The sequence below is a fragment of the Tetrao urogallus genome, assembly GCF_951394365.1.
Source record: "Tetrao urogallus genome assembly, chromosome: 15".
NCBI classification, from domain to species: Eukaryota; Metazoa; Chordata; class Aves; order Galliformes; family Phasianidae; genus Tetrao; species Tetrao urogallus.
Genome location: NC_136828.1, coordinates 10,389,509 through 10,495,494, shown reverse-complemented (window position 1 = coordinate 10,495,494; position 105,986 = coordinate 10,389,509). Strand labels below are relative to the sequence as shown.

General features: G+C 43.0%; 1 protein-coding gene across 2 annotated transcripts; it reads left to right on the top strand.

Annotated features, from left to right (window-relative positions):
* Nucleotides 1–18,290: 18,290 nt before the first annotated feature.
* USP22 (ubiquitin specific peptidase 22) lies at nucleotides 18,291–105,119 on the top strand (the record flags this gene model as incomplete). 2 transcript variants are annotated; one of them, XM_079542857.1, is made up of 14 exons in its annotated part: nucleotides 18,291–18,416; nucleotides 51,926–52,058; nucleotides 58,599–58,712; nucleotides 59,251–59,295; nucleotides 63,820–63,921; nucleotides 81,380–81,549; nucleotides 87,486–87,633; nucleotides 94,769–94,874; nucleotides 96,444–96,602; nucleotides 97,393–97,519; nucleotides 100,223–100,314; nucleotides 101,760–101,822; nucleotides 103,592–103,741; nucleotides 105,077–105,119. In XM_079542857.1, 14 exons carry the CDS (start codon nucleotides 18,291–18,293, stop codon nucleotides 105,117–105,119), a joined length of 1,578 nt encoding a protein of 525 aa, XP_079398983.1. The 2 variants fall into 2 exon arrangements, with proteins under 2 accessions (XP_079398983.1, XP_079398984.1); XM_079542858.1 differs by lacking the exon at nucleotides 59,251–59,295 and having other exon boundaries at nucleotides 18,336–18,416.
* Nucleotides 105,120–105,986: the final 867 nt, after the last annotated feature.

Sequence of the window (105,986 nt, the reverse complement as noted above, 5' to 3'; positions counted from 1 at the left end):
GCCCTTCTTTAGGCTGGATAAGCAGGAGGTGCTGCTTAAAGCATTTAAAGCAGCTGCCTCTTCAAATTGTCCTTTTTTGTTCTGAAGGGTCTCTTGAGATTCAGAAGACAAGAGGTGGGCAGGGACAGCAGGTGCTGACATTGAGCAGTGTGCCCTACAGGGCCATCCTGGAGTCAAAAATATTCAGCTCCCTTTTAAGACCTTTAATTATTTCCAAAGCAGGAGCTGACAGGAAGGGTGGCAGTTCCTTTATGAAGCCCAACTGAAACTGGCACATTTAGAAACCTGGCCCTGACCAACACTGCTTCAGATTTTGGCAAAATGCAGACAGCAGCACAGAGCAGACGAGAAGCTGACCAGGAGCTTTTCTGACTCTTGTCCTCACTGAACCACAGCAGGAGGTGAGAGAGGCTCCCGTGTTTGATTTCAGCGTGGTTCCTTCCTGTTCTTTGGCAAAGTGCAGACTGAATTCACACCAACTCTGTCACAGGGGCTGGTGGAAAAGGACCCCCGTGCCCACCAGCTAAAAGCCAACTGCATTTTGGTGATGTGGCATCTATCACTCATCAGTGTGAATCAGTTCTGCCTGCCTTATTCCTTACTCATATTGCTCATTGTTCATCTCCTTTCTGAACAGAAAAGGTCTGCATTTAATCTTCTCTGTCTGAAAATCTTTGTAAGTCTTTTACTGCTTTTCTTCCTCTTCTTTTTGTTCATATCACACACAGGAATGGGGCAGATTTGCCAATCTCTGCCTGAAGGTTGCAGCAAATCAGCAGCTACAACCCAGCTCTGTGGTTTGAAACAACAGATCACTCCCTGTATGTAAAGGGAGGGGAAGCAGAGGATGAGGAAGACTGGATGAAGAGCAGGAGTGAGAGGGAACAGCTAATCAAAGGTAGATCTTAATTAGGTCATACAGCTGTAGGTATCTGTCACGGAAGGTGCTCAAACAGCTCCATAAAAGAGCCCCAGAACAAATAAAGCTCAGTCAAGCTAAAAGGAGAAAAGAAAGAGGAGAACCTACAGCTGAACTACTTGGTAAGGAATAAAGAATTCCTTCAACACTTCAAACCAAAAGCAACAGGTTTTCCTTTGCTCTCAGGTAATAGTTCAAAAGTTTGGCTATTTGCATTGAAAAAAAGCAAGGATCTGTTATTTATAAACACTGCCATTAAGAATGATATCAAGTTATCTGCAGGAGAGAAGCTGCTACTCATTGTTGGTTCAAATGAACTCCTGAAATTCTCAGTTCTTCATCCCAAGACACAGGATTGGAACTTACAGATTGTTAGAGAGCAGAAAAAATATCACTGATAATAGAAAACCAAATACAGATGACTGGAAAATTTTGGAAAGGCTTCATGTAAAATAAGTCACATACATCTGTTAAGAAAAACATTCCCCTTAAAACAAAAGCTGAGTGTTATCCTGTAAAAGCTAGGAGGATTTCAGAGGAAAAAAGGTCAGTAATGTCAGAAGTGCACTAAAGGCAGCAAAGGTGAAAACAAGTGCTAATAAAAATATATATATATATATCAAAACCCTGATAGTTTCCTTAAACAAGATCTATTCTCCTTCAGTTTTGGCCACCTAGAATCACATTGTGACAAATGGCAGCAACTGGGAGGCTATTTTCAGAAATCAAAAGGTGTCATTTAAAGGGAGCTCAGGAAAGGAAGGGAAAAAAAGAAATCATTTTTCCTAAGAACTCATCCAGAATCACAGCAGCTTTAAGCCACGGCTGACCCACTTTAGTCTGAAGAAAGCACAATATCGTACCTTTGAAGGGGCCTCACTTGCCAGAGCCTCTATGAGGTGGTGTCTCCTTCTGGTCTTTTCACAGGACAGATCTGACTTCAATTACAAAATGGCAGCAGTCCAAGCAAGCGTGCTCTGCCCAATGCAGGCACAGCCTCTAAAAACAAGCCTCAGGAGTATGCTCTGTGACCTTTGAAACCTGGGGGTAACTTAACCCATACGTGAAAGAAACAGAGCTGTGTTGAAAAGGTAAAACTTTTGATGATCATCTGATTATTCCTAGTATTAAATAATCTCCAGTGCTGACTTCAGAGCCTCCACTAAATATCCTTCATGCACCCCCCCCCCCCCAAAAAAAAAAAAAAAGAAAAAAAAAAAGTAACTCTTACTTGAATCAGTTTGAAGGCACTCTGATTTTATAGCTGTGGCAATGCTGAGGCAGGGCCTGAAGCAGTGACTGAGCACCTGGTGGGAAGGCAGGGCCAACCCAGGGGAGCTCAGGTGTGTGCAATGCATCTGAGTGACTGGAAGGGTAGAGCCAGGATCCACCCCTTCCCAGACCTCATTTAAGGGCTGGCAGTGAAGGTGAGAGCTTCTCTTGCTGGAGATTCCTGCTATGTGAGATTTTCTAAAGGTAAGCAGCTCTTTTTCTTTGTTTCTGTATCTGTGGTTGTTGTATTTAGGCCTGCTCTTGTTTGCTGTAGGTGAAGGCTTTGCCGCCTTGTTATTATCATCCCATTATGGCACTGCAATAGTGTATGCTCTAAAATGGCTGCTATGCTAGTTAAAGGAAAAAGGTTTTTGTTTTTTTTTTTCTTTCCTGAGAATTCTTGAGAACTTTGAGCTGAAGTGAACATACAGAGGAGTTTTGTACCACACAGTGCAGTGCATCAGAACCTGGTATTTATGAGAGAAATGGGTGTTTTGTCCCACTGACCAAACTTGCTAAATCTTTTTAAAGCCAAGAGAACTGAGAATTACTTGCGTTGCTCAAACATCGTCAGTGACCTGACTACTTCAGAAAGAAACTAAAATCAAACTTAGATGTTTAGAATAGGGGGGGAAAAAGAAAATCAGTGATTAAACGTAAACAAACAGTGCTGACAATTTTTCTGATGCAAAAGATCCCCATAAATGGTAGAACAAGTTTCAGAAACCTCAGCTCAAGTCTAAAGAGGAAAAAAACAATGACTCCAAATGGTTGAATTAATGGAATGCCAGTCTATGCTTGCAGTACTCACTTCTACTCTCATGAACAGAAAATCATATCAAAAATACACAAATATTAAGAAGGAATCCAAATACTGGGTAGAACTGCTCTGCCTGAACTCCTTCAAGTGGGGGGCAGAAGAGGTTTAGGAGGAAGAAGAATGCTTGAACCCAGCTGGAGTTATCAGAAGCAGCAATGGTAGCTGTAGAAGTGCCACAGAGCAGGCAGGGCTCTGCAGCTGTGAGCTCTGCTCTGAGCTGATGGCACCAAGGGGCAAACAATGGCCTGAGGTGTGCCCAGGTGGGTGAACTCATGTTCCAGTAGTCGGGGTTAACTTCTAACAGCACAGCCTCGATGTGCTGAGGGCTGTTACATGAAACAATGTAGAAGATCTGCTGTGTTTCAATGATAACTGAACATGGTCATGAATACGATGATGTAAAATTGTTATCTATAGAGCATCCCTGCTCAGTGTTACAGAAAGAGAGGTAAAACACGCTTCTAGGAGCCGCGCTGTGTATTTGACGAATCGTTCTGGCACAAATCTTGCCGCCTCTTTGATTCGGTTCGAGGCTTCTTTCCCACTCCCAAATCCCGGCACACACACTGCTCACGCAGCCCCCCGCTTCCACGCAGCCCCCCGCTTCCACGCAGCCCCCCGCTTCCACGCAGCCCCCCGCTTCCACGCAGCCCCCCGCTTCCACGCAGCCCCCCGCTTCCACGCAGCCCCCCGCTTCCACGCAGCCCCCCGCTTCCACGCAGCCCCCCGCTTCCACGCAGCCCCCCGCTTCCACGCAGCCCCCCGCTTCCACGCAGCCCCCCGCTTCCACGCAGCCCCCCGCTTCCACCTCTCCGAGTCGCCCCGCGGCTCGCCCTGTGGAGCTGAGTTGACCGGCCGCTGGAGAGACAGGAGGAGCCCCGGGGAAAGAGTGAGGGCACGGCGCGTACCTGGCAGCCCCCGTCACCATGGCCACAGCCGGAAGTGCCGCGGTACTGCGCGCATGGTACGGCCCTCAGGAGGGGCGGGATTTCTGGTAGGCTGCCCAATGGCCGATCGCTCCTCTGAGAGGCGACCCGGAAGTGGTAACGCGGGAGGGGCGGTGCTCGCCCAATGGGTCCCCCCCTGTGTGCGGTCCGGTCGAGCAGCGCCGCTCCCAGCGCAGCGTTCCGCCTCCGGCCCCGCTGGGCTGCTCGCGGGGCTCCGTCCGTTCCGTCCTTGTCCCCGTCACTGGGATGTGCCGAAACTGCTCGCACGTGGGCCAGGGAAGGCCAGAGATGGGGAAACGGGTGAAAATGGGAAGGTGAGCGCCACCTGGCTCCACGGACGGCTCCATTGAGCCTGTTTGCTCCTGGGTTCAAGGCAGAGAGATGGGGCTGTTCTGAACGCTGAGCTGGGCGTCAGGGGAATGTCCTGAACGGGGCAGGTGGTCCCTCGTGAGCTCACACTGCTGCTACGTGCTTGGCTGATAACACGGATCTAAATTCTGTTCTTTAACCCCTCTGTGTGAAGACTGAAAATGGAGAAATGGTGCAGTGTGTGAGCGAGGAACGGTGGGTGCTGAATTCCTGCAGCATCCCATGACAGCAGAGAGAACTGCAGCTCCTGCACGGGCTCTTTGGAGGGATGCTCACAGGCAGTTTTGGTGACAAAGTGGGACCTGAATGACAGCTTTACGTGTCCTCGTTCAGTGATGGCACTGTCAGCAGACCATGGAGTGCTGCCAGGGGACCGCACAACTCTGCTCGTGCCTTTGGGAACCAAAGGCGTGAGGGACCGAGCCCTGTGAGGACCTCCTGCAGCACGGGAAGGGTGCCTGCCTTCAAACCGGTGCTTCTTTCCGTTCCTTGTGGTGATGCAAATTGACAGAGGCAATCCAGAGACAAAGGCAGGTAATCCTGGGCGTCTTTCCCTGAGATAAACAGTAGGGTTTCACGACAGCAATGTGAAGGATGGTTTACATCGGATAACAGTGTTTTGTTCCTCTGCATTAAGGGAAATACGCTGGAGCCTGAGTTCACATCAGTGTGTTTGCCGTTAATAATGGATCAATAGTAGTGGAAAAAGAAGAATTTGGGATCTTCCTAAAAAGTCACGTTTCAAGGGGTCTGATGGTGGTAACAGTTTTCTATCTCTAGGGCCGCTGTGGAATGAAAGGAAGGAGTCAATAATGTTATTTATACAAATTAAACTGAAAAACAAAGCCAAGAAGCAGTTGCTTTGTGTCACGGCAGCCTGACTGGAAGCTGTGGTCTGTTCAGTCTCCTGAAAATCAGAGCTAGAGGAAAAAAAACAAACCAAAACAAAAAAAAATTTCAAACCATCCTTCTCCCCAAAGTGGATGAACTGTAGAGTGATGCACTGTCTTTCTTACAGGACAGCAATTGCCTGACGTCCAGGCTCCTGTGCTAACTTACCCGGTATCTGCCAGCTCATTTCTTTTAGCAGGTAATAGTCAGTGTCACCAGACTGGCAGGTGCTAGGGAAGTTGATTGAAACCAACTGCCCTGCAGTGGTTGCGTGGAGAGTCATGTAGCAAGGGGTTAGTCAGACTAGATTTGCAATCAGAGAAGAAAATTCATTAGAATAAGTCTTGATTTTGTTGCTTTGATTGGGATCTGTTTTAGTAGATGTACCTGATCTATGTAATTAGCAACGAGCTCACCTTTGATTGAAACCTGCTGATTCACAAATTGCATATTGGTGAGATGAGTAACTCGTGTCAACGTGCCTTTGTTCTCAGGAACATTAGAGAGGAGTCTGTCCTGAACCTGGGGCTTTTGTTCCGGAGACCGTGCCGCCTGAATGCTAAATGTTGGTGTAGTCTTTTAAAACGACGCCTGTTGTTTTTATTAGCACTCATTGTCTCCTCTTTTCTTCTCTTTCTCGCTGTGTCAGCCTAGAACTGCAGAGGGCTGGAATCCTTTTAGCATTTTAACGCTTCCTTAGCAAACATCCTGCTGTTCTATTGTTGCCCTCCTGAAGTGTGGGAGCTCTTTTTTTTGAGGGAAAATATCTCCAAACTCTAGGTGCTGTTTGCACTTGTTCGGTCACATCTGCTTTGCTGCAGGCATCGCTGAGTGCAAATCTTCAGCCTTTTAACCCCATTCTCTAGGGCAACAATTTTGTGCTCTAGTTCTTCCAGGCTCTTATTTGTCACCTATTTTTCAAGGGGCACGGGGTGTAGCTTCTCTTTTGAGAAGAGCTCTGGATGCAGCAAAGAGCCGTGCAGAAGTCCCCACAGGGGAACAAAACCTCCAGGGGAAAACATCCATGAACTAGTTTGAACTGAGAGCTCCCGATTTCACAGTGCCTTTGGTTGGAAAATGTAAATATTCAAAGAGCTGTGGCATAATGAAAGATTTTCTTGTCACAGCCTCTGCAGTAAGGGAGCAGTCTCCTCTTTCCCTCCCTGTTCGCATAGATTGAGTTTTGGTCGCGCCTAAAAACCAGCCTAGGATGTCTGTGTCCCTTCTGGGCAGTGGACCCAAGAAGGTGGTTGTGTTTTTTGCCCCTTTGCTTTTTGTTCAGGTTACAGTTCTGATTTGGAACCTTTGGGACCTGGGCTCCTTTCAGAGAGCTCTTGGGGAGGCTTTGGGCTGTAGCCCCTCACTCCTCTCTGGCGGAATTCTGCTCCAGTTCGGCTCACTGCCCTACAGGTTTTTGCACCACCTGAATCTTTTTTTTTGAAGTTCATTTCTGTGTGATTTGGTTCCAGTTATTCACAATTATTGCCTTTTCCAGGCACTGCACTGCAGCATTTCCAAGCTTGCTATGAAAAAAGTGTATTTACTGAGCCTACAGATACATCATGTGGTTGTGCTGCAAACTCCTGACTTCTGCGGCCAACCCAAACGTTGGGGAAGAGGGAGCACTGAGGTCTGCCCCTCCTGCACTGAGAATCATAAAACGTAGCACAGCCGTTTGAACTGAACTGAATGCCTCTGAGGGAGACCGTGCTGTTTTGTCACACGCAGAAGTGGAGACATGGCGATGCTGAGGTACCGTTCCTGTGAAGAGGTCCTAATTGTGGTTGCTGTATAGAAGTATCAGCCTTGCTGACCTCAGGATGCCCAACCCTGCCAATCCCTGCCACCTTCCCTCTTTGTCTTGTTGTGGTGCAAGCAGTGAGGTCTGAGGGCTGGTCCTACAAGGCAGCAAACACACATGCAGAGGAGTGCCTGCTCAGCCCTTGCTGTGCTTTTTGGTGAGGTAGGAAAGAGTTAAAGACAGCAGAGGGCGAGTGCTGTGCTATTGTTCAGGCATTGCTCTGCATCCAGGGCTGCTGCTCTCTATTCCCGGATCTGCCTCTGGCTTCCTGCACGACCTTGGGCTGCTCACCCACCTTCACTTTGCTTTAGTTCTCGAATTGCAACATGGAAATCTTTTTCTTCCTGTAGTGCCACATGCCTTGCTGGCTTTAGGGAGGCTGAGTTCTCAGGTGGGAGGAGAGGGGAAGAAGAGGACGCATTTCCACTGGAGAAATAATTACGCAGAGCACAGTAATTTCTGAACGCTCTCTTGTTCACTCGGGCACAGCAGAGTGCATGGTACTACTTGTTTTCAAGCAGGCCAAAGTCACATTCCATTTGTCGTTGAGCAGAGCAGTGTCAGTTGCAGTGTTCCCTTTTCTCACTAGATGGTGCTTTTGATCAAAGGTACGAATAACTGCGGCGCTCCGCACAGAATTGCTCTCTTTCTGTTCCCTGTCTCCATTCCTCCCTCTGCTCTTTCTGTGCGGTAACACTACGGGGGGACACTTAACGATGCTGGATGTTGGGTGAGGCTCATCAGGCAGTGCTGCTCCCAGCTCCCACCAGCCAGCTGTGGCTGGGCTTGGGCTCTTGACGCACGGATCGGTGCTGCCGGGCTGTGGCAGAGAATTGAATTCTTTCCGTGTTTTCTATTCCCATAAGGAAAAGGCTTCAAAGAGCAGGTCCCCTCCCCCTCTCTGCTGGTGAAGGGCATTTAGGGAAGCTGGGGAGAAAAAAAAAAATCCAGCTCTGACAGATGCATTTATTTAACAAACCACAGCCTTTCCTTACCTTAGCAGCACACTGGTTGGTCTTGGTTTTTTTGTTTGTTTGGGTTTTTTTAAAGAAGGAATTGCTGTTTTTATATCTATTTTGTATTCAGTAGATAGTTACCTAGCCAAGGTCATTGCTGCTGCATGCAGCCAGCCAGCTCCTCTTCCCTGAATGAGCACCGCGAGGCTTCCGCAGGTAAAGAATGGGAGTGAATCTGCCCACGCCAGGTCCCACGCTGCTGCAGGGAGCCACGCGCACAGCCCTCCATGGTCTAAAAGGCAGCAGAGGAGGTGAATGGAATTGTAATCAAACCCTTCCTGCGCAGACATGCACAGGGCTCTGTTAGGAGCAGTGAGAGGCACAGCGGGGCGCGCGGTGCTGCGTGTCATCACGCTGTGCTGCTGGAGCTCCCCCCGGCCCCCCCCCCTCCTGCAGCTGCCTTGGGTCGCTGCGCTCAGTGCTCCCTGCAGTGCCGGTGCCCGGCTGAGCCGCACGCTGCAGACCTGCGCCCCGCTCCCATCGGGTTGCATCACGCCCAGCTCCCTCCCCGTGGAATTTTACAACTGTTAATGAATGGGGTTGGAGCACCGCTGTGCCGCCGGGCGGCCGTTTGTGGATTTATGGTCGGAGATTGCGCTTCTGCCTCTGGCACTGCACCGGTGACAGCAATGCTGTGTGTGTGCCAGCAAGCCTGCAAGGCCAGAGCCTGCAGCAGCCCTGTGCTCACGTGCTGCGTGTTGTTCTTACGGTGGTGACGTCCGTGCAGCAGGGACACAAGCTATGCGTGAGAGGAGCGTGACACAAAACCGCTCTCGGGACCAGGAGCTGACAGTGATTTCTCTGTCGTTCCCCTGTTGTCATCTTCCCCACTACACGTACATTTGTTCATCGTTAGTAAGGTACTGTTGATGACTAAAGCCTGGGTCTATATCGCAGTCTGCTTGAAGGAGCAATCGAGGACTGCAGGGCTCAGCTCATGAGGAGTGGGGCAGTGCATTTCCTCACGTCTATGGGATGTGAAGAGTCCCTCCTGACTGACAGCGAATTGCATCACTGCTTGTACAGATATTTTTCTCTGCAATGTGCTTGTTGTGTTGTTTTCCAAATTTGAAATGAAATTTGCCAGCACGTCCCAAATTGTGTGGTTCTGAAACGGAGAAGCAACATACCTGTGCGGGGGAGAGAATGAGTGCTTTTTGCTTCTTTCAATCTGGCTCTTCCCTCCCTTCTCCCCACATCCCCATGTGTTACAAAGCCAGCTGCTCCCAGAATAGGTTGGGAATGAAATGTCACCGTTTGAAACTGATGAGTCACACTTTTTGAAGCTTGGGGGGGGGAGGGAATCTGAAATCCTGCGGTGTGGCAGAGCGTCTCCTGGTGAGCACAGAGGGATTTTGAAAACCACGGGCTCCCTGATGGTGGAGTCGAGGGGTTTTGCATGCAGGCTGCTGGGTGTGTCTGGGCTGCTTTCTGCAGGAGGATGGCAAAACCCGCTGCAAACTTCAGCTGTCTGCTGGAACATACCTGCTGCAGCCACATCCCAGCGCCTTCCCGACAGGACTGGGTCGTATCTGACAGCGAACCTACAGTGACTCTCTTAATTAAGTCTCCCTGCACTGCTGTGAGGTATGTAATTACAGTGAGACCTGACTTAAGCAACCACACGAGGGACTAACAACAGGAAAAAAAAAAAACTCTTTACCAGAGCAAGGAGGAGCAGAATTATACTGTTGCTTTTTTTATAAATATATATATATATATTTCAGGGGAAGTTTATGAAACAAAGTCAGTCAGTTAGTCTGGTTTCTTCTCAGTGTATCCCAGTAGGGATGATACCTAGGATGATACCTTTAATGTACTGTATGTTAATATAAGCAGGCTATTTCCTTCCAAAAAGATCCTTGAGATTGTTTATTTTTTTTAATAGAGATTTCTGTGAAAAGCATCAATTAATACAAATGGTAACAGTGGTCTTGTGAGATGAACTGTTGTTACCAGAAGCTGAGCAGTGGTTCTCACTTCCCAACCCTGTCCAGGGGTAGGAATGTTTATTCAAAGGGTGACATGTGGGATTCCTGCTGCAGCCCTTGGCAGCCGTGCATTTCCACACTGTGCATGGCAGCCCTGCCTTGTAGGTGCTGAGTTGTGAACCTTGAGCTGAGCGCCACTGATCTGTGCCCAGTGCTGGCAGTGGCAGGCTGGGCTTTGTGCTGCCATTCCCATCTTGCCTGCCAGCTAGCTGGGCTGTGTTAATATCCTGAGCAGCCGACTGCGGTGGCCACAGAGAAGTCGTGCAACTCATCTTACAGCCTCTGCTTCGGCCTTACTGACCTCCAGCCGAAGGGCAGGTGGAAGCTGGAGACAGCAATACCACGAATGGTCGCGTGGTGAGCCAGCTGCAGTCCTCTTGAGTCCCCATTCAGTGGGGTGCTGAATACATGCAGTGAGTAAAGCTCCCCACTTACAGGCTGAGCGACGCAGGCAGCGTGCTGGGGATTTTGCAGGAGTAAGCCTTAGGGAATTTGGTGCCATCTCTGTCTGTTTCACTTTAGAAAACTGAGCTAGTAACAGGAATTTATGAAGTGTGCATTTATATCTCAAATTTTAGGTAGTGTTAACTAGAAGCCCACATACTGTCGTCACCGGATTTGGCAAAAAAAACCCCAACAAACCAACACAACGCTGGCTGCAGAAGATTTGCTGCAGAGCTTAAGATTTCATTTAAGACAAAATAAAGCAAACCCTGTGCATCATGGCCTCAGAGACCTTGGGGAACCTTGGGAAGTCAGATCTGGGTGCCATTCCACGTGCATTTCTCAGCAGCATAGCCTGCTTATCTGCCCCACTCTTTATCTTTGTTGCCCTTTTTTTCTCATCTCGGAGAACTTCAGTGAGTTTCCTTCTGCTGTGGTGGTGAGTTGAACCAGCAGTGCTGCAGAGTACTTTGCCTCTCCAGATGCTGAATGAGGATTCCTGTTAGCTTACAGGCTCTAGCAGATAAATAGCCCAAGATAATGTTGGGTGCAATTGGTTCAAGTACGCCCTATTGAAAAGCAGCTTATTTCCTAGAATGAAGTTAGTGTAATTTCAAACCGAGCAACGAAAGATGAATTGAGCACACAGCTCCAATGCTGAATTCAGTAAGCATTTGAAATGTCAAAGGTACGTGATTTTTCCTTTAAAACCTCACGGTTTTTTGCCCAAATCAAAGGATTTTGGTGGACTGCTTACTGTGGGATTTTCCAGGCTGCCTGAGGCCACGCATTCTCAGCTCCTCAGCCTTGGCACAGCTCACACCTAACGATGGAACTCTCCCTAACGTGAACAAGCATTTCAGCTCATTGGGACAAGCCAGTATTACTACTGAGTTGGTTTGGGCAAAATAAATAAATAAGGAGGGGAGGTGGTGACCAAAATGACGTGGTTGGACACTCATTAGCAAAGCATTGTCAGGGAACAATAGAAGAACAGACAAAAGTCAGCCCAGATTCTGTGGTATTTCCTCAAGGGCTCCCTCTGGCACACGGCTGCTCCCTGCCAATCCTTCCGTATTGTTTTTGATAATGAATAGAAGCTGAACAGATGATTGTTGTATTGTCCACTAAGTGATTCATTTACATTAAATACTGCTCAAAAGGAGGCTTTGGGTAGACTTTTTTTAGTCACTCCAGTTATTTATTTGTACAATTTAATTACTGTCTTTTAATTCTCCACTGTACATAATTATTTCCTGATTGCTTTGGCTAAATTACAGGGGTTGTAACTCCTCAGAAGTCAGTGGTCCAACAAGCCCTGACATCAGCAGCAGCATCTCTGCATTTTCAGAGATGTTTAAGTTCAAACAGTCACCTGTAGAGAGCCACTCTTTCTTGGGGAAGGTGCTGAGGTTCTGCAGCATCTGTCTGCAGGTGCCTTATGCCCCTGCTGCCTGGCTGTGAACAGCAGTTTGGCACAAACTTTGCTGCATAAACCATCATGGTTTCGTTGATTTCCTCACCAATCTCCCATCTGTGTGTCTTCACCAGATTTTCTTCTTTAACCCAGGCTTTCCATTGCAATTTCAGGCTTTTCTTATGGATGGTCAAAAGCGTTGGGTAGTTTCATTTTGTTTGGAAAGGTGTGACAGATGTGAGAAGTTTAAGGCTTATTGACGCTACAGTTGGAAGAACTTCACTGTCAGAAGGTGTTTAGTCCCAAATCCACATCCAGAACTACAGGTACTTTGATCCACTGATTTGTGTGTACTGATGAGTAGGGGAGAATGACTGACACGTCCTGAAGGGATTTTTGATGCTGAAGAACGTAAAGAAATCAACGAAATCAACAGTTTCAAGCTTTTCCAGCTCCTGGTGTGTGAGAAGTTGCATGACTTTGCATTTGTTGAATAGCTGTATTAAAGCTCAAAAGCCCTGATTTCCTATGCAATCTCTGTTCTGTTCCCCCTTCCCTGTACCACACCAGAGATTCAGTGTAGGCTTTTGGTTATGCCTGAGTGAAACAGATCTTAAAGTCTGGAGCGGGGCAGCAAAAGAGTTAAGCAGAAGGGAGAAGGAACAGCCCTAATGGCGTTGAATTGTTCATCTAATAGGGCCTACGTTTAAGTCTCCCAGAACAAAGCAAAGCAGCTCTTTCTGATGGTTTTTTTTTTTTTTCAGCCCCTTTTCCATCCGGTTATGAAAAAGGAAATCACCACTCCTGTGCCGAGGTATAAAGTAAGATTTTGTTCTGAAGAGTTTATATGTCTATACCTGCCGGGTGAGACGTGGAAAAAGACTGACTCTTTGCAGTCAGTTTCCCATGAACTCCTAAGTCAAAAGAGCATGGAGGGCAAGAGTGTGCCAGTATCCCTGTAGCCTTACAGCTGTGAAAAGCTGCACTGAAGCTCTGCCATTCTCTGCTGCTGGAGTTGCTGAACCTGAGCAGAAGTTCCAGATGGCTTCCAAAGGATTCAGCTTCCGAGCAGGTTCCATCTCTGTTACCCTGCTTTGGGAAACTGCCTTTCATGGGTCTGCATTTAAAGCAAACATCATCTCCTTGTGCTTGGTCTTCTTTTGGGCTCTATGTAATCGTTTGAAACCCAGATAAAACTCGGCAGGCACACAAGCGAAGCCAGCCCTCCTCCTGCCATAAAACCACAACTGCCTCTATTGCCAGTGCTTCCCCTGCTGCCTTCCACTTTAACCCTGCAGCACTGCTCTCCTTGTGTTCTTGCTCTCCCCAGAGCCACGCTGCTCTGTGTTTAGTGGCAGGCGATGAAACCATGCATTAGCAGCTCCATAATAGCTTTGCTCAGTGGAACCCAGCTTCCTTCACTAATCCAGAAAATGAGAGTTGTTTTTGTACATCTGAGAAGCTAATTATTTAAGTGCTGAGAATTAAGGCTCATCAGATAGTGGAGACTGATTTTGGTTTTGTTTCCCAGGGGAAGAAGAAGATGGAAGGAAGCTGCTCTCACACAGGTGTGCAGCATGGTAGCTCCCCAGTACTTGGGGTGGGGAGCAGCAGTGTGCAGGTCCCTTTCTAGAGCCTCTCTTTGTAAGTTTCCTCTCTCTCAGACATCATCTGATGGTTTTCCCCATTTGAATAGACTTTGAAAGTATCTTCTGGTCACATAACATGATAGCTTTATTTTTATGGCCATAACAAAGATGGACCCTGTTTGTGGCTGACCCGGCCTGGATATTTTGCAATAAAACCCTCGTCTCAGGGTTTTTAGAGAGGGAAAGTAGCTCACATCAGTTGTCCTCCTGTGATCAGTTATCTTTCAGCCTTACCTTTGATCACAAAAGCTGAGTGGGATTTAGATGGAATGGCTGCTATCTAACCTAGGAATGGACCTTGCAGTGGCTTGGAAAACAGGAGATGAATGGGGTGAAAACCCCCCTGTGTCTGTGGGAAAACTGCAGATGAGGGCTGATATGATGAACAAAGGTTTTACAGCACAGTGACTTTTACAAGTGAATGGGTGCTTGGGGCATTCTTCCTGGAAGGTGAGAGCAACTGCCAATAGCTGTATGGTACAGAACGGAGACGTGGTTCTGGTGGTTGCACTGGATGGACCCCTCCTTGTTAAAAGCAGCTTGCCAGGAATAAATGTCTTGGTTTTTAATGAGATCGCCAATGCTGTGTTGTCTTCAGAGACTGAGGAAGTGAACTTTTCTGTGTGTTTGGTTGAAGTCAGATGTTACAGGATTGTCTGGACGTAGCTGACTTGACAAATAGCAGGGGTGACATTTTAGCTCCATGTAAGTCAGTGGCAAAATTCCTGTTGAGCTCAACTGGGGCCAAGATTTCATCCCATGATGGTGCCAAAGGGAAATCTAAGAAATGATCCTCAGAAAAATAAGTGCAGGCATTCTGTTTTTCTAGGACTGTTTTTTTTACCTAAGGGGCACGAATCCTTGGAATTCCATGCACTGCTTTGGAGAGATCTGCAAAAGATCACGAAGACAAGCAAGTGTATTGTCAATAGGTTTAAATTGGAAATACAGGGGCCTGTGATTCCAAGGGAAAACTTTCAGGAGTCGATTATGAAATGTTAAGTCAGCTCAGCCCACTGAAATCCACCTTTCTTTGTGCTCCGTGGACTGACAAGCATCCTCCTGGCCAGACCTGTGCAGCTGGACTGGCTGCCACTGAGCGTTGTGGATTGAAGCAGCTGCTCCACCCCCTCTGCTCAGATGTAGGCAGGGGGAAGCCTCTAATCTGGCAGATGCTTTTACCAATGGACCGGACCGAAAACAAAATCTTTGTTTTAGAGAGGGTGGTGGAGCTGGGACCGTATAAATCTGTTTTGCTGCGAGGTCAGTGATTGATTAAAGCTGGAAGTGCCACCTTGGGATGGCAAGGATTGAGGATACAGCCGCTTTTCTTCCCCATGTGGAGGCACACTGCATCTTCCCAGCTGAGCTATCATGTAACACAGATGACTCTCTGGAGGAAGACTTAGCTGCACGTTTGCAGTATGTTTTAGCTACTATCAACATTTATATTCCATTGTCATTTGGGGGTAAGCACTAGTTAGCATAATCATCAGTGCTTTAAAATTAAAAATTCCTCCAAGAGATGCAGGAGGGATTGAAATGGTTTTCTGCCCCCAGAGGCAAATCCTTTCCCAAGCTATCTGCTGCACCAAAAGGTTTTATTCTAGAAACATTCCCAAGCCGTGCCCAAGAGTAAATTAAACTACAGCAAACTTATAAACTCTCGTGTGTGTATGTAGCAAGCAGGCCCTGATTTAGCAAATTACTACATGACTAAATGTAACTATTTTCTGTTCCTATTTTGGAACTGATGTGCTTTGTTGCCGTGCCACCTTCGCTGTATGGGCTGCCACAATCAGGAGGTATTTGTAGAGTATGAAATTTTAATTCTTCACAGGAAAGATTCTGGTGTCTTCACCAGATGGAAAGCAAAGGGCTTGATGACACTGATACCTTCTGGAGCTTGGTTCAGGCTCCCCAGGTAAGGAATTGGCTTCAGAAAATATTAAGAGCCATTCTTTTTCTGTGTAATTTTAGAATGGATTTCTGCTTTGGTACCAAAGCGATTCACTGTCAGAGTGAACCTGAAATCAGATTTCTGGCTCAAAAAACTCCCTCCCTTTCTGGAGAACAAGATGCCAGAAAAACTATGGGGGGACCTTTAAGTTTGAAAGGCATCATCTGTTATCCGTGGAAATGTGCCTAGGAATCAATCTTAAAATTTCAACATTCATCCTTTGGGAGGTGATGGAGAACCTCAGATGACAGTAGTTGTGGTTAAGGATGGATTTTGTGCTTGTGGGTTATCTTTGAGAATGCTTCACCAATCCCAGCAGCTCCTCGGGGTGGGCCATGGAACTTCAGGAAGCAGGAATGGTTGACTGTTGTAATTGTTTCTGATCTGTCCAGAGAGAAAAAATAGTATGTTCCAAAGGAAGTATTTATTTGGGAGTAGAACAAACTGCAGGTGTTCTCCCTTCTTAAAATGAAAGAATTATGCTTTATCAAGACGTGATTATTTTTATTTCTGAATAACACAAACGCTGCTGCACCTTACATAGAGTAAACATGATGACTTTGCAAGAAAGAGCTGCAAAGAAATCTCAGTGAAAACTTCAGTATCTGCAAAGCTTTGAACACATCCATTATCTTTTTGATATCCTGTTTCTTCGGAGAGATGGACTTAAATTTCACAGACAGAATTTCTCTCTTTTATCTTTATCTCCTGTTTTGATATAGCCATGGAGAAAAGCCCAAGATCAGTAATAGCAAGATCTTGCAGAATAAGAATAACCCTCTACTTGGGTTTAGACTGTAGTAATATTGGGGGTTTTGTTTAATTGGAAGATATTCATTAGAATAAATACTGTGTGCTGTTAAGATGTTAATTACCCATCCCATTCATTTAGATACAGCTTGCTGTAAGATTATCTTCCCTCTGCGCTGAGGGATGTTTGGGTGGCTCTCACAAGGTAGGGGGTGGGTTTCTGTGCCTATTTCTTTTGACACAATGGCTTCTTCTCCTCACGAGTTCTGCACATTGAAGCAATAGAGCAGGATAGCGAGGAGGACCCGATACAAATCTGCCTGGCACACCTCGAGGTTACAGCTCCTGAAAGAGGGTGTCGATAGGAGCACACAAAAAAGCGCTGCCTTCCCCACAGCACTGCCTCGCAGGGTTGTGTAACAGCCCGGTGTGACAGAGCTGCTCTCCTCACAGTGCTCCATTCCCATCTCCTCCTCTTGCCTCACTCCGCTCTTACACAACTCCACAGCGTGCGTATCACACGAGGGCAGTGTAAGGATCCCAGTGTTTTTCATGGTTTTCTCATTTCCTCCTAGGGCTTTTTAATAGGAAACGTTGCACCAACACCGGTTCTAGTGACCGGGTGCTTTGTGGAGCGCTTTCGTTGCTTCTCGGTGGACGCATCAGGAGAGAGCGGCAGCTCCCGATAGGAGCGCAGCGCGGCGCGGCCTGCTGCACCCAGCGCTGCCCCCCGAACCGCCTCAGCTGAGCGCAGGCCGCTGCGGCCGGACAACCCTCAGCTGGTGCCGAGGCTCCCGGGCGCAGGGCTTCTATCAGGCGGGGAGGCGGCTCTGCCCCGGCAGCGACCCGGCTGCCGCCGCCCCTCAGGAAATCACTGAGGTAAAAGATCGAAGCGGCCGGGATCAGCGGATGTGACAGCACCGCTGCACCCAGAGCCCAGGCTGTCGCTGGGTGGGACCGCCCCACAGCCCGCCGCCGCCAATCCGCTCGCATCTTGGAGCGAGAGTGACGGCGGAGACGGCCAGTCACTGCGAGGCACTCTTCGCAAACGTGCCGCCCTTTCTTCCCGTTGGTCAGATGACCTGTCAATTTACAGAGCCGTTCCCGCCCCTTTCCGGTAGGGGGAAATGCTAGGGAGGAAGGGTGGAGGGAGAAGGGGGGGAGGGGAAGAAAAGAAAATAAACCAATGAGACACCAAAGACGGGCACTTCAGCGGCGGAGCGACAGGCGAGCGAGCCAATCGCAGCGCTCCTTCCCTCCCTCTCCGGCTCCCTCCTCGCGGGCGGCGGGGCAGAGCGGGGGTGCGCCTACCGCCCCTTCACCGTTGGTCTGTCCCACTCCGGGCCCGGCGGGCTGGGTTGAGTTAGCGGCTCGGACCATCGCACACGGCGGGCGGAGGGGGGGAGTGCGGGAAGAGAAGAGGAGGAGGAAGGAGACGGCGAAGGAGGCGGGGGGGAGAGGTTTAAAGAGACAGGAGCCGAGCGGGCGGCCGGCTGGGGAGAGGGAGCGGCGGCGGGCGGAGACTCGCCCCTTCCCCACACACGCGCTCCGTTCGCACCGGGGCCGCCGCCGCCGCTTCCAGGCCCACCCCCCTTCCTTCCCTTCCGCTTCTATGAGGTAGAAGGGAGCGGCGGCCACTCCGGGGGCGGCAGCGGCCGCTCTCAGCCGCCGCCTCCTCCTCCTCCTCCGCCTCAGAGAGAGCCCCATCTTTGTGTGCGAGGCAGGGAGAGAGGGAGGGGAGCGCTGCCCGCCCGCCGCCTCCACCGCCGCGCTTTGTTCGGAGCCGGGGGCTCTATGTGCCTGCCGCCCGCCCGGCAGCCCGCGGGAACGGAGGCGGCGGCGGGAGGCGGCGTGAGGAGGGGCCGCAGCCCCTGAGGGCGGTGGCGGCGGCAGGGAGGGAGGGTGGGGTGCCTGGGGGGGGCGCGCGGCCGCCCCGTGCCGTGCCCGCGCCCGCGCGGCCGCCGCCGCCGAGGGGGGGAAGGGGCCGGCAAGCTGCCCGCCGGCCCGGCCCGTCGGCGAGAGGATTGATGTGGGGGGGTCTGACATGAGTCCGCCGGCGGCCGGGTGCTGCCATGTGACCGGCTTCAAGGTGGAGAACTGGAAGCAGAACCTGAGGGCCATTTACCAGTGCTTCGTGTGGAGCGGTTCGGCCGAGACCAGGAAGCGCAAGGTACCGGGGGCGGCCCCATCCAACCCCCCTGCACTCCCTTCCTCTCCTCTCTTTTCCTCTCCTCGGGCCCGCGGTTCCCGGCACGCGGTCGCGGGGGTGGGAGGAGGAGGCGGCCGTGGGTGCCCCGCGGTGCGGGCACGGCGCGGTGCGGGCACGGCTCGGTGCGGGCACGGCGCTGGGGCCGCGCGTCGCCACCTGCCCTGCGCCGCCTTCCCCCTCCCGGGGCCGTTCCGCAGCGCCGCCGCCCCCCGGAGGTGCGGAGCCCTTTTCCCGGAACACGGCGGAGGCAGCGGGGAGGGGAGGGGAAAGAGAGGGGGGGGGGGAGGGGAGAGCCCCGGGGCGATGGGCACGGCCCGGCCCGCGGCGGGGCTTTGTGCCGCAGGGAGGAGTGGGGGAAGGAGGCACAATGGCTGAGAGAGGCGGGGGGGGGAGTTGAGGGAGGCATTTCTGGTGTTTATTTACATGCATCTATATAATATAGGTTGCTTTTTCTTTTTCTTTGAAGATCGGTGGTCATCCGGTTGCAAAATGGGATTCTTGGAGGGGTGGGGGGGGGAGGGGGGGAGAGGAGGAACTGAGAGGGCGTAGGGCGCGGAGGGGGGATAAGGAGCGAGCCGGGGGTGCGAGCGCTCGGGGCACGCGCTGCGCAGCGCCGCAATCCGCCGCGATGAGGGCAGACGTGCCCGTCCCACCTGTGTGCGGCAAACCCGGCCCGGCCGTGTGAACGCACTGCCGAGGAGCCCAACCGAAGCCTCCCGCTGCCCTCCGTTGCCGTCCAACTAGTTCGTACTAACAAGTGACTTTGCAGATTTCTGTGGCTGGTGATGTTAATGGCCGAGGAGGGGACTGCAAGAGACGGCGCGGCTGAACTGCGGTCTGGGACGGCCTGCCGGGCTGTGGGCAGCTCTCAAAGAGCTGGAGGTGTGCGTTGGGCTGCGGGGCTGAGCCGCCCGCTGTGTGTGCCCGGGGAATTCCATCTTGCGGTGTTTTACTTAAAGGGGGGTGGGAAATGGAATCGCTGAAGAGAAGTTTCAAAGTTAGTCCCTTGTTTGAGAGCCTTGCAACGTACAGCCGAAGTTGTGTTCTGCAGAGCTAACCGGCTGCAAGCCAGTGTCGTGAGGTATGTTAGTCAGAATTTGGTTTTATTTAACCTTTGGTGTGTCAGCATACAGATGGCTTTGTGGGACAGGATACTTAGGGCTTAAATAGGGGGGAATGCGTACAAGTGCTGCGGAAGAAAAGAAAGAGCGAGGTAAAAAAAGTGTCACAGAGAAATAGGGTTGTGTTATATGGGAGCAGGAAACCCAAAATTCATCAGCAAGGTGAACACTTTAGCTTTCATTATTTTGAATGAGGAGCATCCTTTACAGCCCTGCTCTGCTGTTTGTTTGGTTTCTGCTGAAATCTGTCACTAGTGATGCGCTTCTTATTGCTCAAAAAACAGCTGGCAATAAATGCTCATTGTAAGCAATCTGTGCTCCCAGCTTCACCCCTTTGGACAGGCAGGCTCATAAGGCAGAACAGGATGGTTGCAAAATCATCTCATCAAAAGCATCCCTTTCCCAGATACATGCTAAAAATGCCTTTTGTTTTTAAGCAGATTTTCCAGTCTGAAAGTAGTTGGATTCTGAGTTCGGCCAACCTGAGATGTATGGGAGTAATCATCACATACAGGGAAGTGTTTTGTGTGCTTGGATTTGGGATAAGTTCCTATGTTCATAAAGGTAGAAGGAAGTGTATGAGCAACAACGGTGCTTATCTCCTATACACGGATGTGAAACCCTCCCCTGTGGAATTTTTCTTTGCTCTCCATGTTTATCCCATACATATTTTATGCATCAAACTTCATAGCAGCATTTTCTGGTTTTGGGCACGTAATGTGATAACTAGAAAATAACCCACTGTCCTTTACATAAGATCATATTTGTCTCTCTATATACATTCACACAGTGTGCGTATATTAGGAGCACAGCCCTGACGTGGCGAGGATACCAAATATTTCTTGGTGAGAATTCCCATTCTTAGCTCTAATCAAAGCAATGAGGTCAAATAAAGGTTTGGTAGAAGGTAATTCTCATTTTCTGTTGCAAAACCCAGGGACAGTTGCATCCTTCATTTGGCACAGCAAACGTTCACAAAATGCAGTTGATCATTAATGGAAGCATTGATTAATTTCACTGTTATTCAGACGAACTTAGCTGTAAAACAACAAGCAAACCCAGCCGTTTTGGCTGTTGGTGCTTGGGAGCCAGATGTTAAATTGTTGGGTCTCTGGGCTGCTAATGTTCCATCCCTCCTAGGGCTGTCTTAAAAATCCAGATAGCAGTAGGAACTGCAGGGGGCAGAAAGTGTCCGCTGCTCCTGTTTCGCTTACACCACTTACTGCATTATGCTTTGGAAGACCATTTTGACACTTCTTGCTGCTTGCTATTTGTTTTTAATACGTACCTTTCCTGAGAATAACCTTTTAGGAGCTGCAGCCCTCAGTTCAGCGTTCTTCACATCCGGAGTTTTTAATAAAATAGCTGCAAAGCGCTGTTTGTAGTTGGAAAGCCATTTCCTGTACCTATATCTGAATTCCCAATCAGAAGGAAGAGGTAATTATGAGAATACCTTTGTTAATGCTGGAATTCTGGTGAAGGATTTGGGGGTATGTTTGCTTCCAAAGCGTTGTCAGCAGTGGGATTTCAGCTTCCAAAGTGTTGTTCTGCCTCCTTCCAGGGGCTGAGCTGTAGCTTTCTGTGCTGTGGCCGAGGCGAATGAGCGCAGCAGTTGTGCTGCTGTAGGCAGAGCTTTGCTGTAGTGCAAACGTGCTGCTGCTGGTAAAGCCTGAGGGAAGCATTGTGTTGTTTGAGGCGTGGAATAGGAGAAGGGCTAGAGGAAGAAGTCTGAAGAACAGGTGTTGAAATTGTGGTAATGGTGATTAGGAGCTGGAGCCAGCTCTCGGCACTCATGTAAAGTGGCAGAAAATTGAGGTTGGTCATCTTGGCTTTGGGGCTTTGACCAGTGACTTGTTTTATTTGTGAGATAATGCACTGAATGGATACATGAATACAAGCTTTGCCATCACCTTCTGGAGGTCACGAGCTTTACCTTGAGTATTTTGGTGCAGAAAATATCTCGTGCTTAAGGACCTCTCATAGCGTTTCTTAGGTAAATGCGACACCACTACTTCCCATGCAGGAGTTATGGACCAGACAGAAGACGCTAAGAAGACTTACTGCCAGCCCTTTTGGATCAGCATTTCCCTTTTTGTCTGTAGCATCACACTTCAAAAGCTTTGCTTATTCCTTCACAATTGCAGATGAGAAAAATCGGTTTTGCAGTGCTGAACAGTTTCAGCTCTCCATCAGAGCACGTTTGGATGTGTAGATGCATCTTGTCTTGGAGTTAGTAAGTAATGGCTTCAGCACTTGAAGGGCTGCTGCATTTACAGTTCAGTTCTGTCCTGCTGGACCACATACCTCGGAGGAAAGCTCTCTGCCTGGTTCTGAATGGTTCTTGCTGTCACTGCTCTGAGAAGGTGCTCGATGACGTGAGAGGTCTGGTGGTCATGGGCGCAGCTGTGATAGGCACAGGGTCCTGTCTGAAGTGTCAGAATGTTTGTTCTGTTCTGACAGCAGATCCAAGAATAATGGGCTGTTGGGGTTGTCTGCTCTACTCTCCTTGATGGTGGGTGTGTTCTAGGTTCTTTCCTTACATTTTGGAGCTTCTCTTGTTCTTCCATTATTCTCTGTTTGCATGGGCTCTCCAGGCTATTGATGCTGCCAGATTTGAAGAAACATTTTTGAATGTAGGTGATGAACTGTCTATAGATCTCTTCCTCGTTCATATGTGTGCACTTCTGACTTCGTGTGCGTCCTTCTAATAATTCATTGAGAGTTAATTCATAGATGCTGGAATCTGAAATTTGGTTCATTTTTTTTTTTTTAAATGTTCGAGGGGAAAAAAAAATCTCTCCTATCAAATAAATGCTGTGTCATATTTTCAATAGCAAGTATTGTGGTTCAGTCTACGGTGCTGCATTACGTTCTTGCTGAGATGACCTCATGTTCAGAGGGTGAGCTGGTGCTGGGACTTCCCGCTGAGTGCCAGGTGAGGTGTGCTTGCTTTCCCCTTGCAGCCTTGCCCCACGTACCTGTCCAGGAACAGGGAAGTGTTGTTTAAGCAAATGCTGAGAGATGGGTAAGAAACCTTACTAAGCTGTGCAGCCTTCTCAAACTCAGTATTTTGATTTCTTAAGCTGAAATGTCCTTATTAATTTTTCTTTAATACTTCTAGCATGCGCACTAAACTTCTGGATCACAAATCCTATGGAGAATTTAACAGAGGAATCCAGGATTCAAGAAACTCTTTTTCAGCTGCCTACTCACTTTGGCTGCCCATGTGACCTATGGTTCACTCAGGAAGGATGTTCTTGCCGTGTGTTGCTGGGACTGCCTTCTCCCTGGGGGCCCATAAGCAGTGTCAGAATCAACTGCAGTCTTCATCGTTCAGCAGGTCTCATAACTGTACAATCTTCTGTAGTTCTTAACTGTCTGAGGAGTGAAAAGGTCCTTAAACCTGCTGAAGGTAATGCTCTCTTTCCTCTTGCTGTGAAGATGCAGTCTGTGGTGTGGGAGATACCCAGGCATTAGGTTTGCACACGTGGATTCTGTCAGCAAAGCCAGACTGGCAGTGTTGTGCTGCATTTATGTTTCTGGCCTTGGAGAAGACTGTAACACAGGTCCTTGCTCTTACTGGTGCTCATGCCTGTTGTGTGCCCTGCACCATGTTTGTGTAAAGCAATAGTTGATTTCTTGGCCAAAGGTCTTGTGCCATGAACTCTGAGGTCATGAATAATATTTTTGGGCTGTGGTTTCAGAACCATCAGGACTTACAGAATCCTTACTTGTCTCTCTTGCTCTCGGATCAACACATGCAGTCTGGTACAAAGGTTATGGAGATCCCTATCATTGAGGCTGACTAATGAACAGTAGTTCTCTATTTCTTTTTAATACGGATGGAGAGACAAAAGAGCAAAGAAAATGAAGGCTACTTCCTCGTGGAGAAACTTGTATTTCCTTCTGCAGCCATATTAGGAGTAAAAGTTTGCTGATAGCCAGGTTGCTTTTCTGGGAGTAATTGTGGCACCTCTTTAAATTTGTCTAAAGTCAGTGATCTTATTTGCTACAAGCCTCCTGAAATCTTCAGAGCTCTAAAACCAGAATGACTGCTAATTGTGTGAAGGCAGGCAGAGCAGAATTGGTTTGCTTGAGTTGCTGGACAATCTGTTGAGCTTTATTTTAAGCCGTCAAAGCTTTAAACTCCAAACAAAGGCTAGCTGATATCCTCATTTTTGTTTCGGGCTTTAATCTGTAGCACTGACGTGAAACCGGAACTGCAAATCATTTCTGAACCTTCTACCCTCTTTCTTTCTTCTGAGGATTTTCTGTCTTGGTGAGCAGAGGAACAAGGCAGTGGCTGAATGCTGCAGGTGGACAGTGCAAGTTGCTGCTGGTGGCTTCTTCTGACTTACTGCTCCTTGAATCTTTAAGCAAACAAAGTTTCCTTTGGGATGTGCTCTGGGGATCCTGAACCAAAAACAATGCTGTGATAAATATTAGTGTAAACTTTGTGATGGCTCATCTGTTTTAAACCAGAGAAAGGTGAACTCAGTTGCAATGCTTGTGTTTCTCGTATTAAACCTAGCACCCATAGGTTTTTCTTGGTTTTTGCATGATTGACTTGGGGCTGAGATTTCTTGCTCCTGTTTCCTGGTAGGTGGGTAGGTGTAGAGCTCTTGCCAGCTATTCATTACATTTCTTGTGATTGATGGCTGCTTGATTTTTTTTTTCTTGTGTGTTCATGGTTCACTCTTAGTTCTCCAGGTATTTCTGATGCATGACAGCATTGAAAGTGTGACAGCATTGAAAATATAGATTTTGCTTATTTATCAGTTGTAGCAACACAGTAGGAAAGGCACTCTGAAGGTGACCCATATGTGTCTTGCTGGACTTGCTAGAAATATATTGTTACAGGAGTCATCTTTGTTAGAGCCTCTCTGGATGTGGAGACAGCAAGAAGTGCTTTGAGCAGCCATCTCCAGTCTCTTGTTAACTGATGGACAGTGGAGCTGAGCGAGGGAAAGGCTGTGATGACATGAGGGTTTGCTGTGTGAGCCCGGCCTGTGTTGTCAGCAAGCAGCCCTGGAGTGTAGGGAGAGCCATATGTTACCCAAGAGGGCTGAGTTGGGAACCTTCCTGTAGCAGAAGCAGTTCTAGGAGCTGATAGATGTGTTCTGACTGGTTGAAAGCTGCATCTTGGTAGTTGTATTCTTTTGCATATTGATTTGGCAGTCCTTTATGTACAGCCTGCTTAATTTCAGAGAACTTTGCTGCATTTGCTGCTAGTGCAATCAATGCTGTAGGAGTGAGTCACTGCAAAGTTAACCTCTGTTCTGTCTGGTTCAGAACACATTTCCAAGCGGTACCACATTAGTGCAGCGTGTATAGCAGCTTCAGAGGGGTGCCTGGTTTGCCTCAGTGCTAAGGCATCCTGGTGCTGTGATGGTATCTCCTGTTTTAGAAAAATACTCACTTTTATCTATTTCAAGACCTATTTGATAATCTGCAAAGTGAGCTGTTAGCAGACACCAGTTGACTCAAAGTAACCTGAGATTCACTTTATCAGTAGGTAACAGATTAGCAAACAGTCTGTCTCCTCACAATCTTTTGTGTCTGAAAGAAAGCAAATACTCAGTCTTTTTGCAGCCGTGTAGTTGTGCAGAGCATTAGTTGAGGTTTTCTCAAAGCTCATCAGTTATTTGTAACACTGCTTGAAAATTCCCTTTTTTGTGTGCGGCTGCTGCTTTTCCAAGTTGGTAAAGTTTGGGGGTTTTTTTTGCCTTCTTCCTTTCCTGTGCTTAATGGAGCTTGAAATTAATGTGACTCTGCTTGTCTGTCTTGTGCACAGTTGGTGATGCCAGCCCATCCCTGGGAAGCACTCCTGTGAAGGTCCACAGTGTGCTAAATCTGTCATCAAATGAAAAAATTGGGTCCTGGGCAAGGTGACACAGCAGGAAGGGTGACATGGTACCAAAAGTTGTTTGCAACGTGTTTAGCAGATGCAGTATCTTTTTTAGCTTAAATATTGGGGCCAGGGCAAATTGTGATGTCCTGTAACAAACGCTGACAGCAATGAACATGTCAAACCTATTAAACATCCTCATAGTATCAGCAGTGGTGAGGAGCAGCTGGTTCAGCGTGGTGCTGCCTTCATGGTGAGTGCGACAAGAGCTCGTGTGCCGCCCCACGCCCAGCCCTGCTCCTCTGCCATGCTGCTGTGCACTGGTGGTTGGCTGCCACTTGCATTTATTCAGCGAGATGTGTTTATGTAGAATTAAATTGTAGAGATGATTAGTCTGGGTTTCATTTAAGAGATTGTTAGAAAAATCTCATCTTTGCTGTTATGCTTTTAGCCTGGAGTGCTGCGGTGCAGCTCTTGGCCCTGTATGCTAAGGCAATTGTTCTTGTTCATGCACATGTCAATTCACTATTTAGAAAGAAATATGTGTAACTCTAAAAATTACAAAATGGGAAATAACAATGATTCTTTTGCCTAACCCCACAGAAGGCCCAGTAATGATTGGGCACAGTTGGGTGGTGTGGTTGATGGGGTATCAAACACCAATGTGACGTCGTGTTCCATCCGTTGCGATTGTACTGCAGTTTCGCTCAGCAGTGTGTGCATCTGAGGCCAAATCCCTACAGAAAAAGACCACTTAGATTTATCTTTCTGAATTTAATGTCAAGGCATATGTGTACGTTTTGCTTTTGTTTTCTAGGAAGTGCAGGCATGAATTGACAGTGCAGTGTTTGTTGCTGCAGATAGAGAAAGCAGCATCCATAACCTTTGTCTTTGCATTTTCTTGCTGGCATTGCAGTCATTTCTATGGGGGAAAAAAATCCTGAAACCAAAAAGCCATTCTTCCCCTTCCCCTCCTATGCATTCAGATGTGTTCCTACACACAAGTTAGCTTTTGAAGGACATTCTTTAGGATAAACTTGCCAAATAAAAGTAAGATTTATCCTGCACCAGATGTATGACAACTCTGTAAGTGAAGACAGCTGAGATAGCTGACTCATTCCAGTACCTCATTGGTGTTAGGTGAGCTTTTCTGACCCTGTGCCCTCTGGTGACAAACGCAGCATTTGTCTTAAGGCTGTGTGTTTTTCTTTGCCTCGCTGTGCTGGGTTATCCTCATAGTAGTGCCCAGTTTTGTTCTTGAGCTTTATTGCTATTCTGCTTGGCTGCTGTTGAGCAGGGTGAAATCCTCACATAGCCGTTGCTTTTGTGCATTGCAGATTTGTCATGCTTGCTCAGTAGGTACTCCCCCCACCCCATTAATTATTAGGTATGTTTAAGAGTTGTGTTAATTCTTTGCTAATTCCTGATAGCAGTTTGTGCTCATGATGGTGTGGTGATCTTAACAGTGATGTGGAAAGCAGAACAGGCAAAGGAATAAAAGTAGTTCCACGAGTTCTGCGTGTAAAGAGAAACAAGACTTTTTTCTGTCACTGTAAGGCTGTTCCATGGGGAAATTGATCTTAAACTTCATCCAGGAGAATTCTGTATTAATACCTGTAATGATTTTTGTTGTCACGTAGTAATTCTGTGACTTTTGACTTTGTGATGTTTGTGATGCCCCCAGTAAATCCACTTTTCCATCTGTCTGTATCTCTTTCCAGCTTCTGCATTGATTCAGTTATCAGAATCGATTCAGACTTGCACATGCAGAGGAGTTGCTATCCATCACTTGTTTGCTAATTGAAGGGGCCTGAATCCCAAAGTGCAGTGGAGTGTTTCCAGAGTTCATAAATACATGGAGTAGCAGTGTGTATTTGTGAAATAGTGCCAAGTTTAGAAATGAATAATGCACGTGGAGCATTAATGAGCTCACTTTATGGTGCTAAATAATGTTTTTGTCCATCCACGTGGTTAAGTATTTAGCTAAAAGGAAACGTAAGGGAAGAGATCATGATGGGTCTGAATTCCCAGGAACGTGTCATAACTGGAATGCTGCGTTTTCAGGCCCTTCCTGAAAGATTTTGGGCAGCAGGAGGTGGAGTTTTGTCTTCCTTGAAGGGCTGTGTTCTGCAGAAGTCTGACTGTGGGAGAAGCATTCAGCTGGAAACTCCAGTTCAGCAGTAGCCTGAAGAATGACTGTATTACAGCAATTTGTTGTAAAGCAAGCCGTTCAGTTCTGTAAGCACATTGTACCTCTGAGTTGGAGCTGTTTTGCAAACAAGGTTTTGAGCAGTGGTAAAAAACAAACAACAAAAAAACAAACAAAAGTGTTGGCAAGGAGGAAAAAAAGTAAATTAGTAAATCTGACTGACTTTAAATGCTTGAATTAATGGGTAAAAACTAGTGATACCCGCTGGTATTAGCGAGCCACAACTGTGTGCTGGAATTGGCAAATGGTTTGAGTGGAAAAAGTGGCGTTCAGATACAGTAGGGATGTGCAGTAGCCAGGCAGTATTTGACTCGAGGAGTGTCTGGACTGTGCTCTCAGACACAGGGTTTGGATTATGGTTGGCGTTGTGTGGAGCCAAGAGTTGGACTGGATGATCCTTATGGGTCCCTTCCAACTCGGGATGTTCTGTGGTTCAGTGACTCACTGGAGGAGCAAGAGATGGGAAGTTTGGAGCTTTCTGTGCTTACTGCTGAAGATTGGCAGCTGAGAAACTCCAGTGCCTTGAGTGTGGGTCTGCCTTTCCTTAGTAGTGTAAGGAATCACCAGCACCTGTCTGTGTTATTGCTGTCACACCGTGCTGGTGCAAGAGTGCCATGAACCAGAAAGGACAAGAGATAAAGATGGGGGAGAAAGCCGTTTCTCTTAGTATTTCATCTGGCTTAGGAATGTGCTGTGTGTCAGCGTGGGGTTGAATGGGAGGCTGCACAGCTGGTAGCTGGAGGGGAGGAAGGATGGGAGAGAACCCAAGGTTCTGGGATTGCTGATGCACGCCATCCCTGGAGGTGCCTGAGACTGTGAATGGGCTCTGGGCAGCCTGAGCTGGTGGGGACGGCCTGCTGGTGGTGGGCTGGGGCTGGAGGGGCTGTGAGGTCCCTTCCAACCCCACCTTCTGTGCTTCTCTGACTTCCAGCTTTCGTGCTTGATTGCTTTTATGGGTGTGCTAACGTGCTGAGTCGGAGAGGTGAAACTACTCTGATGTTGTGCAGTCGTGAGAACTTTTTCCTGTATGCAAATAATTTGCTCCTGCTCCAGTTTCCTTGTGAAAAATAAATGAACCAGAGAGTGTAGGATGCCTGTAATTTGTGATCAGCTATTACAGAAAATCTGCTTTTTGCATTACATTTAATTTAATGAAATGAATAGTGTTTTTCTGTGTAATCAAGTTATGAGCACTTGTCTCCCTCTTTAACAGGCCTGCCTCTAAGTTCAGATTTTATCCTTTATAATCAAACCCTGTTAAGATGTTTTAACTTCCTTGAATAATGATGGTGATTATTATTTTTGTTTAAACTATCTGGTCACAGAGCACGTGGCTCGCTCGTGCCGCGCACATTTGAGGAGGATGGGATAATGGGATTGTAAATTAGCTATTTATGGTACTGGCTTTCCTCTGGCCCACTCCCTTGTGCAGTCTAGAGCAGCCCCAAGGCCGTTCCAAACGGTGCCAGCTGGCTGCAGCCCTGGGGGATCACTGTGGCAGATGGAGGCAGCAGGAGCAGCACAGAGCCCAGTGCGTCCTGGGGTCAGGGAGAGGTGTGGGCACCCACAGCCCCACCAGGGCAGGGTCAGGGCTGGTGCTGCCTTTGTCCCTTTGGGGCTGGGAAAGCCTGGGAGGGCTGGGAGAGCCCTGGGTTCTGCTTTTGAGATGCCTGCTATGGGATTTGGCTTTTGATGTGTTTTGAGTACGCTAGCACCTCTTTTTTCTTCCTAGTTTTATGCTGCCTTCCTGTGTTTGAATGCTGCATTCTGCAGCTTGTACAGCCGGTCAGGTCAGTAACTTAATGTTGAGCTGCTACCATGCTGCCTGTTTTTTCCTCCACTACTGAAAAATACTGCTGTCTACCTAGAAAACAAAGTTTGTTAACACCGATGCATTTCCTTTTTTATTTTAAAAATACCTTCATGTTGCTGCCTGAGGAACTGCTTTAAGCGTGCTCAAAATGGAAGATTTCAGAAGTTTTTATCGCTTCGTTTTTTGAGGTGAATTTCTGGTTCTCACAGAAAGTTGTTCTGCAGAAAACTGGAGTGATCTGTAGCTGGTGCTGCAGTAGGTAGGCCTGCTCCAACTCAGCCCTGCAGCTCTGTTCATACTTGGGAACGAGCTCCAGGACAGCACAGTCTTCCAGCAGCAGCAGAACAGCCTCACCTGCAGGTGTTCTTTGTGAAAGAACACGCGTTTGATTTCAGTCTAGTGCGGGTGAGGGTAGCAACTGTGTGAAACACCTTGCAGAATCCTATTAACTGATGGCTGCTTGACCAGGAGATGTTTTCTGGAGGAGCTCAGAGATGCAAACTACCTGATGCTTCATCGTTCTCTTGCCCCAGAAGGCATTAGTCTCATTGCCTCATTAATGCAGATGACACTTCTAATCCAAGCCCAAGATAGCTGTCAAGCCTGGATTTTACTCTGATGGCATTTACTGCACAGATAGTTGATATAACACAAGATTCTGACCTGCAGCTTGTGGGGGGAAAAAAGAAGTAATGGCTCATGGGCTTATTTTTGTCAGATTTCTTCAAGTATCTGATCTAAATAAGCCAATAAACTCAGTACAATCGTATGTAAAAAGGCTTTCATCTCCTCAGAACAGTGTGCAGTCCTTGAGAATTACAAACAAACCGAAGCAACAGAACCTGTGGTGGTACCATGGGCCCAGCATGGACAGCCCTGCCCTCCAGTGACACTGCTGGAGGAGAGAGCTGTAAGCAGATGGGCCACAAAAAGCATTGCCTCACGTCTTCTCCTTGTATAGCATCTCCTGCTGTTGGAGACGGAGTGCAGTAAGTTTTTGTTGGAATTGATGAGGTTTGACTGATTTTGTTCCTTTGAGTGGTTAATTGTAGATGGCAGCAGAGAGTGCAGTTCATATGAAAGCTGTGAATTAGGTGGTGCTTCATCAAGCTGTGTTTTGGAGCAGGTGAAGATGAAGGGGTAGAGCTCTGCCCCAGAGAGCTGAAACTCATGGGCACTGTGTGCAGAGCTGTGCCTTTAGATGAGCTTTGGTCTTCCCAACTAATAGTGTTGACTTTATCATTGAAAGCCAGCATTCAGAGCTCTAGGTGTGCTTCCCTGATTCCTTTCCAAAGCAGATTATCCCAAGCTGACTTCAATTAGCAGTCTGCTTTAGTGATTACTCCTCTTTGCTGGACGTTTTTGCCACATTGTTACATGGTGATGCTTTAAATCTCAGGGAATCTAAACATCCTAGCAAGATAGGGGATGAGTTATGATCATTTGCTTAAAAATTTTCAATACGTTTTATAATGCAATTCACTGGAATGTCCTCTCATTTGAGAGTTCAGAGGTCTGTGGTATCTACTTGAGGTACATGTGGTGCCATCAGGCTGTTCCTGTCACAGTAAGTGTACTTCTGTATCCAGTTTGTACTAATTGTAAATTCAAGTATCTTTATTTTTTAACAGGTTGAATCCTTTTGTCCTGATTCTCCTCAGCATCGAATCCCACAGCCTCACCTGTTCATATGCTGCGAGTCACACAGCTTTGCTTCTGGGGCTTCAGTGTTTTCTTCAAGTTAAGATCTTGGGATTAGAACACTTAATCTGTGAAATCAATTCTATCAGTGTTAATATTTTATATTTCTTCCTGTTCTTGAAGCAAACTAAAGCTGCGCTGTAGGTGTAGCTGATGCTTGGTGGAATCTCTTCATAGGAGAAAGTCTTTCAAATGAGATCACAGAGCAGAAGGTGTGCTTTACAGCTCTGCCAATTTTGCAAAGCAAAAGGAGGTCTCAGTATGATGAGGCTACAAGCAGGAAGGAGGTGGCACCACGATTTCCTCAGCTTCATGGCTTTTCTTGCCCTTGTATTTTTTTCTGTATTAAACTTCCAGTAAGAAGCTTTGTTGTCAGGTTTCTTCTTTTGTGGTCCGTTAGCTGGAAAAAAGGGGTGGAGGGCTGTGAGTCTGCCAGGCAGCAGCCTGTAGAGCCGTTGGTTTTGGTGTAATGTGGGCTGTGACCTCCTGTGAGGCCGGAGCTGGCTTTGTTCTGCGTGTAGCTTGCAGGTGATGGCACGTGGTGCTGCGGGATGCAGGTCCGACAGACAGACGCAGCCGGTAGGTGTGAGTAATGCTCCTCATCGCGGTGGTTGCTTCCCTGCACAGATTGCCTGCAGTTTTTGGAGCAGTGAACGTCATGTCAGGTTGGTTTGTCTGGATGCTCAGATGTTTCTGTGTTAGCCAGAAGCCTGTTGGGCTGCTCTCCTCTGTAACTCTTCTTTAGAGCGCATCCTCCGTTATAGGCAGTGTCTTTCTCCTTTCATACCTGGAGTTTCACTTGATGGCCTTCTTCATCTGTACACTGCTTTCTCCCTCAAAATTATCAGTTTGTTTACAGTTTAGGCAAATGTCTGCATTGTGTGCTATTAACCCCTTACTGCGTGCTCACCCTTTCAGGTCCAATCCCACAGTGCTGCTCCTGGCGCTATCTGAGCACGCTGCTCTTCGTGCCAAGGTTGTAAGCGTTAATCTTGCTGCAGACTGGGGTGATAATTCAGTGCTGTCACAGCAACACATGCTTAAAGTTGCTTCTTGCCAGATATGTTGGCTATATTCTCACCAGAGAAAATTATTTCAGGAGTCTTATTGCGTAGCCATGTGCCATAGAACATGCAGTCAGCCTCCCTTCCCCCTGTTTATGGCTGTTCTGACTTTGGGGGAGAAAGACTGTTGTCCAGTGAGACGCATTGCTGTGGAGCACAAGTGAAGAGGTGGGTGAACTTCTGGTCATGGGCGTTGTGCTTCTGTTGTGCCACGAGGGCAGCTGTATTTGGTGTTGGGGCTGAGAAGGGCAGAATGCTTTTAAGGTAGGTTGGGTGGAATTGAAAAGGGAATTGAACAGTGCCCCCCGTGCTGTTTTGGTTGTGTGGTCTGCAATAGTTAGGTATTGTGAAAGCTTTACATTTTCTTAAAAATGTGCTAGTAGATTAATTTGATTCTGAGGGACTGTAACTTTTCCTGCCCCCATATCTTTACAGTTTTCTGAAAGACATTTTGAGAGCTACTTCTTACTTGCTAGCGACTGACACTGCTGCCTCTAAGAGACTCCTTCAGCTAGGTTAAGCTCTTCTAATGTGACCTCACTTTGAACGTTTCTTCTGTAAATGCCCAAGGATACATATCTTACCCCTACTATTTATGGCTATAATTTAGAGGCTACATTGTTATTTGGGCTAATTGGAAGATGCTGCTGTAACACAGATCACAGAGCAGAGGTCACCGCTTTTACTTGCTCACATCTGTCCCTTGTAAGTATTCTGGGGGCATCCACACCAGGGGCTGTTCTGTCCCTGGGATGCTGTAGGGCTATGAAAAGGGAAATGGATAGCTTTTTGGTCCACTATCTAAGGTCACCCAGAGCAATTTAGGATTTTGCCCTCATGCTGCTGATAAATGTAGTTTACTTAGTGTGGAACTTCTGAGGGGGGGAGAACCCACAACATCCTGCAGACAGTGTTGATGGATTAGCAGGGAAGCGAGGCTTGCCTTTGCTCAGTACAAGGTAAACTGACTGCTTTTCCCAGCGTATTTCCAGCATCAGTGTGATTATGTGCAGTGGCAAAGTGTTGCATCACTGGTAACTCCATTGTCTCTTGCTTCTTAGAGAAGTTGCTGTGGAAGTTAAATTATTCTGAATGAGCTCCTGTAGGTCGAGATCCAGCAGAAATGAGGTCAGGAGGGTTTGCTCCAGTGTCACACACATTATACCTGTCACGCTATCTTCCCTATTTTATGTTCTTGGTCTTAATTATTTGCAGTGCTAGATTGTAAGAAGCACTCTTGAAAACCAGAACTGGGTGAACCACCTCTTTACTTGGCAGGGAAAGCTCTTGAGCAACTTGAGATACTCTTGAGAAGGTCTGAGGCAGTGCTCTCGCATTCTTTTTCTAATCCTGCTGTAAAGCATAGACAATGTATTTGTCCACAGAACGCTGCATGTTGATAACCATAGAAACAGAGCAGGAGATCAGAACCAGAAATCTATACGGGATCTCATTTAATGCTTTTGCTCTCATCTTTGTGAGATTACTGATTTGCAATTGAAATAGTTTCCTTGAAAATCCCCTGTTCGTACATCAAGCTTTTAACTGTTCTTTCAAGTGAAGTATGCCAATACAGTTCAGGTTTTTGCTCGGCTACAAGGTGTAGGAATTCACCTTTTCTCCTTCTCTCCCGTGTTTTCCCTTATTATTCCCATCCTGATGCAGTAGTTTGTGTGTGTTTATTAGATGACATTTTTCAGTATGCAGGGGCTTTAAGAACCCAGCCAGCTTATCCTGCATTTCCCTTTGGAGCTGGCTAATGAGAGAGGAGTTGAATTCTCTGTATTATTTCTGGCCCCCACTGCCGTGTCTGAGTGAATGATATATTGAGGTGGAACCTGCACTGCCACGTGCATTATGTATGATAAATTAATTACCATTACCATTTCTGTGAGTGCAGGAACGGGGGTTTGTTTAGAACAAACTGCAAGATCAGTTCTCTGTTCTTAGCATGAGACAGATTGCACTGTGGTTATTTTTAATACCAGATGCATCTTCATTTTCTTTTTACCAATGTTGGGCATGCATACATTTTTGCTACTCTGTTAATTTCAGGAAGGGGTCTGGAGTTTTTAGTGAGCCATTAGTAATGCAGCTAGTGCCCTAACCAGCAGATAGTGTTGGTGAGTACATCTTCCTTTAGGAAATAAGGAAACAAACTATAAAGGACACTGCAAGACGCACCTCATCTGCCACTGAACGTTTGTTGGGAGCAGTAATTAAGAGTTCTCAAAAACTGTTGATGTTCTTACAGTGTGGGAAAGAACAAGGAGAGAAAATAATGACATATATGTTCAGGTGAGACTGTGCCTTTATATCTCAAAGATGAAATATGGTTTTGGCTCCATTCTGCCTGTAGTGCTCCTGGTGGTACAGCTGGCTCTGTCTGCCCCATGCATGTGGCAGAAGTTCTTCCTGGGCAGGATTCTCAGCAGGAGTCCTTGGTGCAGGCACTCTTGGCCAAGTTTCCTTTCCCCAAAGGATGTAATTATGTCAGGAGTAATTATTGTGCAGATTTAGCCTCCTGCTTGTGTGAACACAGATCGTTCTAGTGGATGGACCTTCATTTTTCCTTGGTGGTGGTGTTATTTCAAATACTCATGTTCTGTGCAAAGCCACGTGCATTTGCATCTTAAAAGTAACTGGTCCTTCCTCTGTTAGCATGTGCCTGTGCTGCAATTCAAATACATCTCTTCAAAAGCAAATTGTATCCATCTGAAAAGCTGGTAGGTGTCATTGTGGCTGCAGGTCAGATCTGCTGCTGCCACCAACCTGTTTGGGTTTTTTGTTTCCTCCCAGTCGTGTGTTTACTGATGGGAAGCCAGTTGAAAGTACCTTTTTTTTAATTGGAAAACCAAATGAGTATATTTTTACTTCCCTCAAAAGCAGTGCTCATGGTATCTAATGTCTGTTTATATCTTCTTAAGAGAAATTATGGAAATACTGCTCAATGTACTAATTTTCCATGGCTTTTTTTTCTAATTACTCCATTGATTTCAAAGTGTAGATTTGTGGCAAAGTACACCAGGGTATATTTGAACAAAATACGGAGCAATAAAATTGTAATTGTAATTCGTGTCTAATGATGAAGGAACAAAGCATTAATGTCATGAATTTTGCTGGCAGCCTTTCGCTGAGTGTGGCTGCTTCGCTCTGAGGCCGCGCTTCGTTAACCTTCTTGCCCAGCTCCCATCTGCAGGGCAGTGCCCAGCACTGTGGGCTTTTTGCTGGTGTTTCTGACTCTGTGCTGTGTTGGTGTTGCCCACGCAGCGACTTCATCCGTGCTGCGTTACTGAAAATGCAGATAATTCCTGTAAATGGCTTTAGAAACTTATTTCTCATTTCAATACCAGTCTCATGGAGGAGTGCTAGAGAACTTTATCTCTTATCACCAGAGAGCAGAACTGTGTGATGAGAAAATGTTTTGGTGTTTAGAAGCCTTAAGAACACGCGTTTATTCCTTTTGGTGCTGCTGCTGCTGGTTGTAAATCAGGCGTTTCAGCTGATAGAAACATTCCCAAGTTTTCTTTTTTTTCTTTCTTTTTTAAGTCTAAATTAAAATTAAAATATCACTGTGACGGATTTTTGCCTTCGGTTAATTTCGTTTCTGTGTGACTGTACTTTTTTGTTTGGCTCTATGTGTGTGTGGTCAAACAGTGGTGTATGTGTACATAAAAATGAGTCCAACAACTGTAACGTGATAATAGAGTTAATGGCAATTTGCTTAACCTTGGGAAGGAGAAGCTGGGAATGGTAATACAGGATACTTATGATGTGTGTATCCAGCGTAATACAGAATCTTCCTTCTCTGCCTCTTAAGGATTGTGTTCACTGATTTAAAGGTTAATTGACAGACATTCATGGTTGTCCATGTTCTGTCAGAGCAGTGTGCTCTGGCCACATACAGGACTGTTTTTCCCTTTATCTTTCTGTGTTCCTTTCTTTGGATGTTTGTGGCTGTTGGTGTTCTGTCTCCTCTTCTTTGGTTTAAAGAGGAACTTAGTATTATTATTATTAACTATGTAATATTAATGGTTACTCTGAATTTCTTTTCCCCTTTAAGAGAGTGTTTGCCAGCATAAGAGCTGCCTAAATCCTTCTGAATACAGAACTGCTGTCCATTGAAATAGCTGCTGTTTCTGACTTTCTTTTTCCCCAGTAGAAGCAGACTCTAGCTGCCCATGAAGAGAGAGTATCTTCTTTTGCTGTAAAGATGGAAAGATGAAACTGCTTCAACACAAGGTGAATAGAGCTGGTAGTGTGTTTGTGAATGAGTGCACCATTGCACTGCCTGTACCCCGAGAGCCCATTCAGAACCACTGGAGTTGTGGTCGCTTCTCACATTGCTGTGCTTCTGGGGTGCTGTTCTTTCCTTCTTCCAACAGTGTGCCTCAGGAAGACAAATAAGGGAGGGCACAGATCTGTCAGGCTTCTTCCCCAGTTGTTTCTGTCAACTTTGTTTGGAAAAGCTTCATTTTTGTGTTGTTAGAGACAAAGTTTGACCGGTTTGCAAAATACAAAGAGACTCAATTTTGTAGTTGATTTATGGCTGAGATAATGGAGGATTTGTTGTAAATTCTCCAAAACCTTGCTTTATGCTGAAAGCGCGGTGTAATGGTTGGTGAGGCTGAGCTGTGCTCTGAATATTTATCAAACATAGCAGATCTGTATTTCAAGGTGTTGCAGCTGACCGGCTGATAATGCTTGCAAATCCTTTCTGGTAATAATAATCCCTTCTCTGAAGAACTGCAGTGCAGTTTGCTATCTCCAAACAGACTTCTGGTTATTTCAACCTATTTTCTGCTCATCGGATGGTCTTAGATAACTGAAATTGATTGTATTTCCTCTTCTTACTTCTCTTTACCTCTTTCTCTGTTTGAGTCCTCAGAAACCCGATTTTTGCATTCCAAATAGATTATTTGAATCAAACAATTATTCATACAACTTGTCTCTTCTGTTCTGCTTTATGTTACAGTGCATGCACCCCCAGGTACTCTTGAACTCTTCTGATAAGATAAACTGTAAATTACGTTTGAATAGGCTTCTTTCTGAAAGCATTCTGTAGCTCTGCTGTACAGATGATCTTTTGGTAAGTGAAATGCTGCTTCTCTTCATTATTAGTGCTAATGGACGTGCTGTGAGCGCAGTGTTTGCTGATGTCACCGAGAATCTGAGCTCTGGGTTTTTATGCTTGTCAGACGTGCAGTAACTGCAGTTCTGACTGTCATCTGAATGCATCCATCTCATCTGCATGAGTATTTTTATTGGCAATCAGCTGTACTGCACAAGTAGACTGTCTTCATTCCCTTCCTTAAGCATGGTCTGCAGGCAGTGTTGTTTCTGGAGCACCAACCATTGCTGATTTGTTTGGTGTGTGCGCTCCGGGAGGCTCTCTGTAGCTGATGTTCATCTTGCAGTTTTTGTGCATTTATTTCTTTTTGAAAGGTCTGCCTGCTTTTAGAGGAACTGATAAGCTTCTGTCCAGATGCGTAATGAGAACTGCCAAATGTCCATAGCATTAATAGAGGTAGACGTAAATGGAGCAAGGCCTCTGCAGTAACGTACGTTTTCCCTTCATGCAAACGGTACCGGGGTTCACATAGATACAGACAGTGTGTAAAATTTGTCAAGGCTTCCTGGAGCTTTGTATTTAGTCCGTATGAAGAGTATGTAAAGAACCTTCTGACCCCATCTTTGCAGGAAGTTGGGATTGCTGTCTCCTCTAAGCAGAACAATTGCGTTCATACATATGTGTATGTATGCATACACACAGATTACACATAGTGCTGTATTTTCATTGGGTACAATCAATGGAAGGGACAGTTCTCTACAGCTGATGGAGGGAAAGGATGGTGTAAAAGAAGTGGGCTGGTACGTTTCTCATCTTACTTGCAGTTACTCCTATTTTGCAAGTTATATTGATATTTTTTCTTTTCTTGAATCTAATGGGTTGGCTTACAGAACTTGAATTTGTGTGCAAATATCTATTCCTGCTTGCTTATCTGTGTTATAATGGATATTACTTGGGGATTTTACTGTCTCTGGTTTTCCTAAGTAGTTTAAGTTCAGAGGACAGCTTGCATGTCTCTCCCAGAACTGCATGTAGGCAGCGCTGTTCCCCACCTCCCCCCTTCAGTCCCCACTGCCATCACTGCAGAGTCTGAAGTACACTTTCATCCCAGGAATTAATTCATTGCTGAGAAATGCCAGTGCACAGTGCTGATGAAAAACACTTGAATGTGCCTGGCAACTTCTGAGAAATCTCCCTTCTCTTAGAGAACCTTTTCTCTATGTTCTTAATTTATGTGATTAATCAAAGAACAACTGGAGTAATTCATTAAGTTTGACAAGCAAATTGTCTTCTACATCAAAGTACTGTCTTTGTAGCTCTCTGGCAGTGAACAAAATTAAATTTCTAATAGAAATTTTAACATTTTCCACTTATTTTTGATGAAGTTGTTACGTGTTCAGTAGAATGCTACTTTTTCTTGCCTACAGGGCACAGGCATTCTGGCTAATAGAACACCTGAAAGGTGAGAGTACTGTGTTTGAATACTCGCGTAAACTTTGTTCGTTTGCTGCCTTGTCATTTGTGTTCTAGTACTTTAATTCCAAGAGCGTTCTGTTGCACAGATGTGAAGCAATGTGTGTTTCATGAGCTTCAGTAGTGCCAGAAAGTGCATCATGGAGTGGAGGAGTGGCATTGGGTCCAAAGCTTTCCGTGTTACCGGATCCTGTTCTACAGAACTTCAGTTTCAAGAACTGCAGTAATTCCCAGGGTATTTTAAAACTTCTTAGCTTCAGATTTCAACACTTTTAGTAAAAGCAGTGCTCCTTTCAGAAGATTGCCAGGGGTAGTTTGGAGCTGGTGATCCAAAGTGCTTCTCAGAACTCCCCAGCTGTTTTACCCTGTGAAAGTCTTTTTTTTTTTCCTTACTTAAAAGGAGGTTTAGCATATTCTGTATTTGCTGATATGAGGATGGATCTCTTTTTTCCCTCCCTGGATTTGGGTAGCACTTAGAATGTCTTCCTTTTCCATCTTTCGTATTTTAATAGAGGCATCAAGTAGCATTAGGATTTTAGGAAACATCAGTAATTCAGAAAGAAATCAGTGTTTATACAGACAGGCTGCATCATGCTTAAGGCTCTGAATAAGCTCACATACTTGGTGTCAAAGAAGGAGGGGATGATTCTGGTTCTGAAAGTAATGTAATCTTCACTTAATTTTCACACTTCCTTCTGTGGTCCTTCCAGCATCTTCCTTTGGAACAGTAAGGGGTACGTGAAAGGTTTTTAGGAACAAACTTGCCTTTAAGGGGAGAAACCTCACTGGTTCTGTTTTGGTTTTTATAGAGCAAGGAAAGTAGGAAGAGAGATCTGTTGCCAGTGTGCAGTAGGCCTCCCCTGTAAATACTGGCCTGGTCAGCAGGACATCTGTTCTTGTCAAATCTCTGAATATTTTACTGTAGGAGATTACACTTACTGGAGGCTACCTGTGAGTTTATTTCTAGGGTTGCTGTGGTCCTGCAGCTCAGCCCTCTGCAATTCAGGTATGAGTCAGAGAATGGTAGGGATTGGAAGAGACCTCTGGAAATCATTTAGTCCAAGACCCCATAAGGTCTTCAAGGACCTCTTGGTCCAAATTAAGAATGAACAGAATAATTGTTAGAAGAATGAAATAAAAGCTCAATATTAAATTAGTTGTAGATCAGGTTTCTTGGTCTTCAAAAGTTAAGACTGTTCTTCATGTATTTGTAGAACTTGAATTCTTTTTTCTTCTGCTTCTCCTTCCACATGATGCTTTTGTGCTTTCCCTTCCTTTCATTGCTCCTTACTCTTGTGTAACTGCCTTGCAAAGCTTGAGGTAGGTAGTCTTCACCAAAAGCAAACCAAACTAAAAACCAGCCTATTGACAAAACACCTCTCCGTTTCCCTGCCTGAATATTCATTCTTTCAGCAGTAAGGACAGGCTTCTTTTTTTCATTGAATTCATGTTGTTTAAGGCTGCAGTGCAGTGAAGCTGCTCCCTTTGCTGGCAGGGTGAGCAGCTCCTGACCTGCACACAAACTCTGCCCTGTTCTCCTTTCCTCGTGGGCAGCAGTCTGAGCTGGGTCAAGATGAAGACTTGCATCTCTTTGATGGTTCTCAGCATTGCTCGTCAAAGAATTGCATTGCACTGAGGCTCTGGTCTTTTTTTTTCCTTAACACAAATGCCAATGGACAGATTTAGGGCCTGGACGTCAGCTCCATTCACTTGCAGGTTTGCTTCGTGTTTGTTAAACTGAGCCCGATCAGTATCAAAATAAGTTTCCTGAAGTCAAAACGACTGACAGCCCTCAAAAAGACGCAAATAGTTGCATCTGTGATTACACTTTTATTTATTTATTTATTTAAAGGATAATTGTATATATAATTAAAAAAAAAATCCCTTCTATTAGCATTCTTTTCAGTACTGTGCAGAATAGACTTAGCAGGGATAAATTTTTCTACCCTTAATTTAATCACAGTGTTGAAATTCGTCTGAGTCTTCTGAATGGAGCTCTGATGCTAATATGTGAAATGTAATCCATTAATGGCTTACAGGCATCTGCAAGAAGAGAATGTATGGATTTTTACTTAATGCTGCTGTTAGAAAGGAAAAAAAAAAAAAGAACAAAATATTGTTGAATTGTTGGATATTGCTAGGAAGAAAATAGGAGTATGTCGAGGAGATTGTTGTCCCAGGCTTCTGTGAAGCTATCAAGAAATGCTGTCCTTGCTGCTCTGAATCTACTGCAGGTCTGTGTTTGCAGTGCTCTAGCAGGGCAGGAATCATGGAGCGTCCCGAGTTGGAAAGGACCTGGGGGATCACTGTGTCCAACTCCTGGTTTCACACAGGACCACCTTCACCTCAAAACATGAAGATTTTGTATTCTCTGTTTGGTCTAAATGCATAGCTGGGTAAGGTTAAAGGTGCTTCACATATAACAGAATGTTTTTTCCTGTCTTAATGGAATTTTGGCTTTCAGATAATTAACATAGCATGTTGGGGGTGGAGAGCATAGATCTGAATACTTCCATGTTCCTACAGAAAAGCAACTGTTTGTTGTGGCGGCTATGGTGTGTTTTGGGGGTGTTCTTCATTTCTGGTAGGGGGCAGGATTGAGGGTTGTGTGGGGGTTTTATTGTGGGTTGTTTTGTTTTTTCCTTCCTGAGCCCATTTCAGAGATTCCCCTTTTCTGTCCATCAGAAACATGCCCTGATCTTGTGAGGCAGTACCAATCTTACTGCTTCTCCTCCTTGCCCCCAGTTCATTTCTTTGGGCTTCAGGTGAAATGAACTTAGTTTGCAAAACAACTTAATATTCCCTCTGCATCGTGAAATGTTAAACCAAAATCACTGGCTTTGCATCGTAGTAAGAGACAGAAGCTCTTCACTGAGGAGCTATTGCCCACCTTTCTACACACGTAATTAACAACTAATCTTTGAGACTGCAGCAATTTGCAGATTCCTTAATGGACGCAGGATTGTCAGAAGAATGCTTGTTTCCCAGATATTTTTATTTCTGGAGCCGCTTTCATTCATCTTCACGACTTTTTAGTTTGAGTGAGAAACAAAAACCACTTTTCTCTTTCAAAATTTATCTTGTGTTCTCGTAGCTTTGGAAAACTGTTACTGAATATCTGCAGGGTTCAGAATATCCATCAGTGTAAATCTTCAGGCTGGAGGCTGAGCTGCAGCTCTCTGACCACTTCTGTCTCGTCTCCATAACTTCAGCTTTGTGAATGCACCTGAAAATTTTCCAGTGAATTAAAGACCTCGTGTTTTGCTCTTGTAAAATGAATTATTAATTTGTTTTGTGCTGAGGTATGAGGAAGTAGAGCTTCAGCTTACTAGATCATCAAAGCACGTTCTGTGTGAGCATACTCAATTTGCTTTCATTCTCTGAATGTTCCAGTAACTGTTTGGCTTACAGTACTCCTGTACACATGTAGCTGCATCAACATGAATATTTCCTTAGATGCTGAGGTTTTAATATCAGCATTTTAGCAGAAAAGCTGAATTTCTAGTTTGACCATTGTGGGTTGATAGTATGCATCGTTTGGGTGAAGAAAGTGAAAGCGCTGATGTTTGATACCCTGTGAATATTCCATCTTATTCTGTCCAAAATGTTTGCTGTGCAGTTTTATAGGACTGACTTTTCTGTGCTGACTGTTCAGTGCATATAATTTAATAGTCTTCTCTGTGTCAGCTTATGTTTCTTGTAGGATTTCAAGGGGGGATGTGCATTTTGGAAGAGTTTTTTGGTCTTTGAAAGCAGAAGCAGCGAATGTTCTGTGTAGCTTTCATGCAACTGAAAGGGAGATTTATTTTATTGTCTTGTAACAGTTTTTCTTGTGGACACTGTTAGGGGACTAGAACTTGTCTTCAGCTCCTGTTAGACAAAAAGGAAGTTTTATTCTTATGGCCCAAAGTGACTTTGGCTTGTATGACTTGTTTGTTATACGCATAATCGAAACCCACAATTGTCAGAAAACTCCTCAGCAATTGGGTTAATTTTGGTGCTACCAGTAGGCTTGTTTAGCTACAGCAGATATAAAAATGTCATACATAATAACTCTTAAAGTCTAGACAGAATGGTGTGTAGCTCATAGGGAGCTTCTGAAGGCAGGAGTTTTCCTGCCATACTGCTGCCTTTCTGGTTAGGCTCAACAATGCTTCTGCCCTATTCAGTGCAGCAGTTTTTCTTTTCTATAAAGCAAATAGTTGCTAATAGATGCACTCAGTCAGTTGGTTGCTGCTCGTTTTCTACTCGTCTCCTTTTTTGCTGAGTGTATTTTATCTCATAAATAAGTCACGCCACAGAAAATTTATGCTGTAGCATTTCCGAGCCGTCTCAGAATTGCTTTGGCTTTGTGGACTAATAAAGTTAACATTTCTTATGAACATCTTAGGGTGGTTAAAAGAAATAGAGCTGAAAAATCTATGCTTTTCTAAACGAAGCTGTAGGACTTTGGTCTATGTATCCTGAAGTTTTTTTCTTTTTTTTTTTTTTTTCCTGAAAGGATGCCTTCTGGAGTATCTCCATCAAAGCAGTGTGGCCAACTTCCCAAGAGCATACCTGTGTTCATAGGAAGAATCAGATGTCTGTGTAGTGTTACACAAGGCAGGATCTCCCTGCAGCACAGGCAGTTGAATAATGCTCTCTGCACAGCTCTGGGCAGGTCTGTCTGTTCAGCTTGCTTCTTGCCTGGCTTCCCAAGTCATGTGCTCGCAGATTAGATCAATACATTGCCTGATAGGACGGTTAAGAACATTTCCCCGATTTGCTGACGCGGGAGAATGGTGAGGTAAAGTAATAGATTTAGTACTACATCTTAGAATACACTGCTGCAGTATTGGCAAGCCCCTTCTTCTCATGTGAAATCCGCTTCTGCAGTGGTGCATTGCAGGAAATAGATAAAAATCAACGCTGCGCATATCCACACATCATTCATATGCTGTGGAAAGAGGCCTGTGTTGAGCCTTAAGCAGCTTACGTGTTTTCACCAGGCGAGTACGCCTTCCACGTTCAAAAAAAAATCTTGCTGAAGAAGAACATGCAATTTAATTTGAACAAGATCCATTATTTAAATTGTTTAAGAACGCAGTAGGCTATTAAATGCATCTTTCGTGGAACGCTGGAGGAATCATTTAGACTTGTAAATGCTGCTGCTTGGGGTGAGCACTCACCGAAGGAGAAGCAAATGAGCAATTTCAGCAGAGTCGTTTGAATTGAGGAGCAGAATTGCTTTTGTCTTGTTGAAATATCACTTGTTACCACTGCGACTTCAGATAGGAAAGCTGGGATGGCTTTTTTTTTTTTTTTTTTTTAGGGTATCTCCCTGTTTTTCCAATGTCCTGTGCTTTTAAGTTACACAACTTCTTACTTTTTTTTTTTTTGTTATTCCGCTCCCTAAGTTTTATTTCAGTGTTACACCTACTGCAGAATTCTGTGTGAAACAAATTGGAAATTGTTGTGTTATTTTAAACACGACAAAAACCACCACAGCAACAAAAGCTGACTAATTGCTGAGTTTTTGGCATGGGATATGATCCTGAGTACGAAGAATAGGGGGGAAGAAACCCTCTACATAGAATCATAGACTCACCAAGGTTGGAAAAGACCTAAGAGATCATCCAGTCCAACCCAGGTACATGCAGGGCACCTGATGACTAGCGAGATCTTTGGTGGAAGTTAGAATAGTGTGTACCCTGGTTTTTGACTGACTCACGCTGCTCTCCTGGGAAAAGCCCTTTAATCATAGCATTGTTAGCATTTATGCAGCCTTTGGATGCTGCACTGTCCTCATTTAAGGCTGCCACCAGGCCTCCCCTCAGCATCCTCTGGGCTGAGCAAACCAGGGGACCTCAGCACAACTCAGCTTCTCCTCGCACTCCTTACCCCAGATCCTTCCCCATCTTCCTAGCTCTCCTTTGAGCTCTTGGCTAGCTTTATTTCTTTTTTTATACTGTGGAGCTTAAATCTGCACACAGCACTTGAGATTCCAGTGTTCCTCACCAGCTCCCCTGTGCAGTCACCTGGGTTAAATTGGAAAAACATATATTAGGAGCAAATTGTATGATACAAAACAGAGCAGTTTAAAACAGTTCTTCTGGTAAGAAGGGTGGGATTCCTGATACAGCCTGTGTTGGGAAGTCTCCTGTGGGAACTGAGCTCCACAACATAGGGATCCCTTGTGCTGTTACCACTGTACCATAGTACTGCTTTTGTTTTTTGTTGGGTCAGCGTTGTTCTTCGTGGGGTAACACAGTGTAGAAGACCAAAGCAGCTGGATGGAAGAGCTTTGCTGTGTAGATTTGGTTTGAACCATCTAAAATGATACATAAATACTAGGGGAAAACTCTGGTGTCAGGAAGTTGGCATCTTCGCGTGAATCCAGGATGTTACTGAAAAAATAAATGAAATCTTTTGTGGAAAGAAACTTCTCAGGAATGACTTGCTTGGATGCTAATAGGAAACTTTTTCATGGGGACAAATAAGATGAATTCACTGATATTTTCCATCCTGCCTTCCAAGCCTCATTTGAGCTTTGATCTAATTGAATGAAAGGCCACATAAAAGCAAGTCATTATTTTAGTTGTGTGTCCTTTGGGAAAAAGAAAGTGACTGACTTCAAGTAGTCGCTCACTTTGGAACAGGGAAAGGTCACTTTAGGATAGGGCAGTCCTAGCATGTGGCTGTGTAACAGCATGGTGTTAACAAGTAGATGAGATGTAGTAGATGTGAACTGGATAGAACCAGGAAGATCCAAGCTCTAGGCTAGCAGCACGCTTTCAGGAAGGCTGCTCTGGCTGTTACAGACCAGTCTTTGCATATATCAATTCCAAATCTATATTTGTGGTTGAGGGGAGGAAAAGGAGGTTCTCTTACTAAAAAAAACTTACAGAATTCTTAATTTTTATTTATTTTTTTTAATTCTTTTGCTTTACTGATTTCAGAGAAGCTGTAGTGTGTTTGGGCTCAGTGGAAGATGGTCTTCAATACTGTTCTAAATTAATGCCCTCAAGAATTTAAAGCAGCACATGCAGTCATCTAATAAACACCAAATAAACCCGCTATATTATCTGATACATGGTATAAGGTAGGAGCTTTCTTGAAGCTTTATGTATGGAACCTGTTTGTAAGGTGCTATTTTGTTTGAGGGGTTTTTTTGGGAGTGTATCCTCAGCAAGTCTGTTGATGATACCAAAAATGAGTTGTGCAGTTGACAAAGTAGAAGAGAGGGTTGCCATTCAGAGGGACCTAGGCATGCTCAAAAAGTCACTACCCAAGAATCTAACGAGATTTAACAAGGCCACATGCGCTGTGTTGATTTTGGATCAAGGCAATCCTGGGTGCTAGTACAGACTGGGAGAGGAACTTGTTGAGAGCAGCCCTGCTGAAGAGGACTTGGGAGTCTTGATGGATGAAAGGTGGGACGTGAGCCAGCAGGGGCCCTGAAGGCCAATGATATCTTAGGCTGCATCAACAGAGAGGTGGCCAGCAGTGAAAGGGAGGTGGTTGTCTTTCTCTCCTCTGCCTTTGTGGGGCCACATCTGCAGGCCTGGGGTCCCCAGCACAGGAGGGAACTAGATGATCTTTAAGCTCTTCTCCAACCTGAGCTATTCTAAGATTTGTACACTCAAGAATTATTTAATATTTGCTTCTTCAATTCACGTGTTATATTGGATCTGTTTTCAGCTGCTGCTTAGGGAAAGTCTTCCTGTATTTTCCTTAATTGTGATAGGCAATGAGCTTTTGCCAGTTTGGTCCCGTTATGTAACTGAGTTATAAAAGTAACCAGTGCTTGTGTTCTGGAACCACTCAGTGATATCCATTCCTGTTTTATGGTACAGTTTGGAGAAGAAAAGTCAATGGCTTGGCTATTGGTTTGTAAGTCAGTTGGCACTGGGTGCTGTCAGTTTTGTGGGAGTTTCTTCAGTTAATTAATCCAGACTTTTAATCTTTCAGTGTGATAGATAGTGCTATTTCACCCTGTGAGCGGAGGATCTGAAGGCCCCGGACAAAATACATTTGTAAGGATACGAGCTTCAGGAACTGGAAGCAGCTAAGTGGGCTTCTTAAAGTTTCTGTCTCCCCTCCCAGCAGTTCTGCCTTTGTGATTTCTCTGTCTGGGGATCCTGATTGGAATATTGGTCCGCTCCATGTGTGTGGTTCCTGGTGGGCTAACCATGCTGTTGTGGCACACCATCACTGCCGGGGGAGGTGGCTCTCGCTGCCTGTTCATTAGGATAGAGTTCCATTCCCCCAGAGAATTCATCAGCTTGGCATCAGAGCACTGCGGAACACTTAGCACAGCCTTGTCATTGCCAGATGAGCAAATTGTGAGAATTTGTCCAGTCCAAAAAATACAACTAAGAAAGGAACAGGATTAGCATTCTTCTATATCCTTTAGACAAGAAAAAAAAAAAGCCCACAAAAACTAATTAAGCAGATCATTCAAAGTACTCTGATATTGGCCTCCAACGCTTCGTATCATTTCCCTTGTGTGGTTGCTAATGTTTCTTCCGTGAAGATAGAAGGGGGAAAAAAAAAAACCCTGAAAATAAAGGCAATTAAAAAATGCTTTCAGAATTAAAACAAAACAAACATACAAACAAACAAAAAAAAAAAGGCAAACAAAAAAAACAGGAAGCAAAGACCGCAGAAAATAATTCATGATTTTTTTTCCTCTGCTAGTGGTGTTTGCAAACTGTTTTCAGTATTGGGGATGAAAATAAGATAAATAAAATGATCCCAAGGTTGAAGCAGTTCAGATTAATGCTCGTATAGTTTGCCTTATCAGCAGGGAGGTAGTTTGTGCTCTTGCTGATGTGCAGCATCTTAATGTGCAATAAAAAAGTTTTGTCAGTTTGGAAGAGGAGATGGTTTGATAATGGCTCTTCAGCATCTTTTGTGGTATGTTCAGCAGCACGTCATTTCCTTCAGTTTTTCCTACCTATAGGCAAAAGTATGTTCAGTCAGGACTAGCCTTGTGTTTAATCTACCTCAGGGTAGCAAACTGCTCAGAGTCATAATAGTATCTGCTATGTTTTTGTTTATGCTTGAGAGCTGTGATGTTGCTTAAACACTTCAGCTTTCTCATTTTGAGTTCTCAGTTGTTGCATCTGTGTTGAAACTTGTGCAGAAATGGTTGCAGCCAGTCTTCTGTACGCAGAACTGAAGGGCATCTTCTGTCTGCTCTGCCAGTGCAGGAGCCAGCAAATGCAGCAGTGCGCAGCAGGCACCTTGCATTCAAAGGTCGCTGTTGCACAGAGATGAAATAGTTAACTGTCTTTTTCTGTTGCTTTAAGAGATCCAAATAATTGTTTGGAATAACCAAGAATTAATAAGCTTCCCATATTCGGCCTTTTTTTTTTTTTTTTTTTGAAGGTGACTTTCTAAATATTTGTTAAACTCATAGAATGTGACTTGCTGCTCTGCTGCCTCTAATAAACCTTTCATTAGGACCCCTGACCTCAGTGAAATGGGAAACAGAACATACAGTATTGATGCAATAATATTATTTAAAAAATCATTTCCAATCAGACAATATCAGACTGAGTCTTAGTTGCAGGAAGTGAGAGAACAATACTTAAGTAGATTTATTATTATTATTTTTTTTAGTTTATTGACTGCTAATGTGTCAGAAATGTGTGCTTACTCAGAGTAACTCTGAATCATCCTATAGTGTGTGGAGGAGTGATCTATATGCCATAGTACAGAGGAGTGCAGAATCAATCCCTTGTTTCTGCTCCCTGGAATCTTAAGAGCTCTGCTCTGAAGTTGAAGTATTTAAATGCATGCAGTGTCCCAGGTACCGTATTAATTGATGGACCGCAGGTCAGTGATGCCTGTCTGGGGAGAATGAAACTTGGAGTAAACCGGGACCAAGAGCTGGTATCAGTGTCTTAAGGCATATTTGACCCCAGCTGGTTACTTCTGAGGTGCAAATGGCACTGTTAAGCCTACCAAATCTTGTCAGCTGTGCTTCAGTATTGGCTTTCTCCTCCCACGTGATACATGTCTTGTTTTACATAAACACTGACTTATTTCCCTGTCTTTGGGGGAAATGAAAGTGGGTTTCTCTTAGGAAGTTTTTACTTTCCAAACGGTTGTGGTTCAGCATGAGCGCTTGGACATGATAAAAACACCTGCAGGGATCCATGGCTTAGTGTATCAGCAGTGCCTTTACTGCACTAAGGTTAGCCTAAAAACATGTTTTTCTGCTTTGCTTATGAACGTGCACAGTGTGCTACACCTTCCTTAGGATCTTGTAACCTCACAAGCCTTGCACAGTCCTGTGTGCTACCTGGTTCATCTTTTCCCGTGAATCTTTGTGGTGAATCTGGTTTGTAGAAGGTAAAAGGCAGGCGGTTTTTGGCTCATGGGTTTGTAACTGATAACATCTCTGTTCTGGAGGTGCTTTGACTTAACTTGGTTTGTGCCAAAGAGGCAAAACTGCTGAAATACCCTAATGGGAAACTTATAAAGATGTTTTCCTTTCATTTACAGTTAAAGCTTCTAAAGCTACTCCTAAAATGGTTGGAAATACAGGAGGATGCTGTGCAATAGCCGAGGACTATGTATGTCTGATTTCTTCTGCACAGTTTGATTTGCAGAAATAGTGTATTGCTATTCAGAATGCTATCCATGGACTTGAGGAGCCAATACTGTGTGAAGTTCCAGCAGGTTTGTGGGTTTCTGTACACCTGCCCAGCATGACCTTCTCTCTGGAGGTGAAGCTTGTGCTGACCCAGAGAACAAGATTTGGGGCTGAGGCTGTCAAACGCTGAGCTCCCAGGGGAAAGCACTATGAGGGGGGCATGCTCGTATTTTCCACCACTGTTTTGGTGGTAGGAGAGTAAACTAATATTGAGCTGCTCTGGCAATTTGGAGAGACTTGGAAGTGTCAGCAGTCTAGTTAGCTGACCTACTAATGCCTGCTGCTTTTCTAGCTCACTTCTTGCACATCCGTGAATGGTATCATGAGCGGGCAGCCCCTTAGGGAGGGGTTCTGTTGAGCAGCCCCACCAAGTGATTTGTGGTTGGGTCCCTTTCATGTGTCGCTGATCAGCATGGCATCAGGCCATGAGCAAGGCCTGGTTTGCTTTCTGAAGAAGTTGAGGCTTGTTTTAAAGCAAGCTTGCCACTGTATGGATCCGACTGATTGTGATTACTCATTTGCAGTATTCTGTTTCGCCTTAGTCAGACTGTGGCCTCAAGAGATGTAAGTGGGGTGGGAGTATTATGAAACGCAGTAATTTGATTATTTGGGGGGAGGAAGGGACTGGAAGCTTTGTCTTTAACTTAGCAAATTGTTTAAAAGCTCACAGAGATGAAAAGAAGACAGCTAATCTCATTAAAAATAGCCGCTATGTTTTTTGGTATTGATTTTTTTGCTCACTCTGTCTTAACGTTTTCTTACAATTTTAGAAAAACAGTCTTGAGCTGTTCTGAGCAAATAGAGGACATGGTAAAATAGCTTCCTTTAAATAAGTGAATGAACTCTTCTTTTAATTAACCACTTAAAGAGTAGCGTATGTGTGTAAAAAATTAATTCTCATTTGAATGAAAATTGATATCCCAGGAGTTTGTCTTTTTTGGCTAGAAGAGTTTTTACACACTAAAGTCATCTGTTTACAATGCATTTAGTGCTAGAATGATTATTTTTAGCAGGCTAAGTGAAATAGCGAGTTGCTGGAGTTGTCATAGCAGCAATCTTAACAGATAGGCTGATCCTATTTAGCTTTTGCAGCCACAGAGCAACCGTTAGGCAACAGTTTGACAGTTCTGCAGCATTTCTTCTAAAGATGGAATTTGTGCTTCTGGTAGCGATGTATTTTTTTGGTCCTGCTTTAAAATATTTCTTTCTGTAGGTGTGTGGAGTTTTTAATCAACGGATCTATTTTCATCAAACAGCTTAGGAGGACTTTGGATGCACAGCGTGTGGAATTCAGAATTCGAGTCTTAATTGGTAGAAGTTTGAAATGGAATTCACAGCACAGCATATTGCAGGAGCCCTTGGTTTTGTTTTCTTTTAAAAACTATGAATATTCTGGAAGAAGCCAGTCTACAAAACAGTATTGTGCATCTTTTATACAGCTCTAATTTTAAGTTGTGGCAGACTGTGCCGATACTGCTGAAGAACCTTGGGGTTTATCTTGGATTAAATACATTGTCTGGGTTGGGGAAATCGTATCTTGATATTCAGTAAATTCTGATTTTATTTATCTCAATGTGCTTCTACATTGAGCAAAGGTATTTATAGCTCTGGGCTGTTAAAGTAGTTCAGTTACTCTTAAGCAGGCACTTGAATCCACTTGTCTGAGTGCAAGTGAATTTGTTTGATGTGAGGGACTTCTCCTATCTGCGTCTTCTAGTTGGATAGTTTGGACTTGAATTATTTTTGGTTTGCAGAGCAGAATGCTCATCCCCAAACTCTGAAGTCTCTGACTGGATAGAGTAATTTTTTCTAAGATCTATTGCAGCACCTGAGTTTAATGCCAAGAAAAAGCTTTGGGTGTTTTTGGCTGAAAGATAGCTTTGAATATGATGAGAGCCAGAAAGTCTACGTAATCTTCTCATTGTTTTCTTCAGGCCCTGCTTTTTAAAATGTATTTTCATCTTAGGAATGCAGGCTGTCCTGTCAGGTTTATGTGCATACTTCAAAGAAGCATCACACCAACTCCCATCCCCAAAGCTCCCGTACTGGATCCCTTGGGAACAGTCAGACTCGGAGAGGCAGTGCTGCAGGGTGCCCAGGAGAGGCAGTAGATCTGGTCCAGCACAACTGCTTCAAGGCTTGAGCACATGGCTGTGCAGGTTTCTGTGCTGATGCTGGGTTTGTCTGGCACCAGAAATGCAGAGATGGAGTGAGGGGGTGGTGGGATTGTGACCTGGAGAAGCAATGCCTCTTACCTCTACTTGGAGTGTTCGTTAAGCTTTGAGAGCTGTAACCAGTTCAGCTGCCTATCAGGGCTTAGAAATATATTGGATCAGCTGAAGAGTTTTCTCTGTTAATGTCTTACTTGGTTTCTCTGTCGCAGAATCCTGTTTTCCCCTCCTGAATCGTTCAAATATACTGAGTAAAGACAGAGCCAGCAGCTGGATCTGTTTGGTTCTTCTGTTCAGTTGCATTTGGATATGTGCTTCTGTTGTTCACGTTCTTTGTCTGTTTATCTATTTCAGGCAAAGTCGTGCATTTGTCATATGTGTGGTGCCCACCTGAACAGACTCCACTCTTGCCTCTACTGTGTCTTCTTTGGCTGTTTTACAAAGAAACATATTCACGAGCACGCAAAGACAAAGCGACACAATTTAGGTAAGCTGTCTTTTTTATTTTTTTTTTTTCCCTTCCCCCTCCCAATCCTACTTTGAAAGGGAAAGTCAGAATATTATTCTTGATTCTTAATGGTATTTCAGGCTTACCAGAAAGGTGCAGCTTCTATTTTAAATTTTATTTGGAGTTGCTTGGAAATTTAGCACTTAGCAATCATGGCTGTGAAGGTGATAAACAAATCACACAGGAATGTGTCGGCTCGCTTGGTGCGTTGATGTACTCGGTGTGTGGTTACACACCATTTTAAGTCTGCTGGTATTAGGAAGTAAACGTGTTATAAAATCTAAGATTTAAAACTGCTACTACCATCTAGAGATGAAGCTTATTTTCATCATAAGCTGTATGTGTGAGGGGGTATGGTAGGCTTTCACCTTCTACAGGTTGCCCAAGGAGGCTGTGGATGCCCCATCCCTTGATGTGGCTCTGGGCAGCCTGGTCTGCTGGTTGGTGACCCTGCATGTGGCAAAGGGGTTGGAACTGGATGAGCATTGTGCTCCTTTTCAACCCAGTCCATTGTATATTCTGTGATTCACATCTTGTCGTTAAGGCTTCCCATTATCATTTGCTCAGATGCTCAGATGCTTCAGAAACTCACTGCCCTACATATTCAGCTTCTTTTGAAGAAATTTCATTCAAGTGCTTGTCCTTAAGTGTAGTAAACCTGGATCTTCTGCAAAGATGAAGGGAGTAGGGCACACTGAGTAGAGCACCTTCCATGAAATATTTGTTGGGTACGGGGGAAAATAAGATCAGGAAAAAAAAAAGTGCATTTCATATGTACTGTAAGTTCATAGTAGTACAAAAATAGTACAAAAAGGCATTCCAGTTGCATAGGGCTGTTCAAAAGTGCTCTGAATCAATTGCACATCATAGCAGAATCCCTAAGAATTTTTTCTGTTAACATTTTTGTTATAATGCAGACAATCTTATACTAGAATTCTTGTTACATTGAGCTGGATAGATATTTGCTTCTATCAGGACTACGACTGAATCAAATTTTGCTTGATTTACAGCATTTATCTTCAAGTGAAAGTACATTTTTGGTAGAATGATAAAGAGCAAAAAAGGCATTATTCCCTAGAAGGAATGTCCCTTTACTGTTTTGGCCAGAGTTTCATTTCACTTAATCCTAAGCGCTCACAGAAAAAACTGTTTTCATTTTCCATGAAGACAAAGGTGCTACAGAAGACCTGTAGTGCTGTGTAATCCTGTGCTTAAGAAACTGGCGTAGAAATTCCCTATTTCTGAAGGAGATGTCTTAAGCAAATTTTCTTCATGTGTGTGCACAAAGAGTGTAGATTCTATGGTGGTACAGACTGTAAAGACTGCAAATTAAGGCTGTAAATTTAAGGCTGTAAATTCCCTGAATGGTGCAGTACTGAAAGACAGACTGACTGTCTGCCTGGAGATACTCAGAAGCCATCTGGGTGTGGGTCTGGGAACCCTGCTCTGGATGGCCCTGATGGAACAGGACAAGGTAACCTCAGAGGCCCCATTCAGCATCAGCTGTTCCATTAATTTTCTTCTTTGCAGCAATTGTGGTGTTGATGGCTTAGAAAGACTGAAGGTGGGAGCTGGGAGGTAACCTGGTTTAGAAATGCTGGAAACAGCACTAGGTCAATGTGCTCGTGCTCTAGGACAAAAAAAAACAAAAACACCCCAAACCCAATGAAAAAACCTGTGTGATGCTTCTTACTGCTTTTTATGAGATACAGTTCAAAGAGGTTTTGAACTCAGTTACTGGGATTAGGTTGTTTAGGAGTCTTTACCAGTGCAGAAGTAGAAATTTGTCTAGTAAAGCTCTTACCTAGTAAAACTCTAAGGATTTTTGGTAGAATATACACATGAAAAAAAAAAAAACTTCCAGTTTAAGCCACACCTACTGTTTAAAAGATGTGTATACAGTTCTAAATTGAGACCATTATAAAGCATTTGCCTGTTTATCTGTGGCTACTGTGTAAACATCGTAGCATTTTTACTGTTAAGCCTACTATATTTAAGGAGAACTCTTTTGAAAGAGCCATTAATTGTACATGTAGTGAGCTGCTGTTTCAGCCATGTGTTTGGGCAGCCTGAATTCTTCCACGTTAACTTCCGTGCAAAGTAGAATTTGCTGAGATATGCTATAGGGAGATGTCTCCCATTGCCTTGAATGGAAAAACAAAAGCTGGACAGAGGAGGGAGATGCTTTGAGAAGGATGTGCTCTTGCTTGAAGGCTGCTGTATATATTTTAGTGGTGTTAGATAATTAAGAATGTATCAGAGAAGGTGCTTAGCAAAAGATGTACAGCCTTCGTGTCAAAAGCTGATTGTACAAGGCAAAACACAGTACAGTGTGATCCCGTTCCAAAGAACTGTTAGTTTGTGGTTAACTGTGAAGTACGTAGAGCCTGAATGCATGTAATGTGAAGATAATACAGCTGCCTGCTTCATTTCTAGCTTTGGAGTTTCCTTTTTTATTTTTCTAATGTATGTTTTGGTGTTTAACTTCCAGCTGCATGTGAAATGAGCTGTAAAAATGCCTAGTTCTGCTCGTACTTTCTGTTGCTTTCAGTGCTGCAGTTTTCATTGGAGAAAATAACATCTAATAGGCAAAAACGGGTTAAGTGCTTAGAAATTTCAAAATGAACAGGAATTATTTTAAAACACTTGGTGACTTTTTGCTGAGCCAACATCAGTCTCCATGGAGACTAGCAGGAGTTGCACACTTAATCACAGTTCTAAGAAGTATCATAGATTTCAGCTGCAGCAGCTGTCTGAGCACTGGAAGCAATGTTTTTGCAGCTAACTGCTCAGTGTTTCAGGAGCCTTCAGGATCATAGTCCAAAGTGTTCTTAAAATACATCCTTTGTTATCTCTGCTTCCCTGAGCAGTATGAATTAGGCACTCACATCCTGACTGTATAGCAGTACCTGTGCTCTTGCAGCTGCTTGCCTGTTCAGTCCTTGTTATTAATACTGTACTTGTTTTAATATGTTCCTTGAATTGTGGGTGTGGGTGAAAGGTAGGCGAGGTAAGATCCTGCTGAATGTTTGGGTTTTTTTAACATTCTGTATTGCTCAGGCTTTGTTAGTTCAGTTAATACTTCTGCTATGTTAGGAATAGTTAATGCAATATGCAATTTCTTGCACAGAATATGCAGACGTGCTGGTTTGAGCTTGATAACATGCCACAACTATGTCACACAAACTCCTAAGAGAATTAATCTTGGTCTATTGTAATATACTAAAATAAAAGTATGAATTCAGTTTAGTAATTCCCAGAGCAGAATTCTGTGTTGCTGTGTGTTTTGCTGTCCTTCAATGAAACGGTTATTCCAAGGAGGGTGATACCAAAGTGTGGATCACAGGTCACCTCCTGAAGGATATGTTGCAATGAAACATGCCCTATTCAGCCAAACAGCATTAGTTCTGTTCACCTGGGTCTTTCAAAAGCTGAACGTAAACACTCCTTGGTCAGTAGGATGTGCATGCATACCTGCTGTGTTACCTGCTTGCTTATGTATTGTTTTCTTGTTCCCACTATCTCTGGCCTCTTAACATTTTTCACAAGGACATCAGTGGATATGCTTGGCAAAGTAAAGCACTCGAGCTTGAAGCACTTTACATGGCTCCCAGATGGAGAGGATGAAGACCTTTTGCTGCCTAAATTTCAGCTTTCACCTCTGAGTGACAACTGGAACTCCTCATCACTTGTGCTGCCTGATAAAGTCGCTCTCATTCCTACGTTCTCCTCTCTGATTCTTCTTCAGACCGATGCCTTTATTTCTCAATGGCGATCTTTGACTTTCTCCTTACTATTTTTTGCAGCTGTTCAGAGTTTTGTGTAAGAAGGGATATGACAGAAATGACTCTGAAATTAAATAGCAGCCTGTTGTCAGTATAGAAGGTATAGAAGCAAAGAAAAATGGTATATAATGGTATGGAGCCAGGAATGCAGAATAATACAATTCAGTAACATGATGAGATGATTCTTTTAAGCTTCTTCTGGTTCTTTCCTATGAAAGAAAGGAAGCAAGCATTTCTATTGGATGCATACCTGACTTTCACAGTGTCATCAGTTGTGTAATTATGTTAAGTTAAAACGGAATTAAAATACAGTGATAAGAGCTAATTAAATGCTTTGATTTTTGGGAGAAAATAAAATGATCTGAGGGTATCCTGAAACTCGTGAGTTGGTTCTTGTGATCAGAGAGGGGTGGTGGTAGTGCTGGGAAAGCAGACAGCTGGGGGGTCAGGGAGACATGGAGGAGCCCAGTGAAGGGACATTCATGGTGAGGAATGTGGGGCACCATGGAGAGCTGGTGGTGGTGCAATCAGAAACGTTTAGGTGCTGGTTCCAGGCCAGTCGTTCCCAAACTTCTCAAGTTTGAGGCCTGTTTATGTTAATTCTGTGATCTCAAGCATTAATGCAAGTAATACAATTTGTTGTGTGTGTATTTGCAGACTTAACTGTTGGGATGTTTTTGACTGGGTTTTCTGAACAAAAAATCCAGTTTGAAAAATCAAGTTGTGCTAATTGGAAAAAAATCAACTTAGAAACTTTACCAGGAGACTTCTTTTCTCCAAGGATCCTGGAAACTGAGCAGCTGTCTTTTGTCTTTCATTAGAAATTCCTGCCCTTCCTCTGCATTGCAATCAGGCTTGTAGAACCTCCTTTCTATTGGTGCTTGAGGTAATTTGTCCAAAACCTATCGCAGTCTTTTTAATGACATAAAAAGTGTTGGCATATATACAGCTGTATTGTTCACATAAGTATGCTGAAGAGAGGACATTTTTCTCAAGGGTCCTTAATCAGGCAGTGGACAATTACAGCTTTTACTCAGCCAGTGTTTGTGTTAAACTTTCTGATTTACACCAGAAATTCACTCAGCTCTGAATAAGTGGCTTATGTAAGGTGATCTCTTGTTGGGTTTCATCTTGACATTTAGCACTCACATGCATAAATCTACAAAGTTTGGAAAAATAAGAAAGCACAAAGTATGACTGCCCATTCTGATGGCAGATTGAATGTTCCAGTGCTCACAGAGTGCCCCATTTATCTAATATTCTGCTAGAATCTAATACTGCAGCCCTGCTTTTTTTATTTAATTTCATTGGGTAAGTTTGCCTTTCAAAAAAAAAAAATAATAATAATATGGAGGACAATATTTGATTTTTTTGTATCAAGACCAATACTTTGAAGCTTCAGATTCTTTGATAGCTGTGCTTGACTGATAGTACATTAGATAACGGATTAAATATTATGACTTTATAATACTGTGCAGCTTAATTGTGATTTTCTTTTTTCCCCTAACATGGCACAGTGTTTTGTTTCTGCTCTCCAGCACAACTGAGATCCTCCTTTACTTTTGTGATGTTCTGTTGAAGGAGTTCATTTGATCCTCCCAATAGCCAGGTGGAAATTGTGGTGTTGATGTTACAGGAGGAGGTAATGCCAGCAGCCCTTCGCTTCTTCCACAAGCTGGGGTCCAAACAAAGCAAAAGACTGAAATAATGAAGCACACAGCGATGATTAGCTGTCATCTAATAGACGTTATGCAAACTTCTTTAAAGTTACTGTTCTCTTTGTTACTTGTTAGAAGTAACAACTTGATGTGATCACTGAAAAATTGATCGAGAAGGAGGAGGTTTCCTTTGTTTAAAACAGGGCTGTAGTGAGATTATTTTCATAATATTATTCATCTAGGAATAAAAAGAATGTAGATATAAAATAAATGGAGCGTGCACTCTGAAGGGAATGCATTTTTCATCTGTCTGCTACATGAAGCTTGTAGGGTTTTTTTTAACTTCAGTTGTGGCTTTTTTCTGTTCCAATGTACTGAAAAATCAGCAGTTTGCTATGATTAATTCACACTTTGCTCCTCCTTTGGTCTATCTTCAAGCAAAAGGTCATTTCCCAGTTAGCTGCTTTATTTTGTTTGTTGGCTTTCTTTTGTTTAGGGTTGTGAAAGGAAAATATTTGTAACATTGCTCAGTGTTCCGATGCCCATTTAAAAGGGAACACTTTAAACAAGGCAAATTGCGAGGCACCAGATCTGTGGGATAAACCAACTTGCTCAGGGATGAGTATCTTTCCTTTTCAGTGTTGTCTCCTGTTTGAGTTTTCATTTGGGTTTTAAGTAGGTGCTTTCCAATGATCTCAGTGACTTTGAGTAGAAATTATGCATGTCTTAAGAAGACAACTGGAAGTAATATATCAAGTCTTAAGATTATAACATGGTATTAGTGTATAGCTGTCTCTGTGATTACGCCTTTCAGTTCCTTATGTTTGAAAGGTGTGTTGTGAGTTACAAACAATTCTGAGGCAAATGCTTTGTGTTGCTGTGCCAGATGCAATTGAATAACTCATAATTGGGAATGTTTCCCATTTCTTTTTCTTTTTCCACACAGATTCCAAGGTACAGATACTTTTCTCGTGGATTATGTGGAAGATGGTGCCTGACTTGAAGGCTTGCTCATAAAGCATGCATTAGTTTATGAACTCACGTTCTCTTCTCCCAACTTCCCTTCTGTTTTGCAGCCATAGACCTTTTGTATGGGGGTATATACTGCTTTATGTGTCAAGATTACATATACGACAAAGACATGGAACAAATTGCCAAAGAAGAACAACGAAAAGCTTGGAAATTACAAGGTTTGGTTTTCCTGCCTGAATTTCTTGTTTCTGTTTTTTATCATACCTGTCCCTCCCATTTTGTCAATGGCAAAACAAAGTAAGGGGAAGAAAGAGCTCTTTAGAAATAGCTGTGCAGGCTGTGGGAGACAGAGATTTAGCTAGTGCTTTCCAGGAGCTGCTGTTAGTTTTTATCATGTGCGCCACACCTACTTGTAGCAAAATTATTTTTAATTGCAAAAAAAAAAAAAAAAAAAGCATATCTAACATTAATCCTGCAAAACTTGCATAGTAGCAGTCAGGTCTGTCCTAGGTAGCACATGTAACCATCTGCTCCTTTAGGCTGTTGTAGGTGTTACGGGCAAGAGGTCTGTTCCCCTCACATGAAATGCCACCTTTGTGTGTGATTTTTTTTTTTAATAGAACGTGCCAGCTTACTTGCACTCCTGTGCTTTCACAGTACACGCACAGTATCTATGTAGAAATATTGACACACAAATATATGTACACACATTTGTTTTATTATTCAGTTTGCTTTCCCTAATTTTTTCTTTTTTAGCCTTCACCCCAACAGTGGTTTCTCACTACCAGTGTACAATGACAGGTAAGAGGCGTGGGCTGGCGACGCACTTCACTAACAAGCGTCCCTTTGCTGGTTATCCTGCCATTTTAGACATGAATCACAGTTGTGCCAGTTTTATCATGCAAATTGTTTTCCTCTTGTTTGGATATGTTCCAATGAGTGCATAATTACAGCAGACTTAATTTCGTGTGCCCTTCCCTTGACAGAACTCCTCCAAAACGAATATTTTCTCCTGTTTTTTTTTTTGTTTTTTTTTTTTTTGGAAGTGAAAGGAAGTAGCATTGATCTCAAACTGAGCAGTTTTAAAGCTTCAGTTGTAGTAGCTCGTCATCTTCCATTTCCAGTGGCCTCTAGGGGTGTGTTTTCTTAAAGTGGAGAAGTCTACCTTTAAAGACAGACAGCAACTGTCTAGTAAGGTCTCTTAGCGAATCCATGGCATCCTGTTCCAATGTGACAGCCGTAGTAAGGGCTGATATGACTTCAAACCATTCTTAACCTCATTTCCAATTTTAAAAATAGCGACTAACGTGGAATTAACTGGAGCTTTTCTGATGGCCTATCAAAAGTATAACTGCATTGACTTGGTTCTTATTGCAGATTGCATTCTTCTTTCTCTTAATGCCCCGTTTTGAAGGTATGCAGGCATAGGAGGGGGGGACAGTGAGGTTGCCAGCAAGTTCTCAATACAGAATAAAATGCTGTAGCACAAAGCTCTTCTTTTGAAAGAAAGACACAGCGGAGATGTGGTTTCAGACCTTGTGTTTAGGCTGTGTGCCTTTTCTGAAAGCTCCTTCAAACTTTTCTAAGATGTGTTGTCTTGGGTCCCAAACTCACTGGCCACAACAGGGTAACTCTTGCTTACAGTGCCTTCAAAGAGGGAGGCACCCAAGTTCCTGACTTCTGAGTGTGTGCATTCAAAGAACATTTTCTTAACTATGATGAATGTTGGTGCCTTTTGGACCAAGATGGAGCTGTTTTGTTCTCCAGTGCACTCCTGCCTGGCTTCTGAGGTAACACAGCCAGCTATTTAGTGGCTTGCTGTGTCCTCTTAGACTTCACAGGCTTGTGGTGAAGAGTGTGCATGTGTATACGTATATACACACTTACATATGGATGCATATTTACACCAGTACATACTTTGCATCTTCTGTGCTAAGACAGCAAATCTGTAATGACCAGTGGAGATACAAAATGGAGAAGGCAGCAGTTTGTTCCAGATTGCTGGAGTGCTCGTCTTTCTTTAAAGCTGTGGCTTAGGAACTTCTGTGTTGTGGCTTTGCTTTATGAAACTGTTTTTCAGCAATTTTATCTGAGGAATGAAAAAGAAATGGGTTTATGAGAAGTAGTAGAAAATTACATCCACCCTTCTCCATTAATACAATCAATTTCCTCTCATCTGAAAAGCCATGAAGTGAGAGGGAACCCTCCTTCCTCTAGCCAGAGTGACAAGATCAGTATTACACTAATGTGTGTTTCCAAGCCTCTCCTGAGAGTGCTTGAAGAGGGTTCAGGTAAACTTTGCAGGATGTTCACATAACAACATGATGCCTGGAGAGGAAACTTTAAGAAAAACCCCAAATGTCATGAAATTCATTTCATACTCTTTGTAATGTTAACTCCTAGCTTGATGATTCCACGAGCATGACTGTAGTTCAGGGTTATACGATATAACACTGAACAAGTTGCAGCTCTTCCTTTTTTTTTTTTTTGTTGTTGTTGTTACTGAATATTCTTTAGTAACAAGGGAGGTGAGGATACATGGAGCCCTTCATTCTACTTAATGTCTGCATTTTTGGGTGGGAATGAAGCGGGATTTTCTGAAAGATAGGAAACCAAACCATCTATGCTAATACTACTCGCACAATTTGGGTTTCATAAGTTGGGTCCCGTCATCATCATCATCTTCACTCATCCATGTGTGATAAATCCTCTGAAAAATGAAAACTGGTGTATTCAGCCTAATAATATGAATTGTCAGCTGGAGACCTCACATGCTGACTTGAATCTGGTCATTTTGTAGCACCATTTAAAAAAAAAAAAAAAAAAAGGTGAACCTTCTCTCCAGTAACACTGCTTTCCTTTAGTTGTAATCTATGCATGTTTTGCCAGTCTTTGCTTAAGGTAATTTATATTGGAGTTTTTGGCATGTTCATGGATCTCACTACAACTTTATTATTGGTGAATTTGGTAACTTTTAAACACAAACATCTATAGTGGATCTGGTTTTGTGCTTTTTGTTCCCCAGATTTTTGAGGATAACAGACTGTGTTCAGAAGCAGAACAGTTTTTTTATTTTTAAGTTTCTGACTTGTGTTCTTTCTAATGAAAGCCTTCTGTAAGAAAGTGTTGTCTGTCTGTGCTGTGTTTCTCGTGGCATTAACTGTACATGGTTGCTGTGTTGATCTCATTTATTTTAACTGAATAGTGTCCTGTTTGTCCAGAATCCTGCCCAGCTTGTCGTGTTTAACTTTACTTGAAGAGCTGCTCTCATGAAATGCTTTGGTTGCCACTCTATAAGCATTTAAACCATATAATTATATATAAATAAATGAAATACATTTGAGCAGTCTAACTGATATGTGAGACTATTGCATGCTTTAAGTGGAGCGCACGTGTGTTTCCAGGTGTTAATTTTATTCGTCTCAAAAAGCAACAATGACGACAACAACAACAAAAAAAACAACCCACAGGATTTCAACACATCTGAGAATTCTCTTTGTTTGCTTTAATTATTTTATGAGATCTCATTTGTGAGATTTCATCTTGTTATCAGGCTGCACCCATTTGGGGCATAGTTAAACTGAACACAGGAATCAAACTTCTAGTTGGCGAGTGCCATGGCTGGTGCTCACAAGGTGTTGAAGATGAGACTGAGATTTTAAACAGACCAGTTCATATAAATTCCTAGGGGAATATTACAGATGTGAACAGATTCCTGAAGGCGTCCAATATGAAACTTAGTGGAAGTCAATGTTCTGACATACATGAACTGCCCATACGTGCACCTCTGGAGTTGCTTCATTCAGCATTTGCCTACTCGCACTGTGCAGTATATTCAGAGCACTTGACTGTTTGATCTCCTCTATCTGTTATGCAGTAATTAGTTCCTTTCCTGTTTTTCTGGGTGTGCACCTTGATGCTGAGCCTTGGATAAAGGAAAGGGACTGTATAGCTCTGCTATTTTTTCTTATGCTTCTTGCATGAGATGTTGTTGAATCAAATAAAATAAAGGGATGCATCGATGTAAATACGAATTTTCTTGTCCTCAGGAATCCAAAAATGAGACTTCTTATTGCTAGAACCTGGAGGGTCAGTAGTAACTATGAATTGAACAGTTTTGGGTGGGTAGGTTCTGAAAAGCATAGCTATTTCTGAAAATGAAGATCAAAGAGCTATTAAAATTTAATGTATATTATGCAGAATGTGTAAGCCTCTAGCTACGTTTTCTACTCTTCTTTTCATATGTATGATTTATAATTTATTTTCTGTAGCACAGCACTACTTCTGCTCCATGCGTTCCATGAAAAATAACACTTAATTGACTTTAATCCTCAGTTTTAGAATAGATTGCTTGTCGTCTTATTATTCTTTATTTTTAATGCCCAGATGCTTTTGTGACTCGCTGTAACTGACCTTGCATAGTAATTTCTCTGTGCTACGTAAGGCACTGCAGTAGTTCTTAACTGCTCAGCACGAGTCTTTTCCTGGTCTGTTTTTCTCATATCAGATTTACACTGAACACAACTGTGCTTACTTCAAATAAATGTGCTGCACTGCTTAACTGACTCATTTCTACTGCAGCTTCTTTTGAGCACTGTATCGCAAACACAGCGTTGATGTTTAAAGAGAATGCTGGCAGGTTACAGCTGCAGTTTACAGAAAGGGTAGTTGAGCGTTAGGAAAGTTTGGGTTGATTGGTTGTTGTTTTTAAACCTACCACAAATCAGATTTTTGGGTATTGTTATATATGTCAGTGAATCTCAAATACTGCTGATATCCAGTGCTGCATCAGAAGTCACGCTTAGTCACAGCACATCATCAAACAGGTACTAGGAGAATATGCTGTTCAGTGTATCTGAAGTACTCATTTCTGCTGGTCACCTCTACTATAAAGATTAAGGCTGTGTCTGTCCATTAAGTTGGCTGAGCTTTGATATATTTAATAACATGTCAGAGTTTGCTAATGAGATTTCTTGGCTAGCCATTATCTTCTTATAAAATCGTTGGTGTGCTGTCATAATCTGAGCACAAAGACAGTGATGGATGTTTTGAGTAACAGTGGCTTTACTCTTGTAAACTCTGGAGTGTTATTTTTATTTTTTTATTTTTTGAAACTGGAAGAATAGTTGTTGTCCAATAATGGAAAACTTACTTGGGCTTTGGAAGGTTGGTTGCAGTCCTTCTGAACTTTTTTTATTGTGAAATCAGTCTCTTGTACATAGATTGATTAAAACTTCCACATACTGTCCATTAAGTTAAAACTTGAACACAGTTTTTAATACTTTTACTAAACAACTTCCTGAAAATTTCTTTTCGTGTGCTTAGGCATTGGAGAGAAGTATTCAACATGGGAGCCAACCAAACGAGAGTTAGAATTGCTACGACACAACCCCAAGCGGAGAAAAATAACCACAAACTGCACCATAGGTAAGCTCTAGAAATCCCTTCTGAAGCTGATACTCAGCCACTTGAATTTGGAAAGTTTTGCAATATTTTTCTGTAAACATTTTTACCCTGAGTTTATTTACAGTGGGCTTTTGTAAGTTATTTTGTGACTGATTATTTTATACCACCTTTTTCTCATGTGAAAGGATATCTGCTCTGTCACTTCAGCTACTGATGGTAGTTCGTCTGTCTAATGGCAACAAAGCAAGAAACTTTTTCACAGTGTGCAGTTGAAGACTTGAACAGAGATTAATGATGTTATCTCAAGTCAGTCTTTATCAGATCCCATATAGGTGTGTGAGAGGAAATCCTCTAGTTCAGGTGTATCCTTAATTATAGGAGCATGTAAGTAAATCTGTTTTAACAGGTAGAATAAGCAGAGCGACGTCTTCTTGCTTTGTGTTTTAGACTCTAAATGGGGTCTGATTTTTGTACTGACTCTGAAATGCTGCATAATTTGTTCTCCTGCGTGTGTCAAATGGCAGTTTTCAAATGCATATCAGTGCTTAACGCTTAGAGTTCAGTAGTTTGGAGCAAAGAGCTCTGAAATGCCAGTGTACCTCCTTATGGCTGGAGAGTATTCGGGTAAGAGTGATGAAAATAAGTGCTTTCCAATTTATTTCCCACTGTGTTTTGATTGGGCAAGTAGAGGAGTAGAATCGGCTTCTTGACAACTCATAGGTTATTGGGCATTTTCCTGTCCTGTTCAATGCACGTTAACGTTTCAGAGGTGAAGGTACAGGTGTGAAATGGCGTAAAGGATTTTTCCTAATTTTTGAATTACTTATTTTTTAATCAGAATGGATCGCATTTCAGTGCATTTGCTGTTGTCACAATATGCCACATGTAATCAGTACGACTTTTATGCCGTGAAACATAATTCAGAAAATCATAACCTAAAATACACAGTGTTCATTTCAAATAAAAAGGAATGAGGAGCGCAGTTTGTAAGCTGAAAATGTAGATAGCTTGTTAATTTTGAAGAGAAGACGTATGCATTTTAATAGTAGAGCAGGAAGGATATTTGAAGTTTCCAAAGTGCAGATGTTTTATCAAGCAGCTTGGGGAAAAAATAATGAGGCAGAGATTGCTTGTATCATGTTCACAGTAGGATTCTGTGTTCTGTGAAACTGCAGTGTATTTTGTAAAGGCTGCCGAAAACTACTTAAATGATAGAATTGCACAGGACAAAAAAGAAAAAGTTGGCTTGATAGAATTCTGAAGGTGAGTGTGACCTTTCTGAGGAGTAGAAGCACATTTTTGTGTTGTTTCCAGTTTGAAAGAATGCTTGCTCTTAAAGGACTTCACATTTTTCAGTCTGTTTAAAAAGGACACGTCTGGTTGCGTGAAATCTCATACAACACTGGGTGGGGGAGTGCTCATAAAACACAGGGGATGGGGATAAGGAAAATGTCTGATCTCTTTACTTCTGCAGGCATGCTTTTAATAATTTCTCCTTCTGAGCCCTGGAGCTGTCTATGTGCTGAGATTTAGAAAGAGAAAAAAATCAAAGCACCCAGGAGACATAATGCAGTTTTGGGCTACAGTTAAAAGCAAAAGACTAGCTTTCTTTCACAAAAATACATTGGAGGTTTAGCTGAAGGAAGAAAAGACCTGCCATTGTCCTTGAGCCTTTTCTCTCCGTCTAACCTGCTACTAAATATATATCTGCTTCAGAGTATTTTCCCTTCGCTTTCCTCACGTTGACTTGTCTGTTTGCGGTTTCAGATCAGTGAAGAGCCTATATGCAGGCTGAAATGCTGCAATTATCTGGACATGCCCATTTCTCTTTTTCTAATACTCAATTCTTTTGACATCAAGTTTTATCAGTTCCATAGCAGATATTAGTGAATCCAGATAATCTTCTGAGGTAGGTAAGTGGTTCAGAGAATAGGCATCGTGTCCAATTATTGATTCTGAAAATGAGGATCATGTTAGTAGCCATCTGTAAGCATTGCACATCTGCTTACAAAAAAGTTAAAGTATAACCAGCTACTTTTTACACATAAAATGCTTTCTACTAAATCATATTAAAAGGAAAATCGGGGTGTTTGCTTTATTTTTCTGTCCTAACCTCCAGAGGTGCACCGAGGGCGGTCAGGAGGCAGCACGTTTTAATGGCTCATTGATAACCCTCTGAGATGTTCTTTTGCTGATAGCAATTTCAGCACTTATAGATGGCAAGTGTATTACTATAACAACTGGAGGAGGTGGGACTCCAAAACCCTGACAAAACATGACATAAACGGATGGATGTGCTTGTTTATGAAGATCTTGCATGGGGTTTCTAGCTCTAATAATAACATTTATCAAAATCGATGTTATTCATATCTACAACACGCTCAAGTGATAGAAAAATTGCAACAAAATATATTCTATTGCATGTTTACGTGACACTTGTGCGGGTGAATGTTCTGCTCTGTGGCATAACTCTTCTCGTACAAAGTAATTTCTTTAATTCTAGATTTCTAGCAGTCTCACAGTGCATCTCAGTGTTTGTGTGTGCTGCTTTTCTGAGCTGTTTGAACTCTGTATAGCTGCAGGATTCATCTTTCATTGGCATAATAAAATCTGTCTGAAGAATACTTGGTCATGAATTGAGTGTGTTATAATGGAGGATTGAACTGGTAATTCATTTAGAGGAAACTGTGAGCAAAAATGCTAGCTTTTGATTTTGGTTGAAATCTTGCAATGGAGTAAATTGCTCTTCAGATGAAAACTCACGCCAGGCAGTGCTGTGCAGGCCACAGGAGCTGTGCTGATTCCTTCATTTTGGAATCTAGATGAAGACCTGTTCCCTGTGTCGCATCTAAGCGTTTCAGAAGTGACTTGTTGGAATTTATTATTAAGCAAGTGGCAGTGTTGAATGTCTGCATCCTGAAAGCCATGATGCAAAATCCTTACACGGGGTAAATATTAACAATGCATGCATTGTGTTCTCTTGTCTTATTAGACTTGAAATGCAGAACTTCCATATTTAAAGATATTCAAGAAGAGCGTATGGTCTACTCGTACTATAAACGTATGATATGCTTTTTGGTAGCAGGATGAGCTCAAGACATTCTCACACCTTCTGGTGATCCATGTGTTGTAGCATGCTGCTTTTGTCCCTGTGCTGGCACAACCATTTTTGGGTGAAAAGATGGAATATTGTGAGGAATGCAGAGGGAGGGGGGGAAGGAGACATTTCTTAAAGGTATTGTGTGTTATTTCAGTAGCAATAATGTGTCATGGCCTAGACTGGTCTTCAGAAATACTCATCATGATTTTGGGATTAAAGTTGGATTTTTGGGAAATTTTGGGAAAAAGTTGGTGTTTCTGGTGTCCTATAAACACCAAAACTTCCATATGGAAAACAATATAAAACTTAGACTAATCAACCATTGCATTAGTTTCTAGCAGCATAAAAGGAAGATAGGATTTTTCAGTCTCTTTCCTGTGAAGATGCTGCCTTCAGTAAGTGAGGGCAATGATCAAGCTTGAGTTAACAAGCAAGTTCTTTATTATAGAATCAGAGTTGAAGTGAAAGTAATACAGCATCATTCAGGCACAACTTTTCAAAGCCATTCTTCCTCTGTTGTCATTAGTACCCCCAGAAGATGAGTTCTCCTGAGTACATGAAGTGTGAGCTTGGGATCAGCTGGTCTCTCATTAGCATGTGAAGTGACTTTGTGGCTAAAAATTGGTACATTAACAATGGGAAGAATTACACTCCCAAGGCACATGGGTAATTAGCAGGAGCCACCTGGGATTAGAAGGCAGAGGGTATAGCCTTTACAGAAGAGTGAGCAAATCCTTTTCAGAATGAATGGGAGAGGTGGGGGAGATTGCAAAAACCAACAGCCACACTGTGGGAGCAGGTGGTGTCCTGCAGCTGCGCAGCACGGAGCATGGGATGTGACAGCAGCAGGATGGGAATAAATACTGCAGCAGAGCTCCTGCCTGAAGGTAGCAAGGGAGGAGGAACAGGGGGACCTGGAAAATACTTCTGGTTCTCTAGAAGCACTCTGTGATCCTTCAGAGTTCTGTAAGTTCTCTGTGGACCGTTCATGGGCAGAAGCAGTGGTAACTGGGAGGTATTGTGCTTTGAAGTCTTTGGCGGAAGTACTGGCTGCTGGTTTTATTCAGCGTGAAATTCTTAGCCCTGACTCATCTTTAACTAACTTACATTTAAGTGATTGCTTTGTAAGCAGTACTGGGTTTATATTTGAAATAAATATATCCACAAAAATTGCACCTCGAGTGGGATTTTAGGAAAAATGAGAGATGACGGTGAATCTCTCAAGAATTGCGAAGCGTAAGTTGTGATTTACACAGTGGGTTGTAAAGATTTGTTTTCAGAACGTCTTGTGGGGGCTTTCAAAGTTTTGCCTGTTCAGCAAGATAAAATATAAGTATCTCTCTCCAAAAAAAAGTACCCTTTTTGTGTATTGAGAGTCATTTGTCTGCATGTCACTTGATTTTCCAAAGCTAATGCCAGGTAGGAAGTCACAGCATCTTTGAGCAGATGCATTTCCTGTTCATGTTTTGTTGTCTTGTCACTGTTTTTATGGAGTGAATGTTGAGAGAACCAAACCCTAAAAAGCATTTTTTATGAAAGCATTGCTGAAGACTTTGGTCTTTTCCCTCCTCCTTCTCTCCAGGTTGATGCTGTCCTTTAAGCAAAAGCACCAGCTGCATATGTCTCTGGCTAAGGGTGAAGATGTTACAGCTGAGGAAAACAGCTTTCCTCCATCAGGGGATCATCCGTTCCTTTTATTTCACCCTTGTGTATTCATTCGGTCCCTTAATTCCAGCCATGTGATCCCACCCTCTCCTGGGCATTCACTCAGGCTGCTCAGTTCATTATCCTGGCAGACGGCATTGTGCTTTTTGTTGGCCATGCTTTGGCAAGAGCTGAGTTCTCCTGTGTTGCTGCACTCAGCAGCTTTCAGAGCTGCTGGCCCAAAGCAGGGATGCCTCAACCGCGCAGGCAGCAGCCACCCAGCGTCCGAACTGTTCTTTCACTCACCTTCCAGGAAAACCAATGAAGACAAATGCACTTGGACTGGCACTTCAGTGGGCTTGAGCTTAGAGTAAACCAGGAAGTACATTTTAAACAGGACAAAAGCTTTGCAGGCTTTTTATTAGTCAGTATGAAGAAGACAGAGCAGCGTTTTTCAGAAGGCAGCGCCATTGGTAAGCTGCTGTGGCCTCTACTGTTGCTTGTTCAGTTGTTTTTTGTTTTTATTTTTTCCAAAGTATTATGCCATTGTGTGTTCTTTTTAAATCAGCATTATAAGGCTGAAGTTTGTGTCCGTGTTGGCCTGTGCCATTCACCATTCCTGCTGTAGTGTGTATGGATTGCTTCAAGGCTTTATGGCTTTGTCTGCAGTCTTCCTCCCCAGGAGGAAAATAAAAAGACAACTTTGGAGGTAACTAATATAAAATCTGGCCTGCTTTTTTCCTAAGGACTGGAAAGTAGGTAAAACTTGCAGGGCATGTTTTTCAGCTAGTAAAGATTAGAAAGGGCGGATACTGATTCTTTTTACAAAGCACTTTTTGCCCCAAGGCTGTAGTCCTGCTTTCAGGTGAAGGATGCTGCAGCAAAGGGAAACACAAACTAGTTGACAGAACATCGTTTCTCCTAAGGAATGCCAGGCAGCTGTAATGGGAAGGGAAGGGAGATATTCAGCAAAACTGACTGGTTTGGGCCATTGTTAGGGTACCTCTGTTTTTTCAGTTGATTTTTTTTTTTTTTGCAGCCTAGTATGGGTTTGTGAAGAAGCTAACAGACTTCACTAATGTATATGAGGAGCATTCTTACCAGCTCTTAAAAGTAAGATGCTTTGATTTTTGGGATATTGATTTCTGCGTACAGAAATCCTGTGTGTTTTCTTTCCAGTAAAGATTAACAGAATGTCAGATACAGTTCTGAGAAGTTACCTTGATGCTTGAGCCTGGTGATAGGTTGGCACTGAAACCAGCTTTAGCAGGGATGTGCTAAATGTGTGATGAGGAAAACCTTAGTCTCAGGGTTCTTGGTGAAGGTTTTAATTTGCCTGGCTTTATGTGGGAGTGGTTTAGTTTGCAGCAGAACAGCAAGCTGTGTATCTGCTGGCTGAGGAGTAGTGGTTTTTCATACAGCTTTTAAAGAATTCTTGAAAATGTAAATGTTTTTGCTTCTTTTGTCCTTCTTATAAAGCTTGTTTTGCATGTTTTGTTAGTAGGGGGATAAAATCAGTGAGACACTGAAGTGTAAGCACATGTGTAGCTGCTGCAATACAAAATACTGCTGGTAAAGAAACGTTTGAAAAGCTGGAATCACAATTCCTGGGCATTTGCCTCCAGTTCAGCCCATGAAGACAGCAGTACCAAGTTAAACTGTGCATTAGGCAGGTTGGAATTGGGTTGAATTTTTCTGTTGTTCCTTCTTGGAAAACTGCTCTCCGTGTTACTTGCACAGAAAACATTTTGATTTTGGAACTGTAGGTGGCTCTTGGGGATTTGAGACAAAGAAAGCTACACTGAGTTTACAGTGTGAAGTTCCTTGGAAGATGGTTCTTGGTCCAGGACTTGGGTCACGTTCCAAACTTCTATCTCAAAGCTGATTCTCTTCCTCTGGGTGTTTGAAAGCGGACTCATAGTTGTTACAGATCCATACACATCACTTTTATTTCACAGACAGTATCGCAGTTTGACTTCCTAAAACTATTTTCTGCACCTCTTCAGATGCATCATCTTCATGTTTGGATCCAGGTAGGTAGGAGCACGGAAATTCCCCCTCCTTTATGCCAGTTCAACTTCAGTGTGAAATATTTGCTGACTCAGTTATTTGTTACCTCTCTTTGGTGGTACAGTAGTTAACTTTCTTCCATGCTGTGCTTTTCTCACTGTGATTATGTAACCAGCACGCCTTCAAAACACTGCAGACTTGCAACGTGAAAACTGCAGTGAATGTTAATCACTTGTCGTTATCTACTGGAACTTTTTTTAATGGGAAGGGAGGTTTCTTACCAAGAAAACCCCAATTGTAGCATATAGCCCTCTGAACAACGTATCTTTCTTTATCTGAAGCTGATGGTGGCTGATCTTTTGATTGTTTAAAGTTAAATAAAGGTTAGCAGGGCATTTCTTTCTAGTGTTGTTCAGTGGAAAATAAACTAAAATAACGGATGCTTTATAGGAAAACATGTTAAAAATGCTTGGCTTTCTGCATCTGCCCTCCCTGTCCTCTAGCAGTCCAGAGGTCAGCAGATGCACCTCCTGTTTCCTTGAACACAGCCAGCATCGAGCAGTGATCCTCGTAAAAACAAAGCCTTGAAATGGAAGGTGAATTCTTGCTGTGGAGTGCTGTAGTCAGTGCAAAGGTAGTGCCATAATCTCTAAATCAAGAGCTGAATGAGGAAGTTCAGAATTAACCCACAGAGCTACACTGACTGCTGTGCCCGTCTTGTCATGGGCAGAGAAGTACCCTTAGCATGAGAGATACTTGTTACTATTAAAAATAGATGGAAGAAACAAATATACTTTTGGTTTGCTGCTGTATTTCCCTTGCTCGACTTCATGTCATTAGGGAGCAAGATGTTTTCACTGAGGCCAGCAGTCTCCAATCAGATTTGTTGATTTGTGGATCGCTTTTGGATTGTGTTTACTCTAACCTTCCGTTCTGTTCTTTCGTATCTGCTCCCAGTGCTGGGTTTTGTGTGGACAGAAGGTAGATGCAGTATATACCAAAACGAGTACTGTGCATAAACAGCATGTGGCATGGTTTGTGTGCCGTGGATTGCTGGAATAGCTCTACGCCAGTTCGACAATAATTTGTGCATATTGATATATCTGGGTGCATTAAACTTCATTGGCAGTTATTCTACTCCTTCAGTTATTAATTTGTGAAATCTGTTTTGAGGAAGGGTAAAAACTTGTAGGCAGCATATGGTGTGATATTGGGGGGAAAGGACGGCTGCGGGTGTGAATTTGATTTTGTCAGTTTGGTGGGAGTACCTCTTGTTCTTTAAGGATGCCATCTGCACAGGATTCTCACTGCAAGTCTTACGCTTCTGTGCCTCTCATACAAGATCAAACTGAGCTTTGAGTTTCACTGTTTTGAGGACGGGCAAAGCGAATATTTAATTCTGCGCTACGTTTTGATGTATTTAATTTTGTTGATAGACTTTTTTTCTTTGCCATCATGTTGCTATATAGACCTTTCAAAAGATATGCTTACAACCTAACTGGTGTCTAAAGGCCAGTTGTCTTAAAGCTCTGGATCAGTCATTCAGTGTTCTGACAAGCACAGCTCTTCACTCTCTGCTGTTTTTATTTTTTTTTTTAGATGTTGAATGTCTCTTCTCTCTGAGCTTCCTCCAGTTAGCAGATAATCATTCTTCCTGTGCTCTGATTCGTGGGACATTTGTCTTAAACTTTGTGCTGCACGGTGTTTGAGACGGGACAAGCTCCTTCCTGAGTCTCATCATTGCTTTAGGGCTCCTCTGTGCCTTTATTCAGTTCATTCAAATTCATTTAGCTCTGTACAGCTCAGTGTGCAACGAGCGCTGTGGTTGTAGGGGTCTGGTTTCACTGCTAAGTCAAGGTGTGTTATGCAGTGCGTGTACCTGTGTGGGCACAGATAGCCACTGCAGCTCTCGGTGTGACGGCATGTGCTGGGAGTGCATCGTATTTCGTTTTGTCCTCCTGCTGATTGATCTTTAGGTGTTGTGGGGCTCAGATAATCAGAGACACTGTTGACTATTAGAGCACTGTGTGATGATTTCTGGTGCTGTGTTTGAAAGACATTTTTTCTGCTGTTGCATACTGTGACAGCTTGGGATCCAGATTACATGTGTTCATTCCTCAGTGTGCTTCACTCCCTGCTAAGAGATCTCGGCAGAGATTGGATCAAGTCGAAGCCCAACAGACAAAATTACTTGGCATATCAAGACCCACTGAAGAAATTCAGGGAAGTTTAGTGCAAGTTCTGCTGCAGAATTTAATGTCTTCTCTGTTTTGCTCGTTTTGACTGAGAGAGTCAACTAGATGGAGATGATTGCCACAAGTGAGTCTGTGCTGTATAGCTTTTTTGTTTTTTAAGAGCATGATGCATTGGTTCTTGATGCCTGAGATAAAAATAATTTTGTGATGCAGATGGTCAGTAAAAATGCTGAAGACAATAAATGACAGGCAGAAAAGCTATCGTTTTTCTTAGGAAGAAGAAAGCCTTTATGTAGGGGTGGATTAAACTGTTTCCCAAGTTTATTTAAAGGCCTTTGCCTGGCTTTAAGTTCAGATTATTCTTCATACTTAAAATACAAGGCAGCCATTGCTTTACCAGGAACAACATAGCTTCACGTCATGGAAATTGCTCCTGGAATACTGAAGCCACCACTAAAGTCACCTTTAGTATCTACAGGGCAGTGAAATCAGAGGCAGCATGCCCAATGGCGAAGAATGGGAACTCGTCTGGGTTGTGGAATACTTCATTTTTTGGCATCACCTTCTGTTCTGGGCATCTCTGGAATCAGCGTCTGGTTTGGAGTGTATTTCATCTTCTGTGCAACAATAGTCTGAAACACTGTGCTTTTTCATTTGTTTGTTTATAAGTTGCTTGGCCTGTGGGGGGGTGGTGGTGAAAGACCAACCTGTCTCTTTGAGACAGAACCTCTGGTAAACCCTCCTTGGTAGACGTTGTACTGAATCTCATAATCATTTGCTGCTGTTTATTCCCACATCATTGCTAGCAATTCTGTGTTCAAATAAGCCACAAATCCATATCTGCTATGCTGAGCTTGACTGCAGTTTTGTTCAAATATTATGCCACTGCTTTTAATTGGAAGTACAGTATGATTCACGGCTGCTGCTGAGCTCCTATGGAGCCGATTTATAGCACTGCTCATAAATGCAAACTTTTTCGTTGATCCACACAAGCAGGTATGACAGGAAGGAAATAAAGTACCAGATCCTGATGCTGACTGATTTTTGTATTATCCTCTGACTTTATTCTTGCATTACTAAAATGAATGATGCGCTGAGCCACAAATGCAAAAGCTCATATGCAAAATATCAATGCAGCCTAAAAGTGGCATTGAGAATAGTTAGAAGCCCTGATTCTATAGCAGCAGAGGTTCTCTGTCCTTTCCTGGAAGCAGGGCAGTTAATTTTGCTTTCCAGGGCCTTATGGTAGGAATAGCTATGTGTGCATTCAGGCTGTGGCTGTTTTGCTGCTCAGACTGCGGCGTCAGACAGTTGCCTGCATTGGAGGTGTGTTGCAGCAGAGGTGTTCTGGGGGCAGGAGGGTTGGCTGCCTCTGGAACTGACATTTCTGCAGCCCCTCCTGACTGCGGCCGTGGCTTTTTGCTCTGACCTCTGCTGAGCTGCTCGAACCTGCTTGAAGGGTCAAAAGCTCATCACTGTCTGCAGGTGATGCAAACCCTTTCAAGGTGAGGCTGCTTTTTCTGCCAGACTGGCACATTAAACCATTTCACCATGGAGTCAGGTGCCAGCTCGGTGCAGCGGGAGCATCCCCTTTGGCATCGCTTAGCTGTGAGTTTGAATGAGCTGTCAGGTGAAAATGCCCTGCCTTTCCCACCTTGCCAGAGGTGGTTGCTCCGTTCTGTGTCGTGCTGTACTATTAATCTGGATATGTGAACAGCCCAATGAAAAGGTGGAGGGGTCACTTCATGCCTTCTCTTAGTCTGGGTCAGGTGTACGAGGCCATTACTGACAACTGAGAGCTGCTTCTCAACAGCTCCAACTGCAGGGAGTCCCGGACTCCCCTGTTGCAATGTTTTCTAACTGTGAAACAATTATTTTTAATATCTAATTAAATTTCACTTCTTGTGAGCACAGTCTTTTTTTTATTATAGCTTGGATAGGCCACAAGAGTTAATTACAGTCCTCTTTGCAGTTGCCTTTCACGTATTTGAAAATTGTCAGCCTGTCTGTTCCTCCATTGGCACTATCTTTTTAATTAACTGACTCAACCAGTGGGTTCTTCAGTTAGTTTCTCAAGTCTCATGTATTAATTTCATGCAAATTTTCACTCCTGTTCTTGCCTTCTCCTTGGGTTGAATAGATCTCTTAAATTGGGTGCTCTATTCCGTGCATCATCAGTGAGAGCCTTACTGTGTCAGCAGGGCAGAGTAACCTCCTCTCAGCCTCATCAGAAGCTTGTTGAGTTTCACAGTGTTCCATTTGCCCCTTCAGTGCAGGATTATGTCATGTCACTTAGGTTGGATTGCTATAATAGCTGTTGCTTCTTATTTCCTCTTTGTGAACTTAAATTTTCTCATTTCCTACACCGTATTTTTTTAGTTGAACTTAATTTCACATAGATTCTCCTGTATACTGAGTTGCTTTTGAATTGTTGTTCTGTCTTCCCATTACATTTTAAGTACTTTGATGTAGTGTATCACTTCCGTAGGTCTATTTCATGTGATTTTATTTTGAAGCTGTTAAATAAAAATGCCAAATGCGATCAATGCAGTCAGGAGAGGCAGGATCTGCACTGAATGTAATTGAATTCAGCTCTGTTGCTGAGACACCACCGTTGCTGTGGGTGTGTCTGGACGAGTTAATGTAGGTAGGCTGTGACTTATTGGTAACTTAACTTTTTTTTCAGGCATTTTAAGGAGGAAAATGTGGAAAAGGGAAATTTTGAATGGCGTTCCTCACACAGCATAAAAAAGGATGAACTGGGAACGTCTGCATGAATGCTGAGGTCACTATGGAGCTGTCCCAGTTGCACAGAAATGTGCCAGAAGTTATTGCCAAAAGACTTTGGGTTGTCATGTGAACCCGAATGAAACAATTGAGCACATGTTTCAGTGCTGCTTCTCTGTCCTGACACTTAATGGGAGATCTGTCTTACAGCCTAACTGGGAAATACAAACTGACACATTGCTCATATGTGCTTTGTTTTTTCTTACTGTGTTTGAACCGTTCGGCAGTGTGAAAGGTGAGCAAGTGCCTCTTTCTAAAAGCAAAACAACTCTTGGCTGGGACCTTACAAACAAGCAAAACCAACAATGACAAAAGCAAACAACCAGGGGAAAAAGAACAACCCAGCAGTGGACTGCAGAACATGTTGTGAAGGTCACAGCTTTGGTGCATAGGGTGTATTTCCTGGTGTGTTTTTGTGGTCTGTTTTCATTGGTTGGATTTCATTTTGAGTTGGTAGTTACTCAGCTGCAGAAGGAGTCACATTTGGTTAATCCCTGGTAATTAATTGACCAACCCTCCTTTCTCGCTGAGTAGTTTTGGTAATAGGGTAAGCAGACAAGTAATGAGGATGATCCCACTTGCTGTACAGCACTGACATACCGAAACAGAGAACTTTGCAGGTTGAGTGATGCGTCCATCTAAGTAGTCTCTGTCTCCTAATACTGGTGATACATGCAAGGAAGAGCACTCTATTCAACTTCAGCAGTTAATTACTTTGATGTACGTGTGCCCTTCATGGCATAGCATTCTCTTCTCCAGTGTGCTATCTCCTGTAGCTGGACCTCAGAGTTTTCTGTTGGAAATGGAATCAAGGACAGTTTATTTCTATACACATGAGCAAACTTTTTTCTAGTAAGTAATTTATTTCAAAAGTAATGAAAAATATACAGTGATCCAAAATCTTCTGCCAGAAATTGGAAGAATAAAGACAGATTTTCATTTAGAATACAAATGCTATTTTTCCTGAGAGATGTCTTTTTTCTCCAGAAAGCTTTTTCTGATGTGATTGTTGTTCTGCCTCTGCAGGTGCAGGTAAACTTGGGATTTATGGTACAGTTCCCAATGCAGCGGATACAAATAAGTCTTCTCTTTATTAGCAGTACTTCTTCATAGGTTCTGTTTTCAAATTAAAACTAATATTGAGTGTCATCGGTGAGTTTGTAAAATACTTTGAACAAAACAGTTCTAATTAGACTCTGCTTGTGCTGCTGTATGGGTTCCATGCAGGAACTGAGAAGGGATTCTTTAGCTGAAGTACCGTGGAATAAATCCAGTGCAGTGTCATGGCTTTTTGATGGCTCACATGACCAGTGGTGGCACAGCACATCACGCTTCTTACTGTGTAAGCTTCTCTAGTTTCGTTTATTTGCACACTGCTGCTCTCTGAAATTAGTAGATGTATTTTTTCAAAAGGGACCATCTTTTGAGAGCAATTGCTACCACTGACCCCATCAGCAGAAGCTATGCTGCTTCTGGCATGCAAATGGAACAGTGGTGTGTTGGTTGTTTGGGGCCCATATTCGTAACAGCTGCGTTCTGGAAATGTGCAGTCTGGTTTCTACCTGGGAGCTGAGAGGTTTGGGTTCTTTTCCCCTCTTTAGGTACTGAGAAGTAGGGCAGCGCTCCCTTGAGATACATTTTCAGAAAGATGCACTATAAATATGTTCTTGCTGTATGGACATAAGATGAAAAAACAAACTTAAAAATGTTTATTGCTGTGCTGCACTGTATTTCCAAGGGTTATGTTAACTTGCTTCCTCTAAATATTTTAGTGAGCACTTCTTCAGCTTGCACTGACTTCTGATACGATTTGGTGGAGCTTCAGGGATTCACTGACACAGATGGGCAACTGGGAGGGTTGGGTTTGGGGCCAGAAAATTGCGCTCAGGTGGTGCTGACCTGTTCTTAATGTACAAAGGTTCTTGATCTGGTTGTGCTGAGCAGTTTCCTGATTCATGTCACAGTTGCATTATTTGCTGACCTACATTTTTGCTTCCAGGATCTTCATTCAATTAAATCACAGGTTTTTCTGGTAATATTTGTTCAGTCTGGTTTATCTGCTCTTCTTCCCATCCCAGCACCAATCCTAGCTTTTGAGACAAAGCTCTTCAGAGGGGCGAGTTAAGCACCTGATTGCTTTTCAGTCTTTTGTGTTCATGTGTGGTCCTCTCATTTCCACCTCCCCAGTGCCCCCTGCCCTCCATGAGAAGTGGAATTTCCTTATCTTGTGTTGGTGTTTTCATTTCACCTGCATGGGTAGACTTGCAGAACTGCTGTTCTGGACATTCCTGCATCACAGCAGCACACTTGCCCAGCGTTGCAGATCAGTTGCTTCGAGCATCTGAAAAATCAAAAACCGGTACTGGAAGAAGATGGAAGAACTGAAGGTGACAAAGGTAAGCCTGCTGCTTTACAGCTTTGAGAGTGAGTGTAAAAGGAAATTCCTGCACAGGATTATGTCTACTGAGGGCATTGCACAAGTAGAATTCCTGCTGCTTTGCTTACACCCTGCCTGTTTAGCATGTGACAGAGCGGAAATAGTGGTGATTATGACCAAATATTTTCTTTGTTAATACCAAGCAGGATAGACCTGTCTTGACTGCAGTATTTATTTCCAGTACTTACATTTTTATCTGTAAAGTTATGAGGAAAGTAGTGCTTCTGTACAAAACAGGATTACCACAGGAGCACCCATCTGCATTTAGAGTTGAGGTATCTCACTGGTTGATCTTGCTTGTTCTGGAAACGGTTCATTAAAATCAGAGACAAAGTTACTACTAAAAAGCACAGCAGAAATCTACAGCGTACCACAGCCTTATAAGAGCAGTTAAGTCTGCTGGGAATCGTTGGCATCAGCCCACCCTCTAGACAAGTACTGTCAGATGATTAATACTGGTGGGCACTACTGATGTTCATACTCACAAAAGTAGGCTGCTGCATTTAAGATTTTGACACTTTATTTTTCTCTTAGTTTATGTCTGTTATGTTTCAGTGCTGTCTCTTCCAGTTAAATATTGCCAGACTTTCTTAATGGAGAGGGTGTGGCAGACACAACTCATTTACTTTCTGAATATTGCACTGATTGGAATGCTGCATGGGCTTTGGTTTCTAGCTGCTTCTCTCCCATAAAACTCCTTTTCCATAAGAGTTCCATGCAAGAGAATGTGTCTTTCTAAGTTCAGTCAGTTCTTCAGTACACATGCATCAAAATTTGATGTTTTTAGGATGCTCCAGTTAGTTATGCTGTAGCTTAACTGTAGTTCTGTGCATTGTACCTGTCCCATTTCAGATGTCAATTTGAGAGACAGTTTAGCAGCTGCAGTCATTGCTCTCTTAAGGATAAGAGTTATATATGCTCCTTTACCTTTTTCCCTTTCCAGTCAAGTAAGTTCTCATGTTTTACTACATTCACCATTTTCTTACTTTTAAAAGGGTTTGAGGTATTCACATTTCAGCCTTGTCTGTTTTGCAGGTTGTTTTGTGTTGCTTCATTCAAGTGATGCCATAGCATAAGAAGCACCCTTTTTTTTACCTGTGGAGGACCGACACCGAAGACCAATCAAGAGCAAAGCAAGAGAGCCTATGGAGTTGTAACTGGTTGTCTGGTGGAAGCTTTGAGGAAGATTGATTCTTCTTGTGGTCACAGGGAAACAAGGTCCAGCCTCAGGCATGTGATAAATGATGTTTAATAAATGATTCCAAAAAGCTGCCTTTATGTGTTTGCTTTTACTTGTGATTTTTCTACTAGATATCAAGGGGAAAAAAAGATAGGGTGAGTCTCCAGGTGGACCTGCTGGTTTCCACTTGTCTTCTGTGCTGCACAGGCTGACTTTGAATGCTGCTGCTAACCAGTATAGCCAAGTCTTCCAGAGAGAAATAGAGAGAGAGCTTTCTGCTCAAAATACCCTGGTGCATCTCAGGCTTGTCCAGGGAGCCTCACAAGCATCTGTTGGCACAGATTGGTTCAAATAAAACCAGTAAGTTCTAAATAGATGATAAAGGAGAGAAGTAGGCAGGAGATACCAACTGAACATTTCTCCACGTGCATAGCACGAACATCTTTCTGCTTGATGTTGTTTGCAGAGGTGTGTAGACTGGGGATTGACATAGGACTGTGTACAGTGTTGCAGAATTGCACTGTTTTTCAGACCGCTACACCAAATTAACTATTTAACACTTTGTTAATGATGTGCACACATTTGTTGCCTCCCAGCGTGAAAATAAAGCAGCTGATTGCAATGAGCTTTCTGCCCAATAGAAGTTACTGCAATATACATGAGGAACTTTGTCCTGCACTGTGAATAAACAGAAGCACCAGGAAGCTGTTGGAAGGAGGGCTGTGTTTCATTAGATACAGAAAAGGAGATTTCAGAGGGCTCTGTATCCATCGCCTGCAGCTCAGTGTGCAGCTCCAGCTGATGCAGTGCCGTTTCTCTCTGGTAACATAGCAACTGGACCACACCTCCTCCTGCTGAAAGATGCTGAAGAGCCCTTTGAGCACTGTCTGGTGTACTGCAAGGGAACTGCACCATTTTTAATTAGCACAGCGTTGCCAGCTGATACTTTTCTTTATCTTTTTTTTTTCCCTGTGGAATGGCAAGGCAATGCTTTGTTCTCTATCAAGTAATTCATTTTTTCATTCATGGTTTATGTAGTAATTCTGTTTATATCGCAAAAGAGGACCACGCTCGTTTTAAATTGACAGCAAAATTGTATGTGTGTGTCAGGGCATTTTTTTTCCTTGTTTCAGAGTAAACTTTCAATTAAAAAATCATCATTCTTGTCCACCTGATGACCTTGTTTAGCACTCCTGTATGGTGGCATTAACATTTTGGAAGAGTACTCAAGGACTTGAGCATGTTTTTCTTCTCACTTAGACTTTGCAAATGACTGAAAGCTTTCCCCACTCCTAACCTCTCTTCAGTGGTGCAACAAAAGAGCATTCCTTTAAGCACCTTGGTTTCCAGGCACAAGAAATCATCTGTGGGCATTACTGAACGTTTGACTTAAGGTGTGATGAATCCTCTTATTCCAAATTGACTTTTGTGATGTGTGCTATAGATAAAAGTGTGATGCAGTTAAAACACAAGTGGAACTAGCACTGTTCAGAGTTATTCTTCAAGGGTGTTTGTTCAGATCTCGGGTTTTGAACGGGAAGGAGGAAGCACAAAGTCTGTACTGGGTGTCACAGCCTGGCTTTTTGTTTGGCTTATATTGAGGCCGTTTCCTTTTCTGGCTGTCTTAGGAAGATATTTGTTGTATTTTGTCAGTACAAAAATCTTACTTCGATTTTGTGACCTGCGAGAGGGAAAGCCTCTTACATGACCTCAGAACAAACTGATTTATTTTAATGTGTCATACTGTTGCAGTTTATCAGTTGTTGTTGCCTTTGGGTACGAGCTTGAGGAGGGAGCACGTTTTGGTGATGTTTGGAAAAATGGCCTCTGCAAAAATAGTGCTGTTGGTGTTGCTGTACTTTGAGTTTTATGTTCCTCTAAGAATTTAAAGCAAAACAAAAAACAAAAAAACAAATCGTGCTGTAGTTAAGAAAGCCTGTGGCAGTTTGTGACTTGAGTACATCAAAACCAATAGCTTACCTAAACGTAAAGTTGTGTACTTGGAGCATACATAGTAAATCTGTTAACACCACCGTGGAAATTGTATAAAAATGCAAATAATTTAAGTGTACTATTTTCTAAATACAGTAATGCTTACGCATCCCCTCCTCCTTCTGTCTTTATAGGTCTACGAGGGCTAATCAATCTTGGGAACACATGTTTTATGAACTGTATTGTCCAGGCACTTACCCACACTCCACTGCTGCGAGATTTCTTCCTCTCCGACAGGCACAAATGTGAAATGCAAAGTCCCAGCTCATGTCTGGTCTGTGAAATGTCTACGCTTTTTCAGGAGGTGAGTGCTGTTTGCTGCAATAGCATCACCTTTCCGCAGATGTTGGCTGTTTTGTATCCCAAAAGGGATTGTGTTCTATTTGCAAATGTAAAAGGAATGCAAATTCTGCTTCCCCTTGAGGTCGCAAATCAGAGCAGTAGAGACTGAGATCCTGCTGTCAGAAATACCTGACTGCTGAAAAGAAAACTCTTGGCCTTTGAAGACTTGTGCTTAAGTCATCGTTGTTTAGGCAGTGCTGTATTGGATGTAATACAGTGCTGCCTGCTTTTCTGAGACTGACCTGCAGTTGTTTATCTCAAAGCTGAATGCGTGTGTTAATTAAACGTGCAAGTTGTAACTGGAAAATATGGCACAGGCTCTTCTGGCGATAATGGGAATAAGAATAAAGCAGTATGTGGCCTTGTGGTTTGAGGAACTGAACTGTGTAGGTTTGTGTAAGTATTTTACTGCTGTTGACTCTGTGCTTCCTAACAGAAAACCCTCTGCTATTATCTCTTATGTGGAAACAAATTAATGGCTGGGAGGACGTAGGAAGGTGAATGTGTTGATACAGTTTGTACCTTGCATATATGAGCAGCGGTTCTTTTTTTTTTCACTCAGGTGACTGGCCTTGCAACGTGCCTTTCCCTAAGTCTAATCTATGCTGCATGTGATGGGCACGTTCTTGTCCTTAGCTGATAGCAGATGAGCTTTGCTATTGTAATGAATTAAGGGCTATATGGCTAAACGTAAGCTTCAGGTTTTAAAAGGAGATGTCTTTAAAAACAAGCTCACACATACACTCCAGTCCTGTGCCTTTCCAGGAGTGATCTGCTTTTCTTGGTAAGCAGAGCAAAGCAGGGCCATAGTATGTGTTGGTACAAAGCACCTAAATTAGCTGGGGATGTCTGTGTGCAGCATCTTGGTGCAGGTGAGTTCCGTGTGTGTGCAAGGTGAAGTCCCCTTAGCCTTTCCAGTATGAAGTTCTTTCTAATCACACTCAGCACTCACTGCAATCTGTAAATTTCATGCTGTTTATCAGTCATTAGCTGCATACTGTACTACTTATTTTTGGATTGATTTTTCAATTATTGCTAAGCCTGTCTGGAGAGAAGGTAAAAAAAAACTAAAAGCAGACATAGCAATAGGTAGCAGCTACAGCATTATTCAGACCAGACGTGGAGTTAAATGGGGAAATATCAGTAGACACAAAAAAAGTACAGAAATAGTTCCTGTAGACTGGTAATATAGAAATGTATTTGCTTATTATAAAGGAAAAAAAAAATACTGTTATGGTCGTCCATCAGGTTGTTGTTTGAAGTCTAATTCTGATTAATTTTGCCATGTTCTGTTTATACACGTGCATTAAGAAAAGAAAACAAATCCCATGGGAAAGGAGGAAATGAGTATTGCGTTACAGATGGAGTGGCTGGAGGAAACATCAGCACTGCCTGAGCCTGGTCTGTGTTTCCTTTCCTGTATGCTCAGCCCTGCTGATGGCCTGAGATGCCTTTTGCTGGATTATGTACGAGCACGTAGTAAAGAATGGGCAGTTACAGTAATGGGGCTTTAAGTGCAGTGTTCTCATTAAATTTAACTGTAATCAAGCTTAATTTCACACACAACTTTGGGAATCTCAGCCTTCATTTTCCCCGATCAGAATTCATGCCTACACTTGCATTAGTTCTAATAATTGATGTTCTGTAAGATGCATGCAGATGAGCAAAGAGCCACCTCTGATTTTAGACTGTGGGAACAGCAGTGCAGTATTCTGTGCTGCTATTGCAACAAAGTGCTGTGGGAGGAGAACAAAAGGTGACTCCTCAAAGTAAAACAAGCGCTTTGTATTCCACAAACAAAACTGTTGTGTCACATCCAACTTTATTGGTTTTAACGTTAATAATACCACGTTGTGTTCATAGCTCACTGCAAATTTCTGTTTCCCATTCAGTTGAATTTCTGCACGTGCAGAATTAAGACAGGTATCTTGCAGTCCTGATCTGGTTATCTTTCACATCCCAAATATATGGCATAGGATTCTTCATTCTAACTATTGCATCTCTGCAGAGATAAGGTCTGAATGAAGGACAGCCAACTAGTGGAGATCTCAGCACTGCGGTTCTTAAGAATTCCTTTGTAATTGAATTACCAGGGAAAGTTGAGTTCAGGTTCTATCTTGTTTTTAGGAAGCTTTCCCACCAGGATTAACGGATGCAGTTATCCCAAGGTGCCTTGCCCAGTGACAGACGATCGGGGCAAGGGTTAATTTATTTCATCTCTCCTCCACCCTTTCTTTTTCTGAAGGTGTGATCTTAGGCAAATGGAATGCCAGGGGATCTGGAGAATGCGTGCAAGTAAGAATTCTTGTGGAGAAAGAGACCAGTTTGAACATTAAGTGAAACATAGGATATGTAAATAAGCAAATTTTACTCTTCTGCAGTTTAACAGAAATGAATTTCTCCCTACTTTTTATTTAAAAAAAAAATCATTCAATTATATACGTTATACCAGTGATTTGTCTGCGTTAAGTAGGAAAGTCTAAAGTCCTTCCACCTTGTGGTGGGTTGGTGGTGAGTGCCAGTTAGTTCTCTGGACTGAGTTCTCACCTTGAGCTTTTCTTGCAAGCATGCAAAGCAATAATCTGAGGGTTTGTTTGTTTTTAAATAGCTATCAATGAACGTAATGAACGTTCTCACTTGAGCTGATGAAACCCCTTTCTCAGTGTAACCATGACATGAATTACATGGCAAAAGAAAAGGAATGAAAAGGATTTGGGAAGAGCAGCGGTGGAACTAGATGAAGGGAAAACGGAGCATACAGAATATGTTCATGAACCATTTTGCTGAAAGGGTTTGTCTACCCTTTTACCTACTGGTATTTGTGTTTTAGTTTTGCTTTACCAACAAAAATTCATTCTAGGATGGTCCACATCCCAGTGTTTAGGTAAGTTTGTGTGTGGGGTAACCGCTCAGTGCGTTAGGATGGGTGAATTTGTACTCTGTGACCAGAATAGCAAGGATACCTGGGAATGCAGCAGAATGCAGCACATCCACTCAGAAATGTAAAGAACAAAGCCTTCTTTGTTCCCATCATTAGTCATCCCCAGCAGCCTATCGAAGTTCCCAGCACAACTGTGTGAAGTTGAGAAGTGAGGACGAAAAGGAGAAGAAATGAGATGATGTATGGCTTTGATATCTTAAGATTGTACAGGGTTGGAACAGCTTGTAAATAAAATAAGTTGCAAGGGAAGTAGAAAGTAGAAAAGGAGGTAGGACCCTTATTGTAGATAGAGACCTTGCATGTTGTAAGGGAGAATGCAAATTTGGGGCCTATTTAGTACAATCTCATCTCTGAAATAAGAATAGAAAATACCCAGAGCCTGAAGGTATTGCTGCTTGTCTGGATCCTTGAAGCTTTACATTTTGGGGGAAACCTCTGTCAGTGTTGTTATATTCTGAAAGTTGTTACCCACTCCCTTTATCCACTGTAAGTTTTCTGTACAACTGAAGTCCTTTGAGAACTAATTTCTAAGAGGAGCTGTTAGCTTTTCAAATTGCACTGGAGCCTGGGACGGGATTTATGCCTGTAAATTCTTGATTACAAGGGAAGTGTTAAGCTGGTATGTGTACAGGATACATCAGATGCATCTGTTTATTCACAGAATTGAGGAACATCCTTACGTGTTTTTCTGGCAGGAAAAAGGAGTGCAGGTGTTTGTTTTGTTGTTTTTTTTCCTCCCTGACCAGTATTGATATATTTTTGGTAGCAGTAATGCAAAATACAAAGCCAAGACTCTTCCAAGTCAAATGTTTAAGTGGGACAAACACGGTTCCTCGAGTTGTGCATAAGACTGAGGACACTGCATCCTGCTTTAACCCAGAACAGCAATTAAATAGTGCCTCACCAGTCATTTGCAAATTGCTTGAAGTAAACCTCTTTGAAATAAACAACTCATACTGTTGGATTGAAAATGTTTTCAAAGAGAAAAATATTTTAATTTCTGCTTGGAAGAATTGTGCCACTGAAGTCTTTTAGAGGTGACTTACAAAGACAACCGTTTAGATTTGCACAGTTAATGAAAAGCTTTGTGTAATAATGAATAAATAAGGCTTTAAATTGACTTTTTTCCTTCTGTTTTTTATCTTTTTCATGTATTGGATCAGTGCTGGTAGGTTGGTCTTTCCAGCAGCAAGGAAACAGCAGAGTTGGAATGGATGTTTTATACATTTATACAGTACTGCTGCTGCACACACTCAGATCCTTTTGTTTCATTTTGGTGTATAGAACAGAGAGTCTTTCTCTGCTTCTTCTGCATACATGTATGGTTATCAGAGCTTTCCCTAGTTGTGTTTCTAGTTTCTGTGTGATAATCACCAGTAATGCAATGAAGCTTCCTGTTAGGTTCTTCCCATCCCAATGAAGCACGAGAGAATGTAAAAGCTGCTGGCAGGTCCAGTGTCTGCAGTGGAGTAATTATGGAGAGTGCTGTTGGTGGAAATGACTGGCAAGCTCTGGGACTAATTGTAAGGAATGACAGAACAGAGAAGTTTTATTGCTGCAGTTCCCCGAATTATGTTGAGCAGCAGCTGTGTCAGCAGATTTCAATTAGCACACCACCGCTCCGGTCCCTTGGTGTCATTCTTGTTGGCATCCCAGTGGAGTATTGATCTTTTTATTTATAGAAACACTTTGTGGTGGTTGGCTGCAGAGGTATATCTTCTGATTTGGAACAAGGGGAGCTCACAATAATTAAAAATATATGTATTTTTAAGGAAATGCATTGAAACTTGAAATGGCTTTATGAGTAGATAAGCCAGTTCTAGCACCGTTTGCCCTCAGAAGACCAACTGTGTTTGTAGCCAAGGCCGGTGCTTGCACCTATAGGAAATGCTCAGGCTGGGTGAAGGAGAACTTGAAACTGGGAAAGGAAGCCTGCTTTTCCAGTAAGAGTGAGAAATGACAGACTGCTGGGTTTTTTAACCTGATTTTTGTTGTGTGCATTTGCTGCTTGCTGTATTCTGTGTTTGGGAAGAAGAACTAAAAATAAACGTCTGTAAGTTTGGTAGGATCATGGCAAAATGTAATTGCGGTGTTGCAGGCGCCCTTTACTGGCAAATAGCTTTTTATAGGTCAGGGAAGGCGGAAGGCCGTACAAATTTCCAACTGTCAAAAATATTGCCCTTAAATGCTTTCTTTTTTAACATTCCTCAGTGAAATACCAGTTGGATCAATGCATGTTGGTACACTGCCATGGGGAAGTTCGCGTTTGCAGATATTCTGTCCTCATTGGTCTGCAGACCAGTATTTCCAAATCCAGATGGAGCCTGAAGCCCGGCTGAACAACCTTGTCTGGGCTTTTCCTGATGCTCTGCATTGCTTTTGGGACCAGTACCATGGTGCAGCAGTTCTTGAACGAAGGCAGAAGTCAGCTTGCTTGGGGAAGGCTGCTGGCTTTAGCCTCAGGCTGGGGGTGCCAGAGTTGGTGTCAGGAGTGAGGAAAAGGTGATGGCAGACTCAGATGAGATGAAAGGAGTTGCAGCAGCAGGGCTTGGATGAAATGGAGAAGGGTGAGGAAGGAGCTGAGCCTCAAGCCAGGAAAGCAGAGACCATTACTGGTTTGGGTTATTTGTTTATGTATGTATTTATTTATTTAAAGTGGAACGTGGCAGATCTTTCAGAAATTTCTCTTCCAATAAGAGGCGTCGATATCAGGTTGTTTTGAGAGTTTTGTCCCTCTTTCGTTAATGCTAATCCGTAGCTAAATGAAAGAAACTTCTCAGTTCTGAGACTATTTCTTCAGTAGTCTGATTAAAAACTGTCTTTTTCATTATTAAGACCATCAAAGTTAAATGATTTAAATTTACTTGACTAATTGCGCTCATAAAGATTTTAATAATTAAATGCATTAAGGCTGTGTAACTTGTTAACAGTCATGTCCTTTTCTTTGCTTTGAGCAGTTTTACTCTGGGCACCGATCTCCTCACATTCCATATAGGTTATTGCACCTGGTATGGACTCATGCACGGCATTTAGCAGGGTACGAGCAACAAGATGCACACGAGTTCCTCATTGCTGCATTAGATGTGCTACACAGACACTGCAAAGGTAAGGCTTGTGCCGAGTCTTCAATCAACAAGGAATGTTGGATCAAAAGGAGGTAGAGCAAAGAGTATCTTCCAGTAAAGCAGTCTTAGCAAGTTCCTTTTAAAACATCTGATAGGCTCAACAGACAAGACTGTTCCCACTGTCAGAATTTCCTAATAAGAAGCAGACTGGTCTTTGCGTTGCTTTGAATGACCATCATGTTCTTCTCTTACTGGCTGAGAGTCTTTTCAGTTTCCATTTTAATTCCAAGTGTACTTGAGGTAGTTGGAACTCAGTGTGTCACCACTGATGAAAAGAACACAGGGGAGGCTGAGGCTGTTTTGCTTAAATATTATTCCGCTGTGTTGTGCTGCCCTATTGCTTACAGAAGCATGAATAGGAAGAACAAATGAATATTTGTTTTTGATACTGTGTTTATTAATACATACACCAAATATGTAATTGCACAATGCAGTAAAAAGCACTCAGTGGCCTGCTTCTAGGAGTGAACTATCTAAGGTGTAAATCAATGGATTGGTAATGCTGTATGGAATTATGTATTTTATGTTTGTTAATTGGATAAAATCTTAACTGAGAATTCTTTGATTTGTTGTTTGGTCTAATTTGATTCTCTTACTCGCACAGGCATTTTTTACTATGCTTGTAAGGGAAGATAGTAGGGTTGATGCTGACAAAACCTAAAAAAGTTTCTTTGTCACTAAAAATAAGCTTTAAAGCACTCAAATTTCCTCTAGTGCTCTTAGAAGAAGCTCTTAGAAGTTGGTTTTGTGGCTTGTCAGTGGACTATCAGAAAGAAGGCTGCTGCTGCTTCCTTGAAACGTTTTGAAGTCTTGCTTTTCTCTTTGAGAGAGCCTTACACAGTAGCAGATGTGCTTGTTCAGTTTCATAATAGGTATCCTACAAAAGAGCCTTCTCCAGAGCTAATACTTCCAAGGAAAGGTGTCCACAGAGCAGTCCTTGTGTAATCATTAATATCTGCCATTCAACAACCACTAACAGAAATTCAGCAAGCTTAATGAAAGAGTGTTGAAGTGCTGTGAGGAATAGAGTCAATCCAGGTACTCCCCTCTCTTGCACTGTGTATAAACAGTGAAAAAACCCAGCTGCAAACAGAAATGTTTTCTTCTTGCTGTAACATTTCTGAACTGTTGGCCTAACAAATTTTGAAGCTTTTTCACCTTCTTTGATACAGAATGATGCATGTATTTCTTGCATGCTTCAAGATCACTTTGTGAAGGAGTAGTATTTTCTTAGAATTCAAAGAAAAAGCTTGTAACCATAAATGTCCCTGAGAAATAACCTGGAAAGAGTTTGGTTTTTTCTTACACGTGTTTTGGCTTTGAATGAAGAATCTCTGGAGTTACTCTGGAGCTTTCTCAGCTGTATCTTTACTCTTCATTCTGTTTGGCCTCTCTGGTCCAAATGAAACTGAAGCTGTGAAGAAGATCTATACGACACCCTGGTTGGAAAGGACATGTGCGTGTGTGGGGGTTGTTGTGCAGTTGGTTGGAGATCACAGAGTTGTTGACAACACACAGTTTCATAGCACATTAAGCGAGCTCAAACTAGGTTTTTTAATCTTTAGTGCTGAGCTTTTGTGGCTTGTGGGTACCACTGGCATTCAGTCCAAGGACTGGAGTCCAGTTGTTTAATTAAAACCCTCAGGTTTGAGGTATTTGCATGAACGTAACGGCATCATTACAGCGCTACCAGTGGGAAGGTGGTGTCACGAGATCCTTCGTATCTGTGCACCCAGCTTTTAGAACATCTGCTTCTGAAGAGCTGGAGAGAGGCTTGTATTAAACAATGGTAAATAACCTATGCCACATCAAAGCCATTTAAAAGAAGTGGTTGAGCAGTTGTGTGGGAACCAAACCAGTTCATGTAAACCAGAACTTCAAGTACGGTCACAATAAGGCACCTTTGGAATGAGCTGGTTGTTTAGCTGCATAGTGAGACTGCTTGCCCACTTACATGCTTAGGCATGCAGGCAGACACACATGTAAAATGCACATATGACAACATATTAGTAAGAATACATCCTAAAGTTACAGTAAGCAAATAATGCTTTCTCTCCCAGTATTAAAGATTTGTTTTATACAATTAAAAAACTTCTCAAGTTTACATGTCATAGTAATCAAGTTCAGCAGTTAGACACAGTATTGTCATGGGTATAATGGTGTTCAAAAGCCCCATCTCCTGGAGATGTACTTAAATCCATGGTGATCATGGATGATAAGTAAATGAAAGTGCTCCTTATGTTAAGATGGATAAATACCCCATGATGCTGCTTTGACTGATGCCAGTCATCACTTTTCCATTCCATTTACTTTGCTTTCCAGGAAATGCTCTAATGCAAGTCAGAGGATGCTGTGAATTCTCATTATTGGTCTGTCATTACCTAAATTTGGAAAATGCAACTTTATTGGGCATTAACAGATAAATGTTGTAGTGCTGCATCGTACCAAGCACAAAATGATCTGCCCTAAAATTCGTGTATGGGCTGGCCAGGTAGTCACAAGAAAAAGAAAAGTTGTATTCCTCTGTGGATTTACTGGGGTCCTTGTCTGCCTTCTGTTTCAAGAAGAATGTGGCTGCAAGAGAGCAAACTCTGTTCTGTGTGTCTAATGTATATGCAAAGGTATGTGCACCCCTTAACGCTGATAGGAATCTTCTTCCTTATTCTTTTTTTTTTTTAATGGTGACTGAGTAAATACTTGGTTTTAGTTAATTGTAGTGAAATTGTGAAGCTCAGGGTTCCTGCGTTATCGCCCACGTAAACCACATCTCAGGGGTGATGGCTCTCCTGTGCTCACACAGTTGTGCTGAGCTGCAGCGTCTGAGCTGGGCACATTCTGATGGCTCACAGGGCTGCCCTGTGCTGTGCAGTGACACTGGGTATTTCTGAAGGAAAAGGAATTGAGTCTGTAGTGCTTATGCATCATATTTTTTCATTTCAACAGCTGGAAGAGGCTGAGTTAATTGAAAAGTAACATTTTGGTGAGGAAAAAATGGCTAAGCTGTTAATTCCTCCTCTTTCTACCATTAAGCTAACTGTGCACACGGACTGTGCTTTAAAAACTTCCTCCGAGTGAAAATGCAGTGTTTTTTCCATCTGAATTCTTCTTCCAGCATTGCTACTGAAAGATGCTGCTCAGGCTGTACCTCCACCTTGTGTAGTTCAGTCTCTCTGGCTGGTTTATAGAGTTCAGAGTTCTGCGGTGCCATTGCATGTTGGCATTTGTGGTCCTGCTCCCCACAAAGGCTTCACAATGAGAATCAGAGCTCTGCAGTCAGATATTAGTCTCCTTCCCAGGGTGATGCTACAATAAGCTTTGCTGTGTAGGTGATGGCCACCTCCTTTCTATTGGAGCCCAACTAGTCACATGGACTTTGGCATGTGTTGACTTTGATCTTTCAGCTGTTGTGCACAGCTTTGATTTTCAGTATCTGAATGTGTTTGGAATATAGAAGATGCTGAAATGATTGGGCATTGGTCTGTTGTTTCCTGCATGTGTTCTTAGGCTGTTCAGTGAATAACACACAGCAGATAAGCTGCTCTTAGTGCAGGATCCTCCAGGAGTTCCAGGCTTCCTCATTTGTTAGAGAAGTGTCATGCAGAGCTGTATCTGCCCGCTCCAGGTAGCAGAAGTTCAGCTGTTAGTTGGTATGGCAAGCAGGCCGTCAGTGCTGTGGGAGAAATTCATATTTATAATTCCACAGACTCCTGTGATGGCACAGTTCTGTTCATCTGAATTCATCCCATTTTACTAACCACGTCTTGGTCTTGCTCAAAACTGGGGAAACTTAGGCCAGAATTGTTGAATTGTAATTTTTTTCAGTACGGAGCAAGTCTTCAATTGAAAAGTTCATATTCAGCCCAGAGAAATTACTGGCTGCATTTTTTTTCTTAATAACAACAGCAACACCATCAAAGAGCAGTAGATCAGTATCTTTCTGTGCTAAGATTTGAAAAGCAGATAAAAAGAAATTGAAGTAATGCTGCATTTTGATCCCGAGCTTTATTCACCCAGCGCTACCCACATCCCTAACAGCAACCACAGAAAGTGATGGTTTCGAGCTGGTCGTTCCTCATTTATCTGCTTCTCATGAAGCAGTTTGCGTTCATCTTCAACAGCTCTGCTACAAAGCAAATCTGAAGCCTGGTGCTGAGGATCATGTCAGAAAGAGCTGTGCTGAGATTTGGGAGCAAAGCAGGAGCCTGCGCTGTGTGTTGTGCAGGATATTCTCAGGAACTGGTAAAGCATGTGTGTGTGGAACATGTCATCTGCTGCAGTCCGTAGAAACTAATGTGTGCACAGTTATGATGGAGGGCAAACAAGGACGTGTTCAGAACAGCGGGGACCAAAGCAAAGCAGAACAGTCAACGCTTCTGTCTTGTTTTGATAAATGTCCCATGTAAAATGTTACTAGTTTTTGATGCCTTTTTCTCCTTTAAAATACGGAAACCAGAGGTAAAACTAATTTATTTCTATTTCAAAACCACACTCAAGTTAATAAGTAATCTGTATATCTGTTTTTACCATTATTAGTTATGATTTAACTTCAGTAATACATCAAATATGTTTGAACACAAGTTAATGTGCTTGGTAATTGCACAGGCATGGTAACATTTTGGTTTTTTAAAGTTCCACTGAATTTGAATTCAAGCTTTTAAACTAATTTTTCTTTCCTTCTCTTAACGACATTAGTATGTGTGTTGATGCACTTTTGAGTTTAGTTTTACACTTGTTCTCACCAATCCTTTACAGCAAGCTGCTGATTTCTTAGTAAGAATTATAAACAGCTTTAAAAATCAAACCTGGAAAGCTAAAACCAACTCTGTAAGATAGAAATGTTACAGGTAACCTTAACTTGAGCACAACGACCTCACAGCTTCCAGTTCTCAGCTGCATAATATCCCTCCTCTCGGCATCTGTTCCACATTGACTGGTGCGAGTAGGTGGTAATCTGACTTCCCTCCCTCCCCCAACCAAATGTCATGGGAAACAATGTAGAGTGGGTAATGCCCTTCTGTTTTGCTGTGAACAGGCTTGCAGGATATTCTTTTGAGACCCTCTTGTTACTGATGCTAATTGCCTTGTGTAATTGAAAAGGGAGCTCTTGCTCTCCCGGAGGCGGCGGCGGCGATGGCTGCCTATTACAGGTGCCCAGCAGGGATGTTACCTGCAGTCCACTGATACTCTCTGGATGCTCATTCTCTGCTTCTGCCCTCTTGCTATAGAGGGAAGGAATCAATCTCATTTTCTAATTCCTGAGATTACAGGAATGTAGCAGTTGTTTTGTTTTGTTTTTTTTAATGAAGCATTGAAAGCAAAGATAGAAAGCGTAGAGTTATATATTTTTTAAATCCACGTGTGGTCATTACAGCTTATATGTGATCTTTTTGTAAGGTGAGGAATGTCTTGTACTATCTGTGTGTGCACTCTGTCCACTACTTTAGCATAATTCAGCCCTTCTGAGGATCCCAAGATCAGGAAGATTCAGCAGAAATGCTGATCAAAAAGTGTCTGAGTCCAGGTCACCCCCACCTGGAAGCGTGCACATCTCAAATCTAATTGTAGAGCGTTTTGCTCGACAGGCATTTTAAGGAAACAGTATGTGATTCCTGGTAACTCAAACAAAAGTCGTAAAGCAGATGGATGAGAGCTTGGCTGAGGCATTTAGGATCTAATTGACTCAGGTGGCCAGCTGCCATTGGTAGGTGTCACCCATGTCGTTACTTCCATACTGAGGATCAGGTGGAACCTTAGTCAGTAACATCTTTCCACAAACTTCTGAAGTACCGCATAGCAGAAAGGTTGTCCCTTCTTAAGACTGCTGCAAGAAGACTTCAGCAAAGAAAAGCTTACGTTGGTTTGTTCAGGTGGTTTTGGATACATTTATCTAGAGATTAATTACTTTTGAATAATAGCTGTGATTTGAGGAGTCAGCAGCATAGCACTCGATTTCTGAAGTGGCAATACTTGGTGGTAAGTTAAAGGTCCCAGGGAAGCTGGCAGAACTCTGTTGTCTTAGCAGTTTCTGTTACAGGATATTGGAAGGCACATGAAAATGTACTTTACAGAATAATTAGCTGCTGCTGTGAAATAATTTGTGTGCATCTGTTTGCAGAGCAAAACTGACTGCATCTAACCTACCTAAGGAAGTCAGCATAAGTCTCAGAAATGGAAGGAGAAAAGTGTCACTCCTGTTTTACCTATGGAGAGTAGAAGGAGCGTGCTTCAAAGCTGAGAACTGTGCCAAGAAGTTATTGCTTATTTACTGCATCCTCTGTTTAATCTAAGAAAGCTGCATTGGCATTATCTCTGTGCTGATCATAAAAATGAATTGCTGCGCTCCTTAGACCTGCAGTGACAGTTCACAGGGTTTGGAAGATAGGTGTGTGACCGTGGTATCCCTTGAGAAGCTAGAGGGCTGCCTTGGAAGAATCTTTCCAGCTCTGATAAGAACATCTCTCATTTTCTGACTGGTGAAAAGTTGAATGGAAGGTGAATGCTGGAAGCCCAGGGTGCAGGCAGCAGGCTGATGGTCTCAGCAGCGCTCCTCTCGTGCACAGCCCTCAGGAGTTGAGGGTGTTAGAATTAAAAAGCAGCATTTGCTGATGTTTCTCCTCTGTGTTCATTTAGTAAAATAACAAAACCCTGTCTAAGCAGAAATTAATGCTTTGTGGTAAAGCTCTGGCCATTTGGGTAGCTGCAAATGTGGCACGGTGGCCCTCTTAGTGAAGTTTAGAGAGTCATTTTCATTAACTGTTCTGGCAGCTCTTTCATCTTAGGAGTTGATCTTCACACCAGATAGCACAAAGCACATCTCTGCAAAGGGAAACAGGGCTGTGCCACAAAAAGGAATTTGCTGACCACTGTAATAGCTTCACCTCTACAGGAGTTAACTGCCTCTGGTCACCTTCTGATTCTCTCTTATATTTTTTTGTAGTTCTCTTTTTGTCTCCTCATTTTTATTTGCACAACGTTTTCAGGGTTCCACATTGTCTATGTGAACTTGCAGTATGTTTGAATTTCGTTATAAAGAGCTACTGGAGTCACAATCCAAGACAAACTGCTATTTCCTAGGAGGGTTTTTGACTTCTCAGTCTGTGTTTGCATTCCTCCAGGTGATGATAATGGGAAGAAGGCCAACAATCCCAACCACTGTAACTGCATCATAGACCAAATCTTCACAGGCGGACTACAGTCTGATGTTACCTGTCAGGTCTGCCAGTAAGTGTTTTTATTCCAATTCTGTGCTCTGGTTTGAAGCTGCATGCTCTCTGCTGCAGCAGTGTACTGAATTCTTTCTTGAGTATCAGTAAAGTAACAACAAAATTCCTGCAAGATGAGAACTGTTGAAATACAACAGCTGAATGCAATAAATTGCCAGTTAACTATCATATATTAAGACATACCAACCATAGAAGGCTTCACAGACTTAGGATTATAGATTTCTTACTACTTTTAAAAGGTGGATGATTTCCAAGATTGTGAGAGAAAGACTTCCCAGATCTCTTTAGTTCCAGAAGTCTGCAAGTGTCGCTGCATTAGAAGAAAATTCTGATATGCAACCATATTTTCCTTCAGTTAGAAGCCACAGGTATATTCAGGACAGGTTTCCAAGAGGCTGATGTTAGCTGGTCTCAGGCAGCAGCAAGTGAATGTCTTACAAGAGTAAGAAAAATTGTGTTTGTTCTGCTGTGCACTGAGGCAAGCTGACTTCTCTTTCAAGATGTTTGGTGTCACCGCAGTTCAGAAGTCAGAATTCCTGTTTTATAAACTTTTTTTTGGCTTGTATTCTTCATAATTACTCGCAGTGTCCCATAGATGGACAGTTGTGTTGTGCTTGATTGAATCTGTTTTTATTCTCGATTTCTTGGAGAGATTTGCTGTAGGAGAAAAGTGTGAACTTACGTTCTTAGCTGGTAGAGCTGCAGAATGCTTGTAGTAAAACACTTGGTGTGTTATGACTTCATTGTAACTTGGAAGCAATTTTAATAAAAGAAATTCTCTTTTGAAAATTCACAAGCTTTGCACAAATGAAGACAGAAGGAAAAAAATAAAGGCAGAGTATTGTAGGCTTGGTGAGATCTCCTAGTCATAGTGTACTTTTACAAGAAAAGAGAACAACAACAAAGCATAATGAATGCAATCAGAAAATGCTTCCATGCTAGGGGCTTGGGTCAGTGCAGAATACAATTCTGAGCAGCTTTCTCCATAGTCTAGCTGTTGGCTTGTCTTTAGCTGTCTTCTACAGAAATTTGTTTGAGAATGTACAGTTCTTGATGCGGTTACTCTGTGGCCTCTCAAATTCCAAATTCTACAAGAGATTGTCATTTGAAACTGCAAAGCTTAATTCAGTGCAGTACAGTGTGGCAAAAATATTTGGCCCTCTTTTTTAGTGCCTTTCAGCACCACCTTCCATGTCTTGAGCAGAGCACCAGCCTTCTGAACCAGTAGAGCTGTGTGTAACTGGTGCTGCTGATGATGACTGGTAGAATAAACAAAACATCTTTGAGTAACCCAACTGGATCACAAATAAACATATTTTGCATTGAAATACATTTCCTAGAACACAGAAAAGTAATGAGTTGTGGGAAAACACTCTAGAGCAGCTATATATATATGTATGTGTGTATATATATATATATGTTTTTGTCATCTTTGAGTGCCCTCTAGGGGTGATGTAGATCCCATCGTTCTTAAGAGCAAATATCTGCTTGGAGTGCACTCTCAAGTGAGGGAACCCCTTCATTTTATTTCCTTCAAGTATGTATTAAACTCCTTTCTTTTTCACAGTGGCGTTTCCACAACGATAGACCCGTTCTGGGACATCAGTTTGGATTTGCCAGGCTCCTCCACCCCGTTCTGGCCTCTGAGTCCAGGGAGTGATGGCAGTGTCGTAAATGGGGAAAGCCATGTATCAGGCACCACCACTCTCACAGACTGCTTGCGAAGGTATGAATTGAGACAAATGTAATTTTAGTGGGGTAAAAAGAATTGGGCTCCATTCTCTTCTCCACAGGTGGCAGTGAACAATGGCAGTAAGTGATGCTTTGTCGTGGCATAATCCCCAAACATGTTATACGTATTTCAGGTTATGCACAAGGCAATGTGGAAAAGGAATAGAAGAGAAACAGAGGGCCTAACAGTGAGCAATCAAATCCAGTTGCCATGTGATGCAAAAAGATAATTTTATACTGCCTGCTGCAGGCAGCGTGGCTTTACATGGTTGAAAACAGTCGTGTGTGTCTCCATGTCATCTGAGCTTTGACCCTGGCCCTGGAGGGCTACAGGCACAGAGTGTCCTGCAGAACAGTTTGCAGCTGAGCACAGAAGTCTGTCTTTTTGCTTCAGAATTTCCAAATCATTGTTTTTTTGGTTTTGAAAGCAGAAGGTCTTTGCTGTCCATCTGAAAATTAACTGTCATGTTGAAGGAGGTGAATGAACGTTTAGCTCCTTTCTTAGTTGCTGATGCACTTCAGTGCAATCTGCCCAAGTAGAGCAATGATAAATGTCCAGTTGGGGTATCTGAACTGTAGCACTTAACGTGAATACCTCCAATGATGTGGAATGTGGATGGTGTGTGTTTTGTTTTTTTTAATTCTTTCCCCAAAATGTCACTTAAAGCCATGAAAGGCTTCTGTTGAGGTGCTGGAAGATGTGAGTAACATGAAAAGTGATTTCAGCATGTGTGAAAAAGTCTGATCATATTGTGCATCCTTTTGCTTTTTAATGTATTTTTCAGGTTTACAAGGCCAGAACATCTAGGAAGCAGTGCCAAAATCAAATGTAGTGGTTGCCATAGCTACCAGGAATCTACCAAACAACTCACTATGAAGAAATTACCCATTGTGGCCTGTTTTCATCTCAAAGTAAGTTCACAGGGGGCAGACATTGCTCAGGATGTTTATTCCTCTTTCAGAAGGTGAGATAGAAGACAAGTCCAGGAATTTATCTTTCACTGGCTCTTCTTTTATTATATCAGTTAATATGAAGAACAAACTGCGTGCTCAGCTAGATGTTCTATTAAGATACCATTATATTATCTGTAATGTAGCTTTGCAGTACATCTCTGGGAACCTAACAAGAATCTAGAACTGAAGCAGAAAGGCTAGTGTGATACCTGAACCAGCCTAAAAGCCAGTCTCCACTAAAGCTTATTCATTCTGTGCAGTAACATTTTTATGCTTCTACTCGAAGGATGCCTCAGAGAAAGCTCTGTGCTGAGGGGAGAGCATGCAGAGGTTTGCAGTGAGGAAGGATTCTTTTATCTTCCCAACTAATTCACTGAAGATTACTCTTCAGTATTTCCAATCCAAATTATGTCAGATGGGAGATATGTCATAGTTGGTGCCCTCAGCTTGTTAAGTCCTATGTGATTTATGTCTTAAATAAAAAGAGCATGACTGTGGTGCAAAGTAAGCATCTATCATAGAGGATGACTGTCATTCTGCATCAGCAGGCAAAGGGTCCTTGAAAAGCAATGCTGTGGGCCTCTGTGGGAGCAGCCATCACGTAATTGCATCTTTGATCTGCATGAGCTCTTCAGATGCAGACCTCAGGTCTTGAGCGTCTCCTGGGACAGAATGACGGAGTCCCATCATTGCTGGGCAGCAACTGATGGTCACTGTGCTCAGCTCTTCCAACTGCCTGTCTGGTGATAGTAGTATTGAGTAAGCTACATAAAGGAAAGCAGTATCTTACCTCTGGCCGTGGCAACTAGAAACATTTTGAACAGCAGCCTCTGTGCTGTGTACCAGTGAAAGCTTCTATTGCTCCATTTTCCACCCTTTTTCCATATCCTTCGTGTGGCTAATAAACTTTTGGATGATTTCTAGGCTTTGAACCCTGGTGAAACACATGAGGAGCTCCAACAGTTTTGGAAATAGGCCTTTATCTCATACTTGTCATGGCAAAGTAGATGTAGGGTTTTGCTGTAGTAAGCGATGTCTTTTCAGGTTCATTTTCCAGCAGTCTCTAAGCTAGTTCTGTGCATTTATACTGTAAAACCTAATATTCTGTGTAACTATGGTGTCATTGTAGCTCTGAGCAACTCATAAATTGTATTCAGGAAATGATTGTAGCTTGGAACTGCTGAATGTCATAACGACTCCATATCCAGCGTAGCAGCAATTTAAAATTGATTTTCAAATTTCGGCTCATTCATACAGAAGCTTGTGAATGAAAACATGGGATGCCACAGGAAGGTCTGCATTCATGAGAAGGGCTTGATTCTGCTTTCCATAGAGAAGGGGTAGCGCAGGAGGGAAGAATTCCCACTTGTGTAACTTACTGGTCTTTTAAAACTGTTTGGGACAATCATGCCTTCAGGTGGTCATCCTCACACATACCAGTGTTCCCTCAGTTACATCTTCCATAGTAACCAAGGCAGTTCTCAATGTGATAAGCCAGATTAGTACCCCGAGTGGAATAGTCACACTGTTCCTTTGTTTTTCTGCTCTTCCTGCAGGCAGTTCCTGCATGGCTGCCTTGAGGTTTTAAGAGATTTTAGCTGGCTGCTTGGCTTTTGGTTTTGTTTATTTTGGTTTGTTTGCTGTTGAGAAAGAGTTTGGGGGTTTGGGGTTTTTCTTTTTTTCGATTCTTTTTTTTTTCCTTGGTGCAAAGTGATGGGCAGGAGGTGTAGGTGATTCTGCCCATTGGACGAGGTAGTATCACTATGCTGAACCCCCTTCAGTCTTATGCAGAATGACTGGAGATGTTTTTGAAAATAAATTATTCTTTCTGAGTGATTGTGTTTGCGTCCAAAATGCAAATTTCATTTCATGTTTTGAAGCAAAATTGAAACACAAAAGATAAGAATTCTGGAAGTCTTCCCTTTTCACGTCTGGATCTGTTGCTAGGGAATTGTTATGGCACCATGATTGGAAAATAATTAACTAGAAGTGTAAATAGAGCAGAATTTCTGAGAAATGGATAGGGAAGCTGCCTTTAAATAGAAACTCATTCATGTCTTTCTGTTATTTGTTCCCATTTCTATTTAATGTTCAATCGACAAGATGAAGAAAGGGCGGTGGGTACTGAGGCTGCTTTTGGCTGAGGGACAGGGCTCTTTTATGACCATGTTCCATTTTTGCCATAATTTGAATTGATATTCCTGTGCAGGCTTGACTTGTGTTATTTGAGATGATTGGATGGGTGGATTGAACGTGTGAATCTGATAGCAAGCTTTTACTGTCACCAGTTTTGTATGCTGATGTAGGCAGCAGCTGCAGTGCATTTGAGTAGCGCACAGTAGAACTGAACGCTGCTCTGCATAAAGGCTGTGTTTGCTGCCTTTTCGGTGTATTTTTGAACACCAGTTGGAAATGAATTTGTGTGGATACACACTAAGATAAACAATCAAATACTGTTTTATTTTCCTTCCACAAATAGTGACTTGTTTTTCTAGTAGAACATGTTTTAGCATTTACCTGGGGGATCCCTGTCCAGAAAAAATCTGGGGTGTCCCGAGCTGCTGACTGTGATCTGCTTTTGTGTACCTAAGCTAAGGACATTTGTAATAGAGAGGCTTTGTCTATCTCAAATGAAAAAAAAATCTTCCACTTTGTCCCCAGCGGTTTGAACACTCAGCCAAACTGAGGCGAAAGATCACTACGTATGTCTCATTTCCACTGGAGCTGGACATGACACCATTCATGGCTTCCAGGTAGGTACCAAGTTCTAAATCCCCCAGAGATCTGCATGGAACCTGACCAGTTCCATTCACATGCATCATGAACATCCCTGAATCAAGCCTATAGAGCAGTATGTATAATGGTACTTCTGGAAATGTGTGTCTTTCCTTAGCTAATTTTAGATGAACTATTTTGTGTGTCAGAAAGGACTTCATACTTCAAATTTTTTTGGTTAAATTAACACGTTATGTTTTCTCTTGCATATTAATCTCGTAGATTCAGATTCATTGTTGCTTCAGACTTTTAAGTTCTGTTCTCTGGTCCCCATGACCTGAGAGCCCACCTAGCAGTCATCCCATGTCCCAGTTGGTGCTCTGCAGTCTAGATGTAACCCAGTGCCCAGCTGGACATCTCTGAGGCTATAAAAATCTTTCCTCTCTATTACTGTGCACATGCAAGCCTGGTTTGTTGGTTAGTTTGTACCTTCACTTTTTTTTTTTAAGAAGGCTTCAAGAAAAGCACATGGGTCAGGTTGAAACAGGTGTTTCTAATGAGTATTTAAACAAACAGGAAGGCTTCTCCCACCTCCCAAGTGGACATAATGTTTATATTGAACAAAAGTGTAAAGTTTTTCCTTCCATAAGGAAGAAATTTAATCAGCTCAACTAACGAGTATTTATCAAATATACAAGAATACGTTTAGATTTTATTTGTATCTGAAGCAATGCAGAAAGCCCCAAAACATGACATCTCTGAATACAATATCTATTTTATACTGAAATGTTCATAGTAATTTCAGACTTTTTCCCTGAAGAAAAATAGATCCTTCTTCTAGGAGAGAAAGGAGAGCCCTGAAGCTCTGTTAAATACTGTTATATTAAGAATATATGGTTTGTTCCAGTACATTCTGGAGATTTGGAGGCTTTTCTGTTCCTCTGTGGTGAATTCTCTATGGATAGAACAGGCCCTGCTGATGAAAGTTATCAAGCATAGTGGAATATAGAGGGGATAATCAGGAGGCATAGCTCAGCAATCTGAATTTCATCACCTACGAAATCAACAGCATAATCCTATTGCTGCTGTCAAAACACAGAATGGATTTACAAGAGCCAGGATGATTGACCCATCAGAGGATAAGGGATTGATGTAATTAGATATTTTAGCAGGTGTAAAATACAAATTGTTTCTTAACCTTTTTTAAAGCTTTTTGGATAGGACATTTGACGTAAACAGATCTGTATTTGCAGCACCAAAGCCTTGACTGGCAGGAGAAATGGTGCTGCCTATGTAACGTTGCTGCAAGAACAAATAAAGCATCTTCAGCATCCTAATCAGCAGCCCTTCTCTGCTGCTAAGCAGCACTGTGCTTTCGATTTAGGACCTGGATTGAGCAAACAGGCTGTGTCATGTAAAACCTATTTCCTGGGTTTGGGAAGCCACTGCTTTAAGTGACTGAATTTTTGTGTGTGTGTTGCAGTAAAGAGAGCAGAATGAACGGGCAGTACCAGCAGCCGACGGATAGTCTAAACAATGATAATAAGTAAGTGGTACATTCCATGACTCCTACTGTGAAGGGTGTAGTTGGCTCCTAGGAGGAGATACGCAGCCTGCTGCATGTCCTGCAGCACAGAGCGCATTACGCGTTTGACAGCACAGTAAGTCTGAAGGGTTGCAAAATAAAGCTTGGTTTGCCGTGATTGCATTCCCTTTTCGTGGGTTTGTGGCAGCTGATTTACTGATCTGAAGATGGAAACGCCAGTAACTGGTTTGTGGACAAAATTAGCAGTTATGGTTCCGATGCCCAAAGGGCCGTGTGTTGCCTTGAGATGTTCCTGTTTCTGTTGCACTAACAAAAACAATTCTCAGAGGGCTGAAAGTAAGCTCTGATGACTTCAGTAATCAGGCTGGATTCTAGTCAGAGTAACAAAGTGGCTGGGACAGGACTTGCTAAAGAATTTGAGGAGAGTAATTGAAACCAATTGACTTAGCTACATGGAAAAGGAGACTCTGAGACTAACTTGTTTAAAATAAGGTTGCAGATTCAGTTGCTGCAGTCACGTGCTGATGTTGTGTACTTAAATTCCTCAGTGAATTCCTCAGATTTCATTTAGCACTGAAAGTTTCATTGAGAAACTGGAATCATGTGATAGATTTTAACAAAAACCGACAGTTATCTGGGTCTGTCACAGTTGTCACAGAAGCAGACACCAATCACTTGTGCTCCGAGTGGCCCTAAAGGAATTGACTCATCAGATACATGAAAGAAAACAGAATTGATCACTACTGAGGTCTGCACATGACGTAGGTTGAAGAAGTTGTTAATGAAGAAGATGATGAGGTGATGAGGTAGCAGAGGTGTCTGAGTTGCTGAGCGTGCTGCGTACCTGTGAAATGCTGTTGCAATCCTAGAATCCTCCATGCAGGGGAGATGAAGGACTCCTCTGACAAAAGGATGACACAGGGACATCTGTGGCTCTGTGGGCACTCAGCTGGAGTAGGAGCCGTGCTGCAGCACTGCTGTCAAAAGAGCTCTGTAGATTTTGAAGATAAGTAGGACAGTATCAAGGGAGATTAGCGAGCTTATTTTACCATTGTGCAGCTGTGTTTGTTTGTAGGTTGGAGGGATAGCATTGTAAGGAAGAGGTAAAGATTGGAGAATGTTCCAGAAAGAGCCACAAGTATATTTGTGACAGGGAGCAAAATCTTACAGCAAAGAAGTTAAAGGCAGCCTGATCAGTGTGTCAGTACCTTGCTTTGAGACATGTCTGCTGGTTTTCAGGCTAGCAAACAAATGCACAGGAGCATCAAGAAGGTGGAAGTAGAGGCTGAATGTAACATAATATCTGGTAGACTTTCCAAAGTAAGGATAATTGATCAGTGTAGCAATTTATCACTGGAAATATCTGAAGATTGGCTAAACTGAAGACTGCCTCCTCTCGTACCCCTCCAGTGTTTTTTCTGGCTCACTGGAGTTAAGTAGTTCACCAGAAGAAAGCAGGTGACTGAATAGTGGTCCTCTGAGGGGATGCATCAACTTTCATGTATTTTAGAAGAAAACTTTCAGTAGCTTGTATTGGTGAAGCTGCTGACTGTCATCAGAAGGGAATGCTGCAGTGGAGCAGGAAGAAAAATGTTCCCTTTCCCTGGGCAGAGATAGCCTCTTCCCAGTCAGCATTAAGAGCTGCTGTTTCATTGATGGATCTGATGATATTTCTGTATGTATTTATGAATGTAAGCTTTTACCTCTTCAAAATGTCAGTTATTTTTGTCTCTTTGATCCTTGTATTGACTGACTCTTTCCTGTTCCAGGTATTCCTTGTTTGCAGTAGTTAATCACCAGGGAACCTTGGAGAGTGGGCACTATACCAGCTTCATCAGGCAGCACAAGGACCAGTGGTTCAAGTGTGATGATGCCATTATCACCAAGGCTAGCATTAAGGATGTACTAGACAGTGAAGGGTAAGTGAACTGAGTGCAGTTTGTGGTGCCACAGTGTAAGAAGGACATAAAACTGTCAGAGAGGCCAAAGGAATTGGCCTTGATCCTTGTGAGTCCCTTCCAACTCAGGATATTCTGTGATCTGGTGATCTGAGGGAATCACTGGGGATTGGGATATATTTCAGGAATAAGGTTAACTGAAAAAGTGAAGTCTTCATTCTGGCATTTTCAACCATGGGCTTGTTACAGGAGAGATAAGCTTGTTTGGGTTTTGTTTTAATTATTCATGACATTTATGTTAATTCCTGCAGACACAGATGTTCAGCTTGCAATTTTTTAGACAGATTTTCCTGTTTTCCTTTTCTGGACTCCAACTGGGAAGTAAAAAAAAAAGTCTCCTGTGATATCTGAATTTTGCTTTAGTCAAATCATGTAATGTTAACTTACGCTCTGAGGTCAGCAGAAGAAATAAGTTTCTCTTTATTGAATAACGAGATGGGCTACATCTCTGGAAGGAGCTGCCACAGGCAGTGAGAAGATCTGCAACACAGCCACTGCACATCTGGCTCATTATGAGCTGGTTTGGTCTCTGATCTGTTTCCCCTGTTCAGATGAGGGCTGACACCGAGCAGACCTCCACTGTGCAGAGGGAGCTCCATAGGAGTGGACCCAGAACAGTACGAATTGGAAAGCCCACAGATTGCTTTGTAGCATTTCAGGCAAGTTGTGCAGTGAGCCCATCAGTGTCTGGTGTGCAAAGAGAGCACAGAGATCAGTGTGCTACCTGTTGGCGTACCTGCCTGAGGGCTGGATTCTGCCGTGTAGCAGTACATGTACAGTAATTAAGGACAGGAAGAGTTCTGTCCTGCTAAAACACCAGATTTGAGGACAGATTGAGATACACATGAGTCATGTTTGGTTGGGACACGTGAGTTTTCACCCACATGCCTGGTTCTTTCTGTTTGTCAGATAAATGGCAAACAGTTTGTGATATTCTAATGTCTGGTGCTCTGGTTATGGGAGTCTAAAAGAACAGTTGCATCTTAAAGCACCGCAGTTACGTGCTGTGCCGTGATGTGTTGGGTGGATGAGCTTCAACACTGTCCCATCTTCCAGAGTTCTAAAGTTAAGGTTCAAACAGCACGAGGGTTTGACTGATGGACAACTGTTCCCTTTCCTGAGTCACTGGTGGAATCGTTTCGGCTGCCTTCTGCTGTGGGGAGCTGGGAGTATTGCTTCAATTTGAAAAGAATAACAGCATTAATAGCTCTCATTTTTTACAGCTGCATCCGTGGAAATACTGATCTGCTACGATGTGCTGCACAAAGCTGAACCTGTACCTCTGCTTTCTTGCAGATATTTGCTGTTCTATCACAAACAGTTCCTGGAGTATGAATAGCCTTATCCAGCAGCTTGTCAGATATAAACAAGGAAGAAAATAAGCAAGCCTTCTGAATCGACACACAAACCTACCTGAAATAAAAAGACCCATTAAAAAACAACTAGCACTGAGCTGTAACAGGACCTACTTGACACTGGCTCCAAGCCTGGCGGAGTGAGAAATGAACAATGTCCACCGTGTATGCGGTCCCGCAAGGACAGCAAGGGGGAAAAAGGAGGCTGCAGTCAGTCACTTATCAGAGGAAAAATACAATGAAAGGAATGCTCTGGGTGGGGGAAATGGGAGCAGAGGAGTCCGGGCACTGGTACATCTCCTATGTTCCTCCAAAACGTGTGTGGGAAGGCGAGGGGGTGTACTCTCATCTCCATAAAGCATCTTCTCCATTGGTGCTTCAGCTCCAACGACCAATCATATAACAGTTAAAAATTTAAAAAAAAAAAGAAAAAAAAAAATCCAAGCCCATTTTTTATGCATATGGATCTGAAAGCAGTAGAGTGGAGGAGGAGGGAATGACACAACTAAAGGACTTTGCAAGTATCTTTTTATTTGTGAATTTTAGTTATTAAATAAATACAGTATGAAACTATTAGGCTCTTTTTTTTCCACCAACAAAAGAAATCCTGAATTGTGGAACTGAAGCTACAATACAGACAGGTTTCCAAGCATGCCTGCTTGCACAGGTAATGTTCAATGCCATCGGACTGCTCATCCAAAGCATCAGCACAGATTCGTTTCTGTTTGAGCCCTTTGTTTTGTTTTCTATAAATAGCTATTTTCTTAATTTTTTTCCTTTTATTCCCTTTTTTTTTTTTTTTTTTTCCACAAGAATGAAATTCATAAATGCAACCATCAGTAAAAATGACT